At 41.0% G+C, this 144,179-nt stretch overlaps 2 protein-coding genes across 5 annotated transcripts; both read right to left on the minus strand.

Annotated features, from left to right (window-relative positions):
* Positions 1 to 14,537: 14,537 nt before the first annotated feature.
* Positions 14,538 to 89,504, minus strand: OMA1 (OMA1 zinc metallopeptidase). Of its 4 annotated transcripts, none has more exons than XM_055402464.2 (9): positions 89,376 to 89,504; positions 70,418 to 70,927; positions 67,013 to 67,241; positions 61,175 to 61,348; positions 60,961 to 61,068; positions 58,217 to 58,345; positions 54,075 to 54,149; positions 32,675 to 32,824; positions 14,538 to 15,576 (listed from the first exon to the last, which is right to left on the minus strand). In XM_055402464.2, exons 2-9 carry the CDS (start codon positions 70,906 to 70,908, stop codon positions 15,370 to 15,372), a joined length of 1,563 nt encoding a protein of 520 aa, XP_055258439.1. In that variant the 5' UTR covers positions 70,909 to 70,927; positions 89,376 to 89,504; the 3' UTR covers positions 14,538 to 15,369. The 4 variants fall into 4 exon arrangements, with proteins under 4 accessions (XP_055258439.1, XP_055258438.1, XP_055258437.1 ...); XM_055402463.2 differs by lacking the exon at positions 89,376 to 89,504 and adding an exon at positions 83,048 to 83,130; XM_055402465.2 differs by lacking the exons at positions 14,538 to 15,576; positions 89,376 to 89,504 and adding exons at positions 15,598 to 21,540; positions 83,048 to 83,130.
* A 13,872-nt stretch (positions 89,505 to 103,376) lies between these two features.
* TACSTD2 (tumor associated calcium signal transducer 2) lies at positions 103,377 to 105,397 on the minus strand. Its single transcript, XM_055403373.2, has one exon. The coding sequence runs from the start codon at positions 105,105 to 105,107 to the stop codon at positions 104,148 to 104,150; it is 960 nt and encodes a 319-aa protein (XP_055259348.2). The 5' UTR covers positions 105,108 to 105,397; the 3' UTR covers positions 103,377 to 104,147.
* Positions 105,398 to 144,179: the final 38,782 nt, after the last annotated feature.

Here is a 144,179-nt window from a genome sequence, read left to right on the forward strand (position 1 = left end):
TTCCAACCCTTCAGGACAGGGAGAACTTGGTGCAAACATCCATGCACACAGAGCCAGATCATGTAAAAAGAATTCTTGGTGATTTAAAAGCTAGAGCCACTGGCCTACTTTGGAGGGCTATTGGTTTTCTGATGGAAATTAGGGGGCCAAAGAGTAAAGGGGGGATGAACTGACAGTGCTTTCTTTCCACAGTGAAATGAGGTATATATATATATATATGTTTTTACCACAGATTAAGGAACTCTCTAGGTGTCAATAGAAATACATTCTACAAATGCTGGACAGGGTGTAGAGAAAAGGGAGCCCTCCTACACTGTTGGTGGGAATTTAAGTCCGTGCAGCCATTATGGGAGATAGCACAGAGGTGTCAGGAAGCATCTAACAGGAGGTTTCCGGTGTGCTGTTTTGGATCTGTCAGGAATTCTCTGTTCCTTATTAACTCCTGAATGAATTAAGAGGAGAGGTAAGCCTCTCCTGGGGGCTGAGGAATCCAGGCATTTCCTTCGTTTTAGTTTTTCTATACTGTGATAAGTACCCTCTTCCTTTTTATGAACCACATGGTAAAAGTGATTATTTACAACTCTCTCTCTTTCATATGGATGACCTCATGTTTCCTTGATAACTTGTAAGTTTTGATTTTATCTCTGCTGAAAATAGCTATCTTGTAAGACAGTATAAATACCTACACACTGTTGAATAAAACACCTTTGCTCCATCAGAGCTTTGGTCCCCGTGTCTTGCTTTCTCTCTCTCTCTCTGTGTCTCTCTTTTTCAGGCTAATTCCTGGAGCTTAGAGGCTCTCTGTGTTCACTTTCCTGCCCAGGCTTCTAAGACCCTCTCGAGAAGGCACTCTGTGCCTTCACCCCATCTAGAAGGCACCTGAGGCCTTCGTGAACAGAGCAAGCCCCGTGCCAGGGGCTTTCTTGGCTTTCTGTGTAAACCAAGGAGTATCAACCTCTTTTTCTCTCCTTTACTTTCTTATCGGTCGACTCCAGACCACGAGGTTCCGGACCATCAAAAGACCTCAACAGAGAGGTTTCTCAGAAAACTAAAAATAGAATTACCACATGATCCAGCAATCCCACAACTGGGCATATATCCAGACAAAACTCTAATTTGAAAAGATACATACAACCCAATATTCGTAGTGACACTATTCACGGTATCAAAGATCTGGAAACAACCTACATGTCCATCAACAGACAAATGGATAAAGAAGATGTGGTACACAAATATAATGAATACTACTCAGCCACAAAAAAGAACAAAACAATGTCATTTGGAGCAATATGGATGCAATGAGATTATCATTCTAAGTGAAGTAAACCAGAAAAAGAGAAATGCCATATGATATCACTCATACATGGAACCTAAAATATGACACAAGTGAACCAATCTGTGGAAGAGAAACAAACTCACAGACATAAACAGCAGACTTGTGGCTGCCAAGGAGGAGGCAGATGGGGGAGGGATGGACTGGGGACTTGGGGTTGCAAGATGCAAACTACTACACTTAGGATGGATAAACAAGGTCCTATTGTATAGCACATGGAACTATATTCAATATCCTGAGATAAACCATAATGGTGATGCCTATAAAAAAGAATTTGTGTGTGTATGTATATGTGTGTGTGTGTGTGTATATATATATATATATATATATAAAACTGAATCTCTTTGCTGTGCAGCAGAATTAACACAGCATTGTAAATCAAGTGTATTTCAATGAAAAAAAACATGTTATAAAACAATTACCAGGAATTTTATCTTCATGTATATGAATACGCTTAAAATAGATATTTTTTACCACGTGCCATAGAGCATTAAAATGAGTGCTTTTAAGAAAGGGAAGAGAAGGTATTGGCCCTGCTGTTCACAAGTGAGGAGTGAAAGGAAAGGAACCCTGTGCATTTCCACTTCCTTTATGAGATTTGCCAGCTGAAGCAGTAAATGGATGAGGAGCACAGACTCTGGAATCAGAAGATGAAGGCTTGAATCCCAGTTCTGCCATTACTTGCTGAGCAGTGCTGGGCACACAGTTGCTTAGTATCTTTGAGCTTCAGTTTTGAGATAAAAAATGGAAGTAAGGCCTGCCTCTCCAAAGAGAGTGGAGTTACAGTGTGGTGTTACTGTTGAATGAGCACAGAATTATAAATCAATGAATCTTTTCCTTCTGATGTCAGGTCAGCCATTCACTTGGATAACTTGCCTAACTCCTTCAAAATATAGTTTTATTCCCTACGAGCAAAACTCACTTGTCCTTCCAATCTCATAGGTTGATTTTGAGGATATAATTCAGGTCAGGCAAAAAAAAAATTAGAAATTATAAAGCAAACATTTCAACACAAATCCACTATCATATCAACGTAAAATTTTGCTACAGTGTTTTTGTCCAGATTAAATATCATTTCAGACCAATCTTCAAAGGATCGTGTTTCCTTACTTGCTCAAAGAGGCAAAGGTAACGGGTTTCTTTATTCATCACTCAACAGACCCTGCAGTTGCAGGTTCCCCACCAGGTCATAGAGCTCTGTTTGGGTGCTGTTGACTGTACCCATCCTTGGTTCCTGCCAGTCAGGACAATCCCATCCTCTACCATGGTGATGGTGACTGCTTCTGGGATGCTCCTCAGAGGCTGCTCTGAGCAATGAAGGCTTTGTTTCAAAAGTTGCAGAGTCGCTCTTCCCACCTAGATGTGAAGTAAATCTGGCAGCTGTCTACAGCCATCTTGATTATCATCAGAGAAGAGAGAAGCCAGAGCTGAGAAAAATCACAGAGAGACATTGCTCTGCAATATCATGATCCTCCGGACTGAACTGTGTCCAGAGCTAATGTACTTCTGGGCTTGTTGGCTGAGACAATAAACTTTCTTGATTGAGTTTGAGTTGGTTTTTCTGTTCTTGCAAGTAAAATAATCTTAAGAAATATACCAAGTGACCTTGAGCAAGTTTCATTAACCCCCTGAACATCAGTTTCCTGATCTATAATAGGGGATAATATAATATCTATCATATACAGGATTACAGTGAGGTTCAATAGTGCTTGAAAAATGCTTAGCAAAGTGCTTAGTACAAAGTAAGAATTCAATAAATTGTGGCTATTTTTATTATGTTTTGAGCTCTAGACATTGTGCTAAATGCTTTCAGTACATCATTTCCCTTAATCATCACGTTAACCTATAAAGTAGGATTTATTATCTCCATTTATAAATGAAGAAATGAGGGTTAGAGGGTTTTTAGGGGACTTGTCCAGGGTCCCATGGCTACCAAAAGGCAGAGATTTCACCAAGTATGATTGCTTTTCCTTTTTTATAATCTTTTGACCAGATGATATTGTACGTTATCAGCAAAATGCAAATGTGCTAAAAATGATTAGGTATTAGAGATACAACAGTAAATATACATGTTTTCTTTGAGCTTAGTTTTAGAGGATATAGTATTAAAACTACTTGGATTATAGAAGAAATTAGATTGAATTTGTGCCCTGGATTAACCAGCATCATGTTCCAGCCAACAGCATCTAAATCCTCCAAGCACAGAAAAAGCACTGAAAGTAAGTTATACAACTAAACGCAGGACATAGAGAGGTTGTTTCCTGTACAACTTAAAGCACGTGTACACATATTGTGTTCCAATTGCTATTTAATTTCTAAAACCCCGAGCTGAAATGTAACCTTTCTTTTACATTTATTGATTCTAGTTTTTAAAAAATCCTTTTCATGTACACCATAAAATTATCATCTCTGTATTTTCTCTGCTCTTTCTGACAAGATGTCAACTTGTGTATGTTTTCCAGGAAGTCTGAACAATACAATTAGATGCGAGAATAGAAGAAAAAAATAGACTAGGGTCTCCTCTATATAATTTTCTTAGGAAATTTACAGGGAAATCTCAAAGTGTGTTTTACTGTTGACCTGTAGGGGACCTTCTCCAGATGTCGTGACATGGCATGGAGTGACAGAACTCCACTCAATAAGGGAGGAAAGAACAACCAAATGGAGAATGGTTAATCCAAACCTCTGCCTTACAAGTGTTGTCTTGTGGGCAGATGAGGAAATTCCTTCCAAGCAACATATAGAAAGCCTCAAAGAACATGAATACACTCTGGACTTGTCTTCTTAACAACTAGGTCAATATTTTGTCAAAGAAAATGTAATTGCATCCAGACACATCCCCAGTGAGAAGTAACAGAGTTTCACAGGCAGGGCGAGAGGTTTCATTTCTGTCCTGACTCATTCCAGGTTTTTCACATGAAGCTTGACAGAAACGTCTGAGAGGAGGACCTGGAAAACAGTCTTATAGATGATACAAATGATCCTTGATTTTAAACTTAAGACGGTTTTTTACCTATATCAAAGTCATACATGAGGAAGCTGACAAACAACTGAGAACAGAGTTTGTTCCTTTTGATAGTTTTTAGAAAGCTGAGAGTGTGGAAGTGGACATATTTGCAGTCAGGAAGGTCTAGCTTTGCTCCTTTCTAGGTGAGAGACACTGAGTGTATCATTGAACCTCTGCAAGCCTGTTTCACATCATAAAATGAAAATACAGGCATGCCTCATTTCACTGCGCTTCACTTTACTGCACTTTGCAGGTATCATGTCTTTTACAAATTAAAGGTTTGTGGCAAGACTCTGTCACCCTGTCCTAACAGCATTATTTTTTAATTAAGGTGTGTACATTGTTTTTTTACACATGATGCTATTGCACATGTAATAGACTACAGTACAGTATAAACATAAGTTTTATATGCACTGGGAAGCCAAAAAAATTGCAACTCATTTGACTCTGATATTCACCTTCTTCTCGTGGTCTGGAACCGATCCTGCAGTATCTCTGAGGTATGCCTGTAATAAAACCTACTTCACAGGGCTGTAATGATAAATGGGCACAGGTAAAAGGTAGCTTATTTTCCCTTTAATTTTCTATTAAACTCTTTATTTGATTCAACATCACTAGACTTCACCAGTTTCAGAGTACAAATCATACAAAAACAATAATACACTTTTAAAACCTATTTCTACATGTAGCGGATACGGTAATTTCTGGGTATCACTAGGGATGTGTCTTGTGCTTCTTTCATCTTCATCCAGATCTTTTTGGATGTCTGCTGCCCAGAAAGATCAACTTTGGGACTACCCCTCGCCACTGCCTGTGTCTCAGTGATACCTCAGTGAGAACAGGTTGGCTGTGCTCTCTGAGAACACCCGAGGTACCGAGACTATAATGCCATCAACGAGCCCAGATGACACAACTTCCTGCTCTGGTTTCAGTGCCCCAGAAGCATACCATGCCTGCAGAGAAGATCCATCTCCCCATTTTCTCACTTGATCACTTGGACCACATACAGCACTACTTGTGTCTGCCTATGGAAAGAGCTTCTTCAGCTTAATCACTCATGGCCCACAGATGAAGATCAGGAAACTCTCTAGTCAAAGGTGCCCTATTCCACACAATTGCAGTCCTAATGCAAACCAATTTCTGCATATTTCAGACTATCAACTTCCTAGTTCATTGCAACCACCCAGACTCTTAAATTCAGTTTAGGCTCAGCCGGAACCCTCTAGATGATAACAATTATTTCACGTTCTGATATTCTGATTTTTCACCCACTAGAGGCTTTCCCCACAAATCAAATAAGACACAGTAAAATGTATAATACAGGGGTGGTCCTAAGATGGCAGAGGACTAGGACGGGGAGACCACTTTCTCCCCCACAGATTCATCGAAAGAACACTTGAACGCTGAGAAAATTCCACAAAACAACTTATGAATGCTGGCAGAGGACATCAGGTGCCCAGAAAGGCAGCCCATTGTCTTTGAAAGGAGGTAGAACAAAACATAAAAGATAAAAAGAGAGACAAAAGAGGTAGGGACAGAGCTCCGTCCCGGGAAGGGAGGCATAAAATAGAGAGACGTTTCCAAACACCAGGAAACACTCTCACTGGCGAGTCTGGGGCAAGCCTTGGAACCTCAGAGGGCAACATAACCAGGAGGAAAAATAATAAATAAAACCCACAGATTATGCACCTAACGGCAACTCCCAGTGCTCACATCTGCCAAGCGGGGGCTGAACAGGGAGGTGTGGCCTGCATTTTTTAGGGTACGGACTGGGCCTGAATGCTCCGAGGGCAATCTGAGGGAACTAACAAGAGATAGCAACCCAAACTGTGGGATAGTCAGAAAGAGAGAAAAAAAAAGAGAGAACCATCCTGCGAAAAGCGCTAACCTCAGGCCCTGCCGGCCCGCTCACGGAACAGAGGACCAAGCGAATACCAGAGGAGAGTTAGCGGGCTGCAGACCGGCCCACCCCACACCGGAGACAGGGAGGCAGGCGGGGGGCAGCCGGAGCTGGAAAGGGGCAATCTCGGCCCCAGAGACGGAATCCTCTGCCAAACTGCAAGCAGGCACCCAGTTGCTAATCAAGACTTCTTGGGGTTCTGGGCGGTTGACACCCACCAGGAGGGTCGCAGCCAGAGATCAGCTCCCCAGAAGAGACACACAGAACACCTGAGACAGGTGCCCCCGCTGCCACCCAGGAAACCGAGCTGCTGGGACCAAGGAGGTGAAAAGATGCACTCACTGCCTGAGGAGACTGCGCTCCCCAAGCACCTGGTCGCCTGAGCTGCTCAGACCTGGGAAGGGCACCAAAACGCAGGCCAAACCAAGTCTGCACCTTTGTGGAGTACCTGAGAACCTAAACCTGAGCAGCTTAGACCTTGGAAGTGCACGCAACCCAGGGCCGCTTTAGACAGTTCTCCTGCAGAGCAACCTAGAGCCTGAGCAGTGTAGACTGGGAAAGCATACACGCTGTGAGTGGAGGCAAACCCAGTGTGGCCCAGGCACTGCAAGCACTCCCGACACACGCCAGTGATATTTGTTTGCAGTATTTCTCCCTCCCCACAGCATGACTGAACAAGTGAGCCTAAATAAGTGACCATCTTTGCCCCCTTGTGTCAGGGAGGAAAATAGACACTGAAGAGACCAGTAAACAGAAGAAGCTACAATAAACAGAGGGAACCGCTTTGGAAGTGACAAGTGCAACAGATTAAAACCTCTAGTTAGCACTGACTATACTGGAAGGGGCCTATAGATCTTGAGAAGTATAAGCTTGATCAAGGAACTATTTGAAACTGAACTGACCACACACTGCCTGCAACAGCTCCAGAGAAAATCCTAGATATATTTTTACTATTATCACTTTTTAAATTTTTAAAAAATTAAAAAAATTTTTAAAGTCCTCTATTACTCCTTTAATTTTCATTTTTATAACCTACTATTACCTTGCAAAAAAAGGACCCTATTTTTAATGCAAACTTCATATATATATTTTATAATTTTTGTGACTTTTTTTTTAATATTGTATTTTTGAGAGTCTAACCACTACTCTAGATTTTTAACCTTTGCTTTTTGATATTTGTTATCAATTTTGTACCTTTAAGAACCCAATCTTCAGTACCCATTTTTACTTAGTAGAGAGATCACTGGCTTGACTGCTCTCTCCCCCTTTTGACTCTCCTTTTTCTCCACCAAGTTACCTCTATCTCTTCCCTCCCCCTTCTCCTTTCTACCCAACTCTGTGAATCTCTTTGTATGTTCTTGACTGTGCAGAGCACTTAGGGAACTGGTCACTGGCTGGATCTGTCTCTCTCCTCTTGATTCCCCCCTTCATCCTCTTGGCCACCTCTGTATCCCTCCTCCCTCCTCTCTTCTCTGTGTGACTCCGTGAACCTCTCTGAGGGGCCCAGACTGTGGAGAGCACATAGAGAACTGATCACTGGCTAGACTGCTCTCTCCCCTTTTGATTCCCCCTCTTCTCCTGGTCACCTCTGTCTCCCTCCTCCCTCTTCTCTTCTCCATGTAACTCTGTGAACCTCTCTGGGTGTCCCTCACTGTGGAAAAACTTTTCATCTTTAACCTAGATGTTTTATCATCGGTGCTGTATAGATGGAGAAGTCTTGAGGCTACAGTAAGAATAAGACTGAAAACCAGAGGCAGGAGGCTTAAGTCCAGAACCTGAGAACACCAGAGAACTCCCGACTCCAGGGAACATTAATTGATAGGAGCTCATCAAACACCTCCATACCTACACTGAAACCAAGCACCACCCAAGTTCCAGAGCAAGACATACCACACAAATTCTCCAGCAACGCAGGAACATAGCCCTGAGCTTCAATATACAGGTTGCCCAAAGTCACACCAAATCCATTGACATCTCAAAATTCATTACTGGACACTTCATTGCACTCCAGAAAGAAGAAATCTAGCTCCACCCACCAGAACACCAACACAAGCTTCCCTAACCAGGAAACCTTGACAAGTCACCTGTCCAACCCCACCCACAGCGAAGAAACTCCACAATAAAGAGGAACCACACACTGCCAGAATACAGAAAGGCCACCCCAAACACAGCAATCTAAGCAAGATGAAAAGGCAGAGAAATACTCAGCAGGTAAAGGAACAGGATAAGTGTCCGCCAAACTAAAGAGGAAGAGATAGGGAATCTACCTGAAAAAGAATTCAGAATAATGATAGTAAAAATGATCCAAAATCTTGAAAACAAAATGGAGTTACAGATAAATAGCCTGGAGACAAGGATTGAAAAGATGCAATAAATGTTTAACAAGGACCTAGAATAAATAAAAAAGAGTCAATAATGAATAATGCAATAAATGAGATCAAAAACACTCTGGAGGGAATCAACAGTAGAATAACAGAGGCAGAAGATAGGATAAGTGAGGTAGAAGATAGAATGGTAGAAATAAATGAAGCAGAGAGGAAAAAAGAAAAAAGAATTAAAAGAAATAAGAATAACCTCAGAGACCTCTGGGACAATGTTAAAAGCCCCTACATTCGAATCATAGGAATCCCAGGAGACAAAAAGAAAGGCCATGAGAAAGTACTTGAGGAGATAATAGTTGAAAACTTTCCAAAAATGGGGAAGGAAATAGTCATCCAAGTCCAAGAAACCCAGATAGTCCCAAACAGTATAAACCCAAGGCGAAACACCCCAAGACACATGTTAATCAAATTAATGAAGATCAAACACAAAGAACAAATATTAAAAGCAACAAGGGAAAAACAACAAATAACACACAAGGGGATTCCCATAAGGATAACAGCTGATCTCTCAACAGAAACTCTTCAGGCCAGGAGGGAATGGCAAGACATACTTAAATTGATAAAAGAAAATAACCTACATCCCAGATTACTGTACCCAGCAAGGATCTCATTCAAATATGAAGGAGAAATCAAAAGCTTTACAGACAAGCAAAAGCTGAGAGAATTCAGCATCACCAAACCAGCTCTCCAACAAATGCTAAAGGACCTTCTCTAGACAGCAAACACAGAAAGAGTGTATAAACTCGAACCCAAAACAACAAAGTAAATGGCAACAGGATCATACTTGTCAATAATCACCTTAAATGTAAGTGGGTTGAATGCCCCAACCAAAAGACAAAGACTGGCTGAATGGATACAAAAACAAGACCCCCATATATGTTGTCTACAGGAGACGCACCTCGAAACGAGGGACACATACAGATTAAAAGTGAAGGGCTGGAAAAAGATATTCCACGCAAATAGAGACCAAAAGAAAGCAGGATTAGCAATACTCATATCAGATAAAATAGACTTTAAAACAAAGGCTGTGAAAAGAGACAAAGAAGGACACTACATAATGATCAAAGGATCAATCCAAGAAGATATAACAATTATATATGCACCCAACATAGGAGCACTGCAATATGTAAGACAAATGCTAACAAGTATGAAAGGGGAAATTAACAATAACACAATAATGGTGGGAGACTTTAATACCCCACTCACACCTATGGATAGATCAACTAAATAGAAAATTAATAAGGAAACACAAACGTTAAATGATACAATGGACCAGTTAGACCTAATTGATATCTATAGGAAATTTCACCCCAAAACAATGCATTTCACCTTTTTCTCAAGTGCACATGGCCTTCTCCAGGATAGATCATATCCTGGGCCATAAAGCTAGCCTTGTAAATTTTTTAAAAATGAAATCATTCCAAGCATCTTTTCTGACCACAATGCAGTAAGATTAGATGTCAATTACAGGATTAAAACTATTAAAAATTCCAACATATGGAGGCTGAACAACACGCTGCTGGATAAACAACAAATCAAAGAAGAAATAAAGAAATCAAAATATGCATGGAAACGAATGAAAATACAACAACCCAAAACCTATGGGACACTATAAAAGCAGTGCTAAGGGGAAGGTTCATAGCAATACAGGCCTACCTCAAGAAACAAGAAAAAAGTCAAACAAATAACCTAACTCTACACCTAAAGCAACTAGAAAAGGAAGAAAGGAAGAACCCCAGGGTTAGTAGAAGGAAAGAAATCTTAAAAATTAGAGCAGAAACAAATGCAAAAGAAACAAAAGAGACCATAGCAAAAATCAACAAAGTTTAATGCTGGTTCTCTGAGAAGATAAATAAAATTGACAAACCATTAGCCAGACTCATCAAGAAACAAAGGGAGAAGAATCAAACCAACAAAATTAGAAATGAAAATGGAGAGATCACAACAGACAACAGAGAAATACAAAGGATCATAAGAGACTACTGTCAGTAACTATATGCCAGTAAAACGGACAACTTGGAAGAAATGGACAAATTCTTAGAAAAGTATAACTTTCCAAAACTGAACCAGGAAGAAATAGATCATCTTGACAGACCCATCACAAGCAAGGAAATAAAAACTGTAATCAGAAATCTTTCAGCAAACAAAAGTCCAGGACCAGATGGCTTCACATCTGAATTCTACCAAAAATTTAGAGAAGAGCTAACATCTATTCTACTCAAATTCTTCCAGAAAATTGCAGAGGAAGGTAAACTTCCAAGCTCATTCTATGAGGCCACCATCACCCTAATACCAAAACTAGACAAAGATGCCACAAAAAAAAAAAAAAGGAAAACTACAGGCCAATATCACTGATAAACATAGATGCAAAAATCCTGAACAAAATTCTAGCAAACAGAATCCAACAATATATTAAAAAGATCATACATCATGACCAAGTGGGTTTTATCCCAGGGATGCAAGGATTCTTCAATATCTGCAAATCAATCAATGTAATACACCACATTAACAAATTGAAATATAAAAACTATATGATTATCTCAACTGATGCAGAGAAAGCCTTTGACAAAATTTAACAACATTTATGATAAAAACCCTCCAGAAAGCAGGAATAGAAGGAACACACCTCAACATAATAAAAGCTATATATGACAAGCCCACAGCAAACATTATCCTCAATGGTGAAAAACTGAAAGCATTTCCCCTAAAGTCAGGAACAAGACAAGGGTGCCCGCTCTCACCACTACTATTCAACATAGTTTTGGAAGTTTTGGCCACAGCAATCAGAGCAGAAAAAGACACAAAGGAATTCAAATAGGAAAAGAAGAAGTAAAACTCTCACTGTTTGCAGATGACATGATCCTCTACACAGAAAACCCTAAAGACTCTACCAGAAAATTACTAGAGCTAATCAATGAATACAGTAAAGTTGCAGGATATAAAAATCAACACACAAAAATCCCTTGCATTCCTATACACTAATAATGAGAAAATAGAGAAATTAAGGAAACAATTCCATTCACCGTTGCAACGAAAAGAATATAATACTTAAGAATATATCTACCTAAAGAAACAAAAGACCTATATATAGAAAACTATAAAACATTGGTGAAAGAAATCAGAGAGTACACTAATAGATGTGACACTAATAGATGGAGAAACATACCATGTTCATGGATTGGAAGAATAAATATTGTGAAAATGAATATATTACCCAAAGTAATTTATAAGTTCAATGCAATCCCTATCAAGCTACCAACGGTGTTTTTCACAGAGCTAGAATAAATAATCTCACAATTTGTATGAAAATACAAAAAAACTCGCATAGCTAAAGCAATCTTGAGAAAGAAGAATGGAACTAGGGAATCAACCTGCCGGACTTCAGGCTCTACTACAAAGCCACAGTCATCAAGACAGTATGGTACTGGAATAAAGACAGAAATATAGATCAATGGAACAAAACAGAAAGCCCAGAGATAAATCCATGCACCTATGGACACCTTATCTTTGACAAGGGAAGCAAGACTATTCAATGGAGAAAAGACAATCTCTTTAACAAGTGGTGCTGGGAAAACTGGTCAACCACTTGTAAAAAAATGAAACTAGTGCACTCTCTAACACCATACACAAAAATTAACTCAAAATGGATTAAAGATCTAAATGTAAGACCAGAAACTATAAAACTTCTAGAGGAGAACATAGGCAAAACACTCTCTGACATAAATCACAACAGGATCCTCCATGACCCACCTCCCAGAATATTGGAAATGAAAGCAAAAATAAACAAATGGGACCTAATTAAAATTAAAAGCTTCTGCACAGCAAAGGAAACTATAAGCAAGGTGAAAAGACAGCCTTCAGAATGGGAGAAAATAATAGCAAATGAAGCAACTGATAAAGGATAAACCTCCAAAATATACAAGCAACTCCTGCAGCTCAATTCCAGAAAAATAAATGACCCAATCAAAAAATGGGCCAAAGAACTAAACACACATTTCTCCAAAGAAGACATACAGATGGCTAACAAACACATGAAAAGATGTTCAACATCACTCATTATCAGAGAAATGCAAATCAAAACCACAATGAGGCACCATCTCATGCCAGTCAGAATGGCTGCTATCCAAAAGTCTACAAGCAATAAATGCTGGAGAGGGTGTGGATAAATGGGAACCCTCTTACACTGTTGGAGGGAATGCAAACTAGTACAACCACTATGGAGAACAGCGTGGAGATTCCTTAAAAAACTGGAAATAGAACTGCCGTACGACCCAGCAATCGCACTCCTGGGCATACACACCAAGGAAACCAGAATTGAAAGAGACACATGTACTCCAATGTTCATTGCAGCACTGTCTGTAATAGCAAGGACATGGAAGCAACCTAGATGTCCATCTGCAGACGAATGGATAAGAAAGCTGTGGTACATATACACAATGGAGTATTACTCAGAAATTAAAAAGAATACATTTGAGTCAGTTCTGAGGTGGATGAAACTGGAGCCTATTATACAGAGTGAAGTAAGCCAGAAAGAAAAACACCATATATATAGAATTTAGAAAGATGGTAATGATAACCCTACATGTGAGACAGCAAAAGAGACACAGATGTATAGAACAGTCTTTCGGACTCTGTGGGAGAAGGTGAGCGTGGGATGATTTGAGAGAATAGCATTGAAACATGTATATTATCATATGTGAAACAGATCGCCAGTCCAGGTTCGATGCATGAGACAGGGTGCTCAGGGCTGGTGCACTGGGATGACCCAGAGGGATGGGATGGGGAGGGAGGGAGGTGAGAAGGGGGGTTCAGGATGGGGAACACATGTACATCCATGGCTGATTCATGTCAATGTATGGCAAAACCACTGCAATATTGTAAAGCAATTAGCCTCCAATTAAAATAAAAATAAAATTATTTTTGTCCCAGAATTAAAAAAAAAAAAGGAGTTAGGCATGATTAAAAGTGAAGTTCTTGATTTATCAAGAAGTATAATGTAGCAGTGATCTGCAACCAGAAAGTAAATTATTTATCACTAGATGGCACTGTACTGGATAATTTAAAAAAAATTTTTAGCTCAAGGTTCAACTTACTCATCAAATTAAAAGAATTCTTTCCTTCATTACTTCTATTTTAAGTTATGTCATGGCTTTGAAAATAAATGATACGGTTTAATGGAAAATAAAGCAATGACATAATAAAGTTAAACTCTATTTTTAAACTATTCTGATATCTTAAATAACTCTTCTGATATTTTCTGAGCAGAAATAATGATGACTGTCTCTTGTTTACAATACAACAAACAAGTAGAGAAACAGAACGTGTGTAGATTTGTACTGTAGCAATTTGACTTAGGTGGAACTACACGTCCCAGAATCCCTGGTCACAAACAGCTCCAGGCAGAGTTGGCCAAAAGAGGAATTCACTTCAGATGCCAGAGGAGGAAATGAGGCAGCCACAGGATTTCTCTTCTTGGTTAAATATGGTGACAGATACTGACACTGCCAGTTCCAGCCCATCCTAACACCCCTCTGGTCCATGTCTAGCTCTTTTATTCTCAAACACTGAACCAACTGACCAATAAAGACCCCAGGTTCACACCAGAGAGCTGGCAGAAGACATAGAAGTGGCGTTCTAGAAGTATTTAATTATGGACGAAAAATGTTTCAGTTCAGTTCAGTTCAGTCGCTCAGTCGTGTCCAACTCTTTGAGACTCCATGAATCACAGCACGCCAGGCCTTCCTGTCCAACACCAACTCCCGGAGTTCACTCAAACTCATGTCCATCGAGTCGGTGATGCCATCCAGCCATCTCATTCTCTGTCAACCCTGTCTCCTCCCGCCCTCAATCCCTCCCAGCATCAGAGTCTTTTCCAGTGAGTCAACTGTTTAGTGAGCTATAATAATGAAGTAATGAGTTAAGATCCTCCTCACACAGTAGCTTCAATGTGTTGATAATGTTCTATTAATTTATAGATTTATAGGGTATTTGTATACCCTTTTCCATGTATCAAATATTACATAACAGTTTTTTAAAGGGCAGTGATATTAAACATCTGGAGATATTCAAATAAGTTGAGACCACAATGTCTGAACAAAACAGTGAGCTATGAAATCCATCTCCACCACTTCTTTAATATTTACCAAATTATCATTCAGCAGTTTCATTCACTGTGCATGAAAACCCTCCATCTATAGTCAGCTATTTTTAATAGTCAATCAAACTCCTGCATTTGATAGCTAACCACCAAGATGACTTCTTAGTCTATTTTCAGAACTGAAAAAGTAGATCTAGTGCTAGAACCAGTGACAAGGATACACAACAGGCTCTATTCTGTGTTAAAGAGAATTGATCAGTTAAATTATCTTCATACTGGTATCAGCCTGATTCAACTCCCTTAACGTCTGAGTTACCACAAGGTAATGAAACAAAACATCAAAGAAAATAAGAAATATAACTGCTAGTTCACTTTTGTGGATTAAAAAAATTCAAGATTCAAAAAAAAATGTGAAATACAAATTTATTCTGTGGCATTTTCCTCATTAAAGATATTTTTAATTGATTAAATATATCAATATTTCATGAAAAATAAATACCTACTATAAGAATTTAGATAATACCTGTAATATACATGATTTAACCCTGAGTATCGATTTTTTTCCTTTCAAACATCATTTTTTAAAAAATAACAAGAAAATGATAAGGACTGCTGCATTCTTCATGTATCCTGTATCTCATAAATTTTAATTCAGCTGCCAGTTCTTTTATCCACTATACATGTTAATGGTATTTGCTTCTGGTTTTGTATGGGAAGAGCATCCATTTTCTGTTTAACAGTGATATTTAGGTCTTCTTTCTCTGCTTCAAGAAAATTCTTCATGCTGAGTTTGAATAGTAATCGAGGGTCTGGTCCAGAAAGTGGTGGGCAATTACAGGTCTCTCTAATTTTGAGAGCCTATAAAGAAAGAATATATTACAAAATATATACATACATATAAATTAATTAAAACAATGAAAAATAAGAACATATTCTGTATTTCTGCAATAAAGGGATCTTAAATACAACATGTAAAAGAGAACGTATGTAAATTCATAGTAAATAGTCATATTTACATAATTTATTCATACAATAAGGTATTTGCAAAGAAAACTGTATCTGCAATGACTGCCCACTGTCCTATTGGGGATAAACACGGCTTCTTGAAGGTAACTCTACGATTTGTCAAACTCGAGCCAATCCTGAGAATAATATTCAGATTAAAAAGAGCTGAAGACTCAGATTTTTTTCAAGAGGAAAAAAAAAAACAAAAATAGATGTGAACACACTGAAAGAAGATATACATAAGTGGGACAGTCTGGGGTGGAAATGATGCTAATACCCTAGACAAGTAAGCACAACACCTTTTAACACCAGGGAAAATAAAATGCTGCAGGGAAAAGAAAAGTAAACATAGTATACCACATGGCTCAGCTGTGATGAGTGTTTACAGTGTTAAAAAAAAATCTATCTTTATCCAAGCAAAAGGGGGAGATCTGTATTCATGCCTGTGTATGCACAGGATGTGACAGTGGTCAGGGAATGCTTAATTCTCATCCTCCATGGGGAGAAAAGAAACATAATACCCAACTCGGAAAAGTTAGGAAGTAGCCATATAAGCATGTTCAGTTCAGTTCAGTCGCTCAGTTGTGTGCGACTCTCCGCGACCCCATGAATCACAGCACGCCAGGCCTCCCTGTCCATCACCAACTCCCGGACTTCACTCAAACTCATGTCCATCAAGTCAGTGATGCCATCCAGCCATCTCATTCTCTGTCATCCCCTTCTCCTCCCACCCCCAATCCTTCCCAGCATCAGAGTCTTTTCCAGTGAGTCAACTCGTCGCACGAGGTGGCCAAAGTACTGGAGTTTCAGCTTCAGCATCAGCCCTTCCAATGAACATCCAGGATTAATCTCCTTTAGAATGGACTGGTTGGATCTCCTTGCAGTCCAAGGGACTCTCAAGAGTCTTCTCCAGCACCACAGTTCAAAAGCATCAATTCTTTGGTGATCAGCTTTCTTCACAGTCCAACTCTCACATCCATACATGACCATGGGAAAAACCAAAGCCTTGACTAGAAGAACCTTGGTTGGCAAAGTAATGTCTCTGCTTTTTAATATGCTATCTAGGTTGGTCATAACTTTCCTTCCAAGGAGTAAGCGTCTTTTCATTTCATGGCTGCAGTCAGCATCTGCAGTGATTTTGGAGCCCAAAAAAATAAAGTCTGACACTGTTTCCACTGTTTCCCCATCTATTTCCCATGAAGCGATGGGACCAGATGCCATGATCTTCGTTTTCTGAATGTTGAGCTTCAAGCCAACCTTTTCACTCTCCTCTTTCACTTTCATCAAGAGGCTTTTGAGTTCCTCTTCACTTTCTGCCATAAGGGTGGTGTCATCTGCATATCTGAGGTTATGGATATTTCTCCCGGCAATCTTGATTCCAGCTTGTGCTTCTTCCAGCCCAGCATTCCTCATGATGTACTCTGCATATAAATTAAATAAGCAGGGTGACAATATACAACCTTGACGTACTCCTTTTCCTATTTGGAACCAGTCTGTTGTTCCATGTCCAGTTCTAACTGTTGCTTCCTGACCTGCATACAGGTTTCTCAAGAGGCAGGTCAGGTGGTCTGGTATTCCCATCTTATGCCAGCAAATTTGGAAAACTCAGCAGTGGCCACAGAACTGGAAAAGGTCAGTTTTCATTTCAATCCCAAAGAAAGGCAATGCCAAAGAATGCTCAAACTACCGCACAATTGCACTCATCTCACACGCTAGTAAAGTCATGCTCAAAATTCTCCAAGCCAGGCTTCAACAGTACGTGAACCGTGAACTTCCAGATGTTCAAGCTGGTTTTAGAAAAGGTAGAGGAACCAGAGATCAAATTGCCAACATCTGCAGGATCATAGAAAAAGCAGGAGAGTTCCAGAAAACCTTCTACTTCTGTTTTATTGACAGAAACAAAGCCTTTGACTGTGTGAGTCACAAGAAACTGTGGAAAATTCTGAAAGAGATGGGGATGCCAGACCACCTTACCTATCTCCTGAGAAATCTGTATGCAGGTCAAGAAGCAACAGTTAGAACTGGATATGGAACAACAGACTACTTCTAAATTGGGAAAGGAGTTCGTCAAGGCTATATATTGTCACCCTGCTTATTTAATTTATATGCAGAGTACATCAAGCAAAATGCTGGCCTGGATGAAGCATAAGCTGGAATCAAGATTGCTGGAAGAAATATCAATAACCTCAGATATGCAGATGACACCACCCTTATGACAGAAAGAGAAGAACTAAAGAGCCGCTTGACGAAAGTGAAAGAGAAGAGTGAAAAAGTTGACTTAAAACTCAACATTCAGAAAACTAAGATCATGGCATCCGGTCCCATCACTTCATGGCAAATAGATGGGGAAACAATGGAAACAGTGACAGACTTTACTTTGAGGGGCTCCAAAATCACTGCAGATGGTGACTGCAGCCATGAAATTAAAAGACACTTGCTCCTTGGAAGAAAAGTTATGACCAACCTAGGCAGCATATTAAAAAGCAGAGACATTACTTTGCCAACCGAAGTCCATCTAGTCAAAGCTATGGTGCTTCCAGTAGTCATGTATGGATGTGAGAGTTGGACTATAAAAGAGGTGAGCACCTAAGAATTGATGCTTTTGAACCGTGGTGTTGAAGACTCTTGAGAGTGCCTCGGACAGCAAGGAGATCCAACCAGTCAATCCTAAAGGAAATTAGTCCTGAATGTTCATTGGAAGAACTGATGCTGAAGCTGAAACTTCAATACTTCGGACACCTGATACAAAGAACTAACTCACTGGAAGAAAACTCTGTCGCTGGGAAAGGTTGAAAGCAGGAGGAAAAGGGGACGACAGAAAATGAGATGTCTGGATGGCATCACCGATTCAATGGGCATGAGTTTGAGTAAACTCCGGGAGTTGGTGATGGACAAGGAGGCCTGGCGTGCTCCAGTCCATGGGGTTGCTAAGGGCTGGATATGACTGAGAGACTAAAGTGAACTGAACTGAACATTTCACTAGGTCTCACTGATAAAATAATGGCCTGGAGGGGTAGAGGGAAGACCTAAAGGACAGGACCTGAGGGAAGAAGTAACTCGGGTATCCAGAAGAAAATTCCAAAACGCAGCAGTGAGTGCCAGAACCTGAGATGGGAGAGTCGTGTTCCAGACGGTGAGGAAGCCAGGACAGCTGCAGCAGAGGGGGTATGTGGCAGGCGCAGACCGTGTGGGATCTCACGGGTCAGGGAAGGGATCCTGGTCTCACTCTGAGTGCGCCTGCTTCTGACATCTGTGGGGTCCATGGCAAGAATGCAAACGGAGACTCAGACACCATATATTTAAATATCTAAAATGACTACATTAAAAATGTTCTGTTCTACTTGGAGGAATAGACAATCAAAATGACGCTGATGGCCAAACACAAAATTAGCATCCTTGAATTTCACCGTAAGGCTGTAGGGAGCCTACCCTGGCTGCTGCCACTGGCCTGCAGTCCATTCCCTTCTTCCACAACCGCCCACCTAGTACTAGGAGGGACCTTATGTGCGTGTGTCCAAGGAAAGAGGTCCACACAGGCCCTGGAAACAGTCTCCAAAGGATCTGGGTGAGGAATTCCATTATCCCTAACACCAGAGTGTCTGGTGGTGACAGCACAGGTTCTTAAAAGGGACTATTCCCTTAGGTCTCACAGGAGAGGAGGGCATACAAGCAGAGGCAAGTCAGAAAAGGGTCTTTTTTAAATGGTTGAGGCCAAGACAAGAGCTTGGGTCTAGGATTCTGACTCTGAATGAGGCTGTGAGTTACCAAAATAAAGAGGAGAAAGCACTGAAGTGAAATTCTTTGGTGACAGAAGTCTTGTCTGAATTTTCTTTGTAGCTCACAATACAGCAGAATGTAGTATGTACTCAGTGTTAAGTAAATGTTTGTTAAACTGAACTGAAAAAAGAAAAACAATGTTTCCCAGCTACAGCACTAAAGTAAACAGAAATTCAGACCCTCAGCCAAATGGTGACCTACTGTCCAAACAAGGATACCTTTGAGAGTGAAAGGAAATGCTATTACAGTAAGATTTACACCAAGACATCAGGCACGAACTGAGACTGTCCCTGGCAAAACTGGGGCATACTACTCTTGCTTTCACTCCTCTACAACCAGGCTGATGTTCTTTCCCAAGTGAGAAGCCATCCTGTCACAGCTGCTGCGTCACATGCCCAAGGCCTTCCCAGTTGTCAGTAAAGGCCCAAGTGTGGGGTTCAGCAGGTAACAGGTGGTATAGCTGAGTTTAACAAGGAGAGATGTGAAAAAGCAAACAGAAGAGAATACCATCTCCAAGAGTCTTTTATATTCAGTAAAAGCTCTTCTCTTTCCCTTACTCTAGTCAATACTTTTGCATTCAACAGACACTTAGAATACCATACTGAGTAAAGTGCTGCTGCTGCCGCTAAGTCGCTTCACTCATGTCCGACCCTTAGCGACCCCACGAACTGCAGCCTACCAGGCTCCTCCATCCATGGGATTTTCCAGGCAAGAATACTGGAGTGGGTTGCCATTGCCTTCTCCGAGTAAAGTGCCAGGTACACCCAAATCAGAACAAACAGTCATGATCCCTGACCTCAAGCAATTCACTTTGCATTTCCCCACTATTGGGCTTGTGAATAGTTTCCATAGTTTTATTTTATGTGGCTTTTATAAGTTACCCTGCTATGAAAATCTTTGTTTAAAAAAAAAAAAGATGTTATTTTCTAATCTCCAGTTGGGAAGAAAAATTCACCAAAATAAAATGATCTGAGCAAAAGCATAAGAACAGAGTGTAATTTTTGTGATAAAGGACCAGATTGCTTTCACCAGGAAGGGTTTATCACCTTATAATGTCATCAGCATACAATCACATATGACCTAATCCATGTAAGAGCGCATGATTTCTATCTAGACAACCACATAATTTCAAACCTCAGAATTCTTAGAAATCACACATTAAATTTTACAGAGAAGAAAATTGAACCCTAGAGAGGTTAAGTGACTGGGAGGAAACAAAACACTGCCTAGTATTTATTTACTTGTAATTGCCAAAACTTGGAAGCAACCAGGATGTCCTTTGGTAGGTGAACGTATAAATAATCTGTGTTACAAGCAGACAACAGAATATTATACAGCATTAACAAGAAAAATTTTCAAGCCATAAAAAGCCATGGAGAAACCTTAAATGCGTGTTTTTAAGAGGAAAAAAAAAAGCCAATCTGTAAAGGTTACATAGTGTATGAGTCCAGTTACATACATGAGATTCAGAAAAATACAAAACTATGGAGACACTAAAAAGATCTTGTTTGTTAGGGGGTAGGAGGGAGACAAGGATGAACAGACAGAGCAAAGAGTATTTTTAGGGTAATGAAACCTACATGATGTAGTACTGCAAGGATAAATACACGTCATTATACATTTGTCATACCAAATGTACAACTAAGAATGAACCCTAATGTAGGTTCATCTGTGGTAACAAATGTACCAGTCTGGTGCAGGACTTTGATAGAGGGGGGTACGCCCACATGGAAGCAAGAGATAGATGGGAAACTGTACCTTCCATTCAATTTTGTTATAAACCTAAAATTTGTCTTAAAAACAAATCCATCTTTTTCAAAAGCTGGCATGGAAGTAATCCCAGGTGGCATTAGTGGTAAAGAGCCCATCTGCCAATGCAGGAGATATAAGAGACGATGTTCAATCCCTGGATTGGGAAGATCTCCTGGAGAAGGGCATGGCAACCCACGCCAGTATTCTTGCCTGGAGAATCCCATGGGCAGAGGAGCCTGGCAGGCTACAGTTTACAGGGTCTCAAACAGTCAGATATGACTGAAGTCACTTAGTACAGCACCACACAGCACATGGAAAAGCAAAAAGGTTGAGAAAAAAGGAATTAGAACCCACTTTTGTTGATTTTGTTTTTTATACTTCTGCATTACATGTACTAATGTAGTTTCTTTCTTTTTTTTGCACATTATGTTTCCTGAGTAATCTTTTACTGAATAAAATGTACTTCAGCAACATCTGAGCTACATTTCCTTAACTGCTAGAAAAACTATATATACTTCATAAAGGTTTATATTAGTATTTCTTCACACGTCAACTGTTTTTCTTCTCTATCTATCAAGCAGAATCCTGTTACAGATCACATATATTTTCATCAAGTCTTCATTTGTTTTGCATAGTAAGATTTTTACAACATATATTGGTAAAACATTCTTTTTTTCACTTTCCTTTCCACATTTATTTTATTATGCTTTGTGACATCAACATCTTTTACTTTTTATAAATTCAAATCTTATTAAATATGCTTTCCTCTCTTTTAAAGTAAGCAATGCTTTCCTACTGTAAACTACAATATGCTTTTTCCCTTACTTTCTGTATTTAACTCCATGCACTGCACATAATAGTACTTAATAAATGCATGCTGAATTTTAAACAAACATTTATAGAACACAAGCTATGAATAAATCATTATGATAAATGTCATAGGAAAAACATTCTTAAGAGTTTTTACAGCCTAAGAGAAAGCAGGAATGCATTCACGTAACAAGAATATACAGTTCTAAGAATTCCATGGAAGACCTAGCATTAAGTATGGGATTAGCCAGCCTAAAGACTCCCACTAGGAGTCAAAGAAACTAACATTTACCATTCATTTTCTATGTGTCTTGCACTGTGCCAGGTGTTTTATCTAAATTGGTATTATGATATGAACTACTTTGAAATCCTGGGCTCAGTGTTAAATACTTATCATTAAAGTATCTTATTATGGAGGGAGGGAAGGAGAAAGTTTCCCTTTCTTAGGCCAAGCGGGAAGGAGGCGTGATCTCCACACAAATATATAAATCATTCATTAAACATCCAAGAGAGACTGCTATCTCAGTTTCCTTCTCCAGGGGATCTTCCTGACCCAGGGATCAAACCCACATCTCTTTATGTCTCTTGTATTGGCAGGCAGGCTCTTTACTACTAGCGCCACCTGGGAAGTCACCAGGGCTTCCCTGGTGGCTCAGATGACAAAGAATCCATCTGCAATGCAGGAGACCCAGGTTCAATCCCTGGGTTGAGAAGATCCTCCAGAGAAGGCAATAGCTACACACTCCAGTACTCTTGCCTGGAAAATTCCATGGACAGAGGAGCCTGGTAGGCTACAGTCTATGGAGTCAAAAAGAGTCAGACACGACTGAGTGACTGAGCACACACCATCCTAAAAGCAAGAAAAGTTGGTCTGGCTAGATACCATACCAAAACGTATTCGTTCCATTGGTTTTTGCTTGGTTGGTTTTGTTCCATTCCCCTTTAAACTCTTACACTTCTCCACAGTCTGAAAAAATCCAAAGTCTCTTTAAGTGTTTTTAAGATTTCTCTTTATACCACAGTATCTTATAAAAGCCTATTTTCACAATGAAGGGCAAACATTTGATAAATGTATGTATCTAGGTATGTTCATGTCAGGTTTCTCTTCCCTGATGCTCTGGGATTCTTCTAAAAATTTATCCTGAGAAATGTTATCTAAATTAAAAATGTGACACAGAAACAAGTCAAAGAAATGTCTTCTGTCTTGTCAAAAGACAAAACAAATGACCCTTACCACTGTTACACACAGCTTGGATTTCCTTGTGTCTTCGATATGCTTGCGTTTTTTTAAACACCTTTTTTAGCTTCGGATGTTTTAATTTGGTTGTGCTATGTACGTTCCTCTATCTCTGAGCATCAATAAGTCTTTGCTCTGGAGCATCAATTCTGCTCTTTGCAACAGCTACTCTGTAGTATTCACAAGTGAAGTAACTTTTTGAAGTGGGTGTGTCTTACATTTGTAAAGTCATTCTTTCTTCTTCCTGTCACTTTCAATGTAGCTAAATCAGCTTTATCACACAGCTTTATGTGGTGCTGCCTCTGTATTTGCTCAGTAAGTTGTGTCCAACTCTTTTGTGACCCCATGGACTGTAGCACTCCAGATTCCTCTGTCCATGGGATTTCCCAGGCAAGAATACTGGAGTGGATTGTCATTTCCTCCTCTAGCGGATCTTCCTGCCCCAGGGATCAAACCCAAGTCTCCTGCATTGGCAGGCAGATTATTTACCACTTGAGACATGAGGGTAGCATCTCTGATGAAGTGAATTTTTTAAATTAGCCTGAGATTTGAGGGATTTGTTTTTTAGTTTTTCTACTATTTAAAGCTTATCTTATTCGAGGAAAATGGGCATTTAGGGGGCTTTGGTTTTTGTCGTTAATGCTGGATTTAGTTGAGATGAAGATCTTTGTGGTATTATTGGTTGAGGACTCTCAGCCATTACCTATTTATTAAATATCAATACAATTATCTGTGACCAACCTTCCTTTCAACTCTTATGCACTCATCATCATTGTGATTTGAAAAAAAAAAGCTCGCTTACCTACATTCTAAATCTACTCTTAAATAGGAGAAAAATGTGCCTGCAACATCTTTTGTTCCATTAGAGCTGATGTGGCTGGTCTGAGTTCCTTCTTCACTGTTCTACATAGATCGATTCCTCCTAAAGATACACAGGTCTTACCTGCTGGCTCAGACAGTAAAGAACCTGCAGAAGACCTGGGTTCGATCCCTAAGTTGGGAATATGACCTGGAGAAGGGAATGGCTACCCACTCCTGTATTCTTGCCTGGAAAATTCCATGGACAGAGGAGCCTGGCGGGCTACAGTCCATAAAGTCGCAAAGTCGAACATGACTGAAGCGACTAACATTTTCACTTTCTGAAGACACAATCAGCTTAGCCTTTTGAGACAGAGGAGGATATTTCTTCAATTAAAGACACTTCTCAGGTTGCTGAAGAACTGGATCTTTGGCAGAGTGCCATATCACCACCTCACAATCACTTGCTGGCTACGAGGGGGAAAACCACATTCCCAAAGGAGGGGTTACAGTATCACCTCCAAACCCTCTGATCAAATGTGGCCATCACTGAACATGGAGCAGTCAGATTAAGAGACTCCTGACGTGAAGCCATAACTGCACCACCTATAAAATATTCTTGCCAAAAGTTAACTTCCACTTATAAGCATACAGAGAAAGAAGCTGGTCAGGGCAACAAAGAAGCAATCAGATAAATCTAGAATGTGGGTCTAGATTTATTCAACACATCAATAACATGTTTAAAAACAAACCAAAACAAAGGGCAGGGAGACTGTCCTAAAATCAGAGACTTGAGGGACAAAGCAGGGAAATGCTATATGGATTTGTTGGATCATAATTTGAATAAACTAATTGTAGAACTATATTTTGGGACCATATTTGAGTATACAAAGGATATTTAACTTTATTAAGGGGAAATTACTTAATTTTCTTAGCTAGGATGATGGTATGATTACAGAAGAAAACAGTACTACTTTCTAAAATGCATATTGAAGTATTAGGAGGGAAAGCCCTCATGTATAAGTTTTGCATTAAAATACTTCAGGGGAAAGAAATAAGAGAAGGGGCAAATGAAGCAAATGTATAAAAAGTTAATACTACTGAATGTGAGTGAAAATGAGGGTTCATTAAATTATTCAAATTATTCTCTATCTTTATATATGTTTTAACATTTTTACCATCAAAAATAAAACTAAAAATCTATTCTTAAAAAAAACACCTTTTTTTTTACTATCTTCACTTTTCCTTTGTCATTTTTCACTTCTATAACTTCAACCTTGATATTATATCAGTATCTTTTAATTCTAAATGGCTCATGAGAGGTTTCAATGTTTTTCCTGAAAAATGAAAGCAGTCCCTTTCAGTTCAGTTCAGTTCAGTCGCTCAGTCGTGTCCGACTCTCCGCGACCCCATGAATCACAGCACACCAGGCCTCCCTGTCCATCACCAACTCCCGGAGTTCACTCAAACTCATGTCCATCGAGTCGGTGATACCATCCAGCCATCTCATTCTCTGTCAGCCCCATCTCCTCCCACCCCCAATCCCTCCCAGCATCAGACTCTTTTCCAGTGAGTCAACTCGTCGCATGAGGCGGCCAAAGTATTGGAGTTTCAGCTTCAGAATCAGCCCTTCCAATGAACACCCAGGATTGATCTCCTTTAGAATGGACTGGTTGGATCTCCTTGCAGTCCAAGGGACTCTCAAGAGTCTTCTCCAGCACCACAGTTCAAAAGCAGTCCCTTTAGACCCTCTGAATTTCCAGCTCTCTTCCTTAATTTCTGAAGGTAAGCACATACTTTTCAAAAGATCTGAAATTTTAGTATCAATAACCTCAGTGCAAAAACACACTAGAAACAAATTTAACAGAAAATAATGAGAATAGTAGGTTACCACTTCAAGGAATAGGAAATACAACAGAGAACACAATATAATGCGTGGTTACTTAAAAATAACCAAAAAACTTGTTTTTTATTAGTCTGACAGGATGATCTGATCTGGTGTCTACTTGAAAGGTTAACAGAAGACAATAGGAAACAAAGAGAGAGAAAAACTGTGAAAGAATTTGAAATGGGTAGTAAAAGATCATTTGGTGTCCTGTCAAGTGCATCCTTGGAGAAGGCAATGGCAAGCCACTCCAGTACTCTTGCCTAGAAAATCCCATGGATGGAGGAGCCTGGTAGGCTGCAGTCCGTGGGGTCACTAAGGGTCGGACATGACTGAGCGACTTCACTTTCACTTTTCACTTTCACACATTGGAGAAGGAAATGGCAACCCACTCCAGTGTTCTTGCCTGGAGAATCCCAGGGACGGGGGAGCCTGGGGGGTTTCCGTCTATGGGGTCACACAGAGTCGGACACGACTGAAGTGACTTAGCAGCAGCAGCAGCAAATGCATCCTTGGGTATTATTTCTGTCTTTCATGGCCTTAGAGCTATTTTACCACACTGTAAGTTGTGGAAAACTTAAAACACTGTAAATGATACTTGTCCACAGAAAAGGAAATAAACTGTATCTGGTACTACATATTAAGTAAAACAGCAATTACTTATGCATAAAAATAAACTAAGTTCAAAAAAGAAAAAGGAAAAAGAACAGGGAAAAAATTAACACCAAAGAAGCCTCATGGTTAGGTTAAAAGCCTCCTTTGAAAACAGAAACCAAGACATTTCAAGGGGAAAAAAAAAAAATCACCTCCATTTTTTAAACATGTTTTTCTAAAAATATCATTACTTTTCTCCCCTTTACTCCTAAAAGCAATTTTTTTTCTAATAGCCCATTCATTTCAGCCTCAAGTAGATACACATCAAATGCACCATAACATTTTTTTAAGGTTTTAGACAATGGTACTGTCAGGCTTACTGGTTTTATATGATTCAGAGGCCAATTCAATTACAGTAGCTGCTATGATATTTGCCTTTTCCTCAACACTTTTCATGTCAGACAAAATGAAATTCTGTAAGGTGAACAGTGTATGTTTGTGTACATTGGCCAACAATGACATTTCACTTCAAGGTTAAACACTCTCATATTTTCTCCTTATGAGATGTATAATATTAATGACTTATGCATTTACTTTGTCCAATTATAAATATGTAAGAATGATTTTTACATGTGAGTTAAAACCCCCAGCTTCCTGAAGGTTTAAAGAATTTGAAATAAAATGAGATTAAAATGAATGCATTTATGGTCTGCCACTGAGTGATTCTTGTACCTAAAAATTAAATACAGTAAATTTGAAACTCAAGATTTAAAAAACAGTTTACAAATAAAGCTGACACTGAAAGTTCTAAGAGTACTAAAAAATAAATCCTATTCAAAATTACGATTATAATAACATAACCCCAGACAACTAGTAATTCCAAATTAAATGCTTTCCCTACATACTCTATTATTCTCTATCCCCTTCCCCATGCCAAGGAAAGGATGACAGAGAGTTGGTGAGAGAAGAAACATAAAAAATTTAGTATAAATGCTTTCAGTTGTAAAATAAATCCTTCAAGTAAATTTCAACCCCAGGTTATTATGCAATTTTTCTTATTAACATCTATTCATATAGTATAATATACTTACAGAAAAAAATTAAATAAGGTTATCTCTTTCAAAGACTATGTATGGTATATATAAATTTAAAATTTGAATATAATTTAAAAATTGTCATACTATTAAACATCAACAGGTTGATATAACATCTGTTCTTCAATTTTTCACCCAAGTTGTTATGGTAACGGAATATGTGGGATATGTTTCCTAAATTTAACTGATTATTTCAAGTAAATAAAATTATAACACCATATCATTAACTACAAATAATATCATTACTATAACTCTTTATTTATCCTTTTTAAATACTAGTGGATCACAGGACTATATTTAACTAGGCATTTACACATGCATTATCTCAGAATTCACATTTTTTAAAAAAGCAAGGATATTTTTTTCCAATTTGGAGGCTTGATTTAGAAACAAAGCAAAAAAAGGAACTGGTTTATTTTCTGAACAATATACTAAACTAAAACACTCCAAAATTACATGATTATACTGTTTTGCAGGAGCTGTAGATCACACTCTTTTCAAATATAACACAGATCCTGTTACTCCTCTAGTCCTCAGCTCAAAACACTCCACTGAGGCTCTCTTCAATCATGTCCAACTCTGTGTGACCCTATGGACTGTAGCCCACCAGGCTCCTCAGTCCATGGAATTCTCCAGGCAAGAACACTGGAGTGTGTTGCCATGCCCTCCTCCAGGGGGTCTTTCTGACCCAGGGATGGAACCCGAGTCCCCTACAACTCCTGCACTGCAGGCAGATTCTGTATCACTGAGACACCAGGAAAGCCCCCACTGCTGCTCTAAGTAAAACCTAGCCCCTGCTTTTTTTTGTGGGCCTATAAAACCTGTTTCCTCCACCTTCCCTTGCTTAACCCCAAGCAGCTACATCGGTTTCTTTGCTGGTCCTCAAATATAGCTGGCTCACTCCTACTCAAGGACTTGTACCTTACTATTCCCTCTGCCTGGACGGCTCCTCCTCCCAGGAAGCTACATGGCTCACTTTTTCCCTTATTTCAAGTCTTCCTTCAAATACCTTCTTCCCAGTGAAACCTTCTCTGACCCAACACCATTTCAAACAGCTACTCCAGCAATCATGACTACCTCTGCTAACACATTACCTATCTGCTATGGAATGAACTGTGTCATCCTGGAAGGCACACGTTGAAACTCTAATTCCCAATGTGATGGTATTTAGAGATGGGGCCTCTGGGAGGTAATGTTTAGATGAGGTCATGAGGGTATGACCCTTGTGATGAAACAGTGCCTTCTAAGAAGAGGAAGAGACACAAAAAGCAATCACTCTTTCTATACCACGTGGGACACAGCAAGAAGACCGCTATATACAAGACACGAAGAGAGATCTCACCAGAAACTGAACCGGCCAGAATCTTATTACTGAACTTCCAGCCCTCAGAATTGAGAAAAGTGTACTTCTGCTGCTTAAGGCAGAACCCTGATCTTGTACTTTTAGCCTTCAAATTTGTGAATAAATTAATTTCTGTTGCTTAAGCTACCAAGTCTATGGATTTTGTTATGGCAGCCCAAGATAATACACAATTCCTCCTTCTTTATTTCCCTCCCTTACACTTATTACTGACTAACATGCAATATACTGGTGATTTATTCTGTATATTACTAATTTATTCTATTCATTGTCTCTCACCCTTTACTGGCAAATAAACTTCCTGAGGGCAGGGGGTTTTGTCTAGTTTGGTCACAACACCTACAATACCTACAATCTAGCACGTAAGAGGTAATCAATAAGTATTTGTTGAAAAATGCATCAAATATAGATTTAAAACATCTTAAACATTAATATGCTATGGTAAGATAATACACTTCTGTAATGATCTATAGGAAAACAATAAAAAAGAAAAATATACAATCTTTAATAACTTAAATTTTAAAACATCAAAGTTACCAAGATTTGTATTCTCAGAGGACCAAAGATCCTCATTTTCCTGACTTTCTTGGTCTTTTCTCTTCCTACGAACCTAATCTACTACAGGCTCTTCCTCCTACCAATTAAACATGGACTCTACCTAATACTGCTAAGTGGCCAAGAGCATTTCCTTTGCTTACTTCCTAAGTGAACTCACTCACTCTCACCATTTCAACTACCACCATTTCCTGGTGACTCTGAAATCCTCATCTCTGACCGAGACACCTCTGCACATTGGTGCAATATTCCCAATCACCCTTTAGATATACATCACTGTCTGAAATGTCAAAGGACAGGAGCTTTAGGTGGAACCCAACACTATCCTCACTTTAGTAGGAAAGAAACCTTAAAGAAAATCTAACCCAAAAAAGGTAGTCTCTAAGAGGACACAGACTCACATAATTCCATATATTGCCTGAGGAATCGTTTTCTTTCATTACAGAAATTAGACCTATGATAGTAGGGAATTCCAATCTCTGAATTATGACTATGTATTCTAATTAACAATATACTCTTGCACTATCAGCTTCACTTCAACCACTGAATTACTCCCAATATTGTAGTAGTTTTATTACCTTCAAATTGAATTTAATCACTTGGGGGGAAAAATACAAGAAATTATATGAGGTTTTCAAATTAAGCTTCCGAACTAGAACAGTTTATTTTTAGAAGAAAAATATCTCTTAATTTTTTTCTTCGTCACTGGCTTCCAAATAACATATCTGTTTCTCCATTTTTTTTTTCGTACTCACTACTCAATTCATTAAAGACTTCTCTAAAGAAGATTTACTACTTCTTTAAAGATCCTTAGTTATCTGTTGATGAAACAAAAACCTGGAATTTAGGACAGGCTTCAGATAAAAGGTAGGTAGAACTTATTATCCACTTTAAGCAAATCATGTATTTTTAGAATTTCATTAAGCAAAAATAAAAAGCAAAGGAAATTCTAAGAGAAAACCATATGGTTATTATGGATTTAGAGATAGGTTAAGCCACTCCCAGGGTAGTATGAGGTTCCTAGGTCTGGGGTGCCACTAAGAAGACTCTCAGAGTCAGTGCTCTTTAACACAAATCAGTTATTTATGAAACTGATTGTCCCAGTCCCATGTTGTCTTTCAACGTGAATAACAACTACACATTATATCAAGTAAATTTCACTGCTCTTTCTTTCTCACGTATTTTTCCTTAAAGTTAAGAGTATAAATGAAATGTATTTAGGATAGGTCTCAATAACCTATGTCTGGCTGACCTGGTGCTCATAAAAGGCATAAAGTAAGCTCAAAAAATCAACAAATCCAACAAATCAACAAATTTTCTTTTCAAAATACATCCAAAATCTGACCATTTCTCTCCCGCTCTTCTGCCTCCATAATCTCTTACCAGGATTACTGCAAGAGCCTCTTAAATAGGCTTCCTGATTCCACCCTTGCTCCCCTATAGTCCACAAAAAAGACCCAGTGATCACTATAAAACACTTGAGCCAGATCAAGCCTCCTCTGCCCAAAGCCCTCACTGAGCTTTCCGTATCACTTGAAGTAAGAATCAAGACCTTACAGTGGTTCAGAAGGCCCCTCACACCTCAACCAGTCTCCCCTCCCTCACTCCATTCAGCCCCAGTGTCTTGCTATTCCTCGAATATATCAAGCAAGCAGTCTCACTTCTGGTCCTGGACATTTGCTGCTTCCTCAGCCGAGGAGACTCTTCCTCCAGATATCCACAGGACTTGCTCCCCTGCTTCTTTCCAGATTCTGTGTATTAAGGTCTTCCTTGACAAATGAACATTGACTAGTATACCTTCTGTTGCCCAGGCCTCTCTCCCACCTTTCATCCGCTTTGTTTTTCTGCACTGTGCTTGTAACTGCTTGACATACCACATGTATGTTTGTTTGCTTGTTTATTATTTGCATTCCTTAACTAGAATGTTAGCTCTAAGAAAACAAGAGGCTGTTTTGTTCCTTGCTCACTCCCCAGCACAATACAACACAGAACGGTACATTAGCAATGAATATTAATAAATGTTGATCACATGAATAAATGAATGAATCTTGTGGTAGCTTCTTATCCCAAATAAGAGGCTTACCCCCAAAATAAGATTATTATTATTACACCAAGTAATAAGGTTATTCTTCCTTCACAATGTATACCATTGTATTCTACTTTTCTTATGATAAATAATATTCCTTATTATATTAAGAATCATTTTTTACTCATTTTAGCATCTTAAAATATCAAGACTATATATTATTTCTTTTGCATCTTTCTTATAATGGGTACTCAATGTTTGTTCTTCTAAATTTGAAGTCATATTTAAAGAGATGTTTATAATATATCTGTATCTGTTGTGTTATCCCTTTAGCAATTAGCCCAAGACTAATTCTTAAATTGGTAACGAATATTCTGGTTTTAAGCAAGTGAGACAGAAGAGAGCATGCAGCCTGCCTTAGGGAAGACTTACATTCATTTTGTACCTATGTGGAAAGCACAGAAAACATTCTGAATATGTTAAATCAAAAGATGTTAGGAAGAGAGTGAATACTACTTGGGAGAAAGCTGTTTCACCTTGATCCATTAATGAATTCTACAAAGAAAAAAAAGAGCACACAGCACATACTTTAATCTGTCTTTTAAGAGAAATAACCAGAAAGCAAACTAATCTTAAGGGGTTTTTTTCCTAAAAATAAAAACAAATTCCAGCATCACTACTGGAATTAATACTCAACCCAAAATTTCACACAATTCATTAACTGGTATTTTTAATGATAAGCTTAAATCACTAAGATTATGATCAGTATGATGAAAAACATACCTTGACTTTTAGACTTTCACCAAATCAGTTAAAACTAAAAAGTATGATACTAAATGTGCTAAACCTTGACTATCATGAAAAGTCAACTATCCATACCAATTTAATCACCAGGACTTGTGGCCTAACAGGATTTTTTACTTTTCAGTGAAATCCTTTGAAAACTGATGGTAATAAAAATGGTTGACAGGCTAGTGCTCTTTTTCTAGGCACAAGAAGTAACAGTATTAAAAATAAATGGTACAAAAACAATAAAGTCTTGCCTTATGTAGTGTTAGCTCACCTGAGGTATGAGCCTATCCAAGTGCTCAGCTCGATTGCCATGAGAAGGGTGTGTAGATAACCATTCTGGCAACTTGGGATGACCATGGAGGCTTTCTGCAAATTCCATCTGCTGCCAAAACACTGAACTGGCTCTGACGTCCACACAGGCCTAAAACACAAATTAATAAAAGCACAATGTAAGCTTAGTAATGAGGACATTATTTTAAAATTACCTTTGTGTCATAACATTTCTTAAAAATATTTACCACTATCATTTTAATAAGTAGAATATGCTCATTGCTTTAAAAAAAAAAACCAAACTCAAAACAATATGGTAAAGCATCCTCCTCCCTTGCCCTTCCCACTATACAACTTCTACAATAATCCCACTCCCAAGAAGTATGATGGATATTAAGAACGTATATAGAGGGCAAAAATCTTCCACATAAATTAAAATTTTTTAGGTTTTCATAAAAAGATTTTAAAATCTAATCTGTTAATGAACCATAATAAAGAAATTTACTCATCTATAACACCAGAATAATTAGAAGACCTCAAATAAAGACAGATTTTTATATGAAATTCCAATTTTATTTGCATTATATCTTACTAGAAAAATGGTTCTGCATTTTAGAATATAAGATTAAAGTGTTGACTCCAGAAAAAGTTAATGTTCTTATGCTGTTTCATTCCACCAACTATTAGCATGCATTACATTTAAAATCAGTCATTCCCTCTTGGAACTCTTTTTTAAAGGATAATAAACCTACACTATGCTGCTGCTGCTGCTGCTAAGTCGTTTCAGTCGTGTCCGACTATGCGACCCCATAGATGGCAGCCCACCAGGCTCTGCCATCCCTGGGATTCTCCAGGCAAGAACACTGGAGTGGGTTGCCATTTCCTTCTCCAATGCATGAAAGTGAAAAGTGAAAGGGAAGTCGCTCAGTCGTGTCCGACTCTTAGAAGCCTACCAGGCTCCTCCGTCCATGGGATTTCCCAGGCAAGAGTACTGGAGTGGGGTGCCATTGCCTTCTCCAAACCTACCCTATAGGTTTTATTTATTGATATTTTTTTGGCCAAAGCTTAACTTTCTCCTTTACAAATTTCTTTTATTGTATTTACGCTTAAGAAGGATTTCACAAGTTTGAAATCAGATATATTACTCTATGATTTCTTTTAATACATTTGTTTACATTTGCCTCGTCAACCCACTTGAAGTGAACATTTATGAATGTATGAGTAATGTATTTTCTAAATTTATTTACTTTTTAATTGATGGATAATTGCTTTACAGAATTTTGTTTTTTCTGTTAAAGACAGTTATAGTTTTAATGTACACATCAATTTGGCTACTTTTCCTTGAACTTACTGAAGAACATATTTAAGCCATTCAAAATACCTTACAAAAAATGAATCTTTAAAAAAAAAAAGATGGGGTATATAGATTTTGTGTGTGTGTGTTTACAATTCCATCATATACTCATATACATATACTTATCTATTCATAGATCATTTCTCGAAAGCTATTTAAGAAACATTAATAGTAGCTACCCTAAGAGATAAATGGGGTGTTTGATGGTGGAGGAGGAGCAAGACTTTTATTTCTGAAATGTTCAGTTCAGTTCAGTCGCTCAGTCGTGTCCGACTCTTTGCAACCCCATGAATCACAGCATGCCAGGCCTCCCTGTCCATCACCAACTCCCGGAGTTCACTCAAACTCATGTCCATCAAATCGGTGATGCCATCCAGCCAACTCATTCTCTGTCGTCCCCTTCTCCTCCTGCCCTCAGTCCCTCCCAGCATCAGAGTCTTTTCCAGTGAGGCAACTCGTCGCATGAGGTGGCCAAAGTATTGGAGTTTCAGCTTTAGCATCAGTCCTTCCAATGAACACCCAGGATTGATCTCCTTTAGAATGGACTGGTTGGATCTCCTTGCAGTCCAAGGGACTCTCAAGAGTCTTCTCCAGCACCACAGTTCAAAAGCATCAATTCTTCGGTGATCAGCTTTCTTCACAGTCCAACTCTCACATCCATACATGGCCACTGAAAAAACCATAGCCTTGACTAGACGGACCTTGGTTGGCAAAGTAATGTCTCTGCTTTTTAATATACTATCTAGGTTGGTCATAACTTTCCTTTCAAGGAGTAAGCGTCCTTTAATTTCATGGCTGCAGTCACCATCTGCAGTGATTTTGGAGCCCAAAAAAATAAAGTCTGACACTGTTTCCACTGTTTCCCCATCTATTTCCCATGAAGTGACGGGACCAGATGCCATGATCTTTGTTTTCTGAATGTTGAGCTTCAAGCCAACCTTTTCACTCTCCTCTTTCACTTTCATCAAGAAGTTTTTTAGTTCCTCTTCACTTTCTGCCATAAGGGTGGTGTCATCTGCATATCTGAGGTTATTGATATTTCTCCCGGCAATCTTGATTCCAGCTTGTGCTTCTTCCAGTCCAGTGTTCCTCATGATGTACTCTGCATATAAGTTAAATAAGCAGGGTGACAATATACAACCTTGACGTACTCCATTTCCTATTTGGAACCAGTCCGTTGTTCCATGTCCAGTTAATTTTATACTAAAATTTATTTTCTAAATCCTACACAAGGTGACTTAGTAAATATTATTATAAACCTGTTCAATTTTTTCTATAAAAACTGGCTGGGAGAAAAGTGATTATATTGTATTTCCCAACCAGTTTTACTTTTGATTAAAACAATTTTAAAAATTATACTGCATTGACTAAAATGTGCTATCAAAAGCTTTAATGTGCTATCAGCCTTAAAACAGTGCAACTTGACACACAAAAGACAAATAAAGAACACTGTATGCTAATTTAGACAGTCAACATCTATACCACATCATTTTTAATAAACACCATTAAAGCCATTTTTAAATACTCGGAAAATGAAAAGAAAAAATAATCTGAAATTCAAAGAAGTTTTATTCAATGTTTAAAGCAAAACCGTTCTTTTTTTATTGTGGTAAAATACATATAACAAATTGACCATCTTAACCACTTTTAAGTATACAGCTCAGTGGTACTGAATACATTCACATTGTTGTACAGTCATCTATACCCATAACTAGACTCAACTCTTTTCATCTAGTGAAACTGAAACTCCATACCTATTAAACAATAACCCTCCATTCTTCCCTCCCCTCAGCCCCAGGCAACTACTATTATTATTTCTGTCATGACTTTGACCACTCTTAAAATACCTCAAATAAGTGGAATCACACAATATTTGTCTTTTTGCACCTGGCATTTCACTGGGCATAATGTCCTCAAGGTTCATCCACGTTATAGCATATTACAGAATTTTTTACCTTTTTAAGACTGGATGATATCTCATTGTATGTATGTACCACATTTTGTTTATCCATTCAACAGTCAGTGGGTACTTGGGTTGCTTCCACATTAGCTATTGTGAAAAATGCTGCTATGAACATGGGTGTACAAATATCTTTTCAAGACCAAGCTTTCAATCTTTCAGGGAATTTACACATACGTGAAGTTGCTGAATCATATGGTAATTTCATTTTTAAATTTTTTCAGAAACCAACATTTCATTTCCATGGTGTCTGGACCATTTTACATTCCCATCCAATTTCTTCATATCCTCACAAACACTTGTTATTTTATGTTATTTTGATAATAGCTTTGCTCTTGGAAGGAAAGTTATGGCCAACCTAGATAGCATATTAAAAAGCAGAGACATTACTTTGCCAACCAAGGTCCGTCTAGTCAAGGCTATGGTTTTTCCAGTGGTCATGTATGGATGTGAGAGTTGGACTGTGAAGAAAGCTGAGCGCCGAAGAATTGATGCTTTTGAACTGTGGTGCTGGAGAAGACTCTTGAGAGTCCCTTGGACTGCAAGGAGATCCAACCAGTCAATCCTAAAGGAGATCAGTCCTGGGTGTTCATTGGAAGGACTGATGCTAAAGCTGAGACTCCAATACTTTGGCCACCTCATGCGAAGAGTTGACTCACTGGAAAAGACTCTGATACTGGGAAGGATTGCGGGTAGGAGGAGAAGGGGACGACGGAGAATGAGATGGCTGGATGGCATCATCGACTCTATGGACATGAGTTTGAGTGAACTCTGGGAGTTGGTGATGGACAGGGAGGCCTGGCGTGCTGTGATTCATGGGGTCGCAGAGTCGGACACGACTGAGCGACTGAACTGAACTGAAAGAATGTGAAGTAGTATCTCACTGCAGTTTTAACTTGCATTTCCCTAATTATCAGTGGTGCTGAACACCTTTCCACGTGCGTATTGGCCATCCACATATTTCTTCTCTGGAGAAATATCTATTCAAGTTTTTTGCCCATTTTTGAATCAGGTTTTTATTGTTGTTGAAATTTAGAAGTTCTCTATATATTCAGATATTAATCCTTTATCAGATACACGATTTGCAAACATTTCCTCCCATTCTGTGAGCTGTCTCTTTTTACTCTGGGGATAGGGCTTCCCTAGTGGCTCAGGTGGTAAGGAATCTGTTTGAAATGCAGGAGACCCAGGTACAATGCCTGGGTTGGGAAGATCCCCTGAAGAAGGAAATGGCAACCCACTCCAGTATTCTAGCCTGGAAAATCCCACAGACAGAGGAGCCTGGCGGGCTACAGCCCATAGGGTCACAAAGAGTTGGATACAACAGAGCAACTAACACTCTGTGAATGGTGTCTTTTGATGCAAATTTTGTTTAATTTTCATGAAGTCCAATTTGTCTACTTTTTCTCTTGTCATTTGTGCCTTTGGAGTCATATCTAAGAAATCATTACCAAAACCAATGTTGTGAAGGGTTTTGCCCTGTGCTTTTTTCCTAAGTTTTTGTTTTAGGTCTTACACTTAGGTCCGAGTTAGTTTTTGTATACAGTGTTAATAAAGGTCCAGCTCCACTCTTTTGTGGAGAAATGTGTATGCAGGTCCAGAAGCAACAGTTAGAACTGGACATAGAACAATGGACTGATTCCAAATTCGGAAAGGAGCACATCAAAGCTGTATATTGTCACCTTGCTTATTATGCTACATGCTGGACTCGATGAAGCACAAGCTGGAATCAAGATTGCCAGGAGAAATATCAATAACCTCAGATATGCAGATGACACCACCCTTATGGCAGAAAGGGAGAGGAACTAAAGAGCCTCTTGATGAAAGTGAAAGAGAAGAAAAAGTTAGCTTAAAACTCAACATTCAGAAAAGTAAGATCATGGTATCTGAACCTATCACTTCATGGCAAATAAATGGGAAAACAATGGAAACAGTGACAGACTTTATTTTCTTAGGCTCCAAAATAACTACAAATGGTGACTGCAGCCATGAAATTAAAAGATGCTTGCTCCTTGGAATAAAAGCTATGACAAGCCTAGACAGCATATTAAAAAGCAGAGACATTACTTTACTGACAAAGGTCCATACAGTCAAAGCTATGGTGTTTCCAGTAGTCATGTATGGATGTGAGAGTTGGACTACACAGAAAGCTGAGTGATGAAGAATTGATGCTTTTGAACTGTGGTGTTGGAAAAGACTCTTGAGAGTCCCTTGGACTGGAAGAAGATCAAACCAGTCCATCCTAAAGGAAATCAGTCCTGAATATTCACTGGAAGGACTGATGCTGGAGCTGAAACTCCAATACTTTGGCCACCTGATGCGAAGAACTGACTCATTGGAAAAGACCGTTTTGTGACCCTGATGCTGAGAAAGATTGAAGGCGAAAGGAAAAGGAGACGACAGAGGATGAGATGGTTGGATGGCATCACCGACTCGATGGACATGAGTTTGAGCAAGTTCCAGGAGTAGGTAATGGACAGGGAAGCCTGGTGTGATGCAGTCCACGGGGTAGCATAGAGTCGGACGTGACTGAACTAAACTGATCCTCTTTTCTTAAGTATTATTTCCTGAAAAGATTGTCCTTTACCCATTTTCCACTTTTGACAAAAAAAAAATCATTTGGCCATATGCATAATGGTTTATTTCTGGGCTATCTACTCTCTTCTACTGGTCTATAAGTCTTTCATACTAACACCACACTGCTTGGATTACTGCACACTTGGAGAGTAAGTTTTGAAATTAGGAAACATGAGTCTTCAAGTTTTGTTCTTTTTCAAGATTGTTTTGGTTATTCAGGTTCCTCAACTGTTCGCAGATGACATGATCCTCTACACAGAAAACCCTCCTAAAGACTATACCAGAAAACTACTAGAGCTAATCAATGAATACAGTAAAGTTGCAGGATATAAAATCAACACACAGAAATCCCTTGCATTCCTATACACTAATAATAAGAAAATAGAAAGAGAAATTAAGGAAACTAGTCCATTCACTGTTGCAACGAAAAGAATTAAATACTTAGGAATATATCTACCTAAGGAAACAAAAGACTTGTACATAGAAAACTATAAAACACTAGTGAAAGTAATCAAAGAGGACAGTAATAGATGGAGAAATATACCGTGTTCGTGGATTGGAAGAATAAATATCGTGAAAATGAGTATACTACCCAAAGTAATTTATACATTCAATGCAATCCCTATCAAGCTACCAACGATATTTTTCACAGAACTAGAACAAATAATCTCACAATTTGTATGGAAATACAAAAAACCTCGAATAGCCAAAGCAATCTTGAAGAAGAAGAATGGAACTGGAGGTTTAACCTGCCAGACTTCAGGCTCTACTACAAAGCCACGTCATCAAGACAGTATGGTACTGGCATAAAGACAGAAATATAGATCAATGGAACAAAACAGAAAGCCCAGAGATAAATCCACGCACCTATGGACACCTTATCTTCAACAAAGGAGGCAAGGATATAAAATGGAGAAAAGACAGTCTCTTTAACAAGTGGTGCTGGGAAAACTGGTCAGCCACTTGTAAAAGAATGAAACTAGAACACTTCCTAACCCCATACACCAAAGTAAACTCAAAATGGATTAGAGAGCTAAATGTAAGACCAGATTCTATAAAACTCCTGGAGGAGAACATAGGCAAAACACTCTCCGAAATAAATCACAGCAGGATCCTCCAAGACCCACCTCCCAGAATATTGGAAATAAAAGCAAAAATAAACAAATGGGACCTAATTAAAATCAAAAGCTTCTGCACAGCAAAAGAAACTATAAGCAAGGTGAAAAGACAGCCTTCAGAATGGGAGAAAATAATAGCAAATGAAGCAAGTGATAAAGGATTAGTCTCCAAAATATACAAGCAGCTCCTGCAGCTCAATTCCAGAAAAATAAGTGACCCAATCAAAAAGTGGGCCAAAGAACTAAACAGACATTTCTCCAAAGAAGACATAAAGATGACTAACAAACACATGGAAAAATGCTCAACATCCCTCATAATCCGAGAAATGCAAATCAAAACCACAATGAGATACCATTTCACACCAGTCAGAATGGCAGCTATCCAAAAGTCTATATGCAATAAATGCTGGAGAGGGTGTGAAGAGAAGGGAACCCTCTTACACTGTTGGTGGGAATGCAAACTAGTACAGCCACTATGGAGAACAGTGTGGAGATTCCTCAAAAAACTGGAAATAGAACTGCCATATGATCCAGCAATCGCACTCCTGGGCATACACACCGAGGAAAACAGAATTGAAAGAGACACATGTACTCCAATGTTCATTGCAGCACTGTTTATAATAGCCAGGACATGGAAGCAACCTAGATGTCCACCTACAGATGAATGGATAAGAAAGCTTTGGTACATATACACAATGGAGTATTTTTCAGCCATCAAAAAGAATGCATTTGAATCAGTTTTAATGAGGTGGATGAAATTGGAGCCTATTATACAGAGTGAAGTAAGCCAGAAAGAAAAACATCAATACAGTTCACTAATGCATATATATGGAATTTAGAAAGATGGTAACCTTAACCCTGTATACGAGACTGCAAAAGAGACATAGGCATATAGAACAGTCTTTGGGACTCTGTGGGAGAGGGTGAAGGTGGGATGATTGGGGAGAACGGCATTGTAGCATGTATATTATCATATGTGAAATGAATCACCAGTCCAGGTTCGACGCATGATACAGGATGCTTGGGGCTGGTGCATGCGGTTGACCTGGAGGGAGGATATGGGGAAGAGGGAGGTAGGAGGGGGGTTCAAGAAAGGGAACACATGTACACCCGGGGGAGATTCGTGTCAATGTATGGCAAAACCAACTAATATATTAATGTAAGGTAATTTGCCTCCAACAAAATAAATTAAAAAAAAAAGACAAGCAAAAAAAAAAAAAAAAGACTGTATATGAATTTTAGGATAGGTTTTTCTCTTTTTTCGGCCATGCTATATGTCATATGGAACTTCCCCGATCAGGGACTGAATCTAAAACCCCTGCAGTGGAAATGTGGACTCTTAGCCACTGGATCACCAGGGAAGTCTCTAGGATAGGTTTTTCTATTTCTCCAAAAAAAAAAAATCACTGGCATTTTTACAGAGATTACACTGAATTTGTAGATTGGCTTGGGTACTGACATTTTAGCAATATTAAGTTTCACAATCCATAAGCACAGGATGTTTTTCCATTCATTCATGTCTTCTTTAAGTTGCTCCAGAAATGTTTTGCAGTTTTCACTGTACAAGCCTTTTCCCTCCTTAGTTAATTCCCAAGTCTTTTACTCTTATGGGTGCTATTGCAAATGGAATTATTTTTGTAGTTTTCCTTTTTAGATTATTCACTGTTCATGAATAGAAATACAACTGATTTGTGTGTGCTGATTTTGTAGCCTGCTACTTTGCTAAATTCTTTTATTAGTTTAAACAGCTTTTTTGGCAGAGTCTTTAGGATTTTCTACACACATGATCATATCATCTGCAAAAAGAAATAATTTTACTTCTTCTTTTGTAATTTGGATGCTTGTTATTTCTTTTTCTTGCTCTGGCTAAAAGTTCCACTACTGCTATGTTGAATGGAAGTGAAAGTGGGCATCCTTGTCTTGTTCTTGATCTTAAAGGAAAAGTTTTCAGTCTTTGCTGCTATGTGTTTTTCATGTATGGTTTTCATTGCAGTGATACAGTTTTCTTTTTGTCTCCATTTTGTTGCCTGTCCCTTATCATGAAAGGGTGCTGAATTTTGTCAAATGTTTTTTCTGTATCAATTAAGATAATCACACACTTTTTTCCTTCATTTTGTTAATAATAGCATATCATTGATTAACTTTTGTATGTTGACTCATTCTTGCATTCCAGGGATAAATCTCATTTGGCCACAGTGTATAATCCTTATAACAGGCTTCTGAATTCTGTTTGATAGTATTCTTTTGAGAATCTTTGCACCAGTGTTCATAAGGGATATTCTTTTCTTGTAGCTTGTCTTTGTCTGGCTTTGATATTAGGATTATACTGATTTCACAGATAAGAAAGTACTCCCTCCTCTTCACTCTTATGGGGAAATTTGAGAAGTACTGATATTAATTCTTTAAATGTTTGGCAGAATTCATCAGTGATGCTATCAGATCCAAGACTTCACTCTGTTGGAAGATTCTGATCATTGACTCAATCTAATTACTAGTTATGTGTACTAAGTCACTTCAGTCATGTCCAACTATTTGTGACCCCATGGACTGTAGCCCACCAGGACACTCTGTCTATGGGATTTTCTGGGCAAGAATAGTGGAGTGGGTTGCTATGCTCTCCTCCAGGGGATCTTCCCAATTCAGAGACTGAACTTGTGTCTCTTACGTCTCCTGCAATGGCAGGCAGGTTCTTTACTACTAGCACCAGCAGTTATAGGTCTATTCAGATTTTCTATTTCTCCATGATTTAGTCTTGGTAGGTTTTGTGTTTCTAGGAATTTGTCCATTTCATCTAGGCTATCCAATCTGGGGCAAACAATTGTTCACAGCACACTATTATAATCTACTTCTACAAAATCAGTAAAGGTGTCCCCAACTTCATTTCTGATCTTAGTAATCTGAATCATCTTTATATTTTTATTAGTCCAGCTAGTTCATGATTTGTCAATTTTGTTTATCTTTTCAGAGAACAAAATTTTGGTTCTGTTGATGCTTCTCTGTTGTTTTTCTATTCTCTAATTTATCCACACTCTAATCTTTTTAAAATTTCCTTCTAATAGCTCTGAGTTTAGTCTATTCTTTTTCTAGCTAAGTTGTAAAGTTAGGTTGTATATTTGAGAGCTAACTTTGGGTATATTGTTTTCATTTTCATTCATCTCTGTATTTATTAATTTCCCTTGTGGTTTCTTTAAAGTCTTCGATTGTTTAAAAGCATACTGTTTAGTAGAGGTCTAACACTATGTTACTAAACAACCAATGGATCACTGAAGAAATCACAGAGGAAATTAAAAAAATATCTAGAGATAAGTGAAAATGAAAATACAACGAACCAAAACCTATGGGACACAGCAAAAGCAGTTCTAACAGGGCCGTTTACAGTGATAACACACTTAACCTCAAGAAACAAGAAAACTCTCAAATAAACAACCCTGACTTATGCATAAAGAAACCAGAGAAAGGGGAATAAAACCCAAAACCGAAATTTAGTAGAAGGAAAGAAACAGCAACAAAACAAAAAAAAATGGGGAAAAAAAAAAAATCAATGAAACTAAGAGCTGGTTTCTTTGAAAAAATAAACTGATAAACCTTTAGCCAGACTCAAGAAAAAAAAAAAAAAGAAGGGAGAGGGCTCAAATCAATAAAACTAGAAATGAAAAAGGGGAAGCTACAACCAGTATCACAGAAATGCAAATGATCATAAAAGACTACTGCAAACAACTACATGCCAATAAAAGGGACAACCTGGAAGATATGAACAAGTTCTTAGAAAGGTACAATTTCCCAAGATTGAACCAGGAAGAAACAGAAAATATATTACCAGTAATGAAACTGAATTAATAATTTAAAAATGCCCAACAAACAAAAGTCCAGAACTAGAGGGCTTCACAGGTGAATTCTACCAAAAACATAGAGAAGAGTTAACACTTATATTTCTGAAACTATGCCCAAAAACTGAAGAGGAAGGAACACTTCCTAATTCATTTTATAAGGCCAGCATCACCCTGACACCAAAAACTAGATGAAGATCTCACCTATACACAAAAATTACAGGCCAATGTCACTGTTGAACATGATGCAAAAATCCTCAACAGAATACTAGCAAACTGAATCCGACAATACATTAAAAAGATCATTTACCATGATCAAGTGGGATTTATCCCAGGGATACAAGGATTTTTCAACATCCACAAATAAATCAATGTGATACACCACACAAACAACAACACGAAAAATCCCAGTGCCCTGGGGCAGTAGGAGGTGAACCACACATGTAATGTTCCTACATTTCTAGGAGCTGCCCAAGGGACTAGCCACTGTCACACCTATCTAAGGGCACTAACAGACTCTAGAATACTTTAGATGCCTGGGGAGCATTAAAACCAAAGACAGATTTAGACTAGCCTGAATGTTTGAGATCCCAACCAGTCCATCCTAAAGGAGATCAGTCCTGGGTGTTCATTGGAAGGACTGATGCTGAAGCTGAAACTCCAATACTTGGGCCACCTCACGCAAAGAACTGACTCATTGGAAAAGACCCTGATGCTGGGAGGAATTGGGGGCAGGAGGAGAAGGGGACGACAGAGGATGAGATGGCTGGATGGCATCACCGACTCGATGGACATGAGTTCTGGTAAACTCCGTGAGTTGGTGATGGACGGGGAGGCCTGGCGTGCTGCGATTCATGGGGTAACAAAGAGTCGGACACGACTGAGCGACTGAACTGAACTGAATGTTTGAGAGCTTACCACTAAGTCTCTGGCTGGGCTGATCAGCAAAGATCTCCTCCTGTGTGAGGCCAGTCTGTGAAGACTGAAAGAAGAGGTTGTTTTTTCCGTTGTGAAGATACCAACACAATAAGTCAAGAGAAATGAAGAAACGGGGAAATAAGTCCTGAAGAAACAAGCTAAATCTCCAGAAATCAACCCTAATGATACTGATGTGTGATTTACCTGATAGAGAATTCAAACCAGCCATCATAAAGCTACTCATCCAGGTCAGGAGAAATGCATGAATCGCAGCCGAGAGAAATTACTAGAGTACCAAACATATATCTTGGAACTGAAGAATACTATCTGAAAAATAGTAAACTGAAAAATTTCAGTTGAGGGATTCAACATCAGACTAGATCCAGAAAGGATCAGTGAACTTGAAGACAAGGCATTAGAAATCATCTCATCAGAGAAGTAAACAAACCAACCAAAAATTATAAGAGTGAAAAAAGCTTAAGGAATTTATGCAATATTACCCATCAGCAGACCAATTTATACATTATAGAAGTCCCAGAAGAAGAGAGAAAGAGAAATGGGGCAGAAGAAAAGCATCTCTAAATCTTACTCTTTCTATTCACCTAGACTCTCCAACCAAACTCCTGCCAGATATCATGTTCTCTAAGACGTAAATTCTGACACTAGCAGTTCTGAATTTTTCTTTGGAATGGCAATAACACCCTACACTTGTCCGAGTCATTCTGGCAATCTCCCCGGTATTCTACATAGACCTGTGGTAGATAAAACAGCCATCGGAGATAACACTATAAAGAACTGTAGCAGAAGGGTAACTGGATTCTTAGATGTAGAAGAATACACTGAGGCTATTTTTAAATTTAAAGGAACTGAAAACATATATAAAAATGGTCATTTTACAGACAATAGGACAGATGTCCAAAACTGTTCCTAGCAGGTTAAAGTATTGGGTTGACCAAAAAGTTTGTTCAAGTTATTCCATACCATCTTACAGAGCAAAACTTTTGGCCAACCCAATATTATCAAAAAGTTCCTTTTCAGAAGCAGGAGGGGAAAACTTTACTATCTGTGAGCCCTTTGACAAGTTACTTGCTTTCTCCATCCCTGTTTCATCCATAAAAATAAGAGAATAATTGTACTTCACAGGGTTGCTATGAAGATTAAAAGAGGTAGCATATTTAAAAAACACTCAGAATATGAGCAATACGTAAAGAAATGTGAACTATTATTATCACTGTTGTCAAAAATCATCATCATTGTTACCATCACTACCATTATCATCATCATCTACCAGGATGTCTCAGTTGAATTCAGTCTCTTACAGGTTCATTTTCCCAATATCGTACCACTTGTTAAAGCTCACCTTATAACCCACTTCTCGTTTAAACAACGTTTTCCAGTCAATAATTAAAAAATGCTCTTTTCCAACTAAATGTGACACAGTCTTGGGATGGTGATTGCTAAACTATTCTCAATATGTGCCAATCCCGCTCACTTAAAAAGAAAAAAAATGACTTATCAAATCCAATTTTATGTACCCTAACAGGAAAAATGAGAACTTCCATTATTTTATGATTCATTTTAAAGTTTTCTGCATTTTTGATTGCCAACATGTCAGTTCTATGTAATTTTAATAAATTTTCAGGCATTTATTTTTTATCTATCCTAAAAAGTTTTATCATAAGATTCAAAAACTTCTGCTGAAATCATAGCAACTAAAAAAAATTAAATGAAATCACAACAGCTTGTCTCATTTCTCTAAGTGAAACAATCAGGTTCAACATAAGATGTAATCTATAATACATGCATTATGGGAGCTTACTTCATGGCACACTTAGTAAATGAGATGTTCTCATTTATTATTTTTTCTTTCTTAAATAAATCACCAAAAACATAAGACTTTAACACAAATAGTACACAAAGATGGTCAGTTTTCTACGTAAAAGGCTCAGAATACCAACCTGGAAAACTGAGACCTGAATTCTAGCCCTGGCTCTTGCTGTAATACTAACTGCGTGCTAAGTCACTTCCGTTGTGTCCAACTCTGTGACCCTATGGACTGCAGCCCACCAGGCTCCTCTGTCCATGGGATTCTCCAGCAAGAATACTGGAGTGGGTTGCCATGCCCTTCTCCAGGGGATCTTCCCAACCCAGGGATTGAACCTGCATCTGCTTTATCTCTTGCCCCGACAGGTGGGTTCTTTACCACTAGTGCCACCTGGGAAGCCCGTAACAAGGGAACCCACTCCATTATTCTTGCCTGAAGAACTCCATGGATAGAGGAGCCTGGTGGGCTACAGTCCATAGGATCACAGAGTTGGACACAACTGAAACGACTCAGCATGCACGCACACACGTATGTTACTGGACAAATCGCTGCAACTCTTTGGGCCCTAATTTTTTAATCTGTAAAAGGAGAAGATGGACCAGATTATCTCCAGTTTTCCTTCTTGCTTCAAAATCTGGGATTCTATAACTTATCATTTTACAGAAAGTTCAGATTTTTTAATTTTCTCATTCCTGCTATGAGATTTTGCTTATTACCTATTGATATTTCCCCCACTAGATGGTGCTATGTGCACAGTTATTCAGGTCACTTAAAGAAATCAGCCAACTATGTTTCTTAAGAGGGGCACTTTCAAGATTTGGGGGCTGGACAATACCTCACTCTGGAGAGCTCTCTGGGCCACTACAGGGTATTTAAGATCCCTGCCCACTGCATGCCCATTAAACACCAGCAATCCTACCTCCATAGTCAGTATGACAATCAAAAATAATCAAAAAGCTGTCCCCCAGCTTAGAACAAAATTAATTTTCTTTCTCATATTTAAGAAACAGATACTCAAAAAATATACGAACATGATACAGCTTTTTGTGAAATCAAATAAACAAAAGTCATTTCTGTAAATGACTGTAAAGTGTCAAATTCTTTTTACAGGGACAAATGAATAAACACACAACAAAACCACAGGCTATCTTCTTGTCAACTGGACAGTTAGCGGTTACTCTGTGCTTAGGACACCTTAGTTCTACCAGTTTTTGCAACTGTATTTGTCATTCTGGTTATTTATGTAATGATAATTTAAATTTTTTTAATTTTTATAAAAATTAAATGAAAAATTAAAACTACAACTATGTAGTTGAATGCAAATATAAAAAACAAACTCACTCACAGCCAATAGCAAAGTAGACACAGTGTCTCTAGAGGAGAGAAGCTGTTTATCATGAAAGAGGCATCTTGAGTAACTTGATTCTAATGGATTTTCCATATTTCTATTTAGCCCTTGGCCTTAAAAGCTCATAAATCCAATGGGACAACACATGACCAACAGATCCATCTCTCAGGAACAGTTTTCATTAACCAAGCTCACTAGACTGACATAAAATCAGGATGCCAACTTATTGGGTGACAGCAGTAACTGTAACTACCCGAACTACAAGGGCACAGGCCATTTGTGTCCTCAAGTCAGCATGTTCCCTCCCTCGCAGCCAAGGGAGTCCAGGCAAAGGAAGCCAGACTATAATCAGAAGGTTGCTTGATAAGGAAAGGATTAGGAATAAGATAATTATGTGATCTATTAAGTGGCAAGAAGTCAACTGAGTCTGATGCATCAGTGTCCAAAAAAAGGACACATGCCACAAATAAGAGTCAGGTTCCGGATATTCAAATTGACAATCGAGGTTCAATTCAGTTCAGTTCAGCCATTCAGTCATGTCTGACTCTGCGACCCTGTGGACTGCAGCACACCAGTCCTCCCTTTCCATCAACAACTCCTGACGTTTACTCAAACTCATGTCCATTGAGTCAGTGATGCCATCCAACCATCTCATTCTGTTATCCCCTTCTCTTCCTGCCATCAATTTTTCCCAGCATCAGAATCTTTTCCGATGAGTCAGTTCTTCACATTAGATGGCCAAAGTATTGAGAGTTTCAGCTTCACCATCAGTCCTTCCAATGAATATTCAGGACTTATTTCCTTTAGGTTGGACTGGTTGGATCTCCTTGCAGTCCAAGGGACGCTCAAGTCTTCTTCAACACCACAGTTCAAAAGTATCAATTCTTCAGCGCTCAGCTTTCTTTATAGTCCAACTCTTACATCCATACATGACTACTGGAAAAATCATAGCTTTGACTAGACGGACCTTTGTTGACAAAGTAACGTCTCTGCTTTTTAATATGCTGTCTAGGTTAGTCATAACTTTTCTTCCAAGGAGCAAGGGTCTTTTAATTTCATGGCTGCAGTTACCATCTGTAGTGAGTTTAAAGCCCCAAAAAACAAAGTCTGTCACTGTTTCTACTGTTTCCCCATCTATCTGCCATGAAGTGATGGGACCGGATGCCATGATCTTAGTTTTCTGAATGTTGAGTTTTAAGCCAACTTTTTCACTCTCCTCTTTCACTTTCACCAAGAAGCTCTTTAGTTCTTCTTCGCTTTCTGACATAAGGGTGGTGTCATCTGCATATCTGAGGTTATTGATATTTCTTGATTCCAACTTGTGCTTCATTCAGTCCAGCATTTCTCATGATGTACTCTGCATATAAGTTAAATAAGCAGAGTGACAATATACAGCCTAGACGAACTCCTTTCCCAATTTGGAACCAGTCTGTTGTTCCATGTCCAGTTCTAACTGTTGCTTCTTGACCTGCATAAGATTTCTCAAAATGAAGGTCAGATAATCTGGTATTTCCATCTCTTTAAGAATTTTCCAGCTTGTTGTCATCCACATAGTCAAAGGCCTTGACATAGTCAATAAAGCAAAAGGAGATGTTTTTCTGGAACTCCCTTGTTTTTTCGATGATCCAACGGATGCTGGCAATTTGATCTCTGGTTCCTCTGCCTTTTCTAAATCCAGCTTGAACATCTGGAAGTTCACGGTTCACATACTGTTGAAGCCTGGCTTGAAGAACTTTGAGCATTACTTTGCTGGCATGTGAGATGAGTGTGTGGTAGTTTGAGCATTCTTTGGCATTGTCTTTCTTTGGGATTGGAATGAAAACTGACCTTTTCCAGTCCTGTGTCCACTGCTGAGTTTTCCAAGTTTGCTGGCATATTGAGTGCAGCACTTTCACAGCATTATCTTTCAGGATTTGAAACAGCCCAACTGGAATTCCATCACCTTCACTAGCTCTGTTCGTAGTGATGCTTCCTAAGGCCCACTTGACTTTGCGTTCCAGGACATCTGGCTCTAGGTGAGTGATCACACCATCGTGATTATCTGGGTCGTGAAGATCTTTTTTGCATAGTTCTTCTGTCAATTCTTGCCACCTCTTGTTAATATCTTCTGCTTCTGTTAGGTCCCTACCATTTCTGTCCTTTACTGTACCTATCTTTGCATGAAATGTTCCCTCGGTATCTCTAATTTTCTTGAAGAGATCTCTAGTCTTTCCTATTCTATTGTTTTCCTCTATTTCTTTGCACTGATCACTGAGGAAGGCTTTCTTATCTCTCCTTGCTATTCTTCGGAACTCTGCGTTCAAATGAGTATATCTTTCCTTTTCTCCTTTGCCTTTCACTTCTCTTCTTTTCTCAGCTATTTGTAAGGCCTCCTCAGACAACCATTTTGCCTCTTTGCATTTCTTTTTCTTGGGGATGGTCTTGGTCACTGCCTCCTGTACAATGTCATAAACCTCCACCCATAGTTCTTCAGGCACTCTGTCTATCAGATCTAATCCCTTGAATCTATTTGTCACTTCTACTGCATAATCACAAGGGATTTGATTAGGTCATACCTCAATGGTCTAGTGGTTTTCCCTACTTTCTTCAATTTAAGTCTGAATTTGGCAATAAGGTGTTCATGATCTGAGTCACAGTCAGCTCCCAATCTTGTTTTTGATGACTGTATAGAGCTTCTTCACCTTTGACTGCAAAGAATATGATCAATCTGATCATATAAAATGCTAAGGAAGTATAAAAATGTAATAAATATTAAATGGCAGATAATGGTGTTACTATCTATAAAGGTGACACAGAATAAAGTGGTAGTATAAACATAATTGAAGTTTTCATACTTATTTCTCCCTTTGGCAGGAAAAGAAATACTTGTATTCAGAGATGGCATTTTTATATCCTAAGTGCTTCATAATAAAGATATTACTTTATCACTATGGATTCATGACTTAACATCTGCAGCAATACTGTTTTCTCCTTTGAACTAAATAAACTATAATATCACAACTGGTAAAAGGTCAACAACACAAAGAAAATGAAATCATAGTTTTATCTACCCAGATATATTCTTTAAAAAATATATACATGTGGATTGCACATCATAAATAATCAAAGGAATATCAATATTTCTTTAATAACTTCTCTAGTTTAATTCCTCTTTTTTTTTAAATAAAACAAGAAATTTAGCTTACCAAGTGACCTCAAAACACAAAACTGACATTTGATTACTCAAAGTAGTAATTTCCAAATCTGCCTGGATATCAGAATCACTTGCAGCTCCTAAACACACTCAGACTCAGACCTTGGTCACCTAGCTACTGATTCTGAATTTCCAAGGGGGAAGCCTAGAATATGTATTTTTAAAATCTACTCATCAAAACACAATAAAAGGCAATCCACAAAAGAAGAAATTGTTTTAAAAGAACCAATGAAGATAAAACATTATGCTCAGCTTTATTGCTAAGCAGGAAAATTCAAGTTTTAAAAGCAATGAGATCTCATTTTTTGTCCAAATTAACAAAAAAGGGATTAAAAACAGTGCTGTTGAGGGGAGTTTAAAAAGGCATTCTGGTTTGTCACTGGTAAGACTTGCTAGTAACATTCTGAAGTAATTGAGAGTGTCTTTTAAAGTAAAAATTGAATTGGCAGCAACCCCACCCTAAAGCTATAAAAGCCCAAGAAGCAGAAGGATATAAGGTTGTATAAGGTTGCCAATTTCAGAATTATTGCAATAAAAACAACAAAAACTAGAAGTACCTCCAGAAGTTCATCAATAAGCATATAATTAAATGAGTTATCCAAATTACAGAATACTAGATAGCTATTTGAAAGACTGCATTAGGGACTTCCTCTCCTAACAGTGATGGAGTCAAGTAGCTTATTATAGCAGATCAATGTTTCCATCAAAAATGATTAGAAAATTTGGATAAAACATAAATAATACTTGTTCAAAGGTACTGGAAAGTTACCAAGTTAACCAAGACTAGAAAAGCCAAAATCCCAGAAAGAAGGAAAGCTCACTGAGGTGAGTCTGATCCTCTGTTTCACAATTCCAACCAGCAAATCTTATTAAATTTTAAGCAGTGAAGAGCAAGAGACTAAGAATAAATGCAGAAATCAAAAGAAATCCAAGCAGAAGGAGGTGACTGAGAAGAGCCTTAGACTGTCTATCGGGACTAAAGAGTCAAAACTTAGAAATCAGACATCTGTCCAAAGAAGACACAGAGATGGCCAAGAAGCTCATAAAAAGATGTTCGACATTACTCACTATTAGAGAAATGAAAATCAAAACTACTGTGAGGCATTATCTCACACCAATCATAACAGCCATCATCAGAAAAACTACAAACAATAAATGCTGGAGAGGGTGTGGAGAAAAGGGAACCATACTGCACCGTTGTGGGAATGTAAACTGACACAGTCATTGTTGGAGAACAGTATGGAGACCCTTAAAAAGCATAAAACAGTATGGAGATCCTTTACGCATAAAACCACCATGGTGGTGGTTCAGTCGCGAAGTCGTGTCCTACTCTGGCAGCCCCATGGACTGTAGCCTGCCAAGCTCCTCTGCCCATAGGATTTCTCAGGCAAGAATACTGGAGTGAGTTGCCATTTTCTTCTCCAAAAACCACCATGTGATCCAGTAATCCCACTACTGGGCATGTTGTTGTTGTTAGCTGCTAAGTCATGTCCGACTCTTTGTGACCCCATGGACTGCAGGATGCCAGGCTCCTCTGTCATCCACTATCTCCCAGAATTTGCTCAAATTTATGTCTATTGAATCAGTGATGCTATCTAACCTTCTCATCCTCTGCTGCCCCCTTCTCCTGACTTTAATCTTTCCCAGCATCAGTATCTTTTTCAATGAGTCGGCTCTTCACATCAGGTAGCCAAAGTACTGGAGCTTCAGCTTCAGCATCAAGATATGAGATATTGAAATTTATTACACAGTTATAGTGAAAAGGTGGTAATGGCTCAAAGATAAATAATGGACCAGTGGAATACAACATGGAGTCCAGAAACAGACTTACATATAACATTCCACATTCAAGACAGAGAAACTGAAGTGGAGAAAAGAAAATCTTCAATAATCAGTACTGAGTCTATTAGATATCCACATGGGGAAAAAACTGTCTTGACCTCTTCCTTATATTTAACACAACAAGAAAACTTCTTGTAAATAAAACAGGAACAACTTCTTGAAATAAGCAAATATTTCTGAACTAGAACACAGAAGGCACTTACCTAGAGGGAAAATTTCACAGACCGTAGTACGTTAAAATTGGGAAATTCTTGATATAGTCAACCTGTGGCCCACTATTTGGGAACCTCTTAATCTATGAGGTCTGAAAATTCATTTAATTCTGCTTATGCAACATTCAAAGAACATAGCTTTTTTGGATTTACTGAATTTTTTTGAATTTTGAATTTTTATCTCAATTTATGAAATTAAATACATAAAACTCATAATGAGAAATTCGGGTAAGAGTGGTTTTCAATAGCTAAGATTTCTGATAACTACTGAAAACACAACAAAGAATCAAATACAATTTGAATTTAACATGTGAAGTGGCACTGTTTTCACCAATTTTTAAAAATGCAGTTTTACTTCTAATGTTAAATCCTACTAATACACAGTTATCACAGGTGATAAAAACAGCAGCCAGGCATGAAGTAGCTTCAAATCAATCCACCATAAACCAGAGTAAGAGCCCAGAGGTGCTCTCTGTGGCTAGCAAAAATAAGTCATCTGCCATAACAAAAATTATAACCTAAAAGATATAAAGTAATAAGACTGTTCTACCATTTATTTAAATGGTAAAAACTCAGTCTGTTCGCTGAGATTATAGCTGTAACAAGATAAACCCTTTTCCAAGTGGGGAAAAACATTACACATCATCTTATTCAGAAAGCCTCCTTAGATCAGCAAAACAAGGGAAAAGAGTCAAATAAAGATAGCAAAAGCTTCCAGAAGGGACAGACTTAAAAAGATATTGATGGAAGGGCTTCCCTGGTGGCTCAGTGGTAAAAAATCCACCTGCTAATGCAGGAGACATGGGTATGATCCCTGGTCCAGGAAGAAGACCCCGCCCGCGCCATGCTACAGAGAGACTAAGCCTGTGCCCAACTCCTGAGCCTGTGCTCTTGAGCCCAGGAGCCACAACTACCAAGCTCACATGTGGCAATTTACTGAAGCCCATGTACCCTAGAGCCCGTGTTCCACAAGAAAAGCCACTGCAGTGAGAAGCCCATGCTTCTCAGAGTAGCCCCCACTCACCACTAGAGAAAAGCCCATGCAGCAAAAAAGATCCAAAACAGCCAAAAATAAATAAATAAAATTGTTTTTTAAAAGGTATTAGTGAAAAATTATATATAGGCAAACTCTCATTCTACGCCCACGCCAAACCTCGTTAAGACAACATACAATTGTATTCTGTTACATGAAGGAGATAGTGTATTTTCAGCATCTAAACTTTTTACCTTGGCAGCAAGCTGTAGTCCAATTTTGTCAGCTTCAGCCTCCAGCGTTCTACTATATGGTCTATCAAACAATAACTAAGAAATAAGAAAGAAAGGTTCCATTAAGGCTATTTATTTCATTAAAAAAGCAGCAACAAAGTGAGATTTTTAAAATAAATTTCATGGATTATCTAGGATATAGTTCTTACGCTATGATTAACATTTAAAGCACAGCATGGTATAAAATAATGCAGCCTTTATTTCCCCCATCAGAGTTTAATATTTTAAAAACGAGGAACAAATAGGAAAAAACTATGACTACAAATTTTTTGAGAGTCCACAGTATCAGAGCCCTTTTATTTTTTTCTGATTATAATCTCCACTTACTATGTAGAGGCTTCCCTGAGAAAGTTCATTGACATAGGTTTTTTTATTATGGCCAAGAACCATTCTGATCTTTCAGTCTTAAAAGAAAATTGAAAAACTGCAACTATAGAGCAGCCAGTGACACTACTAGGAGATTTATTTCAGTTAGAAAATTAACCATATAGCACAATGTTCTTTCTTTGATGTATTATCTTAATTTCTTCTTTGTTTTCTAAGTATTGATTAGTTAGGAAAATGAACTTTTCTTCCAACTTCAATAGAAAAATACAAATAGATATTGTAACTTTAATTTTCCTAATTACTTGTGTTTATGTGAATGCTTTCCAGTTAAATACTAATTTTCAGTAAGTACTAAAACTTTGTAGAAGATGGATTGATAGGCAGGACTTTTTGAGAAAAGAGCTATTAATTGGGGAAGCAATTAATTACCTGTCAGTGATGGCTAGAAGTAACTAAATCAATCTAGTCCACAGTACATGACCATTAGATATGACTTGCTTCCTTCTCGATCATGTCTGTTTTAGATTGCTGAACTATATTATATACTGGCTGCGCTCACAATAAAAAGTTTACAGGTGTCCCCACAAATTGACTGGCATTAATAGTATAACTAGTATAAACTGACGAAAAACACTGACTTTAAAAGGAGAGAAACATGTTCAAGCCTGAGTGCTTATTAACTATTACCTCTGGGCTGTATTTTTCCCACCCTTCTAAGCCCAATAGCATCATATGTAAAATGAAGCAGTGACTTCATATAGTGGCAAAGTATAGCAGTACTTCACACAGTACCAAACTCCTAGAATTGCAGAGAGGGTTAAAATGAGCAAGTAACAACTCCTATTTGTTGAGTCCTTACTTTATACCAGGTGTTGTGCTAAATGCTTTCAACAAGTGGTTATCAACAGAACGTGATTTTTATCCCTCGGGGACATCTGGAAATGTCTGGTGATATTTTTGATTGTCACAGCTACAGCTGGGGGTGGGAAGAAGTGGGCAGAGCTACTGGCATCTAGTGGGTAGAGGCATCTAAATGTGTGGAGGCTACTAAACTTTCTGCAATGCAGAGGACAATTCCCCACAACAAAGAATTATCTTAATTCTTTGTCAATTCAAAATGTGAATAGTGCTTATATTGAGAAATACTGCTTTAAATGTTATCATTAAGCCTTCAATAATGCTTTGAGTTAGCCACTACTACTATCTGAACTTACAGATCAAGAAAGTGAGACCTATAACAAGTGGAGCAATCTGTTGAAGTTCTACAGAATTTACATCTAATAGAGATTAAATTCCGGAGAAGGCAATGGCAAGCCACTCCAGTACTATTGCCTAGAAAATCCCATGGATGGAGGAGCCTGGTAGGCTGCAGTCCGTGGGGTCGCTAAGGGTCGGACACGACTGAGCGACTTCACTTTCACACATTGGAGAAGGAAATGGCAACCCACTCCAGTGTTCTTGCCTGGAGAATCCCAGGGATGGGGGAGCCTAGTGGGCTTCCGTCTATGGGGTCACACAGAGTCGGACACGACTGAAGTGACTTAGCAGCAGAGATTAAATTCACACACAGATCCATCTGATCAGAGCCTGTATTCTTAGACCCTGTATAAAATTAATTTACATTGTTTACCATGGTGCCTACCATACAGTGTGTACTCAATAAATGTTAGCTACTCTAAGTATTACTAATAGTTCTCAAAACCCTAACTGGTAGCGCTCTATGAGGGCTGCTACACTCTATCAAATGGTTAAGTGAGCGCCCCTCCTTCTTCCTTTCTCTGACAAAAGAATGCCAGCATTTCCCCCTCAATAATTTCACTATCAGAATCCCCTCTGCCTTCCAATCACCGTGAACAAGACTTCTAAAGAAAGAAGCATTTCCTCATCACCAAAATTATTGGGAGGGGGCCTTGATTCATAGAAAAAAAAATAGAGGGGAAAAAAAAGAGTTCAAACACAAGTAAATAATCCTTACTTGAGTTACAGTGTAATTATTAAAGAATTATACTCAAGCGACAGGATCATCAAGCATTTCAACAGAGAAACAGCTTCCAGTTATCTTCCTTATAACTTAATCTTCTGATTCCATTACACAAAATGCTATCTACTGATAAACGGTAGAAAATCTGCATTACCTTCTTTGACTTCCCAGCGCATGAACGATAACAATAAAATTCAAAATATGAGATTCTGTAGCTTAAGCAATAACCATTATTTTTTCTTTTTCCCTTTAAGAACTTTTATTTCAATAAAAATGAAACCAAATGATATGGTAACACTGAATAAAAGATTTAGTTATTCAATTTCCAAAGCAATTTGTCTCAAAGAATTTTACAGATTAGATTTAAACAGCACCCAGATGGCACTCTGATGGGTGCTCCACAAATCACTGAATATACACAAATAACAGATTGTTCCTAAATAACCAAACCTCCCAGGACAAGAGGAAATATCTGATGAAAGATGTAAAATAAAATAATCACAGCGAACAAAGCAAATATTAAGACTGCAAGACCTCCTTTCAGTAGTGTACTGTTTTGAGCAAGATGGAGGACCCCACAAATTTTATCAGATGACTTTCATTATGCATAAACCAAAAGTTAACAAACACCTATTAAAACTGTCCTTTCAATATTTACCAGGTAATACTAGTTTAGCTGGAGTGAGGCAGTAGGAGAAACTAGGCAGCTTCTGCCAACCCTGTGCCCATAAAAGTTTACAGGTTTTAAGAGGTCCCCAAGAGTGCTGATGAACCTATTTGCAGGAGAGGAAAGACATAGAAAAAGGACTTCTGGACACAGGTGGGGAAGGAGAGGGTGGGAAGAATTGAGAAAGTGGCACTGACATATATAGACTGCTGCTGCTAAGTTGCTTCAGTCGTGTCCGACTCTATGCAACCCCATAGATGGCAGCCCACCAGGTTCCGCCATCCCTGGGATTCTCCAGGCAAGAACACTGGAGTGGGTTGCCATTTCCTTCTCCAATGTGTGAAAGTGAAAAGTGAAAGTGAAGTCGCTCAGTCTTGTCAGACTAGTAGCGACCCCATGGACTGTAGCCCACCAGGCTCCTCTGTCCATGGGATTTTCTAGGCAATAGTACTGGAGTGGCTTGCCATTGCCTTCTCCACATATATATATACTACCATGTGCAAAACAGATAACTAGTAGGAAGCTGCTGTGCAATACAAGGAGCCCAGCCTGGGGCTCTGTGATGACCTAGGGGGGTGGGATGGGAGGGAAGAGGGAGGCTCAAGAGGGATGGGATATATGTACAATTATGGCTGATTCACGCTGTCGCACAGGAGAAACCAACACAACACTATAAAGCAATTATCCTCCAAAAAAAAAAAAAAAGTTCCCCACCAAAATGTAAATATTTTGGGAAAGGAAGAGTCATCCAGCGAGTACACCACTGCCACTACGAGAGACAAAAGGAACATTTGAAGATAAACAACAGAAGAAAGAAAGGGTTGTGACTGGGTTTTCTCTCTGTAGAAACAATAAATATGCCAGAAAAACTGTGTTAGCCAGAAGCTGCCAAGCCTTCCTACCCATCTATCTCCATCATTTAAGAGAAGTAGTATTTTCTAATTTAAATGCCTATTATTAAGAGTTTCCCCTAAAAATGAGAAAATGTAAGACGCTAAAACATAGTACCCATGTTTCTTGATAAGGATAAAATATGAAAAGATTTCTGGTATTTTTTTTTCTTTACAGTAATATTAAAATATCCTCACCACAAGCCATTGCAAATTCAAGTTTTTGTCTCAGACTTACCTCCTGCAGTTTAGACTGTATCCACTGGCCCAAAAGTGCCAAACTATCTCGAGGACAAATGGCCCAAATCATCGTAAGAAAAATCAGACCTAGGAAATCCAATAAATGAACCAAGCTAGCCTTTTCTGCCTGAGAAAAATCAAAACAATAAAAATTATACTTCATAAATTCAGACAGTACAGGCTTCCATTTTCTAGCTCACTGTGTGTAACCACATTAAATAATTACATGTGTTTAACTGAACTTCGCCAAGTAAGACTGCAAGTTCTCTTTCTTCTGTGAGCTTTATCTTTTGTGCCTCTTGCTTACACATTACGTATTCATTTACTCATACAACTAGTATCTGCTTGAACTACTACCACTATTCAGATATAATGACAGGTTCATTAACCTACAGAGTCTTATATTAACAAGCATACTAATTTTGTAAAATATGTACAATTGTTTTCTATTTTATAGATAAACTAGGATGAAGAGAGGTTAAAAGAAATGCCCAAATTCACACAGCTGCTAGTAAAAGGAACAAGGAATCAAACCCAGGAAGTTATAGTTTCTAATACTGTCGCTAAATCTTTTTTAAAAATTAAATAAATGTGTTTATTATGCTTACACTCTTAGACAGAGACCAAACACTATTGAACATATGAGGAAGTTAAAACAAGAACAATTCAGGAAAATATTGGAAATTATTTTAAATAAAAATCTTTTGACTTCACGACCTAATATATGAAAAATCAAGCAAGTCTGAAATTTCATCAGTCTGATATTTCCCACCAGAAAATTTAGTTATATGGCTCTTTGTATTTACTTATAGCAGTAACCAAAAAAAAGTTCTAAAGTTGTTGTTTTGAATAGCGATATGTAAATATAAGTTTAATGCACTGGACTGTTCACTGCTCCCCACTACTGTTGACCGACAAATGTTACTGTCATGCTGACACTGACAATACAGGAAACATTACCTGAGTGTATGAAACATGGCTGACAACTAAAAATAATCACCTAGAATACTTCTTAATATAATCTGCCCTCAAAAGCAATTTTTGCTTCATTGTAAGAATGGAGAGTCATGAAAAACAAGTATGGAATTATTTTAGCACTAAAGAATACAACTCCAAGCGATGAAGTCCTTATAGAAGAGAAAATCCTTGTAATTACTAAAGAATATAATTGCTATATATAGCAGTAGCAGCAGCAATCTCAGAAAACTAAAAAAAAAATTTTAAAATCCATATTTGTGGAATGACAAAAACAACATAAAAGGCTAGATCAAATAAAAATGGAGACTCCTGAAAAAGAGAAAACATAGTACAGACAATGGCTAAGACGTCTAACAAAGAAATATTAATAACTACTTCCTATTTTTGAGCCTGCTATTTGCTTTTTATGTCTCATCTAATTATTGTTCTTGAAGAGACAGAGATGACAACATTATGCTGAATAACACATTGATCTAGATCTAGGAAAATTAATGTACTGAAATGAATACCTTTTAAACGCTAAAAATGACCAAAATTGATTTTTCAGTTATGAAACCATTTCTAGAAATATATAATGCATTTCAACTGCTGAGATTGATTCCTGTATGTATCTGTTTAAGGAAAAAAAATTGTTTTAAATTTTCCTATAACTCAAAAGAAATAAAGGCAATAATTACTATTTGCACTCCAAAAGAGCACAACTTTGGCCTACCTCATCTTATTAATACTCTAAGTAAAAGACAGCATTTGAGATGACTTTTAGAAGGATTAATAACATTATCTTTTCCACTTGAAGTTAATATTACTTGCATTTCTGATGCAGCATTTTACAATCCTTTCACTATTTACCTTTATGTTTTCAATTAGAAAATATACCTTTTTCTACTCATGCTGACAAATGAGCCATGCACATTTTTAGTGTATCAAAATAAAAATATAAGTAAATAAATATATTATTTTTCTAGATTCGTACCAAGTCAAACAGATCTATATATTCACAAGAGCATTAATCAACCGAAATTTTACGATAAATTGACCTGAAAACAGCCAGGTAACTGTGGTAAAAGAGAGCAGTGCTAGACTTGCAAACAGAAAGCCTTGATTAAAGTTCAAATTCTGCCAGTCTGTCAGATGAGTCATTGTATTTAAGGTCCTTTTAAACATTAATGTCCTTGTATATAACATAAGGATATTAAATACCTACCTCATGAGGACAGTATTAAAATTACTAATGAGAAGGTATATATTAAAAAGCTCAGTAAACTGTAAAACGGCAAGGTATCATTATTATTACTCTGCATTCATTATATACAGCATATCATTCTAGACATTTTCCAAGATGCTCTAAGTTATTCTCTGAGAATGAATAAAAAAAGCAAGAAAACTGATTTACCACTTAGACAGTAATATCACTTTCCTACAGTTAATTTTCTGACTAGATTATAAGTATGTTAATAATTATGGAAAGTTAAAAATCTAATTTGAAATAATTAGAGGTTGAGAATAACTACTTCCTACCAAAAAATACAGGTGATAAAAATAGTATTTAAGAGAAACACTAATTATTCAGAATCAAATACTAAAGACCATTGAAATTCTCAAAATTAGCCAATCATACTTTTTCAGGCAACAGAATAAATCAATTACTAGAAACTAAAATTCCATCAATTAAAAAAAACTGAAAAGATTCAGTTCTCTAAAAGATTTAACTTGCTAACTTCAAAGGAGTATTTCAATAACTGAACATTTATTTTAGATACTTACAGCATGCTCAAGTACTGCATGTGCTATTTCATGGCCCAGAAGGAAGGAAAGCTGATGAATATCAGTCACGCTATTTAAAAGTCCAGTGTAGATGAACACTTGTCCATTCTGCACCACAATGAAAATAATGTGAGCAATGAGAACACCATTAAAAAAAAAAAACAAGGACATTAAATTCAACAATTAAAAATTAGACTGGGTAATATTTACTTACTGGAAGTACAAAGGCATTTATATCTGGGGAATCAACCACGTGAATAATCCAATTGATCTCAGAGATCCCTGGAATATCTTGATTGCATTCAATTAAATGATGAACCACTGCTTTAACAGCCACATATCGCGCGTCTTTCTCAGTTAGCATATCATTTTTAAACTCTTCCATCCACTGAAAGATTAAAAAGTAGTCTCTAAGAGAGTGTTAGCTCTACTACAAAATGTTTATATTGCTTTTATTGTTGTTGCTTAGTCACTAAGTTATGTCAGACTCTTGGCGACCCCAAGGATTGTAGCCCACCAGGCTCCTCTGTCCATAGGATTTTCCAGGCAAAAACACTGGAGCGGGTTGTCATTTCCTTCTCCAGATCTTTTCAACCCAGAGATGGAACGCTCATCTCCTGCAATGGCAGGTGGATTCTTTACCACTGAGCCACCAGGGAAGCCTTTATACTGCTTTAAGGAGTGATTTATATGGCACTATGTTGTTGAATACTTTAATTTTTAATTATGGAAAAATCTGCATATATTAAATACTCAAATTTTTCAAATCTGAATTATTTATCTGTTCTGTTCTGTGGCTCAGTCGTGTCCGACTCTATGCGACCCCATGGACTGTAGCCTACCAGGCTTCTCCGTCCATGGGATTTTCCAGGCAGGAATACTGGAGTGGGTTACCGTTTCCTTCTCCAGGGGATCTTCCCGACCCAGGGGTCTTCCGCATTGGAGGCAGAAGCTTTAACCGCTGAGCCACCAGGGAAGAATTATTTATGCAAAGGCAAAAATTTGGCTTCTCACAAATGGAGTAAGTTCTAATAACCTAAGATTTTTCCTATAAATTGGTTGAAATAAAAATTACATTCATCTTTTCTATTAGCTTATAAACAAATAAAATGCTTAAATATTATTTCTACTTTCCTAAATATTTTAGAAAACAAAACATTTCCTAGAGAACATAAAGATTTCATATAAGAAAGAAAACACAAAAGAAATTACTGTACAGCAGACACACAATACTATAAAGTAACTATACTCCAATAAAAATTAATAAAAACTTTCTTTCATAACATACTGAACAGAAAAACACCCTATGCTTAATAAGAAAGCCAAACTTCTACCAGAACAAGGTCATTTCATTAATTTTAAGTGTCTTATTCACATAGAATGAAAGGAAATTACTGAATCTGTAGAACTAATGAGTATATCATTTTCTTTTTACTGTGTTGATTAAGACTAGTCACCATACAAAGACATTTTTTTCTGAAGCTATATTCATGAGAGATTCTTTCATGTATACTTTGAAAAATTTTGCTGTTCCAGTCGCTCAGTCATCTCTGACTCCTCATCTCTGACTCTCTGACCCCACGCACTGCAGCACACCAGGCTTCCCTGTCCTTCACAATCTCCCAGAGCTTGCTCAAAATCATGTCCATTGAGTCAGTAATACCATCCAACCATCTCATCCTCTGTAGCCCCATTTTCCTCCTGCCTTCCATCTTTCCCAGCATCCGGTCTTTTCCAGTGAGTCAGCTCTTCACATCAGGTAACCAAAGTATTGGAGCTTCAGCTTCAGCATCAGTCCTTCCAATGAATACTCAGGATTGATTTCCTTTAGGATTGACTGGTCTGATCTCCTTGCAGTTCAAGGGAGTCTCAAGAGTCTTTTCCAACACCACAGTTCAAAAGCATCAGTTCTTTGACACTTAGCTTTCTTTATGGTCCAACTCTCACATCCACACACGACTACTGGAAAAACCATAGCTTTGACTATATGGACCTTAGTCAGCAAAGTGATGTCTCTGCTTTTTAATATGCTGTCTAGGTTGATCATAGCTTTTCTTCTAAGGAGCAGGTGTCTATTAATTTCATGGCTGCAGTCACTATCTGCAGCGATTTTAGAAAATAAAGTCTGTCACTGTTTCCATTGTTTCCCCATCTATTTGCCATGAAGTGATGGGACCAGATGCCATGATCTTAGTTTTTTAAATGTTGAGTTTCAAGTCGGCTTCTTCACTCTCTTCTATCACTTTCATCAAGAAACTCTTTAGTTCCTCTTTGCTTTCTGCCATAAGGGTGGTGTCATCTGCATATCTGAAGTTATTGATATTTCTCCCAGCAATCTGGATTTCAGCTTGTGGTTCATCTAGTCCAGAATTTCTCGTGATGTACTGTGCATAGAAGTTAAATAAGCCAGGTGACAATATACAGTCTTGACAAACTCCTTTCCCAATTTAGAACCAGTCTGCTTTTCCATGTCCGGTTCTAACTCTTGCTTCCTGACCTGCATACAGATTTTTCAGGAGGCAGATAAGGTGGTCTGGCATCCCCGTCTCTTTCAGAATTTTCCACAGTTTCTTGTGATTCACACAGTCAAAGGCTTTAGAGTAGTCAATGAAGCAGAAGATGTTTTTCTGGAACTCTTTCGATGATCCAATGGATGTTGGCAATTTGATCTCTGGTTCCTCAGGCTTTTCTAAATCCAGCTTGAACATCTGGGAGTTCTTGGTTCACGTACTGTTGAAGCCTGCCTTGGAGAATTTTGAGGATTACTTCACTAACATGTGAAATGAGTGCAATTGTGTGGTAGTTTGACCATCCTTTGGTATTGCCTTTCTTTTGGATTAGAATAAAAACTGACCTTTTCCAGTCCTGTGGCCACTGCTGAGTTTTCCAAATTTGCTGGCATATTGAGTACAGCACTTTCACAGCATCCTCTTTTAGGATTTGAAATAGCTCAACTGGAATTCCATCACCTCCACTAGCTTTGTTCATAGTGATGCTTCCTAATGCCCACTTGACTTCAGACTCCAGGATGTCTGGTTCTAGGTGAGTGATCATACCATTGTGGTTATCTGGGTCATGAAGATCTTTTTTGTGTAGTTATTCTATATATTCTTGCCACCTCTTCTTAATATCTTCTGCTTCTGTTAGGTCCATACCATTTTTGTCCTTTATTGTGCCCATCTTTGCATGAAATGTTCCCTTGGTATCTCTAATTTTCTTGAAGAGATCTCTAGTCTTTCCTATTCTGTTGTTTTCCTCTATTTCTTTGCATTGATTGCTGAGGAAGGCTTTCTTATCTCTCCTTGCTATTCTTTGGAACTCTGCATTCAGATGGGTATATCTTTCCTTTTCTCCCTTGTCTTTCACTTTTCTTCTTTCTTCAGCTATTTGTAAGATTCCTCATACATCCTTTTGAAAATTAAGGATGTTCTGAAACTGCTAAATTTCCATAAAATGTGTAATTTCTTTCATATATGAATTAAGAAATCTGTAACCTTGATAATGCATTAAAAACATGATTTTACAGAGTATGAATTTTAAAATCTTTATATAGTATTTTCTAAAAGCACAAGTCACCAATGTAAACTGTCTAAAAGAACACTATTGAAGTAGATACAACGAGATTATATGTAATTACAGTACTTTATAATAATCCCATAGGAACATGTGCTTGAATTTTCATATCAAGCAGGTATTACATGCATAGGCTAAAAATAAGGAAAAAATACATGTACATGTATGCAATTTTTTTTTAAACTTAGTGATATAAATGGTAGAACATACACTAATTTAACACTAGGCCTTTCTCAATCTTAACAAAACACTTTTCTCAAACTTGCTTCTAACTAGAATGTGCTAAGAAACATCTCAAATCTTTGTATAACCTGTATAGAAGAGATTGGTCTTAATCTTTATTAAGAACAATTGAACAATCTTTTTAGTGAAAAATCTGTTATTTCTTTTTATGGTAACTTTCCACTGACAAACTCAGAAGCTCAATATTATAAAAATATACAAATATTTTTGATATATAAAAATCTAACCACAGCAAAGTTGTCAAGTGAGGCTATAAATTCAACAAATATTAATTTAGCATATATAGCACACGATGGAGACACTGCGGTTCAGTTCCAGTTCTCAAAATCTTTACTGAGATATTCACCACAAAGTGCATATCTCAATAAAGCGAGTCACAAGAATTTTTGGTTTCCCAGTGTTTATTGTGTGCAGTAGCACTGTGTCTAAAAAAAAAAAAATGTACACACCGTAAGAACACTTTATAGCTTTAAAAAAATGCAAAGCATCATCTAGGCATTGAAGAGTCATCTCTTTTGCCTAACAAATAATAATGAAAAGACTCAAAATACTGCATTACTGAAAAGTGCCACAAACAGGAAGTGAGCAAATGCTGCTGGAAAAATGGAGCCGACAGACTTGCTTGACACAAGGTTGTCACAAACCTCCGAAGTTTAAAAAAGGAGTACCTGCAAAGTGTAATAAAGCAAATAACAATCAAATGAAGTTTGTATACCATATGTGTGCTAAGCATGAGGGATAGAAAGATGATGTGCGCTCAAGGAACTCACTAGGGGTGTAAGATGTTTACTTGAGTTACTATACTTTCCAAGGAGTTAAGGCTTCTGAAATCCAACTTTATTTTGCATTCAAAGAATATAATTTAAAAAGAATTTTTAAAAGAACATAATAAACTGGGGCAACCTGGTGGCCCAGTGGTTGACAGTCTTCCTGCCAATGCAGGGGACATGGGTTCGATCCCTGGTCTGGAAAGATTCCACACACTACGAGGCAACTAAGCCCATGGCCACAACTACTGAAGCCTGTGCTGCAGAGTCCAGGAGTTGCAACTATTGAGCCCACACAGCAACCACTGAAGCCTGTGCACCCACAGCCTGTGCTCCACAACAAGAGAGGCCACCTCAATGAGAAGCCTGCACACTGCAACTAGAGCGTAGCTCCCATTTGCCGCAACTAGAGAAAGCCCTCATGCAGCAATGAAGGCCCAGAGAAGCCAATAAATGAATTAAAATTTTTTTAATGAAAAAGAAAATAGATACATAATAAATTGCCCAAATTGATGTTCAGGGGGTGGGGAACTATGTTATTCTACTTAATTTTCAAGATACACAAATTAAAATTACAGTTCTATTTGTTAAAAAAAAAATACATAGTAAGCACTACTTTGTACACTGTGCCAGTACTTAAAATAAAATGATAAACAGAACAAACAGGTTCTTTGACTCCCCTGGAGTTAGTCGAGCAAGGGAGACAGATCAGCAAATAGATAATTATGCAAATAATTATGATGCTTCTGGAGAAGGCGATGGCACCCCACTCTAGTACTCTTGCCTGGAAAATCCCATGGACGGAGGAGCCTGGTAGGCTGCAGTCCACAGGGTTGCAAAGAGTTGGACACGACTGAGCGACTTCACTTTCACTTTTCACTTTCATGCACTGGAGAAGGAACTGGCATCCCACTCCAGAGTTCTTGCCTGGAGAATCCCAGGGACGAGGGAGCCTGGTGGGCTCCCATCAATGGGGTCGCACAGAGTTGGACATGACTAAAGTGATTTAGCAGCACAGCATGATGCTTCTACCCTCATGATAAGTGTTTTTAAAAGAAAGTACAGTATGCAAAGAGAAAATAAAAGTAGGATACCTAGCCCCAATATAGCCAAGCAGTGATCAAGCCACAAATGACTGATTCATGATGTAGTCTGTTATGAAGGATACCCCCTAGGGCCTAACACAGCCTCACTGCTTAACCCAGTCGGGATAATCAAGGAAGGTTTTCCTGAGAAAGTGACATTTAAGGTGACATGTGATGAGCAGGAGCTGGCTGGGTGATTGTGAGGAAAGGCGATGTAGATGGCAGGAATACAAAGCATGAAAGGTCTGAGACTTTCTGGAAAAAAGGCTAATTTCCCATCAGAGATTAAAAATAAAAAGTAGTGCATTGTTCATGTTTAAGAAACTTTCCTGCTTTGAATATTGTATCAAGCAAATTAATTAAAAAATGAGTCTTTCTACTTACTGCTTCATATTCCAGTTCTGATAAAAGTCTGAAATGTTCTTTCCCCAATAACAGTAGCTTGCTCCTTCCTGTGACTGGACTCACTTCCAGGTGTGTAAAATAAAACACTACAAAAAGCAATCCAAAACTACTCAAGCCAAGGAAGAGCTTCCATTTATTCTTCCTTAAACTTTCTTTAAATAGTTCCTTCTTGTTAGGAGGAAGTGCCTGCCACCATTTTCTTATGCCCCTAGAGCAAAAAGAAAAATTCAAAGTTCTGATAACAAAATCAGTACATACCACCAAAACTTAATGCTTATACTAAAATTTTGTCATCAAAGGCTTGACTTCTTGTATTTCTCTGTATAGATGGGTTTTTTCCAGTTTCTAAAATTCTTAGCCAAATGATAAAAAAGCAATTAATTATACAGAGCTACAGTTAAAAACTCTAGTGCTCATTTGAATTTTCTTCTTCAGTTATTTTAAATGAGCTAAGTGAGAAGCTGTTTTACTATAACTACCATTAGCTCACATTTATTGACTATTTAGCACTTTCAAGGTACTCTTCTAACTGCTGTACGTATGTCATCTCATTTACTCTTCATAATAACCCTGTTACAGAAGAGAAAATTGAGGCATAGAGAAGTTAAACAACTTATCCAAGGTCACAGAGTTAATAAGAGGAAAATCAGGAGGGAAGGTAATGTGATAATAGGGATGAATTGCCCAAATAAACAACTGAAGGCTTATGTACAATAAATCTTCACCTTTAACCACCAATCCCCCACTGCTCATCAGACATCAGACATCTGGCACAATCTGCTGGTACTTCAGTTAGATGCAAGGAAAACTATCTCAGCACTGACTTTAGAAACAAATATTGCGCAGTAGCAGAAACTCCACTAAGCTACAGACAATATGACAAAGGAGAGGTAATAAGAGCCCAGGCACTGTAAACACAGAAATCGGAGATTTTATGGATAACATCTGAGGAGGTCCAACTCTACCAGGCAACAATATTTTCTGCTGCTTCCTAGGAGTCACAGACATTTTGACAACCAGTAATGTTTTCAGTGGCTTTCCAAGTGGCTCAGTGGTAAAGAATCTGCCTGCCAAAGCAGGAGACCCAGATTCAATCCCTGGGTTTGGAAGATCCCCTGGAGAAGGAAATGGCAACCCATTCCAGGATTCTTGCCTGGGAAAACCCATGGACATAGAGGCCTGGCGGGCTACAATCCACAGGGTCACAAAGATTTGGACACGACTTAGCGACTAGACAACAATGATGTTTTCAGTATTTGAACAAAAAATTTCCCCCATGAGTTCACCTGTGAAATTACAACAAATATTTAAAATATAAACATCATTCTCTAGACAAAATTTATTTTATAAAACAACTTCTTTAAGTTATTTTAGTCCTGCTAAGTGATATACCTAAAAGGCCCTTAAAGTGCTTCAACCTAAAAAGACTTAGATCTATCTATGAAGTATACTTATTTCCAATTTAAAAATTTACAACACTATTATTTAAAATGCATGAAAACATAACCTAAAACAAAATTTTAGGTGATTTATAACAGTAATAACAAAAATTTAAAAATAAATAATTTAAAAGGAGGAAAAAGATCCATCAGCCCAAGAACCTGGGCTGAGTTGTGACAAAGATTCTCTCCTGGACCAAACTCTACTTAGACTCCCATGAATGTTTTGACTTCGGGGCTCCTGTGTTCATCTCTGCACAGATCAGTTAAGTCAGAATCCCTCATCCTCCATATCTGATCACTCGTGATATCTAACCTGTTACTTATCATTCATCATCTCCCAAGTCAGCGGTCCCCAACCCTTCTGGCACCAGGGACTGATTTTGCGGAAGACAATTTTTCCATGGACCTGGGGTGGTGGTGAGGGAATGGTTTGGGGATGATTCTCATAAGGAACACGCAAGCTAGATCCCTCACATGCCCAGTTCACAGTAAGGTTCATGCTTCTATGAGAATCTAATCCTGCTACCGATCCGATAAGAGGCAAAGCTCAGGCAGTAATGCGAGCGATGGGGAACAGCTGTTAAATACAGATGAAGCTTCGCTTGTTCGCCCACTGCTCACCTCCAGCTATGCAGTTGCATTTCTAAACAGGCCATGGATAGGCACCGTGGTTGGGTGGTATTCGATCACTCTCACCTGTCTTCGGCAGCAACTCTGCTGGATCAGATTGAGTAGAATCCCTCCTGGCTCCTGACGTTTCCTCTCTACAGTTTTCCATCTACCAACCCCCACACTACCTGCACAGCCCATGGTGTATTCAGAACTGACTCTGGTTCTATACTGAGGTCTCTTTTCTACTACTGCAAAAGTTCTGAATAAAAGCTGGTTTTACTTCTTTGACTACTGCCTAGCTCTGGCTTTCTTTGAAGTCATACTTAAATTGAGAGCTAAATTAACTGGATATTTTCTGAGTGCCAGAGCCTAATCACAAAGAACACAATAAACTAGAGTACAAGTTCTCGATTTTGGATAAAAAGAAAACTGGGTTGATTATTACGAAGGAAAAAGGTTAGAAGGCACTTCAAAGTTACCAAATATAAAATAACTTTATAGGGAGACAATGCTTAACTTTACCTTTCTTCGATCTTCATGAAGCAAATAAGAGAAAAGATTAAGTATGAGGGAGTTTTAAGTTAAATACGAAGTATTACTTAGCTTTAAAAACATTAGGTCCTATAAAGGATCACCAAGAGAAAATAAAGATTTGTTGGAAATAGAATAGAAAAATAAACAAATACTAAGAGTTAACTTGGCTAGGAGTTCTTTCTTAAATGAGCAAAGTTCTTCAGTTTCATGATTCATTGCCTCAGATTTCATGAACTAAAAAGGAACGTTTGTAAGTACAGTTCTTACACATGTGCTATAACAAACATTTCTGATTTTTGTAATTATAAGATCTTTAACATAGTGTCTAGATAAGATACATAAGAATAATTTTTACAGATCACATTTCTGTATTATATATGCAGCAAATGATTTCAAGATTATTAAGGCATGCTGCTGCTGCTGCTGCTAAGTCGCTTCAGTCATGTCCGACTCTGTGCGACCCCATAGACGGCAGCCGACCAGGCTCCGCCATCCCTGGGATTCTCCAGGCAAGAACACAGGAGTGGGTTGCCATTTCCTTCTCCAATGTGTGAAAGGGAAAAGTGAAAGTGAAGTCGCTCAGTCGTGTCCGACTAGTAGCGACCCCACGGACTGCAGCCCACCAGGCTCCTCTGTCCATGGGATTTTCTAGGCAAGAGTACTGGAGTGGCTTGCCATTGCCTTCTCCATATTAAGGCATATATACATATATATATATACACCAACTAGAAACTGAACTTCCGAGCTAATCATGGGATTATTAGAATAAAAGTTTATATTTTAAAAAGCATTTTACCTGCCCACAATGATTGCAAGCAGTTTCTGCACTGGCTTAAGAATCATCAACAACAGAGGAACAGGAGCAGCTTGGCACCGTGGAGAAGTGTGGAAACTCCTGATGTCTCTGGTGGGTAAACAGTTCTGGGGATGCAACTTTGAATGAGCAGGAACTATGGGAACATCTTTCATCAGCAGCTGTCTTGAAAAGGAGTCAGTACATTTTCGGCTAATCATCCAAATTTCCTTACTTCTGGTGCTCAAAAGGCAGCCTTTTCTTTTGGTATTAAAAGTCCTATAGAAGAGAAAGTTTTCAGGCAGAGGAGTCCATCTATCACCATGATTTACTCCCAGGCCTGGAGATTTATTTACTAAATGGTTAATTTTCACTTGATGAAAGTCCCATGAGGTTACAGCTTGTGTGTTACATTTTCTCCAGTTGGTCAGTAAACTAAATCGGAAGAAAAAACAGTTTCTAGCAGCAGACTGCAGTCCATAGATGAAGCCCATCTTTGTTTTACTTGATTATCTGGAACACAAAATATAAACTATAAATAATTCCAGCAAAATATTTATTACCAAATTGAAAATATAACACGTTGAAAAATTGTTCTCCCTTCAACACATCTCCAACCACATTACCTTGCGTTTCTACTCACCACTCACGCAGCAATTCCTCTTAATAACAAAAACCAAAGAGGTTTTACTAACTTTTTTTAACTCAGTAACATGTACTTCCAGTGTCCAACAAATCTGGACTTGTTTTCATTATTTTAATTTTTTTTTAATTTTTTTTTGAGTGCTTTTAACTTTTTTTTTTTAATTGGAGGCTAATTATTTTACAATATTATATTGGTTGGTTTTGCCATACATTGACATGAATCCGCCCCGGGTGTACATGAGTCCCCCTCCCGAACCCCCCTCCCACCTCCCTCCATCCTCCCTCTGGGTCATCCCCGCACACCAGCCCCGAGCATCCTGTAACATGCATCGACCCTGAACTGGTGATTTGTTTCACATATGACAACATACATATTTCAATGCCATTCTCCCAAATCATCCCACCCTCACCCTCTCCCACAGAGTCCCAAAGACTGTTCTATACATCTGTGTCTCTTTTGCTGTCTCGTATACAGGGTGATCATTTGCATCTTTCTAAATTCCATATATATGCGTTAGTATACTGTATTGGTGTTTTTCTGGCTTACTTCACTCTGTATAAAAGGCTCCAGTTTCATCATCTCATTAGAACTGATTCAAATGCATTCTTTTTAATGGCTGAGTAATACTCCATTGTGTATATGTACCCAAGGCTTTCTTATCCATTCGTCTGCAGATGGACATCTAGGTTGCTTCCATGTCCTGGCTATTATAAACAGTGCTGCAATGAACATTGGAGTACAAGTGTCTCTTTCAATTCTGGTTTCCTCAGTGTGTATGCCCAGGAGTGCGATTGCTGGATCATATGGCAGTTCTATTTCCAATTTTTTGAGGAATCTCCACACTGTTCTCCATAGTGGCTGTACTAGTTTGCATTCCCACCAACAGTGTAAGAGGGTTCCCTTCTCTCCACACCCTCTCCAGCATTTATTGCATGTAGACTTTTGGATAGCTGCCATTCTGACTGGTGTGAAATGGTATCTCATTGTGGTTTTGATTTGCATTTCTCGGATTATGCGGGATGTTGAGCATTTTTTCATGTGTTTGTTAGCCATCTTTATGTCTTCTTTGGAGAAATGTCTGTTTAGTTCTTTGGCCCACTTTTTGATTGGGTCACTTATTTTTCTGGAATTGAGCTGCAGGAGCTGCTTGTATATTTTGGAGATTAGTCCTTTATCAGTTGCTTCATTTGCTATTATTTTCTCCTATTCTGAAGGCTGTCATTTCACCTTGCTTATAGTTTCCTTTGCTGTGCAGAAGCTTTTGATTTTAATTAGGTCCCATTTGTTTATTTTTGCTTTTATTTCCAATATTCTGGGAGGTGGGTCTTGGAGGATCCTGCTGTGATTTATGTCGGAGAGTGTTTTGCCTACGTTCTCCTCCAGGAGTTTTATAGAATCTGGTCTTACATTTAGCTCTCTAATCCATTTTGAGTTTATTTTGGTGTATGGTGTTAGGAAGTGTTCTAGTTTCATTCTTCTACAAGTGGCTGACCAGTATTCCCAGCACCACTTGTTAAAGAGACTGTCTTTTCTCCATTTTATATTCTTGCCTCCTTTGTCGAAGATAAGGTGTCCATAGGTGCGTGGATTTATCTCTGGGCTGTTTTGTTCCATTGATCTATATTTCTGTCTTTATGCCAGCACCATACTGTCTTGATGACTGTGGCTTTGTAGTAGAGCCTGAAGTCCAGCAGGTTAAACCTCCAGTTCCATTCTTCTTCTTCAAGATTGTTTTGGCTCTTCGAGGTTTTTTGTATTTCCATACAAATTGTGAGATTATTTGTTCTAGTTCTGTGAAAAATATTGTTGGTAGCTTGATAAGGATTGCATTGAATGTATAAATTACTTTGGGTAGTATACTCATTTTCACAATATTTATTCTTCCAATCCACGAACACGGTATATTTCTCCATCTATTACTGTCCTCTTTGATTACTTTCACTAGTGTTTTATAGTTTTCTATGTACAAGTCTTTTGTTTCCTTAGGTAGATATATTCCTAAGTATTTCTTTTCGTTGCAACAGTGAATGGACTAGTTTCCTTAATTTCTCTATTTTCTTATTATTAGTGTATAGGAATGCAAGGGATTTCTCTGTGTTGATTTCATATCCTGCAACTTTACTGTAATCATTGATTAGCTCTAGTAGTTTTCTGGTAGAGTCTTTAGGGTTTTCTGTGTAGAGGATCATGTCATCAGCGAACAGTAAAAGTTTTACTTCTTCTTTTCCAATTTGTATTCCTTTTATGTCTTTTTCTGGTCTGATTGTTGTAGCCAAAACTTCCAGAACTATGTTGAACAGTAGTGGTGAGAGTGGGCACCCTCTTTTAGTTGAAAGAAGTCTATTTTAATTTTAACAGCTAAGTTATTTGGGGAACAAGAAATAGATTGAACAAAAACAGGACTGAAAGTAAGAAAGTGAAAGTCGCTCAATCGTGTCCAGCTCTTTGTGACTCCATGGACAATACAGTCCCTGGAATTCTCCAGGACAGAATACTGGAATGGGTAACCGTTCCCTTCTTCAGGGAATCTTCCCAACCCAGGGGCTGATCCTAGGTCTCCACATTGCAGGCTGATTCTTTACCAGCTGAGCCATCAGGGAAATTTTCAGCAACTGGCAGTAACCGAATCAAAGAGCATTTAATGGAATAGTAAAGTCTAACATAAAATGTATTTTTTAAAATACCAATTTGTTCCTTTCAAATATAATGCTGACACTTCTGATTCAGCTCAAGATAGAGGGAAAGGGACTTATCTTCTCACTGGCAAAGAGATAGGGAAACAGTGGAAACAGTGGCTGATTTTGTTTCTATGGGCTCCAAAATCACTGCAGATGATGATTACAGCAATGAAAAGACGCTTACTCCTTGGAAGGAAAGTTATGACCAACCTAAATAGCATATTAAAAAGCAGAGACATTACTTTGCCAACAAAGGTCCATGTAGTCAAGGCTATGGTTTTTCCAGTGGTCATGTATGGATGTGAGAGTTGGACTATAAAGAAAGCTGAGCACCAAAGAATTGATGCTTTTGAACTGTGGTGTTGGAGAAGACTCTTGAGAGTCCCTTGGACTACAAGGACATCCAACCAGTCCATTCTAAAGGAGATCAGTCCTTGGTGTTCATTGGAGGGACTGATGTTGAAGCTGAAACTTGAAACTCCATTACTTTGGCTACCTGATGTGAAGAGCTGAGTCATTTGAAAAGACCCTGATGCTGGGAAGGATTGAGGACAGGAGGAGAAGGGGAAGACAGAGGATGAGACGGTTGGATGGCATCACCGACTCGATGGACATGGATCTGGGTGGACTCCAGGAGTTGGTGACGGACAGGGAGGCCTGGCGTGCTGTGGTTCATGGGGTCGCAAAGAGTCGGACACGACTGAGCGACTGAACTGAATTGAAATAGACATTTTTCCAAAGAAGACATACAGATGGCCAACAAGCACATGAAAAGATGCTCAACACTGCTAATTATTATTGCTGTTGTTCAGTCACTCAGTCATGTCCAATTCTTTGTGACCTCATGGACTGCAGCATGCCAGGCCTCCCTGCCCATCACCATCTCCCAAAGTTTTCTTAAGTTCAAGTCCATTGTATCGGTGCTGCCACCCAGCCATTTCACCCTCTGACACCCTCTTCCCCTTCTGCCCTCAATCATTCCCAGCATCAGGGACTTTCCAATGAGTCAGCTGTTCACATCAGATGATCAAAATACTGCAGCTTAAGCATCAGTCCTTTCAACAAGGAAGGACCAACTATTATAGAAATGCAAATCAAAACTTCAATGAAGTATCACCCCTCACTGGTCAGAATGACTATAATTATGAAGTTTACAAACAATAAATGCTGGAGAGGGTGTGGAGAAAACGGAAACCTCCTATACTGTTGGTGGGAATATAAATTGGTACAGTCTCTATGGGAAAGAGTATGGAGCTTCCTTAAACTAAAAATAGAGCTACCATATGATCCAGCAATTCCACTCCTGGCTATTTATCCAGAAAAGATGAAAAATCTAATTCAAAAAAATACATGCACCCCAGTGTCCATAGCAGCACTATTTACAACAGCCAAGTCATGGAAACAACCAAAGTGCCCATCAACAGATAATTGGCTTAAGAAGATGTGGTATATATACATATACACAATGAAATACTATTCAGCCATAAAATAGAATGAAATACTGCCATTTGCAGCAACATGGATGAACCTAGAGAATATTAGTGAAATAAGTCAGACAGAAAAAGATAAATATTAGATAACCTCCCATATATTTAGAATCTAAAAAAAACAACACAGATGAGTCTATATACAAAACAAAAACAGATTCACAGACACAGGAAACAAATTTAAGATTATTGGGGAGAGGAAGGGGGAGGAATAAATTATCAGTATGGGATTAACAGTTACAAACTGCCATACATAAAACAGATAATCAACAAATACTTGCTACATAGTGCAAGAAATTACATTCAATATCTTGTAATAAACTACAATGGAAGGTAATCTGAAAAAAAAAATATATATATATATATAAAACTGAACCACTTTGCTGTATACCTGAAACAAACACAATATTGTAAATCAACTATACCTCAATTAAAAAAAAGAGTAAATAAAACAAAGGTTTCAACATATGGACATTAGGCAATGAAGAACAGTCATCCCTGAGAGATGGGGAGAAAACAGATAAAGGAAACTTAACAACCGCCCCAACTTTCTGCCTGGAGAATTTTCAGGCCACTATGCAAAGAGGGAAAACCTAGTGCAGCCCAATGGTCTTCCTAAACCAAAGAGATGAAGCTGGGAATTCAATGATATTAAAGTAGTTATATACATTGCATATGTGTTAAATTTTAAAGGAAAGTTTGACCATGTTATATAGAGACAAAGAATATAATTTTTCAAAAGATTGATGTTGAATTTCAAGATAAGAAAACTATTAATACAATGTCTTAAATAAAAATTACCCTGGATGAGACTAACAGCAAATTAGACATTGTAGAAATAGACTTATGAACCTGAAATAACAATAAAACCCATCGAAAATGGAATGCAGAGAGAAAATAAACTGTAAGAAATGCATAAAGCATCAATGAGGTGTGGGATAACTCAAATGGAGTAAATGGACTCCAAGAAAAATGGGAAGGGATGGCACACAAGAAAAAACACTTGAAAAAATAATGGCCAGAATTTTCTAGAGAATAGCAAGAAGAGATAAGAAAGCCTTCCTCAGTGATCAGTGCAAAGAAATAGATGAAAAAATAGAATGGGAAAGACTAGAGATCTTTTCAAAAAAATTAGCGATACCAAGGGAACATTTCATGCAAAGACAGGCTCAATAAAGGACAGAAATAGTATTGACCTAACAGAAGCAGAAGATATTAAGGAGAAGTGGCAAGAATATACAGAAGAACTATACACAAAAGATCTTCATGACCCATATATTCACGATGGTATGATCACTCACCTAGAGCCAGACATCCTAGAACGCAAAGTCAAGTGGGCCTTAAGAAGCATCACTATGAACAAAGCTAGTGGAGGTGACAGAACTCCAGCTGAGCTATTTTAAATCCTAAAAGATGATTCTGTGAAAGTGCTGCACTCAATATGCCAGCAAATTTGGAAAACTCAGCAGTGGCCACAGGACTGGAAAAGGTCAGTTTTCATTCCAATCCCAAGGAAAGGCAATGCCAAAGAATGCTCAAACTACCTCACAATTGCATTCATCTCACACGCTAGTAAAGTCATGCTCAAAATTCTCCAAGCCAGGCTTCAACAGTATGTACACCATGAACTTCCAGATGTTCAAGCTGGTTTTAAAAAAGGCAGAGGAAACAGAGATCAAATTGCCAACATCCGTTGGGTCATCAAAAAAGCAAGAGAGTTCCAGAGAAATATCTATTTCCGCTTTATTCACTATGCCAAAGCCTTTGACTGTCTGGATCACAATAAACTGTGGAAAATTCTGAAAGAGATGGGAATACCAGACCACCTGACCTGCCTCTTGAGAAACCTGTATGCAGGTCAGGAAGCAACAGTTAGAACTGGACATGGAACAACAGACTGGTTCCAAACACAGAAAGGAGTACATCAAAGCTGTATATTGTCACCCTGCTTATTTAACTTATATCCAGAGTACATCATGAGAAACGCTGGGCTGGATGAAGCACAAGTTGGAATCAAGATTGCCGAGAAAAATATCAATAACCTCAGATATGCAGATGACACCACCCTTATGGCAGAAAGCAAAGAACTAAAGAGCCTCTTGATGAAAGTGAAAGAGGAGAGTGAAAAAGTTGGCTTAAAACTCAACGTTCAGAAATCTAAGATGATGGCATCTGGTCCCATCACTTCATGGCAAATAGATGGGGAAACAATGGAAACAGTGACAGACTTTATTTTGGGGGCCTCCAAAATCACTGCATGTGGTAACTGCAGCCATGAAATTAAAAGACAATTGCTCATTGGAAGAAAAGTTATGACCAACCTAGACAGCATATTAAAAAGCAGAGACATTACTTTGCCAACAAAGTCCTGTCTAGCTGGATGTGAGAACTGACCTATAAAGAAAGCTGAGCGCCAAAGAATTGGTGTTTTTGAACTGTGGTGTTGGAGAAGACTCTTGAGAGTCCCTTGGACTGCAAGGAGATCCAACCAGTCCATCCTAAAGGAAATCAGTCCTGAACATTCATTGGAAGGACTGATGCTGAAACTGAAACTCTAATACTTTGGCCACCTGATGAGAAAAACTGACTCATGTGAAAAGACCCTGATGCTGGGAAAGATTGAAGGTGGGAGGAGAAGGGGACAACAGAGGATGAGATGGTTGGATGGCATCACCGACTCAATTGACATTGAGTGTGAGTGAACTCCAGGAGCTGGTGATGGACAGGGAGGCCTGACGTGCTGCAGTCCATGGGGTCACAAAGAGTCGGATACGACTGACTAAACTCACTGACTGACTGAAAATTTTCCAAATTTGATGAAAATTGTAAACCTGCAAATCAAGAAGTTTAACAAATCACACACACTGGAAACACAAAGAAAATTTCTCCAAGGTAAATAAAATTTCTTAAAACCAATAAAAGAGAAAATCTTAAATTTGACACCTTAGATTAAATGGACACATTCCTTGAAAAACACAAATTACCAGAGCTCACTCAAAAAGAATAATAACCTAAAGAACCTTATACATGATCTTTAAATTGAATTCGTAGTTGAAAACCTTCCCACAAAGAAAGTTCCAGAACCAAAAGGCTTCACTGGGGAATTCTACTAAACATTTAAAGAAAAAATAACAATTCCATATAAACTCTTTCAGGAAATTAAAAAGGAATACTTTGCAACCCATTCCTTAAGACCAGTATCACCTGGTAACAAAGACAGAAAAAAGGATAATTACAAAAAGACTACAAAATAATAACCCTCATGAGTATAGATACGAAGATTCTTAATATTTTGGGAAATCTAACTCAACAATACATTAAAAAGACAATACATCATGACCAAGTGACATCTGTCCCAGGAATGTAAGGCTGAATAAAAATTCATACATCAGAGTAATTCACCCTAACTGAAAAAACACCCCATGATCATCTCAAGACACAGAAAAAGTATTCGATAAAACCCAACAACCAGGGGCTTCCCTGGTGGCTCAGTGATAAGGAATTCATCTGCCAACACAGGAGACATGGGTTCAATACCTTACCCAGAAGGATCCCACACGCCAAGGAGCAACAAAGCCTGTGTGCCACAACTACTGAGCCTGTGCTCCAGAGCCTGGGAGCCGCAACTACTGAAGCTGGCATGGCCTAGACCCCATTCTCTGCAACAAAAGAAGCCACTGCCATGAGAAGCCCACACACGGCAACTAGAATAAAACAACAAAGATCAACACAGCCAAAAAAAAAAGTCAACAACCAATCTTTAGAAAACTCAGTAAACTAGGACATTTACAGGTACCTATATCCAACAGTATGTTTACTGGTGAAAGGATATACTTTCCTGATGAAGGAAAAGATGTCCACTCCCACTTCTATTCAGCCTTATACCGGAGATGTTGGTGAGTGTGACTGAACTGAGTAAATACGTTCATAACTAAAAAATAAATGGCATCCAGATAAGAAATATAGATCACCTCTATTCCTAGATAACATGACTGTCTACCCAAAATATCCAAAGAAATCTACACATCAAACCAAAAAAAAAAAAAAACTATTAGAATGAGCTGAAGGTGGCAGAATACAAGAGCAATACACAAAAACAATTTCATTTCTCCATACCGGCAAGTGAGAGAAGCCAGACCCATACACAGGAAAAAACACTACTCTCCCTCCAAAATACATGCTCTATGATTCCAGCTATATAATATTAACGGAAGAAAATGCAGACTAATTTATAGTTACGGAGAAATGAGAGGATGGAGAGGTAAAGAGGGGCAAGAGGAGGAATTACAAAGTTTGGGGGACAATTAAAATGCTCACTAATTGTGACTGTGTTGCTGATTTCATACATACACACTAAGTCCAAACACATGCACAGTTTAAATATGTCCAATTTACTGTGTATAAACTATACATTAAGATATTTTTTGAAAAATACTAAAAAGAGACAACCAAACACAATGTGTAAACTCTGATTAGATCCTACTTTGAAAGAAAACAATTAGCCTTAGAAGACAACTGGAACGACTGGGATAATCTGAATATAAATTTGCTTTTAGGTTCTTCTAGGTAAGTACTGCTTATTTTCTTAGTTGACAAAGATGTGGTTATGGAGGTGAGTATCCTATACCTGAAATACTTGCTGAACACTCTCTTCATCATGAATGAAACTTTCAAATTTTATAATAAAATTACCTACATACACACACACAGGACATAAAGCTGATATACTAAAAATGTATAATTTTTGTGTAAAGTGGTGGTTATAGATGTGCTATTATTTTTTTTTTTCAGTTTTCCTTAGTGTTTCAAAATCTTCATAATAAAAATTGCACCTTCTGCATTGGCAGGCAGGTTGTTTACGAGCTGAGCCACTGGTAAAAAGTTGATAAAAAAGCACAATAAAAGTTGAAGGTAAAAATACGTAAATCTAATTCAGTCTAGGTTAATATACTATTATCTGGAAAGATGCTTCAGAACATCAATTTTCATAAATAGTATTATCTATATATCAAACTATTTGAATACTGCTCAACATTTCTACATACTTTATACATTATTAATGTATAATCTGAATAAAGGGCATGCTAAGAAAGCATTAACTTCTAGTTAACCCTTTTTGAATGACTACCAATTCTAAATCAGTACAGTCGAGGTTGATATTGTATATAATAGTTTAACATTAATACCAAGATATTTTCTAGTTTTCTTCTCCTTTGAACCTAGCTCTAAAGTGGTAAAATATTTTAGGCCTGGAAATCATTTTAAAATTAGTATTTGGGTAGCTAGGAAGATTTTTCATTGGCTAGGTGGTATGTGAGTTACGGACACAGCACAAAATTCAATCCCTGACCTCACAGAGGTTATAATCTAGTTGGGGCTGCGGGGAAAATACTTTAGTAAGATTATTAAAGGACAGTAAAACATGGCCTTTTATTAAGTGCCATAGACTATGAATTTTTAAAAAGAAAGTATATCCATGAGTAGCAAAATAGTTCAGGAAGGCAATTATTATGCACACCATTTGGGCAGATGTAGAAAAAAAAATTTAAGATTTCAAATATGAAAGTGTACTTAAGGTTTACATATAGAACGGCGTCTACCAAAAGTCAAAACTGCAAACACACCACCCTCTTTTCATTACTCTAGGGGACCAGTTTCAGTCACTTACTAATCACACTGCCTTTTTATAAGTGCACTCTACAGCCTAAATTTGGGGATAGGCCTAGACTTCCACGTTGGTCCCTTTTGATTCTAACCTCTGAATTATTTATTATTCATCCATACATTAAATATTTAATAAGTGCCTGCTACATGCCATACCACATACCTTTCTGAATGCCACGGATACCACAGAAAACAAACCAGACAAAAATCACTACCTAATTTGCAAAAAGAGTAATGCTTAAAACATGGCAGTATACACAAATATAAATAAATCTAAAGGAATATACACCAAAGCATTCACAGTGGTTATTTGGAGTGGCAGAATGATGGTTGTAAGGATTCAGCATTTCCATCTTCTGTATTTCTGTGCTATTTACATTTTTACAGAATGTGCGAGTACTGTTGTAAGCCCTAAGCCAATAAAGCCAACTGTATTTGTAATTTTCATTGGTTTCCATCTACTTCAATAAACTCCTACATACTGTAGACCAAACCCTGCAAATTATCACTTCCCACTATTTCTCCAGACACCTTCCCCACCCTTTCTTCGCCAACTCCTAAGTTCCAGACCCACGGATTTACTTACACCTCTCAGCGGATTAAAAAAAAAAAAAAAACCTCTCATCTCTGTCTGCACGTATCTATTTACACTGCTTAGCTCTGCTCACACATCAAGCAAACTCCTGCTCATCACTCAATTTCTGCAAAATGTAAAGTGTTCCACTGACAGAGAAGGAATAAGCAAAAGCCCGACAACCATACCTATTACACATACAAGCAAAAACATTATCATTTGTATCACCGACAAGTGTCACTTAGAACAGAAATAGTGCCTGACAGTTTGTAATCCCTGCTTTATCCTTAAAAAAGGGTAAAGAATGGGAGAAGGAATCTATTTATACATTTTCAAAGAGCCAATGACTAGACTACACAGAAGAATCAGGCTTACATATCCTCTTCAAAGAACGGCAGCAGGTCAACAAACATAGCTGGCAAACTTCTAGGATTACTAAATTAATGATGTGAGAAAATTAAACAATTTGGATTGTTAACCTCTAAGAACATTTCAGATCCTTGATTCTTCAAGGACCATCTCAGAATGAGCAAGCACAGCCCTCGCTGGCGCTCACAGCTGAAGCCTAGAAGACAGTTTCAACAACTCTGCTGAAAATGACTATTTCTTCTCTAGTTTCTATGGCAACAGCTGTCAGATCGGCAAAAATAGGACATGTACTTTAAAATAATCATTCAAGCAAAGTACACACATGATGGAAGGCTTAAAAAAATAATAATAAATTGGAAGGCAACAGACTTGGTTCTTAGGCTTCCAAATGTCAGCCTACATCCTTTCACAGCAGCTGAGAATGATGGCTATGAACCCAAATCCTTTTAGTGAGGGTTTGGTTGCACTGGTTGGAGTCACTATAGCTGATCAATCCCTGAATTCTCAATGAAGTATTTTCATTTCCCTGGACTAAAATTTCTCATGCACATTCTGTTGTTCCACTTTAAACAAGTAAGAGACATTATTTAAAGAGCACAAAAAGTGATTTTTGTAGACAAGTTCATGAAGAAATGGTTTCAATACCCTACAGCTGTTCAGACAAGGAATTTCCTATTTTTCACTGGGGTTTAGGTAGGAAAACTTTTCTCTGCTTTAAGAGTGAGGAAGTAAAAGAGGTTTCAAGATGCCTAAATTGGTTGGAATCGGTTTTCCACAGGAAAATGTGTCACTGTGAGGCACATGATACTACGTTAATTAGAAACACAACTTTTTAAAAGGGACCCCTAAACGAGAAGGCTGGGAGAGCGAGGTTATCTTGCCAGAAAGTACAGCCACCTGTCTATCTGCAACTCCCGCGCCGCCCGGCAGCGCCCCGGAGCGCCTGCAATTCACAGCAAAAGGGGAGCAGGCGGGAGGAGGAGGCTTTCCTCCCGCGCCCTCCTTTCCCCTCGCCCCCGACCCCGCACGCCGCCCCCCGTTCCCGCCCGGGGCCTGTCGTCCCACCCCCACCCCAGGCCTCGCCATCCCCTCCCGGCCAGGTCCACAGGGTCCTCGCTCCGCACCCCAGCGCCCCTCAGAGCTCTCTCCGCCCCAACTCCAGTACTCTGTCCCCTCCCCGGGGCCCGGCCCACTCTACAGCAAAGGCGTCCCCACCAGGACAGACACCAGCGGCAGCAAAAGCGAGGAGTCCGCCGACCCGACCTGCGCGCACGCGCACACCCCGCCGGAGAAGCCCGGCCTCTTCACTTCCTGCCCTCGGCAGGGACCAGGACTCCCTTTGCTCCGCCCATACCGGGCAGTCGACACTCCCGCCCAGATTCGTCCTCCCAGAGGGCCGGGGTCCCGGGTGAACTTTGGCGCTCTAGTGCCCCCGCGTGGCTAGAGGAGGTACGTGACTATGGGCTCGGTCGCTTGCCTAGGAACATTACTAGCGAGATCCAGGCGAGGGTGTGCCCGCTGTAGATTTGGCCTGCTGTGCTGGCCAAAAGGAAAGTGAGTCGAAGGCTACCAAAACGCTAAGGTTTCTTGGTTCAGAAGTTGCACCGATAGAAGTAGTCTTCAGAGTGTGAGAACTGTCTGCTTTCAGGCACGTTTTAAAGAAGATGAGGGATAACCTGCAGCATCTGGAAGTTAGTCTAAAATAGCTGGCTACAAAGTGATGTGTATAGTAGACTTCATTCATTCCACCAAAGAATACTCACTGAGCACCAAGTGCATTTATAAGTACCAGGGATACAGAGAACTAGACAGAGACCCTACGTTCATGGAGTTTATATCACAGTGAAGAATGGGATAAGCAAGTGAACAAGTAAATAAACAAGATACCAGATAGTGATATGATACTTTAATTACAAATTTAGTCTGTTATAGTTATTTTCTATGCACAGTGAAGAACATCTTAAAGGATAGAAACACTATTTTTAGGTATCACTTTTAGAGCTTTTTAAAATAACTTTTTCTTTTATCTTGCTTGTGAGTATTTTGTAGTTTGCCTTTTGTTTTAAAGGAACTATGTTGGCATATCTCTGACCACTGGTTCCCTGAAAATTGAAGTGGCAGTTTCCTGAATCTTTATCTCCCACCCTCTGAAGAGTATGTTTCTTACCAAGGTTTCCAATATACTAGCCACCTCTTGCTCATTCTGCCTGATTAGCATCATGTCATCAGTGAAACAGGTGTGGTGTTCTGGGGGACGCCCAAGTGGTCCAGATTCTGTATTATGATGGGTCACAGAGCTGACACGATGGCTGTGATCAGGGCTCCTACATGGTTAAGTCTGCAGTAGTTTGTAAGCCATCCTCCTGGTTCCTGAAGGGTGCTGACAGGCAAACTAAATGGAAACATGACCATTTAAGGGGCGACCATTCCTGCATCCTTTAGGTTGTTCACGGTAGCATTAATTCCACCGTCACCTCCACATCCCCTTGGATGAAATGTTGGTTTTAATTTATTTTTTCAACTTGATAGAGAAGGGATAGTTTCAAAGGTGTTCACTTGGACTTCCCCACAGGAGAACTAAAGGCCAAGAACCTAATATGCAGGCTTGCTCCAACTGCCCAATTTATAGTCCCGATTATAAATTCAAGAGTCTGGGGAAATGGGTGAGTCTGTAGACCCAGGGACCCATTGTAAGCTCTATGTTATCAAGGACTCTCATCATTACCTGACACTCAGAAGTACCCTTTCTTACAGAGGGACCATGATAGTACTTTGTATTTCTGGGTAACAAGATCCTTTCAAATCCTGAGAAATATCTGGGTGTTCCTCTTTCCCCAGTGTACTTGTCTCAGTGTTACAGGGTCCTTCTTCCTAGGGACCTAGCCACCTCCTTCGGTCAATGGGTTCCATGATCTAGGTCTGAAAATTGACTCAGATATGAGAATTAAGCAAGGAACATCTCTTTTATTTGGAGAACCACACTGAGACTCCTCTTGCTCCATTCTTGTGTTTTTCTGGTCATAGATGTTAAGCAGAAACCAGCTGGCTGCCCATTTATAGAATATAATATAACCTAAAATATTTTCTGAATGATTTGGCCTGTGGAGCTATTATAAGACACATGCATATGCCCTTCTTGTGGTAAGGACCACCAAGGTAACTGTGGTCCCAACAGTTCTGAATAGCCCATCCTTTTCTGACTCAGTTGAAGTGTTACTTTTGATACCTACTAAATTTTCATAAATACCTGCATCTGTTTCTGGACTTTCTCTTTGTTCCTTTGTCCGTCTGTTCTGGCACTAGTATACAATTCTAATTATTCTAACTTTACAATACAGATTTTATTTTCAAATATTTTCTGCCTCTTCTTATACATTTGACCTTGAAGATGAACTTTAGAACTTTTTTCAAGTCCTCTCCATCAAAAGTACATTGAGATTTTGGTTTTGTTATCACTGTTGTTTTTAAATTTATATTAACTTTGAAAAAAAAAGTATATCTTTGCAGTGTTGACTCTATCAATCTAGGAAAGTGGTATATGTCTCCATTTATACAGGTCTTCTTTTATGTCCCTCCATAAAGTTTTACAGTTTTCTTATATGATGGGTCAAAGCAGTATGTTTTTTTAAAGGAACTAGAGACTTTGAGTTCTCTTAAAATTACAGAATCTCAGAACTGGAAAGGACTTAAAAATCATCTCATCACCCCACTCAATCAAACAAGCAAAGATACGGGGTGTATTTTGGTGAGTGTTTTTTTACATTGTGACATCATATTATATGTATTTTCTGTGACTTCAGCTTATCACTTGGAAAGCAAGTCTTAGAGAAATTTCTGTGTAGATGCAGATAGATCAAGTTAATTCATTTTAATCACTGCCTAATGTTTTATAGAAATTATATTGCATCATTTAATTTATTATTCCCTTGTTGTGGACATTTAACTATTTCTATTGTTTTGGTCTTACAAAGAACTCAGTTTACAACTTTGCACCTTAACTAAAATCGAAGATCCTGAGAGTCTAGTGCACACAACCAGTGCCTGCAAAGTCCCCCTCCTCAAAGTCACCACTAGGTGGCACAATGCCTATCAAAGAAAGGCTTTTTTTTTTTTTTTGGCTGTTAAGTGTCCTTCAGTTCTGTTCAAAAAGTATTTATCAGATGGGTATTGTATACTAAGTACTGGAATTTTGCAATACCCCAATTTCAACACAATAAAATCATCACTTCAAAAAATACTTATTGGACTTCCCTGATGGTCCAGTGATTAAGAATCCACCTGCCAATGCAGGGGATGTGGGTTTGATCCCTGGTCTGGGAAGATCCCATATGCTGCAGAGCAACTAAGCCCATGCGCCACAACTACTGAGCCCGCGCCCTGGATCCTCCAAGCTGCAGTTACTGAAGCCTGCATGCGCAGAGCCTGTGCTTCCACAAGCGAAGCCACTGCAATGAGAAGCCCATACGCCACACCTAGAGAATAGCCCCCATTCACTGCAACCAGAGAAAGCCCACGCACAGCAACAAAGACCCAGCACAGCCAAAAATCAGTCAATCAACAATACAGTATTTTTTTAAAAAATACTTATTGAGTGCACACTATGTGCTGGGCCCTGTGTAGGTCTGAGGGCTCCAGGGAAAATGAACAATCCCCAGCTATTCTGGACTCCAACAATTCCCAGAATAAAAGAGGGGTCGTTACAACATGGTACACATTTATTTCTAAGTTCCGGATAATTCTTTACACTTTAGACCAAAAGACCAGGGAGCAGATTCTCAAATAATTTGGATAATGTCTTAAATATGTTGTGAGATGTCCATGCTTACATTCTTATGCTCTTGTGAGAATGCTGTCCTTTCTGTGTGGAATGTTGTCTAACTGGGGGTTCCCTCAGAAAGATACCCTGAGACAAGAAATCAAATGCAAGTGATTTATTTGGGAGATGATCCCAGGAAGTACCAGCTGGGGATCAGAGAAGTGAGACAGGGGGAAGCCAATAAATGATGCATTAACTGGTTACAGATGGAGTCAAATGAAGCAGAGTTTCTCTAATGAGTAGGGGGGTACTACGTAACAGACGCTCAAAATTTTCCCAACTGAAGGATGAAGTTGTTTGGTTATTTGTCTACCAACTCTAGCCAGTCACCGAGGGAAAGTTGTCCTGAGGCTGATTAATTCTCTGCACTTCCAGCCTCTTGCATATGTTTCTGGGCGGTCCAGAAGCCTCAAGCAAAGGCGTTCAGATGCTGATTTTTGCAAGTATAATGAGCATGTGCAGAAATACACCTGTTGGGCCAGGCAGCAACATCCAGGGAGGTATAAGTGGGCGCCACTAACATCTGCTACAAATGCCTTTTCTTCTGTCACCCAGCTAATTCATTCTTTAAAACACAGGGCAGAAATCGCCCTCTCTGAAAAGTCCTGCATGCACAAGCAGCGAGCCTGGTGAGTTGCTCCACTTTTCTGTGCGCCAACAGCACTTTGTTCTCATGTTTTCCTACTAAGAGGTTGTAAGTGGCTCTGAGACCCAAACTGGCTCCTACTCCAAATCGCAGGATGAAACCACTAACATGCTCCCATACAAGTGAGCCCCTTGGATGTAGAGACGCAGCTCCAAGCTCTGCCTCGGTCTTCCTGTCACTGTCTTCTCTGTGTTTCTGTGTGCTCTGTTCCTATAAGGACACCAATCATTGGATGTAGGGCCCTCCCTCGGTCAGGATGATCCCCTCTCGAGAGGGGTTGTTGCTGTCGTTTAGCTGCTCAGTTGTATCTGACTCTTTGCAGCCCCATGGGCTGCAGCACGTCAGGCCTCCCTATCCTTCAGATCCTTCCCTATCCCTTTATCTCCCAGAGTTAACATCACCAAGAGGAGTTAACATCTACAAAGACTATTTCCAGTGGAAATTGGAAGGAGAAAACATTCTGTGTGGCTCTCGAATTAGTAGAATAAGAGACTAAGCTGCTGGTAGCCCTGTTGCTCCAGATGAGGAGGAAGCTGGCCTAGAAAATGATGCCAAGCATAAAAAAGATATAAGGAGAGAAACAGAAACCTGACATTATTTGAGCCCTTGGATCCAGCCATGCATGAAGCTAACACTTCCTCTTCACCTTCAAGTTACTCAAATTAACCAATTCCTTTTGCTTAACTAGTTTGAGTCACTAACACCAGCAACTGAAACAGTTCTTACTTACTAATACAATCAAGTATACACATCTAATTTCTTCCTTGATGGATCGGCTTTCCCTTCTCTTCTTATGCCTGACAAAGTCCTATTCATCCTTAGATCTCAGTTTAAACTTTCTGGAGTAGACCTTCCCTAAACTTCCTCCACCTCACCCCAGATTACATCAGTTCTACCAGATGGATGTTCTCATAGCCTGGCACTCCTTTATCATAACATTTATATCACATCATTGTAATTGTCTGTTTAATTTATTCCCCTATTCTAAGGTTGCTGCCCTGGTTGTTGTTGCTCAGTCACTAAGTCACGTCCAACTCTTTGCAACCCCATGACTGCAGCGCACCACACTTCCCTGTCCTTCACTGGAGTTTGCTCTCACATGTCCATTGAGTTGGTGATGGCCTCCAATCATCTCATTCTCTGTCGCCCCTGCCTCCCCCTCGTGTCTCAGTGGTAAAGAGTCCACCTACCAGTGCAGGAGAGGCAGATTTGATCCCTGGGTAGGGAAGATCCCCTGCAGAAGGAAATGGCAACCCACGCCAGTATTCTTGCCTGGGAAATCCCATGGACAGAGGAGCCTGGTGGACTACAGTCCATGGAGTTGCAAAGAGTCAGACATGATTTGGCAACTAAACAACAACAATCCTAACACCTCCTCTGTGCTGAAATGTAAGACCTTTGAGAACAGAAAAAATTCTGTTTATTGCTATATTCCAGTTTCTAGCATAGTGATGAAAAGTAGTAGGTGATTATTGTCTGTTCATTCACAACTTCAATCTTCGTTTGTTTTTCAAAGTATGGTAAAATAGACTATGACCAATTATAAGTCATAGCTACTTCATGTGTGTGTCTGTGTGGCTATTGGACAACTGTAATATGTCCTGATTAATTTTTAGTATAGAAACTAATTGCTTTAACTTAGGGATTTCTTAATAAAATCATCATAATAATTTTTTGAAAACTCCCAAGCTGATCAAAGGGAATAATTTTAAAAGGATAATTATATTCATGGAGGATGAAGATTACAGCTTTAATAATACTGAGCAGTCTGATGAGACTTAAAGAAACGAAGAACTCAGTTTGCAGTTCTTTAGGCATTTTCTGAAGATCTGAATTTAAATCTAAATAATCCATTACCTTGAATGGGCTTCTTTTAAATAACTTTTGCTTTTTTCCCTGATTGTTGAAACAAATTATAATCATCATAGAAAATTTGGAATATACATAGAAGTACAGTTGGAGAAAATAAGAAGCCCCATTATCCCCACTGATGAATCTTTGTGTTTTATTTCTCTGCATATCTGTAACCAGGTATCAGTTCAGATCCTGGCTCTTGTCCCCAGGGACATTCCTGGCCTTACCTTCTCAGGATCCACACTCCAGCATTCCTGATTTCACTTCTCATATGTGTCCCCTTCTTATCTCACAGAAACGGAAGATGCCTTTTCCTTGATTTCCACACTTGCATAGCCAACTTACCCTAAAAATCTGGGGGTAAAAACAAAGGGAAAATTTATATCACAGTTCCATATTCATCATTCATTCATTCACTCCTTTAGAATATTAGAACTTCCATTCCTTAGTCAAACCACACACTAGTGGTCTGGATGAAGTTGGAAAGTAACCCTCCAAAATTCATGCCCACCTGGAACCTGTGCATGTTCTCTTATTTGGAAGTAAGCTCTTCATAGACGCAATCAAGTTAAGATGAAGTCATACTAAATTGCAGCACAGCCCAATCCAATGCCTGGTGTCTTATAAGAAGAGAAAAATTTGGACACAGACACACACACCGAAGAGAGGCTTCCCAGGTGGCATTCGTGGTAAAGAATCCATCCATCAACGCAGGAGACACGAGAGATGCGGGTTCAATCCCTGAGTGGGGAAGATCCCCTGGTGTAGGAAATGGCACCCCACTTCAGTATTCTTGCCTGGAAAATCCCATGGGCAGAGAAGCCTGGTGAGCTACAGTCCACAGGCTCACAAAGAGTCAGATACAGTTGAGCACAGCGCAGCACACACAGAGGAAAGACAGACGTGGGAAGGAGGCAGAGATTGGAATTATGCTGCCATAAGCTAAGGAACCAAGAAGCTAGAGAATGCAAGGAAGGCTGCTTCACTAGCGGCTGCAGAGAGAATGTGGCCCAGCTCACACCTTGATTTTAGACTTCCAGCCTCTAGAACTGTGAGAAATTTACTTTGTATTATTTTAAGCCACTCCATTTATTGTGCATAATTATGGCAACCCTAGGAAACTAATACAAGGGTCAACCCCATGCTGAGTGATCTTGCCTCCCCCCTCTACACCGTCTCTACCCCACACTCACCCCCCTGCTTCTACTCAGTGACCCCCAGATTTCCTCCCACTTCTTTGTGCAAAGAAATTTAGTTTTCTCCAGTCCCAGGAGCAAGGGATTAGTCATTCAGTCATGTCAGACTCTTTTTGACCCCATAGACTGTAGCCCACGAGGCTCCTCTCTCGAGGAGATTCTCCAGGAAATCTTTCCAACCCAGGGATCAAGCCCTGGTCTCCTGCACAGCAGATGGATTCTTTACTAGCTGAGCGTATCCTTTGCTTCACCAAGTGGGAGGTGGGATGGAGAGATTCCCTTTCTCCCGCCCCAGCAGACCATTCAGAGAAAACCAATGAACCTCCCTGGTGGTCCAGTGGCTAAGACTCTGCTTCCACTTCAAGGGGCATGGATTTGCTTCCTGGTCAGAGAAGTTCTACATTGCCAGGCAGTGGGGCCAAAAGAGAAAAATTAGTCCAAGAAAGCTGAGTGAAGTAATGACTGATTTCTACACTGGTAAAAATTATACTATTGCTCTTGAAGATTAAAAACAGAAAGAAAAAAGAGGAAAACAAAAGCAGTTATGGTCAGTTTGGATTTAAAACAGCCAATTTTACATTTAAATGAACAAATTTGTTCCCGTTTTTCTCTTTTAAAGTGGAGGGGTGCCACTGTGTCACTTTGGTACTCTCCCCCCTCTCCTGCTCCTTCAGTTAACAATATATTGTAATCACTTCCCCAATTAAAAAGTCCTAAACGATTATACCATAATTTATACAGCTCTCCAATCCCTTATCCACAAATTCAGAATGCTCTGAAAACTGTTTTGAAAATTTAGTGCCAACTCATTTGATGGCCAATGACCTGAAGTGGCCTATAGCTATTTATGGTCTATTTATGCCAATTAGTGTGGCTATTAGTAAGTTTCGTGGCAGAAATCTGGATGTGTTGATGTTTCTCCAGACCTTATTGAGAATACTAAATAGTATATACACAAAATTATTCTTCAAAAATTCAAAGATTCTGAAACACATTGGATCTCAGGGAGTTGTGGATATGTATTACCATTCCTTTGTTGTTGGATATTCAGATTATTTTCAGCTTTTTGTTATTATAAAATTGCTGCAGGGAACATGTCTTATATGTTAACTTAGCATGCACGCTAAGTCACTTCAGTCGTGTCCAACTCTGTGACTTCGTGGACTATATAGCCTGCCAGGTTCCTCTGTCCATAGGATTTTCTAGGCAAGAATACCGGAGTGGGTTGTCATGCCCTTCTCCAGGGAATCTTCCTGACCCAAGGATCTTGCATGCAAAAATGCAGCTCTGGTTTTCCTATAACATTTTTACAATGCTGTTTGTTTCACCTTGTAAGTCATAGAATTTCACTAGATCCTGGGGGGTTGGCCATGTCTCCAGGGGCTCAAGAATTCCAAGACACACTCCATTTCTGTCTTATCTAAAGTGTCACCTGGCTAGCTGTGTTTGCAGGCAGGCATAGAATCTGGGCTGTGTCTAAGCAGGTCAGAAGCAAGTTCAAAGGTCTGCTCTCCTGCTTCTGAAGTCAGAACAGGACTTCCTCCATTTTAACTTCACCATGAGTGAAGTCCTAGCTATATTTTTAAAAGCTGTTTATTATCATTTCTAGTTTCTCTTCCAGAATTGTCTGTTTGTGACCTTTGTCTTTTTTTTTTTTTTTTTACTGAAAACAGGCCATCTTGTAAAGTCATTCTGTGTACGAGCTACACCAAGGCCAAGGGGTGAAGTGAAGTGAAAGTTGCTCAGTCGTGTCTGACTCTTTGCAACCCCATGGACTACGTCCGTGGAATTCTCCAGGCCAAGATACTGGAATGGGTAGCCTTTCCCTTCTCCAGAGGATCTTCCCAACCCGGGGATCAAACCCAGGTCTCCCACATTGCAGGTGGTTTCTTTACCAGCTGAGCCACAGGGGAAGGCCAAGGGGTGCTGTAGCCCAAATCAAGTCTGAACTCCAATCATTTTCTCTTGACAAAATAACCTACCTGTGTCCTTGGCAAGCCTGTACCACAAGACTGGGTCCAAATAGATGCAGTGACTTTTTCTAATTTATCTGCTCAGTGTGTGTGTGTTGGTGGAGGGTGGGGTGTTACCCTTTCTAATTTGACTAAGGCATCTAGCTGAGACCTTGATTAGATCATTGTTTTTCTCAGTTTTCTATGTAGTAAGGCCATTAACTTTTTGCATATTCTATTGTGCTGACTGTGTTGTCCTTGCTCATTGTTTTGTATTAGTTTACTCCTATATGATTTAAACGTGTTCCACACTGCTTTTCCTTTAAAAAAAAAGACCTTCTTGGGGTTCTAAGTGGCTTTCTTTTTCTTCCGTTTACTCCTCAATATTATTTTGAATGGTGAGATATAGGTAGAAGCAAACGAAATTTACCCTCTTGAACAGTTAATTCCAGAGTTGAAGGGACATATTTGGCCCCATTTAAACTCCCAGGCCAGAGCCAGTCCTTCTGGGAGATCTCCACCCAACTCATCTATCCAACCACTGAATCAGTATTCATTATTGAGCACTGGCTACATCCCATGAACTATGCAGAGGTTTCCCTTGGGGGAACTTGCACTGGACACTATGTATTCAAGTTTAACAACAGCTAACATTTCTGAGTGCTCCCTGTGTTCCAGGCACTAATCTAAGTGCTTTACATGTTCTAATGCTCACCAACCTGATGAGGAGGTAGGTACATTGGTTTGGTGGTTTACTTGTTAAATTGTATCTGACTCTTTGCGACCCCATGGACTATAGCCCACCAGGTTCCTCTCTCCATGAGATTTCCCAGACAAGAATATTGGAGTGGGTTGCCATTTTCTCCTCCAAGGGATCTTCTCTACCACTCAGGGATCAAACCTGAGTTTCCTGCTTGGCAGGAAGTTTCTTTACCGTTGAGCCACTTGGGAAGCCCATTATTGTCCCCCTTTTACAAGTAAGGAAATAAAGCACAGGAAGTAACTTGGTCCAAGATCATATGCTGAAAAGGAACTTTGCCAGAAGCTGCACTTGGCAATCTCAGCCTCCTGTGTCCCTCCAACAGGCTCACCGATTAATCTCTTAAACTGTCTACTCAACCCTCTTCTTTTTCCCACATAGCTGTCCCCAAAGACCAGGCAGCTGGTGGACAAAAACTGTAAGTGTCAGACACTTGGGTCTCTCTTGATCTGGGCCTTTGCTCCCACCAGTGCTCTCCTCAAGCATCTGTTCAGTAGCCCCCACCTTCTGGCTCGGTCTCATCTCCTGAGGCCAGACTGGGCTGGTCCTTTCATCTCCATGCGTGGTTTTGCCCACTCTTGGTTCCTTTGCCAGCTCATCCTCCTCTCTCCTGTCCTGAAGTGCTGAAGTCTTCAGAGGCCAGGAACTAGTTCTCTCCCCTTTTCCATCTATCACTTTCCCCTAACCACTTACATCTGTGATTATAGCTTTTTGTCCTACTACATACAGGTGCTTTCCAAAACCTATATGCCAGTGCCTCCCAAATCCCTATCTGCTGCCCATACATAATATGTCAGACATCTATAGCCAACTCCTGGCTGAACTCAACATATCCAATACCACACTCATTATTTTCCTCCCACCAAATACATTCTCTTTCCTGAGTCCTCTATCGTGGGTAATGGTATCTCTAACCAGTCATGAAAGCCTGAAACCAGAGAACTATTGTTGACGCCTCCCACTTCCTCACCACCACCAGGTAGACTCCAGCCCCAAATCCTACTGATTGTGTGACTGGGTACCCCCCAGTACACTGATTCCTCTCCACCCCATCACTATGCTCTACACTTGCTCTCAGTCTAAACTACCTTCATCTCTCACCTGAGAGTCTGGTCTTCTACTGTTTCCTTGCCTCTACTCATTCCTTCTCAGTCTATTCTCCATACTCCAGCCAGAGTGATTTTTTTTCAAAATTGGATTATGTCACATCTGTGTAAATATGTGTGTGTCTGTGTACACGTATATATGTATGTTCAATCATTTTTACTACACTTCTTTTCACTAAATGAATTGCTTATTGAACACATTATGAACTACATGGTCCTGTGTTACTAATTCAGCTCATGTGTCACTTTGCACAGGAATTTCAGAAGCTTTATATCAAAGGATTTAGACTTTTTGAACAAGAAATCCACAAGAAGAAATACAATTGACATTGTCACCCAACTCTCCTACCTACCTATACACGTACATATAGTAGAAACAAAACTTTCATGGAGCCCTACTTATTTTTGTTTGAAATGTATGTTTACTTTCTGTGCTTTTCTATCTTCTGTTAGTTTCAGGTATACAACATAATGATTTGATGTTTGTATATATTGTAAACCTCAGATATGCAGATGACACCACCCTTATGGCAGAAAGCAAAGAGGAACTAAAGAGTCTCTTGATGAAGGTGAAAAAGGAGAGGGAAAAACCTGGCTTAAAACTCAACATTCAAAACATGAAGATCATGGCATCCAGTCCCTTCACTTCATGGCAAATAGATGGAGAAACCATAACAGACTTTGTTTTCTTGGGCTCCAAAATCACTGTGGACAGTTACTGCAGTCATCAAATTTAAAAATGCTTCCTTCTTGAAAGAAAAGCTATGATAAACCTAGACAGTGTATTAAAAAGCAGAGACATTACTTTGCCAACAAAGGTCCATCTTATCAAAGCTGTGGTTTTTCCAGTAGTCATGTGTGGATGTGAGAGTTGGACCATAAAGAGAGCTGAGTGACGAAGAACTGATGCTTTTTAACTGTAGTGTTGGTGAAGACTCTTGAGAGTTCCTTGGACAGCAAGGAGAACAAACAAGTCCATCCTAAAGGAAATCAATCCTGAATATTTTGGCCACCTGATGAGAAGAGCCAACTCCCTGGAAAAGACCCTGATGCTGGAAAAGATTGAAAGTAGAGGAAAAGGGGATGACAGAGGATGAGATGGTTGGATGGCACCATCAACTCAATGGACATGAGTTTGAGCAAACTCTGGGAGATGGTGAAGGACAGGGGAGCCTGGTGTGCTGCAGTCCATGGAGTTGCAAAGAGACACGACTGAGTGACTGAACCACCACAATATATTGTAAAGTTGCTACTCTTGAATGGGGTCGGGATAAGGTGGTGTCAGCAGGGAGGAGGGAGCCCCTTTTTCTTCACACTAAGGTCCCCACTCACCCATTTGTCAAGCCCTTCACTACAGGGTTAAGTCCAACTAGACAGGAGGCCCGTTTCTGCTTACCTGTACAGAGGGCATGCCCTGTACTAATTTGCACAAAGTTCAAAATATTCACTTGAAAGGCCTTTCTTAGTCTGTCCTTGGGGCCTCCCTCAGTGGTAAAGAATCTGCCTCCCAATGCAGGAGGCATGAGTTCCATCCCTGGGTCAGGAAGATCCCCTGGAGAATGAAATGGCAACTCGCTCCAGTATTCTTGCCTGGGAAATCCCCTGGACAGAGGAGCTGGTGGGCTTCCAAGGGGTTGCAAAAGAATCAGACACAAGTGAGCCACTAAACAACAAGTCTGTCCTCAGCCCACTTCTCCAGCCTCAAGCAGCACCACCCTTCTCCTTGCCATCTACGTTCTAGGATGCTGGCCTACTCTCACGGTCTCAGATAAGCCATATTCCCTCTGCTTCAGGACCTTCGCAACTACTACTTTCCTTTGCTAAAACCCTTCCTTCCCTGCATAAATAACATCTACCCATATCCTGACTCTTAGATCAAGCATCAATTCCTTAAGGATGTGGCTCCCCCTGAGGCAGAGTCAGAGCTTCCATTTCTGCTGCTTGTCTTCAGAGCACTTATCTCATTTTTCAATTGTGCCCTTACCTTTATGATCATATACATAAAGACTGTCTTGGCCTCAGTCTTGGCCTTTCAGTTCCACGAAGTCAGGGACTCTACCAGTTGGATTGTTGGTTGTAAACATCAGAAACTGATTCTGGCTAAACTCAAGCATAAAAGGAATTTATTGGAGGATTTGGGGTAAATATACAGAATCAGTGGGAAGACTGGAGAACCAGACTCAGGAAATGGTAAGGAAGTAGGTTGGCTAGGCAGTAGGAATACGGCCAGAGGCAAGCAATGGGACAGTCTGATTGGCATGGCCTACTGATATGCTGCCACTGGACAGTTGACATCTTGGAGCGGTTGTACAGTTGGCAAAGTTAACGCTGCTGGGACTAATTTATCAGGTGATGGGTGGCTAATGGACAGCTTCATGTCCTCTAGATCAATGTCCCAGGCAGGAGAGCTCAGTTGACTGAGCCAGGTCACACATACATATTCCATCAGCCAGGAGCAGGACCACCTAGCCTCTCGCCAAGACTCACATAGTGAGTGTGTCTCCTCATTGAGAAGGTTGCAGGGTTGCCAGGTAAGCAAAAAACAAACACCAGAGAAACTATGTCTATTCATTGCATCATATACTCCCAAAGCTAGTACAATATCTGGCATAAAATAAGACAAAAAAAAAAAAAACTTGAGAGAATGAGTCAATGATAAACCTTCAGAATCCTTAAGGACACAGGTTATCCAATTTGGGAGGGCGTCCAGGTAACACTTACAGTTACTCAAGACCTCTTCCCTAGTACTAGTTCGCCTAGTACTGGCCAAACTAGCCTCTTGGTCACACTTACCTTAGTCCCATTGAGGTGAGATTAGAAGACAAGAGTGAATGGATATTATTAGATCCATTAGACAATGTAAATGTGAGGACCAGGGAGGTAAACTACCAGATTCAAGATCACACGGCTAAAAAGAGAGAACCAAGACATCAAGCTTCCTTGCTGACCTAGTTGAATTGACACCTTCTGTATGATGTTGTGTTTCGATAACATGTGACAATGTGCTTCCCATCAAAATATTTGGGTGGTCGAAACATTCCCTCCAACAGTACCAAGCAACCAGGAAGTTGAGAGTAGTGGGACCCCAAAGGGGCTGCGATGCTCCAGGTGGGAGCCACGAGGGCCTAAGGCTACTGAAGGTTAAACCGTTCTGGTCAAGAGACTCTTGGCCCTGACTGTCCAAGAAGACACGCTGTGTTGCTAAGCTGAGTGTTCAGACTGTTGCTCTGGGACATTTCTCTTCCCTTCTTTCCCCTACTGGTATAGCATGCACCTGAGAATTTCCACTGACATTGAGGATATCTTAGCTTACTGTGGAATCAGGGGACACAGTTCTCCTGAGCTCAGTGGAATTCCTAACACTGAAGGAAACTAGGACCCCGTACTCATCCCCACCCTTCCAATAATTCCTTCCCAGTGCTCTTGCCTGGGAAATCCCATGGGCGGAAGAGCCTGGTGGGCTGCAGTCCATGGAGTCGCGAAGAGTCGGACACGACTGAACGACTTCACTTTCACTTTTCACTTTCATGCATTGGAAAAGGAAATGGCAGCCCACTCCAGTGTTCTTGCCTGGAGAATCCCAGGGACGGGGGAGCCTGGTGGGCTGCCGTCTGTGGGGTCACACAGACTCAGACACGACTGAAGTGACTTAGCAGCAGCAGCAGCAGTAACAGAATTCATCATATAAAGCAGTAATGACACCTCTGATGGTGTTTAGCAATGACAGAGAATGGCTCCAGGAGGGAAATTACAACTGGAAGATGCCCATCAGGATATGCTCTTGATTGTAAAAGAAATGTGTTAAGTTCCCAAGTGCTCGTTCAGGGGATTCCCTCTGGGTCCCTGAGAATAAGCTTCTCAACTTGCATCATCACTTTTTGGCATGGAACATAGTTCTTTACCCTGTGCTATTATAGAGCATAGTGATAAAAGCACAGACTCTGGGGAAGGTAGCCCTGGATTTACATTCTAGCTGTATTCCTTACCAGCAATGTGATTTCTGGCGAATCACTCATTGGAAGGACTGATGCTGAAGCTGAAACTGCAATACTTTGGCCACCTCATGCGACGAGTTGACTCACTGGAAAAGACTCTGATGCTGGGAAAGGTTGGGGGCGGGAGGAGAAAGGGACGACCAAGAATGAGATGGCTGGATGGCATCACCAACTCTGTGGACATGAGTTTGAGTGAACTCCGGGAGTTGGTGATAGACAGGGAGGCCTGGCGTGCTGTGGTTCATGGGGTCACAGAGAGTCGGACACGACTGAGCGACTGAACTGAACTGAACTTATTAATACCTTGGTTTCCTCAGCAGTAAAACAGGAACAACAGAACATATCTTCTGTTCATGGGATTGTTGTGAAATGGATGAGATAATCAGGGTAAAGCTTGTAGGACAGTGTCTGGCACATTATACATGTTCAATAAATGCCAGTCATTGGTATGATTTCATTTCAACACACATTTCTTGAGAGCCTATTCAGTGCTAGGCATCTTGCGTGACCCCGTGTGCGATACAGGAATAATTCTCCCAAGAGTTCATTTTGCTCCTTGTGAAGGCTTTGTTCAAAAAGGGACAAAGCAGAGGGCCATGGGGGAGAGAGCTCTTTTATCACAAAATACAGAATTGCACTCAGGCCTGAAATTTTATAGAGGCAGTAGAGTATAATGGTTAAGAGCATGGGTTTGTGGGGAGCAGGGCATTCTCTGAGGGGTAGACAGAATAATGCCCTCCCCAGTCAACGTGCCCACAAATTAATCCCCAGGATTTGTGGATATGTTACATTAATGGCAAAAGGGACTTTGCAGATATGATTAAAGTTAGAGGCCTTGAGGGAAGATAATCTTATCCTGGACTATGTGGGTGACCCAACCTAATCACATGGGTCCTCACAAGTGAGACATTTTTTGTAAAAAGATGGGACAATGGAGAAAGATTCAGTGTGAAGATTCTACTTGCCATCACTGGTTTTGAAGATAAAGAAAGTGGGGCATGAGGTAAGAAACAGGCTGCTACCACAAACCAGGGAAAGCACTTAGTTTACAGCCTGTGAGAAGAAATCAAACATCTAGCTCCCATAACTGAAAAGGAACTGAATCCTGCCAATAAACTGAATGAGCAGGAAACAAAATCTCCCCTATTACTACTACTACTGCTGCTAAGTCGCTTCAGTTGTGTCTGACTGTGCGACCCCAGAGATGGCAGCCTACCAGGCTCCTCTGTCCCTGGGTTTCTCCAGGCAAGAACACTGGAGTGGGTTGCCATTTCCTTCTCCAAAATCTCCCCTAGCACCCTCAGAAAGGAATGCAACATGCAGCTATCTTAATTTTAGCCTAATGAAACCTGTGTCTTTTCTAGCCTTGTGACCTATGTATAAATGCATACTGTTTAAGCCACTAGATTTGTAGTTATATGTTGTACCAGAAGCTAGTATACTCTGGCTAGCAAATTTATAAATTCTAGGAGACAGTATCGGAGAAGGCAATGGCAAGCCACTCCAGTACTACTGCCTAGAAAATCCCATGGATGGAGGAGTCTGGTAGGCTGCAGTCCGTGGGGTCGCTAAGGGTCAGACACGACTGAGAGACTTTACTTTCACTTTTCACTTTCACACACTGGAGAAGGAAATGGCAACCCACTCCAGTGTTCTTGCCTGGAGAATCCCAGGGATGGGGGAGCCTGGCGGGCTTCCGTCTATGGGGTCACACAGAGTCGGACACGACTGAAGTGACTGCTCTCATCTCAAAGACTGCTCTCATCTCCCTGAGAGCAGACACCTAGGACAGAGAAGTCCCTTTAGAGAAGTAGGCTGAAACTGCTGTTTGCATTGCATTGGAGAGAGTTCAACCATGACTAGTTAGTTATTTGGATCTTAAGGGGTCTTGCTTTCATTCTTGAGGGGTCTTACTGTCATTCTGTCAAGACTGATCATTTACTAAATATGTACTCAATCTTTTCTTATGTCTATTCTTTAAAACCAAGGCAAGGGCAAGCCATTCCAGTACTCTTGCCTAGAAAATCCCATGGACGGGGGAGCCTGGTGGGCTGCTGTCTATGGGGTTGCACAGAGTCGGACACGACTGAAGCGACTTAGCAGCAGCAGCAATCTTTAAAACCAAGCATAGTAGACAAGACTCACCTGTTTTACAAACAAGAAAAACAGGTCTGAAAGGCCAGGTAAATTCAAAACCCACACATTTTACACTTGACCAAAGTATTGCTCCCATTTAAGTGATATTAAGAAACTGAAGGAAACGCACTACAATTTAAGAACAGAAATGATAGTGTGAAAATAAAGAGGAGACTAGGGAGACAAGTGGAACAGACATTAGACAAGACAGAAGTCAGGGTATTGGAGCTATAGGGTAGCTCAGCCACTATCTGCAAGACTTGGGTAAATCCATTCTCTCTGGGCCTCAGTTTCTTCATCCAGAAAATGGACTCTTGGACTAAATGATCCTCTTTCCAGCTCTGACTGGAAATTGTGATTCTATTCAAAAAACGGTGAAGCCAAAAGTATGTAAGCAGGTAAAAAGTATGTGATTTGAAGAACTGCTCTTGGAATTTCCTGGTGGTCCAGGTGGTTAGGACTCCATGCTCTCACTGCTGAGGGCCTGGGTTCAATCCTTGGTTGGGGAGCTAAGATCTCACAAGCCATGAGGCGGGTCCAAAAAAATTGCTCCAATTAAGGAAATAGCAAGAGTGGAGACAGCCCTGGTGACCAAAACAAGGAAATCAAATGAACCTCCTGCAGGGCTCAGAAGACAAGTTGTGACCTGAAAGGTGAATCATACCTGCTCTTCACATTCCTGTCAAAGGCAGCCCCAGGCCAGAGCTCAAAACAGTAAATGTTAAGTTGGGGCAGGGGGGTGGGGAGGAATCTGGTGGTGGCTAAACCCCTGGAGAGAGCCAATTCTAGATAGTATATTTCTGTGACTGACAGAAGTAAGCTGAGTACAGAACAGAGTATGAGGAACTCTTCCTTGGAAGAAGTGAACAGGAAAGATGTCTCAACCTGCTGGAGCTTCCCAAGAGGCTTAGTGGGTTGAGAATCCACCTGCAATGCAGGAGACACAGGAGACCTAGCTTCGATCCCTGGGTGGGAAAGATCCCCTGGAGAAGGAAATGGCAACCCACTCTGGTATTCTTGCCTGGAAAATCCCATGGACAGAAGAGCCTGGTGGGCTGCGGTCCATGGGGTCGCCAAGAGTCAGACATGACTTAGCAACTGAGCACACAGGCACTGAACCTGCTTGGTGCCTGGCGTAGAAACCTGGGCTAGAAAGCTGAAACAAGGGCTCTAAATTCTGGCTTTGGCACATGGAGGATGTGTGATCATGAGCCACTCGGCCTCAGCCTCTGTGGACCTCAGTTTTCTGACATGTGAGATGAACATAATCCATGGTGGTTTAGTCACTAATTCGTGCCCAACTCTTGTGACCCCATGGACTGTAGCCTGCCAGGCTCCTCTATCCATGGGATTCTCCAGGCAAGAATAATGGAGTGGGTTGCCATTTCCTTCTCCAGGGTATCTTCCCAACCCAGGAATCATTTGTAGGCAGATTCTTTACCAACTGAGCTATGAGGGACCTAATCTTTAAGAGAGAAAAAAATTGAACACCAAGTTCTAGGCACTCCTATCAATTACCTTCATTTAATTTTTATAATAGAGATTTGTAGTTTTCAGCAAATGAGGAAACTAGAGAGTTAACTTATTGCCCAGTACAGCAGGATTTGAACCCAGGTTTGTCAACACTTGATTGTCAGTAAGCCAGTGTCTCAGAGGTGATACAAGTGAAAGTGCTTTACAAACGGTGAAAAAAGTGCAATCAATGACTCAGCCCAGAATTAATGCAGAAATTTAGAAATTATTCAAAAGCCACATTCTGATGAAGAATGGGGTTGCTCAGAACTTTTTCCTTTGTTCAGCCGCCCACTCAATCCTTAATCTGTTTACTTTCTGGGCAGTCAAGTGATAGTTTTCTGAAGTGACCCTTGAAACAATGGCAGTGTGATGCAGTGAAAAGAATACTGGATGAGGAATCAAGAATCTGTCTAGTTTCAGCTGGGTCACAGAAACATTAATCTTGAGATGTCACTCACCCTTTCATCCATAAGATGTGAGGTTAGGATAGAGGTGATCGCCAAGGTCTCTTTAGCTAAGGTATTTCAGTGATGGGGGAGCGGGGGTGTGGAGTGTGGGTGAGGGGTGGGAAGTAGACCTGAGAGTTGTTTCACTCTTATTGTTAAGGTTCTCATTCTAACCTCAGGCACATCAGCTGTCCTTTCCACAGCCAGCCTACATCAGCCTTCTCCCCTTGTTAAGCCCCATTTTCACCTGAAAGGATGTTTGGAGCCTTCCCTTAGCAGGAGTGCTTGCAGGCTGAAGAGACTCTGGGGACCATACGGTATCATTCTTTCAGCACACACCAGTCACGGCCCCAAGCTGCCCAGGCAGCAGCTTAGAGCTCCCTTACCCCAAATCTTACTGGTGCTTCATTCTTGAGGGGCAGGCATAGACCAGAGTGCAAGTTAGAGGAGGAATGTGAGATGTATCCTGGGGAAGAAACTGAGGTCCTGGACCTAGCTATTTGGGGTTGGGTGTACCACTCCATCCTTTGTACATGCCCATGGTTGCAGCAACTTCCCAGGAACTGCAGTAACTTGTTTACCACTAGGCTACCCCACAGTGACCTTCTAACACACCCTGCTTCACATAAATAAGCATGAATGAGTAAAACCAAGAAGATAAATGTGAGACAAGATTTTCTGCAGCTAAAACGCAGTTAGTTTTTAAAGCACCTTACTAGTAAAGTCTTAGGAAAACAGACTACGTGGGCACATGCACACACACAGCCAGAGCACGAGCCCGCTACAGACTGGCTGGAACCATGTGGGAAAGTCATTTAACTCAGAGACAAAGGTAGAGTTGTATTCTCCAGGGGAGAATTCTCATTTGGTGATTACCTAAGTCTGGTCCCCTTTCCTGACAACACTGGGTGGTTCTAGCCGGTTCCCTCAGACCTACCCTCCTGCAGGGGGTTTCCAAACAACCTTATTTAGAAACACCTGTGTTTACACTTGCCAGCTCAGGGATCTCAGAGACACCAGAGTGGCTATGGGAAAAAGGCCCATCCTGCTAAGAAGTGTTAGAATTTGAAATAAGAAATCTGAGTCATAGGAAATTAGAGCAGTCCCAAATCATATAAATCTGGAGCAAGTTTTCACAAACTCCATCTTTTGGTTTGTGCCTTTTCCATATTTTATTAAATTCATGTGTTTTTTAAAAAAATCACAACAGCATTATCAAAGACAACCTATGTACAAACATTTTACAAAAGAAACATTACTAGTATCAGCTGTAATAAGGGCAAGTTGAAGAACAGATGCTGAGTTTCTGGGCCAAAGTCTGCCCTCAAATAAAGACATCTAAAATGTGTGCAGGCAGCTCAGACGGGCTTCTTTCCTGGTGACAAGCATGTGTGGTCAGTAATACAAACGATGGGAAATGAAGATACAACCTGGGCCCAATTAGCGAACTCCTCATCAGGAAGGCCACGATACAAGTGGAGGTAATGAAATAATTTCAACCCAAGACAGCAGCCGTTTCCCAGCTAAAAGCGTTTAAGCCTTCAGCACGGATTTCCGCATTTGTAAACCAGGCTGGGTTTTCATACAGACACTTGATTCTTATACATAACCCTATGCCAAACTTCCCTTAACTCTTGGAGTCAGGTTTCTGGTTGGACCGAAAGGGAAGGAATTTTAGAATTGCTTTCTTCAGGACAGAAGTCAGAAAGCGAGGTGACCCTGAGAACAGGATCTATTAAATATGGTGGCGGTGGGGGTAAGCAGGAATGTGAGAGAAGTGTCTCCTGGTGTGTGTGTGGAGGGTGGGGGTTGGGCAAGAAGGGTGATTGACTCACTTGGGTCTGGAATCTGGCTGAAATCCGATACCCTACCCCACCCCAGCCCCGCCGGTACCTACAAGCTCGGTTTCTGTCTCATCTCCCCCAGTTCCTTGATCTCCACCTTCTTGTACTTCCCCGACTTCCTCCGATTGGTGATCACCAGGACGGCCACGCCGGCGACCACCGCCACCACGACCACCACGATGACGGCGATGAGGCCGCTGGTGAGGAGCTTCATGGAGAACTGGGGGGGCTTCTCGTCCAGGTAGTAGATGAGCATCTGCTCCAGGACCAGGGGCTGTCCGCCCACGCGCAAGTTGAGGTCGCGGGGGCCTAGGAACAGCGACTCGCCCTTGACGTCCCTCTCGAAGTAGTACGCGGCGTCGCCGATGTCCACCTCGCCGGCCACCTTCTGCGACGAGTTCTGGCGCAGCTCGATCTGGATGGTGGGGTGCTCGTAGTGCACGGCCCTCACGAACTTGGGCTGCAGCAGATAGCGCTGCTGGAAGAGCTGCCGCAGCTCGGCGTCCAGGTCCGAGTGGTTGAAGGCGGGGGCGTCCGGGCGGTGGCGCAGGTCAATGAGGATGTGGTAGGTGCGCACCACCTCGTCGCACTGCAGGCTCAGGTCGCCCTTGTCGGTGCGGCGCACGCCCACCGAGTTCACGCACCAGCACACCGACGTCTGGTTGCACTGGCGCGCCTTGAAGCGCCCCTGAGCATCGCAGTCGGGGTCGTACAGGCCGTCGTTGTCCACGAGCGCGTGCTCGCTCGGCCGCACCAGCGCGCGGCCGCCGTGGGAGGCGCGCGCGCGCGCCTTGAGCAGCAGGCACTTGGCCGTGAGCGTGGAGCAGTTGACCGCCTGGTTCGAGCCGAGCACGCGGCACTGGCAGCGGCCGCTCGCGTCGCGCTCGCCGCACACGGTCATCTTGTTGGTGGGGCACACGCACTGGCTCTGCGCGGCCGCGTGGCCGATCACCGCCGCCAGCATCAGGAGCCACGGCGACGGCAGCGCGAGGCCCGGGCTCCGGGCCATGGTGGGGCGGAGGAGCGAGCACCCGGCGCGGGCTGGCGAGGACCCGAGACTCCGCGGGGTTCCGGCTCCGGCGTGTGGGACGGTGTCCGGGCGTCTGCCGCCCGCCGCTCCCTCCAGCTCTTATACTTCGCCGGACCTGCCCGGCTGGTTTGGCCGCCGACTCACCCGCTGGTATTTGGGTGACAGTATTCCCCGCCCGCCCCTTCCCGGGTTCTCGTTCCCGGCTCACTGAAGGCTCAGCCGGCCCTGCGCCGCCCGCGATAGGATCAGGGAGGCGGAGGCTGTCCCGTCTCCTCTGGACCGAAAGCCTGGGAAAGGAAAACCGATACTCGGCTGAGGGCGGGGGACCGGAGACCGCCCCCGGCCCGCCCGGCCCCACCCTAGAAGGGACCAGCCCTAGGCGCGACCTCCCGCCGAGAACCTTGCGTGTCAAGGCCGCTCTCCGCGGCTGGAGGCCTCAGAATTTGTATTGAGGAGGATGGCGTGGGACTGTCAGGATTTGTTCCAGTTCTTGTCCCTCCTTTAAGTTATTTCACTTCCTCGCTTCTTTTTTCAGTCCCTTGCTTGCGTGCTAAGTCGCTTCAGTCGCGTCCTACTCTTTGCAACTCTGTAGACTGGATCCCACCAGGCTCCTCTGTCCATGGGATTCTCCAGGCAAGAATACTGGAGTGGCTTGCCATGCCCTTCTCCAGGGGTTCTTCCCCACCCAGGGATCGAACCCCCTGAAGTCTTTTCCCTTAATAGCATGGATTTATATAGTTTACAGTACACAAACATTATCTCATCCTCACATCAGGTCCTGTCTATCAGACCCATTCCATAGAGGGTGTAGGTGAGGCTTAGAGAATTTAAAGTCGTCGGGCCAACAGTTTCCTCAGATTCCTTGGAGATGCCTTTGCAACTCTGCCTGGCTGTTCTGAGACCTTAAATAAGTGCTTATGGAAACGGTGGTGCCGAATCTGAAGGAAGGTTTAGAAACAGGTCTATTACCATATCACAGTTAAAACCCAAGTGTCCTGGTGGCCAGGATGTTAGAAGTTCTGTTAAACACTTTCCCCCCTCTCCTTCAAACATGGCAAACTGGGAATATTTATGCACGTACTCAATATAGGGAGATGAACACGTTCTTTCAAAGAATCAGCAAGACTATAAGGAGTTCCTTGTACAATTTCATTCTAAAAGAGCAAGTCATTGCTTTTCTTTCACTATGCCCCATGTAAGTAGCTGAACCACTGCAAATAATGAATGGAGCTTGTGAGAAATTACTTGTCTGCTTCTCTGTGGCTGCTAGGATGGGATGCAAGAGTTGCCATCTCTTTTTTGAATCATTGAGAAAGTTCAGGATTTCAAAGCTGTGGTAAAATTAACAATGATTAGCAAGCTATAATTATTCCCGGCTCCTCCGGTCAGAGCACATTTTATATGCTCAGCATTTCAAAAACACCAGCAGTGGTTCAGGGTGTTTTTTAACACATGAAAGCCAGTCAGGTTTCTACCCCATTAATTTTCCAGCAATTCCTGAGGCAGGTAGGTGGATATACATTATTCTGCCTTTACAGGCATAGAAGACAGAAACATGTGGGGGTCAGTTTCTTACCTATAAGAAACTGGCATTCTGTGCTCTACTCCCACTGTCTCTATTTAGGTTCTTGAACCAGGAGCCTCCTCGGTTTTCCCCTCCCCAACATCCCGTCCACCCTGAACAAGAGAAGGCTTTCTACATCACAAATCTGTGCCCATCTTCTCTCTGCTGAGAATCTTTCATGCACAGAGTGGGAGGTGCCCTTGGCTTGTAGGATGAAACTCATACTTCTTAAGTTAGCACACAAGATCATATGTGATTTTGGTCATATTTCTTAAGTTATATTATGTAACTTCTCTGTGCCTTAGTTTCCTACCCTCATCTGTAAATAAAACGGGTAATAAAAGTATCTACCTAACAAGATAGGTGTGAGAATTAATGTAAATAAGCCTAAATAAACCACTTAGGACAGTGTGTGTTCTAACAGTATCCAAACTTGGTAAGCGTAGACAGGTGTTAGCTATTGTCATGGTCGCCACCATCACCATCTTTATCTTGCCTCTCCAGGCTTCGTCATATTTTCAAACTTTTGTGAAGTCATCTACCTGGACTCTCCACTCATACACCTATTTTGTGGATTTTTTTTTTTTTTACACTCAGCTTTTGGGTCACCTCCAGTAAGCCTTCCCTGATTGATCCTCTTGTTGCAGTCAGGATGATGCCCCTTCTCTGTGCTTTCCTAATTCCAATTCCTGTAACATCAGAATGACAACACCAATTTTTCTGGCCTTGGTGATCCCCCCGCTAAAATGGCTGCTGCTGCTGCTAAGTCACTTCAGTCGTGTCCGACTCTGTGTGACCCCATAGACGGAAGCCCACCAGGCTCCCCTGTCCCTGGGATTCTCCAGGCAAGAACACTGGAGTGGGTTGCCATTTAGCGGGAAATGGCAACCCGCTAAAATGGAGATAATAGCAATTCTCTACTTCATAAATCATCCTGAGGATCCAGTGTAAATAGATGAGATGGTAGATGCCAAAGCTTTATAAGCTGTCAGTCAGTCGTCAGTTCAGTCGCTCAGTCGTGTCCGACTCTCCGCGACCCCATGAATCACAGCGCGCCAGGCCTCCCTGTCCATCACCAACTCCCGGAGTACACTCAAACTCATGTCCACAGAGTCAGTGATGCCATCCAGCCATCTCATTCTCCGTCGTCCCCTTCTCCTCCCGCCCCCAACCTTTCCCAGCATCAGAGTCTTTTCCAGTGAGTCAACTCGTCGCATGAGGTGGCCAAAGTATTGCAGTTTCAGCTTCAGCATCAGTCCTTCCAATGAACACCCAGGATTGATCTCCTTTAGAATGGACTGGTTGGATCTCCTTGCAGTATAAGGGACTCTCAAGAGTCTTCTCCAACACCACAGTTCAAAAGCATCAATTCTTCGGCCATCAGCTTTCTTCACAGTCCAACTCTCACATCCATACATGACCACGGGAAAAACCATTGCCTTGACTAGACGGACCTTGGTTGGCAAAGTAATGTCTCTGCTTTTTAATATACTATCAAGGTTGGTCATAACTTTCCTTCCAAGGAGCAAGCGTCTTTTAATTTCATGGCTGCAATCAGCATCTGCAGTGATTTTGGAGCCCAAAAAAATAAAGTCTGACACTGTTTCCACTGTTTTTCCATCTATTTCCCATGAAGTGATGGGACCAGATGCCATGATCTTTGTTTTCTGAATGTTGAGCTTCAAGCCAACCTTTTCACTCTCCTCTTTCACTTTCATCAAGAGGCTTTTGAGTTCCTCTTCACTCTCTGCCATCTGCATATCTGAGGTTATTGATATTTCTCCCAGCAATCTTGATTCCAGCTTGTGCTTCTTCCAGCCCAGCGTTCCTCATGATGTACTCTGCATATAAGTTAAATAAGCAAGGTGACAATATACAACCTTGACGTACACCTTTTCCTATTTGGAACCAGTCTGTTGTTCCATGTCCAGTTCTAACTGTTGCTTCCTGACCTGCATACAGGTTTCTCAAGAGGCAGGTCAGGTGGTCTGGGATTCCCATCTCTTTCAGAATGTTCCCCAGTTTATTGTGATCGACACAGTCAAAGGCTTTGGCATAGTCAATGAAGCAGAAATAGATGTTTTTCTGGAACTCTCTTGCTTTCTCCATGATCCAGCGGATGTTGGCAATTTGATCTCTGGTTCCTCTGCCTTTTCTAAAACCTGCTTGAACATCTGGGAGTTCACGGTTTACATACTGCTGAAGCCTGGCTTGGAGAATTTTGAGCATGACTTTACTAGCATGTGAGATGAGTGCAATTGTGTGGTAGTTTGAGCATTCTTTGGCATTGCCTTTCTTTGGGATTGGAATGAAGACTGACCTCTTCCAGTCCTGTGGCCAGCGCTGAGTTTTCCAAATTTGCTGGCATATTGAGTGCAGCACTTTCACAGCATCATCTTTCAAGACTTGAAATAGCTCAACTGGAATTCCATCACCTCCACTAGCTTTGTTAGTAGTGATGCTTTCTAAGGCCCACTTGACTTCACATTCCAAGATGTCTGGCTCTAGGTCAGTGATCACATTATCGTGACTATCTTGGTCGTGAAGATTTTTTTGTACAGTTCTTCTGTGTATTCCTGCCACCTCTTCTTAATATCTTCTGCTTCTGTTAGGTCCATATAAGCTGTAAGACACTATAAAAATAGTAGGTTGCTTTTTTAGTATTTAAATATCTATCTTCTCACTCTTGACTAGGTAGCCACAATCCCTTATAACTGAAAGCCACCTGCTTGATATTCCAGTGGGTCCCAGACCAGCAAAAGGAAAACTGAAGGGAAAAGGGTCTCAGAGCTGAGGAATGTATACAGTGGTGTCTACTTAGTTATGACAGCCCCAATGCCTGGGCCTTATTTGGGCTAGTGCTTTGTCTCCAAACCTCTGGCTTTTCCAGCCATGTTATGTGTTGGAAAGAAGGGGATAAACGGGAGTCCATCCTCAGTAACTTCTATGGAAGATGGAGAGAAGCAAAGATGACTTGCCCCTGTCCTATTCCCCACCCCACACACACTTAAATTCTGTGGTTCTGGCAGATTTTTCCTAACAAGCACACAAACACCAAGATGGGTTTATTAAGAGAAGCCCCAGCTCTGATACTCCCTTCATTCTTTGTTTCCCATATAGGTCTGCAAAATACCATGTGTTAGCTTTAGTTCTGTTTTTTCTTTTTTAATTTTTAAATATTTAACAAAAGGGGTCTATGAATTCAGGATTCACAGGAGTATATCAGGGCAGGAACCACATCTGATAACTGTAGCCCCAGCGCCAGCATGTGTTAGGTATTCAGTAATATATTTATTGGCTTAATTAATGTTGAGTTGTGCCCAGAGTATTGTAGTATCAACATATACTCCTAAGAATGTTCCTGTTGACCATTTCAGTATTTCCCTTCTGGTCCAATTCTCATCACCTACCCCAGCCATAAACGTCTATCCCTACCATAACCCACCTTCCTAGCACCACATTTCAAGGAAGACCAGGTAATGATACCTGAGTGTTATTTTTGCTCTTATCCCAGGCTTTTAATACACTTCCCTCGTGGTTCAGATGGCAAGGAGTCTGCCTGCAGTGCGGGAGACCCAGGTTCCATCCCTGGGTTAGGAAGATCCCCTGGAGAAGGAAATGGCAACCCACTCCAATTTTCTTGCCTGGAAAATCCCATGGATGGAGGAGCGTGGCAGGCCCCAGTCCGTGGGGTCACAAAGAGTCGGACACAACTGAGCAGCTTTACTTTCAGACTTTTAGTAACTGTAGGAAGGATGAGGATTAGAATAGACAAGGATTCTGGAGGCAATCAGGGTAGTATGGTTGAAAGAAAATGAGCTTTGGCTCTATAGTAAGACTTTGCCTCCAGTTCTGGTTTTACATCACTTACTGTCTGTGTGTTACTTCACCTCCCTGAGTCTCAATTTCCTTAGTTATAAAATGGGGATAATAATGCCTACATTTCCCCAACATCTGGGAAAAGGGTGATTTCCCATCTTATTATTGAGAACATGCTGTTCCCCTCCACTGAACTTCATACTTCATCTATTCTTGTATTCTGTTTTCTAATCTGTTGTTGATCTGGTTTTCCTTGGTATTAGACCAATACCAACACATCAGTTTTATATTCAAGGAGGTGAGTCACAAAAACAAAACACAAAAATAAAAGTGTGTTTGATTAATAAAATACTTACCATCCATAATTATTTTAATGATTCAAGATAAAGAATATAAAAAAACCCAACAGAGTGTTTAGAGTATTCTAGGTGGAATTAATCTTAGCTATTATTATCAGCCCTCTCAGGAATGTGAGGATGCTTTGAGATCATAAAAGCACAAAGCTGGTGATTGTGCAGATTGCTGACAGGACCATCCATGGAGCTGGGTGTTAGGGAGGGGAGCTGCCCCAGAACCCTTATCATTCCCCCACCCCCACTGGATGCAGGAATGCGGAGAGTATCTAGAGAGGATCTAGAGTGTGTTAGCATTTCTACTCCCATTTTCTGTTGGAATACCTGCAACACCCTAGGGGTAGGTAGAGAAGATATTATTATCCCTATTTTACTGATGTGAAAACAGAGGCCTGTGGAGGGGAAGAAGGCTTGTTCATGGTCACATGCGTATAGGCAGAGAGGCCAGGTCTAGAATCCAGGTCTCCTGACTACAGATGTACGTGTCAATTAATTAAGATGGAAGGGAACTGAAAGCATGAAGGGGTTAGAATCTCAGCTCATGTTCCTTGGGTTGTCTTTTATTATTTTCCTTTCCCTTAATTATACAAACACTTTTTAGAAAGTTCTGGTTTTGTGAAGAGCACAAAATAGCTGTTAAAGTTGTATAGGGCGCACCAGTGAGCTCACACCTGGAAACGCTAGGGCTTAGGCCGCTAATCACTCGTTCCTGCCACACTGGAGTGAAAGTGGTCCCTGGTGTGTCTGCTTTGCTGAAAAAGCAGCCTCTATTTGAATTCTGGGCTGCCAGGCTACGAGCAGGTGCTTCACCTTATTTTTTCCTTATAGAACAGGGATAATGGTTGCATCTTAGAGATGTGAGGATTCGGTGGTGTAATGTCTGTGGAGCTGCCTAGCGCCATGTTGGGAAGAGCCCTCACTCTTATTTCTGGCCTGACCAGCGTCAGCTTTAGGCTCCATAAGGAGCAGCCATTGAAATGGTGGACAGTGCCTGAAGGTTGGTCAGGGTTCCTCTTCTTCCTCAGAGGGAGTCCTGGAGGCATCAAGTGGTCCTGCCAGCCAGAATGCAGAAACTACAAAGAGAAGGTGGCTGTGATGATCATTGGGTGGAAAGAGGACAGAGGATCCAAGAAACAAACCATAGAAAGAATGGGAAGTCATCTCAGGGGTTGGGGACAAGGTGCAGAGAATCAAATAGACAAGAGGTACAGGACTCTATCTTCAATGCTTCATTTCTGTAAAAATGCAACTCAAGTATTGCAGGCTATTAGAATTCAAAAGAGCCAGGCAATGGGAATTCTGTATTTTCTTGTTTGCTATTGTGAAAATGTTTATAATAAAAAATTTTAAAGCTAGTTAATCCCTCACATTAAGTTTTGGAGGAAATATTTAAAGTTTTCTGGGTTTGCTTCTACTTGTTTTTTTTCCATTTCCGTAGTTTTTCTTATTAATATGAACTGGGACTTATTTATCACCAACATTGTGCCAGGCACTTTTATAAATAAATTCCGTATAATCCCCCCAACAATTCTATGAACTATTCTTGTCCCCATTCATCTGATCAGGAAGCTGAGGCTTAAGGTCACTCAGCGAGAAATCAGTACGGCAGGGGTTTGAACATGATCTGCACTTTTCCATGGCACAGTTTGGTCTCTTTCTGAAGTCTTGAATGAGTGAGAGTAGTTTGAAGATGTTGGGGTAGCGAACTGAATGTGTTTTGGAACCCAGCTGCCTAGGGAATGGAATCTGATTTCTCACTTTTCTGGCAAGACAGCATATTTCTCTGTTTGCGTGTGCTCATCTGGGTGGAGCTTAACTCCTTTTCTTAAAAGAGAGGTTGGCTATGACGTCTGAGGTTCTGCTTGGTTTTTGACTGCATCCTCACCCGAAAACTCTGTGTCATGGTCATTTCCGTATCTGCTACTCACCATCTTCTTTTCATGATCTCGTCATGATCTCCATGCCACAAATTACAAACCCTAAGTGGCTCCCCCCTCATTCTGGTCTCTCCTTCTAGAGGTAGCTGACTTCTTCCCCCAGGGATTTAGCACTGGAGAAAAGCCACCTAGTGACTTTGTTTTTTTTTTATTGGAATGTAATTGCTTTACAATGTTGTTTTAGTTTCTGCTGTACAGTGAAGTGAATCAGCTGTGTGTATACATATATCTCCTTCCTCTTGACTCTTCCTCCTATCCCTCCCAGCCCCCATCCATCCCACCTATCTAGATCTTCACAGGGCACTGAGCTGAGGCTCCTGTGCTTTATAGCAGGTATGTATATATGTCAATCACAGTTTCCCAATTCATCCCTCCCTCCTCTTCCTACCCAGGGTCCACGTGTTGATTCTCTATGTCTTCATCTGTGTTCCTGCCTTGAAAATAGGTTCATCTCTACTATTTACCTAGATTCCACACATATGTATCAATATAAGATTTGTTTTTCTCCTTCTGACTTACTTCACTCTGTATGACAGCCTAGGTTCATCCACATCTCTGCAAATGACCCTATTTTGTTCCTTTTAGTGGCTGAGTAATAGTCCCTTGTATGTATGTATGTATCACATCTTCTTTATCCATCGTCTGTCAATGGACATTTAGGTTGCTTCCATCTCCTGGCTATTGCAAATAGTGCTGCTGTGAACATAGGGGTGCATGTGTCCTTTTGAGTTATGGTTTTCTCGAGGTATGTGCCCAGTAGTAAAATTGCTGGGTCATATGGCTGTTCTATGTTTAGTAACTGTGTAGTTAATCTCACTGGCTTTTGAGTGCATCAGTTTCCGGAGAGACTTGGCAACAAATGAGGAGAGATTGGGCAATGTTGTCACAACATTCCCCAGGCAGCCAGGTTTCCCAGACCCCACATTTATGAATCACGGTGTTGGCGTTTCCTTTCCTTGAGCTGGCGAGGTGATGTGTGATTCCTCATAGAGGGGAATGCAGGTGTATGCTGTTTCTTAGCACTTTTAGCTGTTCTGGAGGTGGGGGCAGGTGGTGCGAGGTCTCACCGCCACACTAACCTGCTTTTCTGGGCAAGCCTGATCCAAGTGATGCTTCTTAGAATTATTGAAAAGGTTTCCGGAGGTCATTTATCCCAATCTCCCACCCAAAGAGAGAAATCTCTTCTCCAGATCCCAAACAGGTGCTTAAGCATTACCTGGGCTGGTGAATCATCCATTCTCCCCCACAAGACAACTCATTCCAGCCCTGAGAACCTTTATGAGAAAGTTCCTCATCATGTTTAGGAAAGTTCTATGCCTCTGTAATTTTCACAGACTGATGCAAATTTCCATTCTCAGAGCACTACAGCGTAAATGATTCTCACCCTCCACTTCATGGTTGCTCAGGTATGTATGTGAAGCCAGCTCTTCTGTCCCCCAGTTCTCCTCCTCTCTCTCTCTCTGCCTCTTCCCTTGCCTTTGTCTAGGAGAGACATCCCTTCTCCCTCATCCTTGCGTCTGTGCCAGCCTCACCCCCTGGGTTGTGATGTTTCCATCAGTGGTCCAGTTCAGCAAATGATGTCATGGAACTGGGTTGCTGCCAGCAGAGGATCCCTGGGAAGCTGTGCGGAGGGCTTGTTCCTGTTGTCTAACCTCTCTACTTCTTTGATTAGGAAGGTGGGTGTAATTCAAACTGTCCCTTACTCAGCTACCAATTTCCTCTTTTCTAGGAACACATGATTTCTGAGCAGTGTTTATAATATCAGCAATTTATTGAGAGGCTGTCATGGTCAGCTTCTCAACGTGTGTTATCTTTATCCTTGCAACATCTAAATGAGGTAGTTCTGTTATTCTTACTTATGAAAACTCAGGCAAAAGGGCGCTTTCCCAAGAATACATAAACAGTAAACAGCAAGGCCGGAATTCACATTCTTCTGGCTCTGAGATTATGCTCTTTGTTTGACAGCAAGATGCTAAAGAGCATGTGAATTTCCCAAACCCACAGGTTTTCAACTCCACCACACTTAATGTACAAGTTCAAACTACATCCCAACCTCTTGTTCTTCTACAGCTGCCAAATGAAAACATCAAAATCGTCTCTCAGGGACTCCCCTGGCTGTCCAGTGGGACTTTGCATTCCAAGGCAGAGGGTGTGAGTTCAACCCCTGATTTGGGAGCTAAGATCTCACATGCCTCCGGGCCAGAAAACCAAAACATGAAACAGACCAATGTTATAATAAATTCAATAAAGAATGATCCACATGTTAAAAAATACTTAAACAAAAAAAGTTGTCCATCAAATGAATCCAAGTAATGACATGGCTTAGATTTTATCCAAGAGCGGACAATTTTGCGCTCTGACATCTTGGCTGAATTCACCCTTATAGAAAAACAGATAAGAGATTAGCAGTACTGTGCAGGTGAAGAAAGTCCAGCCTAGAGCATGTTGGTGGCCAGAGCTAGAGAGCAGGACAGACCCTTCCGCTCTTCCTGGCAGTAGATGCTCTTCTTGGCTCTCGTGCTGTCCTGTCTAGAGCTTCAAATACCCAGTCTTCTCCGTTGTCTGTACTTCTGCTCCTCCCTGCCTATTTGTCTTTTTAAAAAAAATTTTAATTGAAATATAGTTGACATGCAATATTATGTTAGTTTCAACTATATTACATAATGATTTTACATTTGCATACATAATGAAATGATTACCATGATAAATCTAGTAATCTGTCCCCATACAAAGTTATTACAGTATTATTTCTTATGCTGTATATTACATCCCCATGACTTAATATATAACTGGAGGTTTGTACCACTTAATCCCATGTATCTGTTTTATTCACCTGCCCCTTTCCCCCACTTCTGGCAATGACTTGCTTATTCTCTAATTCTATGAGTCCATTCTATGAGTCCACTGGGTTTTCTGTTTTATTTTTTTGTAATTTTTTTTTTGGCTGTGCAGGTGGGATCTTAGTTTCTGGACCAGGGATTGAACTCTGCATTGGGAACATAGACTCTTAACTATTGGACTGCCAGGGAAGTCCCTGTTGTTTTAAGATATTTTTAGATTCCACATAAGCAAGGTTATGCAGTTTTATCTTTCTCTGTGTGACTTGTTTCATTTAGTATAACACCCATCACGTCCATCTATGTTGTTAAAAATGGCAAGATTTCATTCTTTTTTACGGCTGAGTAATATTCCATTGTGTATATACCTCTATTATATGTATATAAAACATATTTTCTTTATCCATTCACTAAGTGTCCATGTTCATATCCATGGACACTTAGGTTGCCTCTATATCTTGGCTATTGTAAATAATGCAATGAACATTGGAAAACATATCTTTTTAATAGTGTTTTTGTTTTCTTTGGGTAAATACCCAGACGTAAAACTATTGGATTATGTGGTAGTTCTATTTTTAATTTTTTGAGGTGGCTCCATTTGGCTCTCCACAGTGGCTGTACCAATTTAAAATCCTACTAACAGTGCACGGGGTCTCTTTCCTTCCCATCCTTGCCAACGATTGTCATCTTTTTGACAGTATCCGTTCTGACTGATGTGAAGTGATATCTCATTGTGATTTGGATTTTAATTTTCCTGATGTCAGTGATGTGGAGTGTCTGTCCATGTATCAGTTGACCATTTGTGTATCTTCTTTGTAAAAATGTCTATTCAGATCCTCTGCCCATTTCTCAAGTTTTTTTGATGTTGACTTTCTTTGTATATTTGGGTATCAGGGGATGTATCATTTGCAAATGTCTGTCCCAGGAGCTGAGTGTGCTCTCAGCAGGTGTGAGTCACTAGACTCACACCAGGGACGGAAGTAGAGGCGAGGAGGAGTGGGACAAGGGAAAAGTTCAGAAGTTGAAGGAGAAAGTACAGGCAGGGCAGAGGCGATCTCGTTGTTCTCTAGTGTGGGGATGTATGGGCCTAAGACAAAGGGCCAGAAAGCCCTCATTGTTCCTCCGGCCTAAGTAGGATGCAAGAAATTGGACTCATTTCTTCGGATTCATGTGGGAAGTCCTGGCTCTGTCAGCTAAACTTCAGCTATAACCTTTCGAATCATGACTGATGGGAAAATGAGGTCTGCCCTCAACAGCTTCTCCAAGAACACGGAGTCTGCTGGTTGGAAGGCAACTGGGAGCCAACAGAACCAACCTGCTCGAGACCTGGCACCTCCTTTTCCCACCCGCATGACTGGTTTCCTGTACATCCATTCACCTTCCATTCAGCCAGACAGTGAGCCATCATTAATTGATTCCAAACCCTTTGAGTGCCCACTGCGTACCATCCCTGTACCAGGCTGGGTGGATAAAAGACAAATAGCAGCTAACCCCTGACTCTCAGGAGCTCACAGTCCACACAGTTATGGCTGCAAGTAGGGGCTCAATGCAAATATATTGAATAAATGTCATAGAAATATATGAATAATTACAGTAAAGGGTTATAAAGCACAGTTCCTGTCCTTCCCACTTAGATGGATTATGCACCTAGAATTGCTGAATGTATCAGTAGGAAAACCTAACTTTCTCTTAAGTTTGTATGTTTTTCTCTGTCTCTTTCTCTCTCACTGTCTCTTTGACTATGCTGAATAACTTGTGGGATCTTAGTTCCCAGATCAGGGCTCAGCCCAGACCCACAGTAATGGAAATGCCAAGTCCAAACCTAACCGCTGTAACACCAGGGAATTCCCACTTTTCTCATTTTTGTCAATGATGAGCATGTAATGCTTTGAGGGTAAGGAGAAAAACATCATCTAATAGATAATATTTGCATTAAAAAGGCACCTGAAATAAATAATATTTGGTCATAAAAGACAACCTAAAGAGATAACATTTGAGGCACAAAAATAACAACCCTAATTAAGAACATCAAAGGATGTTAAAGTTGGAAATGAGTTTCCAAGACAGCTAGTCCAGTAGTTCTAATCTATTTTGAATTGTGGAGTCCCACATCTGAGAAAAGTGGTGGGTTTTCTCCTCAAATAAATATAGCTGTGCACAAAGGCATAAACACTAAACTTTGTAGTTTCCAGTGGAGGCCACAGAGTCTCTGAGTTTACTCGTCTCAAGGACTCTCCCATTCCCAATTTAGAATTTCTGTAGAGTTCAGTGCCTTCACCTCATTTAACAGACACAGTGGAATGACTTCTTAAAGTTCACAGTGCCAGTTAGTGAAAACATCAGGCAGTTTGATTTTGAGAAAGAACTTAAAAACCAGCTGCCTGGGTTCAAATACCGACTTCACCATGTAGAAAGGGAATGTTGCCTGCCATTCCAGTAAACAATGAATGTTTGTCCCTGCACCCTACTCCCCATCAAGCCACCAGCTATTGCAGCCACCCTCCCACACACGCCCACAGTGCAGCCCGAGGGGAATTCAGGATGGAAAAAAACAGGAAGCAGTCTGTGCCATGGATACTGGTCCTAGATAGTTCAGATGCATAAGTTATATCTATGAAATTATTTCAACGAGCCCAGATTCTTTACTGTACATCTTCCCATACAGAGAAAAGCACTGAAATCATTCATTTGAGGTTCTGGGTTTTGTGTGTGTGTGTCTTTTGATGTTCAACTACATGTTTTGGGTTTGTTTGTTTGTTTTTAATTTTTTTCCCAGCAAAAACTCCTATATATCCCCTTACCTTTTTGGAACAGTTCCTCAGAGCTATCTGAGAGGCTGTCTGCCAGGCTATAGTCTTCATTAAGATCCCCAAATAAAACTTAACTCTCAGCTTTTAGGTTGAACATTTTTTGGGCTACTTGACTTTCAGTAAACCACTTTACTTCTTTATGCCTCTGTTTTCTCATCTGTAAAATGGGGATAATATCAACCTACTTCATAAGGTTGTTGTGAGGACTAAGAGTTCATCCAAGTTAAAATTTTGAGCTGGGGTGAGCAATCTGTTTATGTAAAAGCCTAGATGTTAAATATTTTAGGCTTTGTGGGCTGAGGAGCAAAATTCAAGGCTATTTTGGAGACATCTATAGAATTATTTGGGCTTCCCTGGTGGCTCGGACAGTAAAGAATCTGCCTGCAATGCAGGAGATGTAGGAGACACGGGTTCGAGTCTGGGTCAGAAAGATCCATGAAGAATGTGAATTCTCCATTGCTTGGAGAATTCCGTGGACAGAGGAGCCTGGCAGGCTATAGTCCATGGGATCACACAGACATGACTGTGAAACTAACATGATAATAAAGAATTATTTAAAAATGTAAAAGACATTCTTAGTTCATGTACCATACAAAAACAAATACCCACACAAAAACAGGATTTGGGTCACAGATTTATAGTTTTCCAACCCTTAGCTTAGAGCAGCACCTGGTACACAGTAAGTACTCAATAAGTGCTAGCTTCTACTCTTCAACCTAATCCAACCCAGGGCTCTTTCAGCTGCCAGGGTCTCCTCTATGTAGCATAAATGACCACAGGAAATAAGGGGCTGGGTGACCAACTCGGCCAAGATGTTTGTCACAAATAAGCCCAGGTTTCCAGGTGTGTAGAGTCTCCTGCTCCTCCCTGGTGCAGGAGACCCCGTTTGAGACCCCATCCATGTCCAGCTCAAGTAGGTAAAACGGCCAGCACTCTATTCTCAGGGAAGCCTCAAGTCAGATGCCACCATCAAGAGGCAGAGAAAGGTAAGAGGGGCTGGAATGGGGGCCACAGGCCTTGGTTTCTGGGCATTTCTGCCAGGTCAGCCACCTTCTTCCCACACCTCCCCTACTTTAGAGTGCCTGTCCTGGGGAAGCTCCAGACACAAACCCAACCACATTTGGTGAATTAGAATGGACCCCATCATCTACTCCTAGTTGCTTCATTTTACCAATAGGAAAACTATGGCCCGGGTTGGGGAAGTGGCTTGCCCAAGATCAGATAGCTACAATGGGATTAGAAAACTTTAGCCTTGCCTTCCGGGTCAGTGCTTTTCCCCTGCCTGCATTAGTGCTGGTTTCTATCTTTGGCGCATAATGGAAACAACCAGAGCAGTTGTCCAGTCCAGTCTTTTGGTGCTCATCAGAGTGCAACTGAAGTCAACACAGATCCAGCCCTTTGCAGGCTGTATTCTTTTGTTCATAAACATTTCCTGATCTCCTTGTATGGGCCAGGCTCTGTACTGGATGCAAAAGATGAAAAAAGAGCCGGTTTCTGCTTTTGAGGACCTCAGCTCACAGTTCAGTGTGATTATTGTTACTCAGTAGTTGGTTTGTGCATTTGTTCATTCATTCAGCAAACATTATTAAATATACTTGTTGTATCAGGCCCTGCAACAGAGGCTGGGAATACAGAATTAATAAAGGCTCTACCTTCATGGAAATTATAATCTAGTATAGGAGATAAACAACAAAACAAAAATATATATACAGAAATGTGCTGGTGGGCTTCCCTGGTAAAGAATCTGACTTCAATGCAGGAGACCTGGGTTCGATTCCTGGGTTGGGAAGTTCCCCTGGAGAAGGGATAGGCTACCCACTTCAATATTCTTGGGCTTCTCTGGTGGCTCAGACAGTAAAGAATCTGCTTGCAATGTGGGAGACCTGAATTCAATCCCTGGGTTGGGAAGATTCCCCGGAGGAGGGCATGGCACCCACTCCAGTATTCTTGCCTGGAGAAAATCCCCATGGCCAGAGGAGCCTGGTGGGCTACAGTCCATGGGGTAGCGAAGAGTCAGACACCACTGAACAACTAAGCACAGCACAGCACAGTGTGCTGGTAGATGTGTAGCAACAGGTTCTCCAGAAAAAGAGTACCATAATATGCAGCGTTTGGTTATTTTCTTGCTGAAAATACTCTCCTCATGACTAATTTCAAGCTACCAATCTGGCATGATAGAACACTGATTAAGAAAGATGCACACTATGGCTCTTGCAAGCTGGTGCAAACCAGCTGCCGCACAGCACCACGTAGACACTGAACAGGTAAGTGCCTTGAAAGGCAAGAAGCAGATGGAGGGGACGGAAAGTGATGGAGGGCTGGGTCTTTTAGACAGGCTGTTCAGGGCAGCCTTTTCTGAGGAGGTGAGATTGGACTGGAGACCTCAGTGAAATGAGGAAGCCAGTTATTTAGTGAATTTTTAGGAAATGAGAATCCCAGGCAGAGGGAACAGCATGTGCAAAGGCTCTGAGTCAGGACCATGTTTGGGCTGCTGGGGCAATGGTGAGAAGTCTAGTCTGCAGGGAGCACTGGTTTCATGGAAGCTCATGGAAGGGATGCTTGAATCCAACAGATACCTGGGACAGCAGTAGAAGGAGAGAGTTGGTGTCAGTCTTCTTGGAGAAGGTGACTTTGAAGGGAATCTTAAAATTAGGAGTAGGGACTTACCTGGTGATCCAGTGGTTAAGACTCTGCACTTCTAATGCAGGGAGTGTGAGTTCGGTCCCTAATCAGGGAACTAAGATCCTACATGCCACGTGGTGTGGCCCAAAATTTTTTTTAAAAATTAGGAGTAATTGTTACCTGAAAGGTGGGGATTTGGGCAGAGGTGCAAAGAGAAGAGAGTTGTGGGGTGAAATAATGGTGTAGGCCCAGGCACTGAGCTACTGAAGTGGGGAACGGAATAGTATGACTGTGGGGTTCAGAGTACAGCCAAGGCTGCACAGGTAAGCGAGAGCCATGGCACAGAGGGCCTTGGGCTAATGACAGTTTTCCACCAGGGTAAAGATGTCGATGCACTGTTAATTTGGAGAGATCACTAAGGCTGGTGGCATTTATGAGGGATACATTTGATGGGGAGACAGGAGCCAGCTCTGAAGGCTCCCAGTGCAGAATAAAGAGGATGAGGGCCTGATTTAGGACAGAGAGGAAGGGATGGATCTGAAACAGTAACCTCATGTCTCTTTCATGATTTACACTAATGACTTTGGAGCATGCCATCTTTCGACGTCTTCGCAACAGCCCTGAGAGGGTGGGACACATGGGACGGTGAGTTAAAGATGGTGGCCTATCTTTGTCACCCCTCCCCATCTCTTCCCCTTGCATCTGGGCTGGCCTTGTGTCCCAGTTACACCCAGTGGACTGCAACATAAGGGACACAGAGGGACTTCCAAGGTTAGGTGAGAAGCCACCTTTCCCTTTCGGCCTTAATCTCTCGGCATGCTTACTCTGGGGGAAGCCAGCTGCCATAGGAGAAGTCTGACTACCTTAAGATCAGTGTGCTGTGAAGTCCCAGCTAGCCATGTGGAGAGGCCAAATGGCAAGAGAGTTCCCCACCCAGGCCAGGTGCCAGACAGGTGAATGAAAAAGCCATCATGAACACTGAGCCTGTCCAAACTTAGGATGACGCTGACCCAGTTGCCATCTGACTGCAACTGCATGAGAACATCAGCAGGAACCACCCAGCTGAACCAAGTCAGCCCCAAACCCTGAGGGGTAAGAATTGCTGGTGTAAGCCGCTGTGTTTTGGGATGGTTTGCCATGCAACAGTGCATAATGAGAGCACGTGATATTATCCCCTCCTGGATGGGGAACTGAGGCCCACAGAGACTAGCAGGACTTAATCAAAGTCACAAGACTGGTAAGTGGCAGAGCCAGAGCTAAACCCGGGTGTGCTGACCTTTAAAACTGCTGTTTGAACTCCTTCCTGCTCTATCATTACCACCCCTCCCAAGCCCTGGGGCCAGAAAGGCCAGGGATGAAGGTGACCAGCCATCTATGTCTTTTTGCCAGCCCAACCGGGAGGTCCACTCGTGATGTTTATACAGCCTTGTTCTCTCAGGAGTAAGAGAAAGGTGCCCCCCAGAATCCCAATGCCCTACGGTGTCTCTTCCTAGCATGTCCCCATGTCCTTTCCATTCAAGCCCTGCTTTTAACCAGAGGCCACATGGGAATGAAGGGACTCACAGTTACTGAGCATCATCTGGCTAAGCTTCTTTCACATAGTGCTAACTCATATACAATCTGTGCAGCAAGCCTATTAGATAGGAACAGCCACTATTCGTGGGGACATGGAAGGGAAGGGCCTTGTCCAGATTTACATGAAGAGTGAGTTTTAGAGCCTGGATTCCAACGTAGGTTTGTCTCCTCTACAGTCAGCACTCCATCCAGAGGAAAACGTGAGTTGTCACATGGTTTAGCGGGCAGGCCAGCACAGTGCCTGGTGCATTATAGATGCTTGTGCTTAGTCGCTCAGTCATGTCTGAGTCTTTGCAACCGCGTGGACTGTGTAGCCTGCCAGGTTCCTCTATCCATGGGGATTCTCCAGGCATGAATAGTGGAGTGGGTTGCCATGCCCTCCTTTAGGGTAGTGATATGCTGATCCCCCTTTCCCCTCTCACTCTCCTAGGTGTCTCAGTGGTAAAGAATCTGCCTGCCAGTGTAGAAGACGCAGAGACGTGGGTTCAATTCCCGGGTTCGGAAGATCCCTGGAGAAGGAAATGGAAACCCACTCCAGTATTCTTGCATGGAAAATCCCATGGACAGGGGAGCCTGGCGGGCTGCAGTCTGTAGGGTTGCTAAGAGTTGGACACGACTTAGCCACTGAGTTCACTTGCTCTCTCCCATCTCTCCATCCCAGAGAAATACATGACATACCAAAGAGCAAGAATCACCCTTGAGTAGGAAAATAATATTTATTGATGCTATGTGGTATAGACTCATGGATTATCTAATTTAATCCTCACAAATATGCTATGAATTAGACACTGTTATTAAAATTCCACTCTATAAATGATGAGGTCAAGTCTCAGGTAAATTGCTCAGGACCACACAGCTAATAAGTGACAATTCAGGTGGACCTTGGTCTGTTTGATTTGAAATCCATGATCTTAAACAGTAAAGACTGCCCCAGCCCCTGAAAAGGGATTCCTGTGTCAAGTGCATGCCTGGCAGGATGCCTGCTGGACGAGGACTGGGCAGGTTGTTTAACGAAGGTACTGACCTGGGAAAGGAATGAGGTCACATTCCAGGAGGCTGAGGCAAGGCAGTACACGCATCACTTCAAAAGACCCGCTCTCTTAGGAAAAAACTAGCGGGGTTGGTTAGCTACACCAAATTAGAAAACTAAATACATAAAAGGGATGTCAGGACTGAGCAAAAGACCCCAACCATCCAGGCTCAGAGGCCTAAAGAGGACCAGCCACCCGGAGTCCCATGAGTCTAGGCCCCCAGGCAAAAGTTATGGGTCACAAAGAGTCAGACGTGACTGAGCAACTAAGCGTGCGCACACACACACACACACACACACACACACGTGCACACACACATGATAGACAGGAGCCCCACTTGTTGATACTCAAGGACCATAGTAGGTAAGCTCTGGCACCGTCCGAAAGCCTCTTCATATGGTGCCTACAGAAGCCACAGACTGAATCTCCAACATCTGTTTCACCCCAGCTGATGGGCCTGAGAAAATGATGGTAACACCGTCTTCCTTTCTAGGTAGATACGGGGAGTCCCCTGAGTCATAAGGAGAGCCTCTTGGAGATGCCTTGAGAATCTTTCATGGTATCTAGCCTCTTTTTCTTGCTCACTGGATGGGAAGGCGGATATGTGTCCTGATTGCCATTTGCAACCACTGTGTGAACACACGGGGAACCAGACTTAGAAGGACAAAGGGGAGAAATGGAAAGAAACTAGGACCAAAATGGCATCATCTGATTTCTGAATCATCCAGCCCTGAAGCCCACCCTATTGTTGGACATCTGCTATGTGAACTGATTCATTTGCTTTTAGCTTAAGCCAGTTTGGGCATGATTTGTAGCTGCCTAAGGCAACCCACTCCAGTGTTCTTGCCTGGAGAATCCCAGGGACAGAGGAGCCTGGTGGGCTGCTGTCTATGGGGTCGCACAGAGTCGGACACGACTGACGCGACGCAGCAGCAGCAACAGCAGCAAGGCAGCCTAATTAATGCTATAGTGATTTTCTCTGAGATATGGACATTGTGTTGGTAAGTTTGATTTCTTCCAGTCCAGTTCATCCTGAGAGCAACCTAGCTCACTTGCCGCATTTAAAGCCCTAGAATGGAGAATGGGTGAGAAACCATTTTGATCCAGCTGTCATTTAAACCATCAATTTGACTAACTACATAAAATCCATGAAAGCTATGCTTCTAAACTATGAAACACTGCTACAAATGAATATTAATAGCAATAATTATAAGAAGGATAATGAATATCATTGAGGAGTTACAATATGCCAAGCATTGTTTTAAATGTTATTTAATTCCCACAGCAATTCCATGTAGTTAGAGATATTTTAATCTCCATTTTACAGAGTGGAAGCTGAGACAGGGAGAAATGAGCTTAATTTTCCTAGGTCACACAGCAGCAAGTGGTAGAACTGGAATTTAAACTGAGAAAGTCTGATTTCAGAGCACTGACTCTCAATGACTATTCTAAACCAAGAAAATAATAGCACTGAAAGAAAAAAATAAAAGGTTTTGTAAGCAGTCCCTGGCAATCCAGTAGTTAGGGCTTCAAGCTTCTACTATAAGTGGCATAAGTTCAATCTCAGGTCAGGGAACTAAGATACTGCAAGCTGCATGGCACAGTTGCTTTCTAAAAAGTGGCCTCCAAGTTCTTTGACACACCTCCCATCCAAAAGTGATGCTCCATGGCCCCTCTCCTTGCTTCTGGTCTCTGAAACTGCCTGACTAATAGAATATAGATGAGACACGTCCCACGCCTTCTGAAGCTTGAGCAGAGCTTGAGCCTTTGCCTCCAGAGGTCATATGATGAGGAAGCCTGGTTACACAGAGGGGTGTGTTCTGGAGGAAAGCCCAGTGGAGGTGTTAGCCAACAGTCAGTATAAAAGCAGACTCCAGGTGCAGCCACCATCTCACTGGAACCACGGAAATCAGAGATCAGAAGCCCTGAGCAAGAAACACCTCCCACCTCACTGATCCCTGTCAAACCCCAGAACCATAAGCAATAGGAATAAAATATAAAATAATTGTTTTTTAAAAAAAGGTTTTGTAGAGTTGTTAGTAAGGAAGGAGGATTCATAGGTGGGCTGGATTGGTGAAGTGAAGCGATTAATCGTAAAACCAGGGGAGGAAGAAGCACAAGTAAATTCTCAGCATCTTACATGTTCATTGATGTATTATAAGTGGCTGTGTTACATATCCACGTTGACACACACACACTATGGATTTCTTATTAATACCTCTTTCCCACATGACTACAATCTAGCAAACTTTAGTTCTTCTGACTATGGTAGTGTATCTTTGGAGGAAGAGTGACCTAGACGACAGGTGTCAAAACCAAGCTTCATAGCATAAGGCTCCCCCTTCACTAGCCCATCCTCCCCTGTTCTTTCCTCCCCCTGGTCTGTCACTGAACTCACCGTGCCAACAATTTCAGTGGTAAAATCAGTTCTTTGGAGCAAGAGGCAGAAGGGCTGGAAGTCCTGAAGTGAGCTTTGCATTCTTTTGAGACAAGATTTTGGTCCGTTCAATGTCATTGATCCTCTCTGCAAGGAAAGGAGCTTCTCACTCACTGATGTGCCAGAACCTTGGCTTTACTGTGGCAAACACATAGCTCCCAGGCAGGCTCTTTCTTTAGATAATTATGACTTTGCAGTATTATGGCTAGACTATGGCTACAGTATTACAGACCCAATCCTTATGGGGGAACATGTTGTCAAGTCAAATCCTTTGAGAAGTCAATCTGTGTTCCAAACAGACCTGTCCAGGAGCTATGTGGGAAATGTTCCTTCTCTGAGATTCAACTTGTTCCGAGAACTAGACAGTGAGCAACCTCTGAAAAAGACCATTTGGCATCTTTTCAACTCCCAAGCATCTGATTATCTCCAGCCTCCTCAAAGTCAAGTACTCCAGGGACCACGTCCTTATTGGAGACAGATACCTGTGAATGCCTTTTCATACTGGTCACAGGGTTCTCAAGGCAAGAATGAAGTGGTTTGCATTTCCTTCTAGAGTGGACCACGTTTTGTCAGAACTCTCCACCATGACCCATCCATCTTGGGTGGCCCTACATGGCATGGCTCATAGTTTCATTGAGTTAGACAAGGCTGTGGTCCATGTGCTTGATTCAGTTAGTTTTCTGTGATTGTGGTTTTTATTCTGTCTGCCCTCTGATGGATAAGGATAAGAGACTTGTGCAAGCTTCCTGATGGGAGGGACTGGCTGTAGGGAAAACTGGGTCTTGCTCTGGTGGGCAAGGCCATGCTCAGTAAATCTTTATAATCCAATATTCTGCTGATGGATGGGGCTGTGTTCCCTCCCTGTAGTTTGGCCTGAAGTCAAACTGTGATAGGGGTAATGGCGACCTCCTTTCAAAGGACTTATGCCAGCATGCCACGGCTCCCCAGACTGCTGTAGTCAGTGCCCTGACCCTGTGGCAGGCCACTATCAACCCACGCCTCCACTAGAGACTCCCAGACACTCACAGGCAAGTCTGGCTGAGTCTGTTGTGGGGTCACTGCTCCTCTCTCCCTCCTGGCGCACCCAAGGTTTTGTTGTGCCCTCCAAGGGTCTGGTTCCTCAGTCCTATAGAAGTTCTATAATCAAATCCCACTGGCCTTCGAAGTCAAATTCCCTGGAATTTCTCTGTCCCTTTGCTGGCTCCCCAGGTTGGGAAATCTGTTGTGGGCCCTAGAACTTTTGCAGCAGTGCAAGAACTTCTTTGGTATAATTGTTCTCCAGTTTGTGGGTCGTCTGCTTGGCAGCTCTGTGGTGGGACTAATGGTGACCTCCTCTAAGAGGACTATGCCTCACCTCATGCCTCCCAGGTCTGCTGCAGCTAGAGCCCCTGTCCCCAAGGCAGGCCACTGCTGATCTGTGCCTCCACTGGAGACATTCAAACACTCAAAGGCAGGTCTGTCTCAGTCCCTTATGAAGGTCACTGATCCTTTCCCAGGGTCCTGGTGTACCCAAGGTATTTTTTTGTTTGTACCCTCTGAGTATCCCTGGTGGGTATGAGGTTTGATTCTAAATGAGATTGTACCCCTCCTACCATCTTATTGGGGCTTCTCCTTTGTCCTTGGATGCAGGGTATCTTTTTTTGGTGAGATCCAACGTTCTCCTGTCAATGGTTGTTCAGCAGCTTGGTCCTTGGAAGAAGAGCTAAGACAAACCTAAGTTCAGTTCAGTTGCTCAGTCATGTCCAACTCTGCGACAAACCTAAACAGCATATTAAAAAGCAGAGACATTACATTGCTGACAAAGGTCCATATAGTCAAAGCTATGGTTTTTCCAGTAGTCATGTATGGATGTGAGAGCTGGACCATAAAGAAGACTAAGCATTGAAGAACTGATTCTTTCAAACTGTGGTATTGGAGAAGATTCTTCAGAGTCCCTTGGAAAGCAAGGAAATCAAACCAGTCAATCCTAAAGGAAATCAATCCTGAATATTTATTGGAAGGACTGATGCTGAAGCTGAAGTTCCAATACTTTGGCCACCTGATGTGAAGAGCCGACTCATTTGAAAAGACCCTGATGCTGGGAAAGAGTGAAGGCAGGAGCAGAAGGAGGCAACAGAGGACAAGATGGTCAGATGGCATCATTGACTAAATGGACCTGAATTTGAGCAAGCTCCAGAAGATGGTGAAGGAGATGGTGACGGAGAAGGGAAGCCTGGCGTGCTGCCTGCTGTACATGGGGTCGCAGAGAGTCGGACATGACTGAGCAACTGAACAACAACCAGTTAGTGGGAAATGCTATTCTCTTGGGAGAATCTGGTTCCATTCAAGGTTGCTGAAGAAGATTATTTGGAGTGTGATGGATTTTTCTAGACGTTATTCAGGTCTGCTTTATTTTATATTTATCAGTGTATTCACTCTTGCAAAATAAATCACAAGAGCCTGACACTCCCTACCATGTTAGGGGAACTCTCCTCCAATTGGTGTCTGTACTTGCCTTGTTACAAGCTCTTCCACAGTATTTAGCCCCAGCCTGTCCTGTGTGCATTCATTCATTTATTTGTTCAGTACATTCATTAGTGTCCTATACAGAGACTAAATTATGCCATGCATGGAGCAAGCTATTGAGGGTACAAGGGTCAGCCAGACAGATGTAGTGTCAGCCATCATGGAGCTTAGCTGGAAAGACAGACAAGTTCTTGGAGAAGGAGTATGGTGAATGTATAATTTACGATGGAAAATTACAAAGCAATATGGACATTATCAGCAAGTAGTAGAGATAAGATGGCGGTCAGGGAGTGCCTTCTTAAGTAAGTGAAGTCTAACCTCAAACCTGAAGGATGAGTATTACTGGGCCATGGTGCCACGCTGAACCTGAGACTTGAAATGTCCCAGAGTTAGACCCTGAGAAGCAAGGCACAAACTATATTGTACTATTGTCCCTAAGTCTCGCTCACAAAACCCTTACTTTAGAGAGTTCAGCCCTCAGAATGAGTTTTCTTTTTCTCCCTCTGTGTCTATTGCCCCCAGACTCTCATGCCAGAAGAACTTTCCATTACCCATTTGTTTCTGGGAAAATATCCTTTTATTTCTTTTTTAAAAATCATTTGTTATTTATATTTGGTTGTGCTGGGTCTTTGTTGCTGCTCCTGGGCTTTCTCTAGTTGTGACAAGCAGGGGCTACTCTTCATTGCAGTGCGTAGACTTCCCACAGTGGCGGCTTCTTTTGCTGCGAAGCACAGGCTCTAGGCTCACATGCTTCTGTAGTTGCTGCACAAGGGCTCAGTAGTTGTAACACACAGCTTAGTTGCTCCTCGGCATGTGGAATATTCCCAAACCAGGGATTGAACCCGTGTTCCTTGCACTGGCAAGCAGATTCTTACCCACTGTACCACCAGGGAAGTCCTCCCTTTAATTCTAGTCTCTCTCTCTCTCTTTTTTTTTTACTCTATAGCCTTTTATGTTTCAGGTGGTTTCCTCTTTCATTTAACCTGGGCAACAAGCACCACCATCCAACCATATGGTGTACGAGGGAATGTGGATTATTCAAGATAAAATAAATGACACTGGAGATAGTCTATTTAGATGATGGATGGATATTAGATGATTTGTCCTATATCATCAGGCCTTCACAGAGAGAGTTGAGGACTCTGAGCCAGATCTTCTGACCACTCTTTCCATTCTGCTTTTTGGTTGACAATCTAGTTTCCTAACTTCCCAACTTTTCCAAATCCCATTTACCCTGGAAAGCTTTCTCAGAAGATAATTATGTGCCTTGGGAATGCTGAGCTGTTCAGATGTAAGGATACACTTTCCAAAGTGCATAGAGCTGTAATTTGTCCTGTGGGTTTCCCAGTGCCCAGTGGTCTGTAGAGCCAGTTAATTAAAAGCCATCTTGCAATTACCGAAAATGACAAGGCAGCAGCTTGATCAGATTTTTACTGTGGAATTCTATTCTTTACATTTTTTGCCCCAAAGTTCTGCTTTTATTCTTAACTCAATTCCCTCTCCTCTGAAATCTTGATGCCTGAATTCAAAGACTCAGTCAACATAGGATGTCTAGTTAGAATGTCAAAACTAACATGTCCAAAATGGACTTTTTCTCCTAGTCTTCTGCATCTGGCAGTACATTCTTCCAAATCTTGGGATCATTCATGACTCTACTGTTTCTCTCGTACTTCCACTCACTCGACCAGCAAATTGCATCTCCTGTATCTCTGTAATATCTTCCGGACCACCTTGCTTCTCATCTCCTCTGTGAAAATAAGCGGGCATCCTCACTAAAATGGAGCCAGGAGGCCAGAAGTAGGCACTCTCACACACGCACGACTTGGTATCAATACAGAACCCAATAGGAAGAGACAGATCTTGGCACTTCTCCCATTGTTCTGTGTGGGAGAGGGTGAAGGTGGAATGATTGGAAAGAATGGAATTGTAGCATGTATATTATCATAAGTGACCAGTCCAGGTTCGACGCATAAATTTTCCTCTGTTCAAAAAAAAAAAAAAAAAAAGAATCCACCATGCAATGCAGGGCACATGGATTCGATTCCTGGTAGGGGAACGAAGATTCCACATGCTGCGGAGCAGGTAAGCCCACATACCACAGTTAGACAGTCTGCATGATGGAAGGTCCCAGTGACACAACAAAGATCCCATGGGTGGCCATGAAACCCAACACAGTCAAATAACTTTATTTAAAAAAAAGAGAGAGAGACATATCTTGCATCTCCAACAGGAAGTGACACTACTTTACAACTGGCAGCAGGAAGAAAAAAGATTTTCTCCTTACCTGTCAGTAGCTCAGCCAATGAGACTATCATTATTCACCCAATGAAAAGCTATTATACTTTGACATAAAGTCCAAACAAAGGATTTTCTGTTTATAACAGCCCCTCCCATTTCCTGCTCCTCCTCAATAAAAGAATTTCCTCTTCTTTGCTTCACTGGACTTGCATGTGGTTTGCCATAGTTGCGTGTCCTCAATTGCAGTTCTTTGATGCTCCCAAATAAACCAGTTTTGCTCGTAAAATAACTGACTGCTTTATCGTTTTAGGTTAACACCTCCAAATCTACTGCTTTTCTCCAAACCACCATTTGCTTTACCTGGACTATTTCAAAATCTTCTAACTCATCTCTCTGTTCCCATTTTTGCCCACTGCATTAGGTAGTATCAAAGGGGAGCAGTTAGTCACCCCAAAATATGTCCCTTTGGCATATGGATTATTTTAGGCTGGTTATTCTTAAGAAATTGCTGACTTACGAGAAGCTCTGAAAACCAGGTAAAAGTTAGTCATTTTGTAAAAGACATCTACATTTACAAGGACATTTTCCATTTGTAAGGTTGTTTTGTTTTTGATGTTTGTCTGCACTGGGTCTTCATCGCTGCGTGTAGGCTTTTCTCCAGTTGCAGCGAGGTCGGGGGCTACTTTTCCTTGCGGGTGCTTGGGTTTCTCATGGTGGTGGCTTCTCTTGTGGAGCATGAGCTCTAGGCACACGGGCTTCAGGAGTTGTAGCACGTGGGTTCAGTAGTTGTGGCACATGGGCTTAGGTTGGGTCTCCCTGGACCAGAGAGCAAACCCATGTCCTCTGCATTGGCAGGCAGATGCTTAACCACTGGACCACCAGAGAAGTTCTCCCCTAACATCTGTCTGTAGCTGAAGATGGTATTTAAGGTGATGGCTTGAGTTTTTAACTGTTTTCCTGGGTCTCTCCTATGTATGCAGGAAATGTACGTTTTATTAAACTTTCTTTTTCTTCTGTGGATCTGTCATTTTATTACAGGGGGTATCTCAGATAAGAACCTAAAAGGGTAGAGAGAAAATGATTTTTTCCTCCTCCACAGTTTATATATATGGTATATGGTTAGTATATAGATATACACATATAGTACAGAGTCTGTGTATATATGTACATAGTATATATGTATAGTACAGAGTCTATGTATAGTACAGGTCTATGTATATACATTTAGTTACTCTAACAGAGACCCAAATAAACAGTGGCTTAAACAAGCCAAGGCTTTGTTTGTCACTCATGTGGCTACCTGGGTGGATGTAGTCCTGGATTTGTATGACAGCCAGGCTCCTTGTTTTTGTGTCTCCACCCTCCATAGGGTATTTCCTTTGACCAGGCATAGCTCACCACCCTATTCACATTCAGTTCCTCCAGCTGGGAGGAAAAATGGAGAAGAGGAGGACACTCCTCTTTTCTTTAACTGTGGGACTCACACATTGCGCTCGCTTCGAATTAATGCATCAGTCAGAATTTAGTCAAACCTAGCCACACCTAGCTAACTGGGAAAACAATTGTTCTGCTCAGCCAGGTGTCCAGCTGCGATCAGAGCTCTGATGCTATAGAAAGATTGAAAGGATATTGGGATTTCTGTCATACACATACCCCTATGATCTGTTTTCCCTACCATGGCCAAAAATGAACACGGTAGAGCAGAGATCAAGGCATGTCACCCAGTGAATTACATCATGACACTCAACAAATATTTCAGTGAGTCACTTAATAAATCTCTGTCAGGCCTGGAATCATAGTCTATGTTAGTTGGAAAGGACCTCATAATATTCATCACAGTGGTTTTCAAAATTATTTTAGACCAAGGAGTGTGTTCGTGTGTGTGTGTGTGTATCTAGAGAAAGTCTCGCACAGAAGCTTGTAGGTAAAATGGATTAAAAATCATGGTGCTCTGGATAAAATCATGGAGAGCACAAAGATCTGTGTGCTTTCTCTTTTCTATCTCAGCTCAAATCCTGTTGCAGATGCAGCCTGACATCCCCAAAGCTCTTCTGACCACAGTTTGAAAACAACCGATTGCAGTAGAAAACCTTCCTTTTCCAGATGAAGAGACTGAGGCCCCAGGAACAGTAGGAATTACCGCTGAGCGTGGCATGGAGTTGAGCACGTCACACGCTAAGTTCACTTCACCCAAGTCTGCCGGTGAGTGACAGCTGAGGCTGGAGGCCAGAGACGCTTGTTTTAGGCTCCGGGCTCCTCAGCTGTAGTGAAGAGAGATTTCTGTGCTCAGAGGAAAGCCTGCCTAGTCAGGACTGGCCGATCTCCTGGGAGCACCCGGGTTCATGCAGGCCAGCAGGGATTCCACAAGGTTATGCCCTCTTTAAAAAAAAAAAACCCATCCTGTATCCATGTCTCAGTACCTCCAAACTGCCACTGTGGTTTTCTTTTAGGGGGAAGAGGTAAACAGACATGTCAACTAGAAAATACGGTCACAACCTGAAAGTAGAGTTATTTTATTGGGTGGGAATGTTTAGGACTCTGAGCCTGGGAGACAGCATCTCAGTAGCTCTAAGAAAACTACTCCAAGGAGACAGGAGGGAAAGTCAGGCTTTGTACAAGTTTGCAACAAAGGGAGCAGGCAGTCGGAACATCAAAGATCAGGTATCAAGTGGAGGAATTTAGTTAGCATTCTATGTATGGGAAGATCCAAGCCTCTGGGCTCACTGAATTCATTCCTTTCATAGGCACTCCAGCTCAGTTCAGTTCAGTCACTCAGTCATGTCCAACTCTGCAACCCCATGGACTGCAGCACACCAGGCCTCCCTGTCCATCACCAACTCCCGGAGTTTTCTCAAACTCATGTCCACTGAGTCAGTGATGCCATCCAACCATCTCATCTTCTGCCATCCCCTTCTTCTCCTGCCTTCAATCTTACCCTGCATCAGTATCTTTTCAAATGAGTCAGTTATTCGCATCAGGTGGCCAAAGTATTGGAGTTTTAGCTTCAGTATCAGTCCTTCCAATGAATATTCAGGACTGATTTCCTTCAGGATGGACTGGTTGGATAGCACTTCAGCTGCTGCTGCTAAGTCACTTCAGTCGTGTCCGACTCTGTGTGACCCCATAGACGGAAGCCCACCAGGCTCCCCCATCCCTGGGACTCTCCAGGCAAGAACACTGGAGTGGGTTGCCATTTCCTTCTCCAAGCAGCTATCAGGGGTCAAATGCTGTTTCCTTGTTCACCTTAAGGAGTGGCAGACGGCTACTTCTTGCATTCCCCAGAGCCCCTCAGCAGTCACTTTTAGGGGTGGCAGAGTCTGCTGGGTCGCAGTTTGGGGAGCCCTCATTCACATTTGGAGGCCAGACATTGCTGATGGCTATGACATTTATTGTTTATTGACACGGCAGGAGATATCTTCATTTCACAGATGGGAATCATGAAAGGACTTCTTTTCTTGATCTAAACTAGCCCTGAAAGCTTGGGCAAGTTATTGATTCTGATAATAAAACCTACTTTAAAGAGTTGCTGTGAAGCTCAGAATGTGATGGGGTCTTCAGACAGCAGTAGAGATATGGGTACAGTTGTTTTTTCTGCATGAATAGCAGCTGTGAAGGAAGGTTGGGATAACTTAGAGACAGCCTAGGACAGGACTTCTCGAATTACCTGGGGATCTCACTAAAAGGTAGATTCTGGCCAGGAAATTGGGGACAGGGCCTGAGATTACTTTTATTTTCCCCTACTTTTTGGCCTCGCCCATGGTTTGAGGGGGATCTTAACTCTATGATGGAACCCTTGCCCCTTACAGTGCAAGCATGGTGTCCCAATCACCAGGCACCAGGGAAGGCCCTAGAGCCCTCCTTTTTAACAAACTTCCAGATGAGGCTGTTAGTCACTCAGTCAAGTCTGACTCTTTGCAACCCCATGGACTGTAGCCCACCAGGCTCCTCTGTCCATGGGATTTTCCAGGCAAGAACACTGGAGTGGGTAGCCACTCTCTCCTTCAGGGGATCTTCCAACCGAGGGATCAAACTTGGGTCTCCTGCATTGCAGGCAGATTCCCTACTGTCTGAGCCACCAGAGAAAAGAGACCCCATGCGTGCAGGGGTCAGGCCAGCCTGAATCCCAGCTTCTACACCACCCTCAGCTGTGGGCCTTGGGCAGGGCCAAGGGCTCTTTGTAAATGAGTGAACATTATCAGCTTTGCACCCAGTCCTCCAAAAACCCAGATTCACCTCCTTCCTACTTGTGGAACAGAAGACAAAGCACGTCTGGTGTGGAGTGGGGCCCAGCAGAGTGGGTAAGTGATTCTGTCACCTTTTCTCAATACGCCTCCTCCACTAGCCCCAGATCCTACTCAGTTTCTCCTGCCACCTGTTTGGTTTGGTTTGGTTTCAGTATCCTCCCTTCACTTCTCTTGGCTTTCAGGTTTGTTGGGAGGATTAAAGGAGATCTCTGGGTGTTCTAGGAAGCAGTTCTGCCTGGCCCCAACCACCTCATTACACCCTGTCCTCTCCCAGCCTAGGGTTTGTCTTTTGTTCTCCATCACAGGACCCCAGTGTCACCTCCCTCAAAGACAGCATGCCCCCTACCCCTTAGGCATTTCTTTCAGGCTCAGAGAAGGGCAAAGCACTGCATGCTAAGTTACCTGAGTCGTGTCTGACTCTTTGTGACCCTGTGGACTGCAGTCCACCAGGCTCCTCTGTCCATGGGATTCTCTAGGCAGAAATACTGAAGCAGTTACCATGCCCTCCTCCAGGGGATCTTCCTGACCCAGGGATCAAATCTGAATCTCTTATGTCTCCTGCGTTGGCAGGTGGGTTCTTTACCACTAGAGCCACCTGGGTCCCTGTCTATACCAAGGGTGTCCTGTCTTCTATCCCACAAGGAGGAAGTAGCTGAATCCTTGGGCATTTTTTCCAGGCTCAGACACAGGCAAGACACTGGGCTGGACCAAAAGAACACTAGGAGAGGAACCAAGCTCCTGAGGAGTGGAGATAAACCATCAACCTGCTTCCTGCCTGAGGCATGGCCGTCAGATCCCCCAGATAACCTGGGACCTGTGTGCTGGCTGGGAAGCTCACCCCCTCTCCCGTGTCTGCCCAGATCTGTGATGGGGGTGTTATTTTCACCTTTGGTAGGTGACTAAACCAAGGCTATGACCAGAAACCCACAGCTGAGCAGTGGCAAGATTCAATCCCAGACCCTGGAGGTTTTATCTCCATCCTAGAAATAAGCTTTTTATCTTAGAGCAGGGGTCCCCAACCTCCAGGTTGCAGACCAGTACCACCTGTCAGATCAGTGGAGGCATTCAGTTCAGTTCAGTTCAGTCCAGTCGCTCAGTCGTGTCCGACTCTCCGCGACCCCATGAATCACAGCATGCCAGGCCTCCCTGTCCATCACCAACTTCCGGAGTTCACTCAAACTCATGTCCACAGAGTTGGTGATGCCATCCAGCCATCTCATTCTCGGTCGTCCCCTTCTCCTCCCGCCCCCAACCCTTCCTAGCATCAGAGTCTTTTCCAGTGAGTCAACTCGTCGCATGAGGTGGCCAAAGTATTGCAGCTTCAACTTTAGCATCAGTCCTTCCAGTGAACACAGGATTGATCTCCTTTAGAATGGACTGGTTGGATCTCCTTGCAGTACAAGGGACTCTCAAGAGTCTTCTCCAACACCACAGTTCAAAAGCATCAATTCTTCGGTGATCAGCTTTCATCACAGTCGAACTCTCACATCCATACATGACCACGGGAAAAACCATAATCTTGACTAGACGAACCTTTGTTGGCAAAGTAATGTCTCTGCTTTTTAATATACTATCAAGGCAAATTGGAAGTGGTCAAACAGGAGATGGCAAGAGTGAACATAGACATTCTAGGAATCACTGAATTAAAGTGGACTGGAATGGGTGAATTTAACTCAGATGACCATTATATCTACTACTGTGGGCAGGAATCCCTTAGAAGAAATGGAGTAGCCATCCTGGTCAACAAAAGAGTCCAAAATGCAGTACTTGGATGCTATCTTAAAAACGACAGAATGATTTCTGTTCGTTTCCAAGGCAAACCATTCAGTATTACAGTAATCCAAGTCTATGCCCCAACCAGTAACGCTGAAGAAGCCGAAGTTGAACGGTTCTATGAAGACCTACAAGACCTTTTAGAACTAACACCCAAAAAAGATGTCCTTTTCATTATAGGGGACTGGAATGCAAAAGGAGGAAGTCAAGAAACACCTGGAGTAACAGGCAAATTTGGCCTTGGAGCACGGAATGAAGCAGGGCAAAGGCTAATATCATAGCAAACACCCTCTTCCAACAACACAAGAGAAGACTCTACACATGGACATCACCAGATGGTCAACACTGAAATCAGATTGATTATATTCTTTGCAACCAAAGATGGAGAAGCTGTATACAGTTAGCAAAAACAAGACCAGGAGCTGACTGTGGCTCAGATCATGAACTGCTTATTGCCAAATTCAGACTTAAATTGAAGAAAGTGGAGGCGTTAGATTAGCATTAAAGTGCAATAAATGTAATGTGCTTGAATCATCCAGAAACCATCCCCACATCCCCTCCTCCATCCGTGGAAAAATTGTCTTCATAAAACTGGTCCCTGGTGCTAAAAAAGGTTGGGGACCACTGAAAGATGCAGTCTGTCCTGTGGTTCTAGGTAATTTGTGGATTTGCGTACGTGTTTCACTGAAGGCAGGAATGGTCTGAGAGTTTGGAGGTAAAGCAAAGCTTTGGAGGACACATCCTGGTTTGAGTCTTAGCCCTGAGCTGGTAACCATGACCTAAACTACCTCCTCTACAAAGTGGAATTAAAAACAAAAATTACCTACCTCATAGTGTTGCTATGAGGATTAGATGGGTTGATGTACTTGTCCCAGGACCTAGCACATGTTAAGCACCCAAACACATCTCAACCATAATTAGTACAACAGAATCCAAGCTCTCTCTACCACTTCCATGATTTGCAATAGCAGGTAAGTGACTTACCCAATATGAACCTTGGGTTCATCTTTTGTAAAATGGGAATAATACCTGCCTCTCTCTGCCTTTGTACAGATTGAATAATCTGACATAACCAAAAGGGTCTAACAAAGTGCTTGATACTGTCAACAAAAAAAGAATCATCAATGAGTCGATCTAAGAAAGAAAGGGAAAATTTTATTTTTGAGGATTATAATGTAGGAGACAGTCTTTCAGAAAGCTTTGAGCACTGTTCTGCCCATTAGAGGTCAAAGCACAGTTACATAAGTTTTTGAGACAAAGGATTATACATCAGATGACATATTGGCAGTTTATACAGTCCAGATCAGCATGTAGGAAGTAATCGTGGGTCATCATGACCCCTTACCAAGTTAAGAGGGAAGGTTATCTGCTAAGGAGGTCTGGTTAATGCAGATGCACAGTATGCACTAGAGGGATTTTTTTCTTGTCTTGCCATAAAATATGAATTTTATTTCACCAATATGGAATAGTTGATCATGAGGAATATTCCTGGCTGACATCTGGTGTTTCCCTCCTGTGAAGAGCCAAGCGTAGCTTCTATTCTCTGGGCCTCTCTTCCTCTTTTCACCCTCTCTGGCTCTGAGAAGGTGGGTGATTGTTCACACTGTAAGTCTGTGAGAATAACTGGGCCTGCTCCGTGCAGCTCTGCCCTTTTCCTCCTGGAGCAAGCTGGCCCATGGGTGCATCCCCTCTGCTGTGATTCCCCCTCCCACCTCCCTACCAGCCCCTGACAGCCCCTCACCTGGGTAGGCATCTGCCTAATGCTATGGTTCCCTGACAGACCCATTTGGCCCTCAAACTAAGTTACTTCCTCCAACAGAGCACCTAGCATTACTAAAGGTGATATTTGGCTTTTGTTTTTATTCAACTTATTTCTCAGATTGTTCAGAGGGTTATTTATTGGGACTCTCCTTGGAAGGATCTGAAGGAAATGTTTATACACTCAGTCTTTATCTTAGCATTCACTGGAATCTACTATGTACTGAAACTGAGCTGCTGCTGCTGCTGCTGCTAAGTCGCTTCAGTCGTGTCCAACTCTGTGCGACCCCATAGACCGCAGCCCACCAGGCTCCGCCGTCCCTGGGATTCTCCAGGGAAGAACACTGGAGTGGGTTGCCAACTGAGCTAGAGATTATGAAATAAGTGAGACAGTGCCTGCCCCTAAGAGGGCCCCCTGCCATGTACTGTGGGAAAGACAGGCATGTTCACAATGATGGGCAGCGTGTGAAGTGTATGGGAGAGATATTTATAAGATACCAAGTGAGCACCTAGGAGAGTACTTAACCCACCTAGGAGAGACTGCCAGAGGAGGTGATGTCTAAACTGAGTTTAAAAGATGAACATCTATGTGTGTAAAATGTGTAATAGAGCATCACAGGTGAGTATCATTACCTGCTTAATGTCTGTTTTCCCTGCTGGACTGTGAGCTCCATCAAGGTAGAAACATATCTACCTGTTCACCACTTTGAGCAAGAGCCTGACTCATAGTAGGTGGCACTAGTGGTAAAGAACCCACCTGCCAATGCAGGAGACTGAAGAGACGCGGGTTCAATCCCAGGGCAGGGAAGATCCCCTGGAGGAGGAAATGGGAACCCACTCCAGTATATTTGACTGGAGAATCCCTGTGGACAGAGGCGCCTGGCAGGCTACAGTCCGTAGGTAGCAAAGAGTTGGACACAACTGAAGTGACTTAGCACAGCAACAACGCTGACACATAGTAGGTACTCAGCGAGCACTGCTGAAGAAATAAGGGAGTAAGTCAATAAATAAGAAATGATGAAATTCTAAATTGGAGGGGTAGTGGGAAAAGGGAGCATGGAGAGAGAACTGGAGCATAATTGGGGGATAGAGTGCTGCCCCCACCTTTGATCTGAGTTCCTGAGAAGTATGGGAGATGGGCTCGGAGATAATCTTGGCAGGGAATGGGAAGGGTGGTGTTTCCAGTGCCAAGAAACAGTGGGGGATGGAGAGTCACAGGCAATAAGACAGATGCATGACATCACCAATGGGGCGGGGTCGGAGCCACAAGATGTGATCAAATCTCCAAATGACCCAAGGAGGAAGTTCGGGAATGAGTTCCTTGACAACAGGGAGCTATAGGTCCCCCACTTGTCCCTGCCCAGCCTCCAGAGGAGGAGAGGTTTTAAATTGATGTAAAGTTGAGTCCTTAAATGAATAGAATTTTCCTGGCTTTTGTACATGTTTGAACATTTCCACTAAAATGTTTACAAATGAAAGGTACTCCATTGAAAAAAAACTTGGTTTTTAAGTAACAGAATTGTGTTTTTAAAGACAGAATTAGATTGTGCTATTAGTCAAAAGTTACTGAAAATTAACAGGACCAGAAGATATTAAGGACCTAACAGAAGCAGAAGATATTAAGAGGTGACAAGAATACACAGAAGAACTATACAAAAAAGATGTTTATGACCCAGATAACCATGATGGTGTGATCACTCACCTAGAATCAGACATCCTGGAATGTGAAGGTTAAATGGGCCTTAGGAAGGATAACTACAAACAAAGCTAGTGGAGATGATGGAATTCCAGTTGAAGTATTTCAAATCCTGAAAGATGATGCTGTGAAAGTACTGCACTCAATATGCCAGCAAATTTGGAAAACTCAGCAGTAGCCACAGGACTGGAAAATGTCAGTTTTCATTACAATCCCAAAGAAGGGCAATGCCAAAGAATGCTCAAACTACCACACAATTGCATTCATCTCACACACTAGCACTGTAATGCTCAAAATTCTCCAAGCCAGGCTTCAATAATACATGAACTGTGAATTTCTGGATGTCCAAACTGGTTTTAGAAAAGGCAGAGGAACCAGAGATCAAATTGCAGACGTCTGTTGAATCATAGCAAAAGCAAGAGAATTCCAGAAAAACATCTGCTTCTGTTTTATTGATTACAGAAAAGCCTTTGACTGTGTAGATCACAACAAACTGTGGAAAATTCTTCAAGAGAAGGGAATACCAGACCACCTTACCGGCCTCCTGAGAAATCTGTATGCAGGTCAAGAAGTAACAGTTAGAACTGGACATAGAACAACAGACTGGTTCCAAATTGGGAAAGGAGTATGTCAGGCTGTATATTATCACCCTGCTTATTTAACTTATATGCAGAGTACATCATGTGAAATGCTGGGCTGGATGAAGCACAGGCTGAAATCAAGATTGCTGGGAGAAATATCAATAACATCAGATATGCAGATGACTCCACCCTTATGGCATGAAGTGAAGAGGAACTAAAAAGCCTCTTGATGAAAGTGAAAGAGGAGAGTGAAAAGCTGGTTTAAAACTCAACATTCAGAAAATGAAGATCATGGCATCTGGTCCCATCATTTCATGACAAATAGATGGGAAATAATGGAAACAGTGTCAGACTTTATTTTCTTGGGCTCCGAAATCACTGCAGATGGTGACTGCAGCCATGAAATAAAAAGAAGCTTGTTCCTTTGAAGAAAAGCTATGACCAGCCTAGACAGCATATTAAAAATCAGAGACATGACTTTGCTGACAAAATTATAGCAATTTTTCCAATAGTCATGTATGGATGTGAGAGTTGGAGTATAAAGAAAGCTGAGTGCCAAAGAATTGATGCTTTTGTACTGTGGTGTTGGAGAAGACTCTTGAGAGTCCCTTGGACTGCAAAGGAGACTACCTCCTTGAAGGCAGGGTGAGAAGGGGATGACAGAGGATGAGATGGTTGGATGGCATCACCAACTCGATGGGCATGAGTTTGAGCAAGCTCCAGAATGGACAGGGTGATGGACAGGGAAGCCTGGTGTGCTGCAGTCCATGGGATCGCAAAGAGTTGGACATGACTGAGTGACTGAACAGAACTGAACTGAACTAAAAACTAAGTAATCTAGCCAAGATGCCCTTAAGGGAGCCATTACCCAGTGAGAGAAGGGGATCATCATAGCAGCATTAGGAAGCAACACTTGGAAAAACTAAAATAATTTCATATGTATACACAACCGTTCAAGACTCCCTCTAAACCTGTTACAAACTGGATTTCTATCAGCAGAGAAGAAGCAAAGAAAAAAAGCATGGTAAATAGAAATAAAAAACAAGATGCAAGAAAGATGGCCAAATAACTCAGTCTTCAAAGAAATGTAATTGATTTAAATCCTCCAAGTAAAGAAGACATACTTGACACAGAGACCATTTTTATTTCTTAAAATGCTTTCTTTTCTTGGCTCCCATGCGTCCCTCTCCTGGCGTTGCCCCAGTCTCACTGGCTGCTCCTCCTCACTCTTCTTCTCTGGATGTGTCTTCTCCCCCAGTTCTTGAATTATTGAAATTTCTCATGGCTAATCCTCCCGTCTCTTCTATCTAATCTATACTCTTTCTAGTGCCCTGGCTTTAAATAACATCTGATAAGTCCAGATTCACATCTGCTCATACCTCTTCCTTGAGCTTCAGACTTATTTATCTATCTTACTTGATCTGTGCACTTAATTATCTAATAAGCCTATCAAAACTAGTGGAAATTACAGAACTATTGAAATTTTGCACCTGTCCACATTCTTTCCATCTTCCCGACCCAGTAGATGGCACCACCATTTTCTCAGTTGCTCAAGCCCAAAGTCAAGTAGTCGTTCTTAGTATCTCTCTTTTTCTCATGATTCTGGCCCATGCCTGCCCCTTAAACCAACCTCGTATGATTCTTCACCTTACTCACCCCATTCCAGTCACACTGGTCTTTTCACAATTCCTAGAACACACCAAGCTTGTGTACACCTCAAGATCTTTATGCATTTTCCTCCCCTGCTTATAATGGTATTCCAGGTATTCTACCTGATCTCACATGGCCCATTCCCCCACTTCCTCCTTAGAGGATTCTTGCCTGACTCCTCTAAAAAGATATAGATCTCTCCCCCCATGCTATTCTCTAGTCCTTCGTCCACCTTTCACATTCTTTTAATAACACTTTCCACAACCTCAAATTGTGCACTGCAAGGAGATCAAACCAGTCAATCCTAAAAGCAATCAGTCCTGAATATTCATTAGAAGGACTGATGCTGAAGCTGAAACTCCAATGCTTTGGCCATCTGATCCAAAGAACTGACTTATTGGAAAAGACCCTGATGCTAGGAAAGATTGAAGGCAGGAGGAGATGGACGATAGAGGATGAGATGGTTGGATGGCATCACTGACTCAATGGACATGAGTTTGAGCAAGCTCTGGGAGTTGGTGATAGACAGGGAAGCCTGGTGTGCTGCAGTCCATGGGGTCACAAAGAGTCAGATATGACTGAGCAACTGAACTGAACTGAACAACCTCAAGTGGTATTTCATGTGCATTTGTTAACTAGTTTTCAAGTCATTTCTCCTAATGACAATGTAAGCTTCACAAAGGCTGAAACTTTGTCTTTTCCACCATCAGATCCCCCATCACTGGAACAATGCTTGACCCAGAGAAGATACTTCAGTCAGTGTTTCTCAGATGAATGAATGCATGGGCAAATAAAGGTGATGAATGAAAGAAGGCAAACCTGTTAGGGGCTGGATCAGGTCAGTGTAGCAGGGATGGAGAAGGGAGGGAAGATGAGGGAAATTAAGATGATCTGGGCTCCTATGGACACCTTATCTTCGACAAAGGAGGCAAGAATATAAAATGGAGAAAAGACAGTCTCTTTAACAAGTGGTGCTGGGAAAACTGGTCAGCCACTTGTAAAAGAATGAAACTAGAACACTTCCTAACACCATACACCAAAATAAACTCAAAATGGATTAAAGATCTAAATGTAAGACCAGAAACTATAAAACTCCTAGAGGAGAACGTAGGCAAAACACTCTCCGACATAAATCACAGCAGGATCCTCCAAGACCCACCTCCCAGAATATTGGAAATAAAAGCAAAAATAAACAAATGGGACCTAATTAAAATCAAAAGCTTCTGCACAGCAAAGGAAACTCTAAGCAAGGTGAGAAGACAACCTTCAGAATGGGAGACAATAATAGCAAATGAAGCAACTGATAAAGGATTAATCTCCAAATTATACAAGCAGCTCCTGCAGCTTAATTCCAGAAAACTAAGTGACCCAATCAAAAAATGGGCCAAAGAACTAAACAGACATTTCTCCAAAGAAGACATAAAGATGGCTAATAAACACATGAAAAAATGCTCAACATCCCTCATCATCAGAGAAATGCAAATCAAAACCACAATGAGATACCATTTCACACCAGTCAGAATGGCTGCTATCCAAAAGTCTACATGCAATAAGTGCTGGAGAGGGTGTGGAGAGAAGGGAACCCTCTTACACTGTTGGTGGGAATGCAAACTAGTACAGC

This window comes from Moschus berezovskii, chromosome 4, assembly GCF_049115385.1.
Source record: "Moschus berezovskii isolate FMDL1 chromosome 4, NW_MosBer_1.0, whole genome shotgun sequence".
Taxonomy (NCBI): domain Eukaryota; kingdom Metazoa; phylum Chordata; class Mammalia; order Artiodactyla; family Moschidae; genus Moschus; species Moschus berezovskii.

What these genes read in the sequence shown, in the direction of transcription:
- OMA1 (XM_055402464.2), bottom strand. Translation starts at nt 70,908, where the DNA reads ATGGGCTTCATCTATGGACTGCAGTCTGCTGCTAGAAACTGTTTTTTC. An exon ending in CAGAACTGGAATATGAAGCA is followed by an intron (nt 61,349 to 67,012) that starts GTAAGTAGAAAG and finishes TTAATCTTTCAG; the next exon opens with TGGATGGAAGAGTTTAAAAA. An exon ending in TGGATAGGCTCATACCTCAG is followed by an intron (nt 15,577 to 32,674) that starts GTGAGCTAACAC and finishes CTTTCTTTATAG; the next exon opens with GCTCTCAAAATTAGAGAGAC.
- TACSTD2 (XM_055403373.2), bottom strand. Translation starts at nt 105,107, where the DNA reads ATGGCCCGGAGCCCGGGCCTCGCGCTGCCGTCGCCGTGGCTCCTGATG.